Source organism: Canis lupus, chromosome 23 (genome assembly GCF_048164855.1).
Source record: "Canis lupus baileyi chromosome 23, mCanLup2.hap1, whole genome shotgun sequence".
In the NCBI taxonomy this organism is placed as follows: Eukaryota; Metazoa; Chordata; class Mammalia; order Carnivora; family Canidae; genus Canis; species Canis lupus.
Window position 1 is genome coordinate 20949745 of NC_132860.1, and position 121896 is coordinate 21071640.

At 46.5% G+C, this 121896-nt stretch overlaps 6 protein-coding genes, 2 long non-coding RNA genes and 1 pseudogene across 13 annotated transcripts; 6 read left to right on the top strand and 3 right to left on the bottom strand.

Moving 5' to 3' along the window:
* The first annotated feature begins 29893 nt into the window (after positions 1 to 29893).
* Positions 29894 to 31405, top strand: LOC140614874 (G2/mitotic-specific cyclin-B1 pseudogene; annotated as a pseudogene).
* Positions 31406 to 38074: 6669 nt separating this feature from the next.
* Positions 38075 to 39675, top strand: MRPL17 (mitochondrial ribosomal protein L17). The gene is made up of 3 exons (XM_072794264.1): positions 38075 to 38378; positions 38705 to 38773; positions 39115 to 39675. The coding sequence occupies exons 1-3, from the start codon at positions 38085 to 38087 to the stop codon at positions 39388 to 39390; spliced, it is 639 nt and encodes a 212-aa protein (XP_072650365.1). The 5' UTR covers positions 38075 to 38084; the 3' UTR covers positions 39391 to 39675.
* A 9434-nt stretch (positions 39676 to 49109) lies between these two features.
* LOC140614880 (uncharacterized) lies at positions 49110 to 65332 on the bottom strand. The gene is made up of 4 exons (XR_012015611.1): positions 63288 to 65332; positions 61253 to 61399; positions 49854 to 50063; positions 49110 to 49357 (listed from the first exon to the last, which is right to left on the bottom strand). It is a non-coding gene; the product is annotated as an uncharacterized lncRNA (long non-coding RNA).
* A 679-nt stretch (positions 65333 to 66011) lies between these two features.
* On the top strand, positions 66012 to 100939 carry DCHS1 (dachsous cadherin-related 1). 2 transcript variants are annotated; one of them, XM_072794250.1, is made up of 21 exons: positions 66012 to 66134; positions 79852 to 81759; positions 87257 to 87445; positions 87543 to 87774; positions 87908 to 88144; positions 88489 to 89514; positions 89721 to 89914; positions 90123 to 90219; positions 90322 to 90479; positions 90685 to 91549; positions 91655 to 91894; positions 91984 to 92109; positions 92755 to 92964; positions 94148 to 95026; positions 95598 to 95711; positions 95892 to 96103; positions 96195 to 96349; positions 96528 to 96658; positions 96772 to 97055; positions 97397 to 97535; positions 97870 to 100939. In XM_072794250.1, exons 2-21 carry the CDS (start codon positions 79972 to 79974, stop codon positions 100479 to 100481), a joined length of 9888 nt encoding a protein of 3295 aa, XP_072650351.1. In that variant the 5' UTR covers positions 66012 to 66134; positions 79852 to 79971; the 3' UTR covers positions 100482 to 100939. The 2 variants fall into 2 exon arrangements, with proteins under 2 accessions (XP_072650351.1, XP_072650352.1); XM_072794251.1 differs by lacking the exon at positions 66012 to 66134 and adding an exon at positions 72522 to 72923.
* On the bottom strand, positions 72456 to 74614 carry LOC140614879 (uncharacterized). The gene is made up of 3 exons (XR_012015610.1): positions 74566 to 74614; positions 72783 to 72907; positions 72456 to 72707 (listed from the first exon to the last, which is right to left on the bottom strand). It is a non-coding gene; the product is annotated as an uncharacterized lncRNA (long non-coding RNA).
* Positions 100940 to 101551: 612 nt separating the features above from the next.
* On the top strand, positions 101552 to 108758 carry TPP1 (tripeptidyl peptidase 1). Its single transcript, XM_072794252.1, has 13 exons — positions 101552 to 101699; positions 101803 to 101874; positions 102155 to 102294; positions 103488 to 103638; positions 103845 to 103972; positions 104124 to 104302; positions 104475 to 104673; positions 104809 to 104997; positions 105224 to 105293; positions 105726 to 105846; positions 105929 to 106087; positions 106455 to 106580; positions 106751 to 108758. The coding sequence occupies exons 1-13, from the start codon at positions 101590 to 101592 to the stop codon at positions 106889 to 106891; spliced, it is 1785 nt and encodes a 594-aa protein (XP_072650353.1). The 5' UTR covers positions 101552 to 101589; the 3' UTR covers positions 106892 to 108758.
* A 573-nt stretch (positions 108759 to 109331) lies between these two features.
* On the top strand, positions 109332 to 110727 carry TAF10 (TATA-box binding protein associated factor 10). Its single transcript, XM_072794262.1, has 5 exons — positions 109332 to 109578; positions 109717 to 109871; positions 110106 to 110170; positions 110260 to 110374; positions 110557 to 110727. The coding sequence occupies exons 1-5, from the start codon at positions 109347 to 109349 to the stop codon at positions 110644 to 110646; spliced, it is 657 nt and encodes a 218-aa protein (XP_072650363.1). The 5' UTR covers positions 109332 to 109346; the 3' UTR covers positions 110647 to 110727.
* On the bottom strand, positions 110698 to 117371 carry ILK (integrin linked kinase). 4 transcript variants are annotated; one of them, XM_072794259.1, is made up of 14 exons: positions 117230 to 117250; positions 116676 to 116810; positions 116237 to 116477; positions 113328 to 113493; positions 113078 to 113173; positions 112781 to 112877; positions 112606 to 112689; positions 112418 to 112503; positions 112166 to 112275; positions 111929 to 112056; positions 111727 to 111848; positions 111531 to 111630; positions 111293 to 111423; positions 110698 to 111107 (listed from the first exon to the last, which is right to left on the bottom strand). In XM_072794259.1, the coding sequence occupies exons 3-14, from the start codon at positions 116242 to 116244 to the stop codon at positions 110958 to 110960; spliced, it is 1278 nt and encodes a 425-aa protein (XP_072650360.1). In that variant the 5' UTR covers positions 116245 to 116477; positions 116676 to 116810; positions 117230 to 117250; the 3' UTR covers positions 110698 to 110957. The 4 variants fall into 4 exon arrangements, with proteins under 4 accessions (XP_072650360.1, XP_072650357.1, XP_072650359.1 ...); XM_072794256.1 differs by lacking the exon at positions 116237 to 116477 and having other exon boundaries at positions 117230 to 117371; XM_072794258.1 differs by lacking the exon at positions 116237 to 116477 and having other exon boundaries at positions 116676 to 116803; positions 117230 to 117365.
* RRP8 (ribosomal RNA processing 8) lies at positions 110874 to 121355 on the top strand. Of its 2 annotated transcripts, none has more exons than XM_072794254.1 (7): positions 110874 to 111662; positions 118839 to 119199; positions 119425 to 119875; positions 119965 to 120094; positions 120270 to 120376; positions 120464 to 120560; positions 120786 to 121355. In XM_072794254.1, exons 1-7 carry the CDS (start codon positions 111651 to 111653, stop codon positions 120903 to 120905), a joined length of 1278 nt encoding a protein of 425 aa, XP_072650355.1. In that variant the 5' UTR covers positions 110874 to 111650; the 3' UTR covers positions 120906 to 121355. The 2 variants fall into 2 exon arrangements, with proteins under 2 accessions (XP_072650355.1, XP_072650354.1); XM_072794253.1 differs by lacking the exon at positions 110874 to 111662 and adding an exon at positions 117406 to 117675.
* The last annotated feature ends 541 nt before the right edge of the window (positions 121356 to 121896 follow it).

Here is a 121896-nt window from a genome sequence, read left to right on the forward strand (position 1 = left end):
TCCTCGCATTGCCATTTCAGAAGCAGAACTCCAGGAAGCAACCTCTTTGACCTCGGACATAGCAACTTCTAACTAGACACATCACCAGAGGCAAGGGAAACAAAAGCAAAAATGAACTATTGGGACTTCATCAAGATAAAAAGTTTCTGCACAGTGAAGTTAACAATCAACAAAACTAAAAGGCAGTCTAATGGGGGAAGATATTTGCAAACAACACATCTGATAAAAGGTTAGTATCCAAAATCTATAAAGAATTTATCAAACTCAACACCCAAAAAACAAATAATCCAAAAAAATAATCCAGTTAAGAAATGGGCAGAAGACATGAATAGACATTTTTCCAAAGAAGACATCCAGATGATCAATTGACACATGAAAAGATGCTCAATACCACTTATTATCAGGGAAATACAAATCAAAACTATTATGAGGTATCACCTCACACCTGTCAGAATGGCTAAAATCAACAACACAAGAAACAAAAGGTGTTGGTGAGGATGTGGAGAAAGGAGAACCCTCTAGCACTGCTGGTAGGAATGCAAATCTGATGCAGCCACTCCAGAAAACAGTATGGAGGTTACTCAAATGTTAAAAAGAGAACTACCCTACAACCTAGTAATTGCACTACCAGGTGCTTACCCAAATGATACAAAAATACAGATTTAAACAGGCACATGCATTCCAATGTTTATAGAAGCATTATCAACAATAGCCAAACTATGGAAAGAGCTCAAGTGTCCATTGACTGGTGAATGGATAAAGAAGATATGGTATGGGGTGCCTGGGTGGCTTAGTTAAGTGTCTGACTCTTGATCTCAGCTCAGGTCTTGATCTCAGGGTCATGAGGTTGGTGTGCGGCTGGGCCTGATAAAGGTGAAGAGAGATTACACACCAAAAGAGCCACAAGAATTAGTATAAATATGCAATGCCAAGGGAGTACTCCTAGGATTAGATTTTGGAAATGTTTAATTAAGGGGGCTAGAACATAAGAATGGATATGCAAGAATTCATTCAATTGGGGCACCTTAGGATAGAAGATTTAACGCTTAGCCAAGGATCTCAGGATCAGGCAAAATGGCTGCTTGGGAGCCTCTTAGAAGTTTAGAGAAATTAAAAACCCACACAGAGCAGGGATCCTTGAGTTCCTTAGAAGATAATAAAGGGAAAAGTTAAAGAGTGACAGGGAGATGGGCATGCTGGAAGTTATAATAGACCAGAGGACCCATTAGAGGGTTACATTTCATGGCAAAGCCCAAATACACAACATCCACCAAGACATTAAGAGAGACACCAATATCATAAAGAAGTTCAGCACTGACAGCCAACGGTGAGGTAGCAGCATGATCTAGAACTGGGTTCATTAACATCTACGGGGATGCCTAAGGTTTAAAGTAGTGACTGGGTGATGGGCACTGAGGGGGGCACTTGGCGGGGTAAGCACTGGGTGTTATGCTATATGTTGGCAAATTGAATTCCAATAAAAAAATAAAAATAAAAAATAAAAAAAAGTAATAGAAGTCATATGGAAGCACTTTACTGGAAGCCAGGAAACTGCAATTACCCAAATAAGAACAGGGGGCAGCAAAGAGCCCATCACCCAGAGGACATTGTAAAAACGATCAATAAAATAGGGGCAAAAATGACAGTCAACGAGGATAACACCTACAAGCAGAACAATGTGAGAATAAAGGAGCAGAAGGCTAGAAGTGGTCATCCAAATAAAGAGTCACACCCTGCTCAAAACCTAATGACTAAAAAAAAAAAAGAAAACAAACAAACAGAAAAAAAAACTAATGACTGAAAAGATGACTGAGTCCTCAGGATTAAGGATCCTGCAGGACTACGGCAAATATGTACTGTAATGGTTCCTAAATAACCCAACTTTTTACTCAGAAAAACATACCTGGGGAAAGAGGAATACCCAGATAGGGCTATTAGACACAAGGTCTGAGTTGATGCTAACACCTAGAGAAACAAAGTATCATTACTAATAAATGGAGGCCAGGGAATAAACAGGGCCCCAGTACCCAAGTGTATAATCAGGAATGACAAACTTGTAGTTGGACTAACCCCCACACTGGGGTCTTGTCCTATGAAGAGTTATTATAATGAGAAAGCTTCAGAAGAAGGCTTCAAAATTGCCCTCTACCCTGGCCAAGATAATAAATCTTTAAAAATATTACATTGCTCAGCGGTTAAGCAACTGCCTTTGGCTCTGGGTGTGATCCCGGTCTTGGGATCGAGTCCTACATCAGGCTCCCTGCAGGGAGCCTGCTTCTCCCTCTGTCTATGTCTCTGCTTCTCTCTGTGTCTCTCAGGAATAAATGAATAAAATCTTAAAAAAAAATTACAACCTGGGGATGGCAAAGATGAGCACTCTCACTAAATACCTAAGGGGGTGATGGTCCCTATCATATCTCTATTTAATTTGCCAGTCTGGCCCCTGCAGTAATAGATAGAGCCTGAAATGTTACCGTGAACTGCTGCAAGCTCAACCAAGTGGTAGTCCTATTGCAGGTTTTGTACTGGATGTGGTAACATTGCTAGGGCAGATTAATAAAGCCTCAGGTATGTGCCATTGATTTGGCAGATGAATTCCTTTCTATTTCAGTGATAAAACATTACCACAAACAGTTCACATTCATATGGAATAAACAAAAATATTCATTTAAAGTTTAGCCCAGGACTCTATTAATTTTCCCACTTTTTGTCACAGTATAATCCAGAAAGACAGAGGAGCATCCCACAGAACATCAAATTGATCTATTCTATGGATGACATTATGGTGATCAAACAGGGAAAGCAAAATATGACTAATGAATTGGTGGCCTTGTTAAGACATGTGCTCCAGGTATTATGCTGAGTGAAATAAGTCAATCAGAGAAGGAAAAACAGTATATGGTCTCATTCATTTGGGGAATATAAAAAATAGTGAAAGGGAATAAAGGGGAAAGGAGAAAAAATGAGTGGGAAATATCAGAAAGGGAGACAGCATTCATTTGGGGAATATAAATAATAGTGAAAGGGAACAGAGGGGAAGGGAGAAGAAATGGGTAGGAAATATCAGAAAGGGAGACAGAACATGGAAGACTCCTAACTCTGGGAAACAAACTAGGGGTGGTGGAAGGGGAGGAGGGCGGGGGGTGGGGGTGACTGGGTGGCGGGCACTGAGGGGGGCACTTGACGGGATGAGCACTGGGTGTTATTCTGTATGTTGGCAAATTGAACACCAATAAAAAATAAATTTATTATTTAAAAAAGGGAGACAGAACTTGAGAGACTTGTAACTCTGGGAAACGAACTAGGGGGAGTGGAAGGGGAGGTGGGCGGGGGGTGGGGGTGACTGGGTGATGGACACTGAGGGGGGCACTTGATGGGAAGAACACTGGGTGTTATTCTGTATGTTGGCAAATTGAACACCAATAAAAAATAAATTTATTATTTAAAAAAAAGGGAGACAGAACATGAGACTTGTAACTCTGGGAAACGAACTAGGGGGAGTGGAAGGGGAGGTGGGTGGGGAGTGGGGGTGAGTGGGTGACAGGCACTGAGGGGGACACTTGACGGGATGAGCACTGGGTGTTACTCTGTATGTTGGCAAATTGAACACCAATAAAAATTATTTTATTAAAAAAAAACATTAAAAAAAAAAGCTGGATCACTGAAATGAACTAAAACCACAGGAAAAAAATCTTTTGGCAAGTCTGAACAAGACAAAAGGGAAATATATATAAATATCAGAATAAATAACAGAACATAATACTACATGTTACAATCTTTCTGAAATATGTATTTCAAGGAAAATAGAAATGATGAAATATGACTTTAAAATTAGTTTACAAAAATTAATGGGACCAATAATAGAGAAAAAAATGGAAAAAGTCAAAGGTCACCTCCCAAAAAAGGGGAACAGGCCGAGTAGTTTTTTTTGTTGTTGTTGTTGTTGTTGTTTCTTTTTTATTGGAATTCAATTTGCCAACATATAGCCTAACACCCAGTGCTCATCCCGCCAAGTGTCCAGTGCAACTGCTGGGTCGTAGGGTAGCTCTATTGTTAATTCTTTGAGGAACCTCCACAAAGATTTCCAGAGTGGCTGCATCAGTTCACATTCCCACCAACAGTGCAAGAGGGTTCTCCTTTTTCACATCCTCTCAAACACTTGTTGTTTCCTGTCTTGTTAACTTTCCCTATTCTCACTGGTGTGAGGTGGGATCTCATTGTGGTTTTGATTTGTATTTCCCTGATGGCCAGTGATGTGGAGCATTTTCTCATATGCTTGTTGGCCATGTCTCTGTCTTCCTCTGTGAGATTTCTGTTCATGTCCTTTGCCCATTTCATGATTGTATTGTTTCTTGGGTGTTATACTATATGCTGGCAAATCAAACTCCAATAAAAAAATACACAAAATACAAGTGTTCTGTAGTTTTTAGGGTATAGGTCCTTTACCTCTTTGGTTAGATTTATTCCTAGGTATCTTATGCTTTGGGGTGCAATTCTAAATGGGATGGACTCTTTAATTTCTCTTTCTTCAGTCTCATCGTTAGTGTATAGAAATGCTACTGATTTCTGGGCATTGATTTTGTATCCTGCCACACTGCCAAATTGCTGTATGAATTCTAGCAATCTTGGGGTGGAGTCTTTTGCGGAATCTAACCCTGTCATCTGTGAAGAGGTAGAGTTTGACTTCTTCTTTGCCAATTTGAATGCCTTTTATTTCTTTTTGTTGTCTGATCACTAAGGCTAGGACTTCTAGTACTATGCTGAATAACAGTGGTGAGAGCCTCCAATATAGGCAGAAACTGAAAGGATATGTGACCACCAAACCAGCTCTGCAAGAAATATTAAGGGGGACTCTGTAAAAGAAAGAGGAAGCCCAAAGAAATAATCCATTAAAAAAGACTGAATAGGTATTACGATGACACTAAATTCATATCTTTCAAATATTACTCTAAACATGAGTGGGATAAATGATCCCATCAAAATACGCAGGGTTTCAGACTGGATAAAAAAGCAAGACTCATCTATTTCCTGTCTACAAGAGACTCATTTTACTTTTTTTTAAGAGACTCATTTTAGACCTAAGGACACCTAGAGCCTGAAAATGAAAGGGTGGAGAACCACTTACCATTCAAATGGTCCTCAAAAGAAAGCTGGGGTAGCAATCCTCATATCAGATACATTAAAGTTTATCCCAAAACTGTAATAAGAGATGAAGAGGGACACTATATCATACTTAAAGGGTCTATCCAAAAAGAGGACCTAAAAATCATGAATATTATTCCCCTTATGTGGGAGTGCCAAGTATATCAATCAATTAATAACCAAAGTAATGATATACATAGATAATAATACACTAATAGTAGGAGACTTGAACAAGGCACTTTTGGCAAATGACAGATCTAAGCACAACATCACCAAAGAAACAAGGGCTTTAAATGATACACTGGACCAAATGGATTTCACAGATATATACAGGACTTCCCATCTGAAAGCAACTGAATACACATTCTTCTCAAGTGCACATGGAACTTTCTCCAGAATAGACCACATACTGGGTCACAAATCAGCTTTTAACCGATGCCAAAAGATTGGAATCATACCCTGCATATTTTCAGACCACAATGCTTTGGAAACTAGACCTAATGACAAGAAGTTTGGAAGAATTTCAAACATGTGGAGATTAAGGGCCATCCTGTTAAAAGATGAAACGATCAACCAGGAAATTAGAGAAAATTTAAAAGATTCATGGAAACTAATGAGAATGAAGATACAACAATTCAAAATCTTTCGGATACAGAAAAAGCTGACCTGAGAGGGAAATACATCGCAATACAAGCATCCATCTAAAAACTGGAAAGAACTCAAATATAAAAGCTAACCTTGCACCTAAAGGAGCTGGAGAAAAAAACAGCAAATAGATCCTACACCCAGCAGAAGAAGAGAACTAATAAGATTTGAGCAGAATTCAATGAAATAGAGACCAGAAGAACTGTGGAACAGATAAACAAAACCAGGAGTTGGTTCTTTGAAAGAATTAATAAGATAGATAAACCATTGGCCAGCCTTGTTAAAAAGAAGAGAGAAAAGACTCAAATTGAAAAATCATGAATGAGAAAGGAGAGATCACCACCAATACCAAAGAAATACAAATGATTTTTAAAACTTGTTATGAGCAGCTATAATCCAATAAATTAGACAATCTGGAAGAAATGGATGCATTTTACAATACCACAAACTACCAAAACTGGAACAGGAAGAAATAGAAAATCTGAACAGGCCGATAACCAGGGAGGAAATTGAAGCAGTCATCAAAAACCTCCCAACACAAAAGTCCAGGGCCAGATGGCTTCCCAGGGGAATTCTATCAAACGTTTAAAGAAGAAACCATACCTATTCTACTAAAGCTGTTCCGAAAGATGAAACAAAAAAGACAAAAAGATGAACGAGATGGAGTATGTCCAAAGTCATTCTGTGAGGCCAGCATCACCTTAATTCCAAAACCAGACAAAGACCCCACCAAATAGGAGAATTATAGACCAATATCCCTGATGAACACAAATGCAAAAATTCTCAACAAGATACTAGCCAATAGGATCTAACAATACATTAAGAAGATTATTCATCATGACCAAGTGGGATTTATTCCTGGGATGCAAGGCTGGTTCAACACTCATAAAGCAATCAATGTGATTGATCATATCAGCAAGAGAAAAAACAAGAACCATATGATCCTCTCATTAGATGCAGAGAAAGCATTTGACAAAATACAACATCCATTCCTGATCAAACTCTTCAGAGTGTAGGAATAGAAGGAACATTCCTCAGCATCTTAAAAGCCATCTACGAAAAGCCCACAGCAAATATCATTCTCAATGGGGAAATACTGAGAGACTTCCCCCTAATATTGAGAACATGACAGGGATGTCCACTCTCACCATTGCTATTCAACATAGTACTAGAAGTCCTAGCCTCAGCAATCAGGCAACAAAAAGACATTAAAGGCATTCAAATTGGCAAAGAAGAAGTCAAACTCTCCCTCTTTGCCGATGACATGATACTCTACATAGAAAACCCAAAAGACTCTACCCCAAGATTTCTAGAACTCATACAGCAATTCGGCAGTGTGGCAGGATACAAAATCAATCCCAAAAAACAGTGGCATTTCTATACACTAACAATGAGACTGAGGAAAGAGAAATTAAGGAGTCAATCCCATTTACAGTTGCACCCAAAAACATAAGATACCTAGGAATAAACCTAACCAAAGAGGTAAAGGACATACCCTAAAAACTACAGAAGACTTCTGAAAGAAATTGAGGAAGACACAAAGTGATGAAAAAATATTCCATGATCATGGATTGGCAGAATTAATATTCTGAAAATGTCAATGTTACCCAGGGCAATTTACACATTTAATGTAATCCCTATCAAAATACCATGGACTTTCTTCAGAGAGTTAGAACAAATCATCTTAATATTTGTGTGGAATCAGAAAAGACCTCAAATAGCCAGGGGAATTTTAAAAAAGAAAACCATATCTGGGGGCATCACAATGCCAGATTTCAGGTTATACTACAAAGCTGTGGTAATCAAGACAGTGTGGTACTGGCACAAAAACAGACACATAGATCAATGGAACAGAATAGAGAACCCAGAAGTGGACCCTTAACTTTATGGTCAACTAATATTCAACAAAGCAGGAAAGACTATCCACTGGAAAAAAGACAGTCTCTTCAATAAATGGTGCTGGGAAAATTGGACATCCACACGCAGAAGAATGAAACTAGACCACTCTCTTGCACCATACACAAAGATAAACTCAAAATGGATGAAAGATCTAAATGTGAGACAAGATTCCATCAAAATCCTAGAGAAGAACACAGGCAACACCCTTTTTGAACTCGGCCACAGTAACTTCTTGCAAGATACATCCAAGAAGGCAAAAGAAACAAAAGCAAAAATGAATTATTGGGACTTCATCAAGATAAGAAGCTTTTGCACAGCAAAGGATACAGTCAACAAAACTCAAAGACAACTACAGAATGGGAGAAGATATTTGCAAATAACGTATCAGATAAAGGGCTAGTTTCCAAGATCTATAAAGAACTTATTAAACTCAACACCAAAGAAACAAACAATCCAATCATGAAATGGGCAAAAGACATGAAGAGAAATCTCACAGAGGAAGACATAGACATGGCCAACATGCACATAAGAAAATGCTCTGCATCACTTGCCATCAGGGAAATACAAATCAAAACCACAATGAGATACCACCTCACACCAGTGAGAATGGGAAAAATTAACAAGACAGGAAACCACAAATGTTGGAGAGGATGTGGAGAAAGGGCAACCCTATTGCACTGTTGGTGGGAATGTGAACTGATGCAGCCAGTATGGAAAACTGTGTGGAGGTTCCTCAAAGAGTTAAAAATAGATCTGCCCTACAACTCAGCAATTACACTGCTGGGGATTTCCCCCAAAGATACAGATGCAATGAAATGCTGGGACACCTGCACCCCGATGTTTATAGCAGCAATGTCCACAATAGCCAAACTGTGGAAGGAGCCTCGGTGTCCATCGAAAGATGAATGGATACAGAAGATGTGGTTTATGTATACAATGGAATATTACTCAGCCATTAGAAACGACAAATACCCACCATTTGTTTCGACGTGGATGGAAGTGGAGGGTATTATGCTGAGTGAAATAACTCAATCAGAGAAGGACAAAAATTATATGGTCTCATTCATTTGGGGAATATAAATAATAGTGAAAGGGAATAAAGGGGAAAGGAGAAAAAATAAGTGGGAAGTATCAGAAAGGGAGACAGAACATGGAAGACTCCTAACTCTGGGAAACGAACTAGGGGTGGTGGAAGGGGAGGAGGGCGGGGGTTGGGGGTGAATGGGTGATGGGCATTGAGGGGGGCACTTGACGGGATGAGCACTGGGTGTTATTCTGTATGTTGGCAAATTGAACACCAATAAAAAATAAATTTATTATTAACAAAAAAAAGTAATGACAAATACCCACCATTTGCTTTGACGTGGATGGACCTGGAGGGTATTATCCTGAGTGAAATAAGGTAATCAGAGAAGGACAAACATTATATGGTCTCATTCATGGGGAATATAAAAAATAGTGAAAAGGAATAAAGGGAAAGGAGAGAAAATGAGTGAAAATATCACTGAGGGGGACAAAACATGAGAAACACCTAACTGGGAAATGAACAAGGGGTAGTAGAAGGGGAGGTGGGCGGGGGGTTGGGGTATTGGGTGATGGGCACTGACAGGGGCGCTTGGTGAGATGAGCACTGGGTGTTATGCTATATGTTGGCAAATTGAACTCCAATTTAAAAAATAAAATAAAATAAAAGATTCATGGAAACTAATGAGAATGAAGATACAACCATTCAAAATCTTTGTGATACAGCAAAAGCAGTCCTAAGAGGGAAATACATCGCAATACAAGCATCCCCCCAAAAAAACTGGAAAAAACCTCAAATACACAAGCTAACCTTGCACCTAAAGGAACTGGAGAAAGAAGAGCAAGTAAAACCTACACCAAGCAGAAGAGAGATAATAAAGATTCAAGCAGAACTCAATGAAAGAGAGACCAGAAGAACTGTGGAACAGATCAACAAAACCAGGAGTTGGTTCTTTGAAAGAATTAATAAGATAGATAAACCCCTAGCCAGGCTTATTAAGAGAGAAAAGACTCAAATTAATAAAATCATGAATGAAAGAGGAAAGATCACAACCAATACAAATGATTTTAAAAACATATTCTGAAGGGATTCCTGGGTGGCTCAGCGGTTTAGCGCCTGCCTCCGTCCAGGGCGTGATCCTGGAGTGAAGTCCCACATCAGGCTCCCTGAATGGAGCCTGCTTCTCCCTCTGCCTCTCTCTCTCTCTCTCTCTCTCTCTCTCTCTCTCTCTGTTTCTCATGAATAAATAATAAAATAAAATCTTTTAAAAAACATATTATGATCAGCTATACTCCAATAAATTAGGCAATCTAGATTTCTGGAAAACCACAAATTACCAAAACTGGAACAGGAAGAAATAGAAAACCTGAACAGGGATCCCTGGGTGGCGCAGCGGTTTAGCGCCTGCCTTTGGCCCAGGGCGCGATCCTGGAGACCCGGGATCGAATCCCACGTCGGGCTCCCGGTGCATGGAGCCTGCTTCTCCCTCTGCCTATGTCTCTGCCTCTCTCTCTCTCTCTCTCTGTGACTATCATAAATAAATAAAAATATTTAAAAAAAAAAAAAAAAAAAAAAGAAAACCTGAACAGGCCAATAACCAGGGAGGAAATTGAAGCAGTCATCAAAAACCTCCCAACACAAAAGTCCAGGGCCAGATGGCTTCCCAGGGCTTCGCAGGGGAATTCTATCAAACGTTTAAAGAAGAAATACCTATTCTACTAAAGCTGTTCCAAAAGATAGAAAGGGATGGAATACTTCCAAACTCGTTCTATGAGGCCAGCATCACCTTAATTCCAAAACCAGACAAAGACCCTCAAAAAGGAGAATTATAGACCAATATCCCTGAAGAACACAAATGCAAAAATTCTCAACAAGATACTAGCCAATAGGATCCAACAGTACATTAAAAAGATTATGCACCATGACCAAATGGGATTTATCCCTGGGATACAAGGTTGGTTCAACACTTGTAAAACAATCGTGATAGATCACATCAACAAGAAAAAAAAAAATAAGAACCATATGATCCTCTCAATAGATGCAGAGAAAGCATTTGACAAAATACAGTATTCATTCTTGATCAAAACTCTTCAGAGTGTATGGATAGAGGGAACATTCCTCAGTATCTTAAAAGCCGTCTACGAAAAGCCCACAGCAAATATCATTCTCAATGGGGAAAAACTGAGAGCCTTTCCTGTAAGATCAGGAACACAACAGGGATGTCCACTGTCACCTGGGATTTTTGTATCAGGATCCAGTAACTCAAAGAAGCAGAGGCAGTAGCTGCCTGGGTAGTTCAGCAGTTGGGCGGCTGCCTTCGGCTCAGGTTGTGATCCTGGGATCAAGTCCCACCTTAGGCTCTTGCGAAGAGCTTGCTTCTCCCTCTGCCTATGTCTCTGCCTCTCTCTGTGTGTCTCTCATTAATAAATAAATGTTTAAAAAAAAAAGATTATCAACAGTGGCAGCCACAGCCAATTTTCTGGATCAGCCTCTTGCAGTGGTAGCAAAGGCAATATCCCCAGAGCAAGTGACGAGTCTCATAATCAGCAGTAAGTACAAGCACTGTCATCACTAGAGTAGAGCTGTTTTTGCAGATTTCACTGTGCTTCTGGACACATGACCACCCATTTTTCTGCCCACTTCTTTTCCCAGACTCCTTGAAGATTCTTTGAGTTTCTCAAGATCCAGTCAATAGATTTTTTATTCACTTTAATTATCTAGTCAGTTTCTACTGCTCGAAATGAAGAATACTGACGCAAAGGTTTACTATTTAATGTGAAATTCTAAGCAGGTTTGTTGGTTGGTTTGCTTTTAAGAAAATCCCTATTCTTAACTCATGTGAATCCTGTCAGGTAAACTCCTTGCCCACAGGTAACTGAAATTACCTGTATCTACCTATTGTGCTAATAAGAGGGGGGTCATAGAGTTCAGTCTACTCAACACTGAGGGGTTGGTACTCATTGGCAAATCTTTTAAGACAAGGTATACAGGTAAGAGAGAAAATATAGATACTTTGATGTTCTTAAACAAAGCTCCCAGACATTCAGGGTACAGTGAAAATAGAAAAAGTTAGCCCTTCCCTGAAGAACTTCATCACTGAAAACAACAGGTGACAAATACTCCAATATTCCAAGGACAGTTGCTAGCACATTCATAGGACTTACTAGGAGATAGTGAAAGTGGCCCTGTGAGATCACTCTCCTCAATCTTCTATTTATTATACAATGTTACATAAAACAAGATTTTAAAATGGGATGGAGTCCGCCTAACAGCTAATCATGTCAACAAAATACAGGTGGCTTTTTTTTTTTTTTTTTTTATAGAATGAGATGGATTCTCAATTTTGCTAGAGTATTCCTCCTCCTACTCCAAAGTGGGAAAGGGAGTATTTTCCTCCATATTCTAGTCAAGTGAAAGGGGCTTCAAAAGAACCATTCATACAGATTGGGGGGTTTTTTGAAGAGGGAAAAACATTCTTTCCTCTCTTGTACTTCTGAACAACAGAAACTCACAAGTTCTGTGTTGCTACCAGCAAGGAGGGTGAACAAGTTATAGGGAGAAACACACCCTTTCATAAATTTCCTTGGCAGATATTTGGTTTACTCACAGGTCCGTGGGATATAGATGGCATCCTTTTGAAAACTCCTGCCCAATAGAGTTACCAGGTGTGAGGTGAAATGACTCCAGCAGAAAGAGGATGGAAATCTACTGCCAGAAGTGGGAGGTAAGGTAAAATCATAAGCAACAGTGAACTGTCAGGTCATTAAGCAGGTATTTTCTGAAGACTCCACAAAAGCACAGCATAAGGGGCAGATTTTAAATATCCATGGCACAGAGTATTCGACAACTAAGAGAATATCATAAACAGCACCAGCTACCCTTTACCTCTCATCCCTCTAATCAAATAATTAGAATGGGAAGAAGAAAGGAAATAGGGCAGTGAGAAAAAGTAAGCAGGCGATGACATCCCCTCTCTGCCCTGAATCAGGCCTGAATTTGATGACTGAGGGGTAGCCAAGAATTTGATGAGAGATTTTTAGATTGATTTTTTGATTGGGCTGTACTCTTTAATGCCTAAGATAGCACATATTCTAATACCCAAAAATGACTACAAAAGTTCATGCCACTTCCCAAGAACAGTTTCAGGAATGGAGAAAGGAGGTCCGAAATAGCATGGTAGCAGGCAGAGGCTGAAAATAAAGGAAGAGCCTAATAGTACACCACTGAGTCCAGCTCATTCAATGAACAAGTTATACACAGATTGTGGTGTCTGTCTGATTGGGTGGGGACCCCCAAATGTCGAGTGATGATGGGATTAAGGCCTGTGGCAAAGTGGTGAAAGAATTCACCTGAGCCAGAATACAGGACATAAAACTTTATTGAATACACTTTAGGGGAGGGGCAGGCAGGACAACAGAGGAAAGGCTGCTTGCCAGGAGGCAGTGAGTGGGGGCTGTTTTTAAAGAGGGAAGGTGAGGGGATCCCTGGGTGGCGCAGTGGTATGGCGCCTGCCTTTGGTCCAGGGCGCGATCCTGGAGACTCGGGATCGAATCCCACGTCGGGCTCCCGGTGCATGGAGCCTGCTTCTCCCTCTGCCTGTGTCTCTGCCTCTCTCTCTCTCTGTGACTATCATAAATAAATAAAAATTAAAAAAAAAAAAAAAAGAGGGAAGGTGAGAAGGTATGGTGAATTTTCCCTTTTTGGTAACTGTGCCTACTTGTGAGTAGACCACTGGTCAGTTAGTCAACATGTATTTTGAGGTGGGTTGCCTGATAGGCCTGTCCATATTCAGCCAGGTGATCACTGTGGCTCTCTCTACATTCCACTGCGCAACCCTGTTTGCCTACAAAATAGCCTCTACACAGATGAAGAAAGAAAAGGGGGAAGACAGACAAGACTGATAACACAGATGAATCCCCTCTGGAAATAAGAGGGGACACTTGAGGTGCCTCCTAGGCTTCTCTCAGGAGAAGTCTCCAATTATTTCTAATTATTAAATAGTGAGATATTGTGACATAATAAGAAATATATATTTGGTTTTGTCCAGGTTTCTAGCCCAGTGCTCCTAAAAGTCTTGTAATTTCTTTTTTTTTTTAAATATTTTTTTAAATTTTATTTATTTATGATAGTCACACAGAGAGAGAGAGAGGCAGAGACATAAGCAGAGGGAGAAGCAGGCTCCATGCACCTGGAGCCCGACGTGGGATTCGATCCCGGGTCTCCAGGATCGCACCCTGGGCCAAAGGCAGGTGCCAAACCACTGCGCCACCCAGGGATCCCCAAAGTCTTGTAATTTCATGTGTGCTGGGGTGAGAGCAGTATCCTTTGTTATTCATAGTTAAGTCCTTTTCAAGTACAGCTGAGTTTATGCTAATGAGGTAACTCTGGATTGACCTCTAGATATCTCCAGGATAGGGACTTGTTGCCAGAGAAACCACCTATGGGATAAGATGTTTGGAACTTTCAACCCCACTGACCCCTCCCCACCTCCAGGGAAAAGAGAAAAGCTGGAGATAAGAGTTAATTGCCAGTGGCCAGTGATTTAATCAATCGTGCCTATTCATGGAACCTCCATTAAAAGCCCTAAATGAAGAGGTTCAGAGAGCTTCTGGCTTGATAAACATATTCACAGGCTAGGACAGTGGTGCACCCCAAACTCCACAGAGACTGAAGCTTCTGTATTTGGGATTCTTCCAAACTTGCCCTATATACCTCTTCATCTGGCTATTCATTTGCATCCTTTCTAATATCTTTTATAATGAAGTAAGTAAAACCCCAGAGTTCTGTGAGCCATTATAGCAAATTATCGAACCAGAGGATGGGGTTATGGGAATATCCAATTTAAAGCCAAGTTGGACAGATGAGTGAGTAACCAGGGACCTACCACTTGTGACTGGCATCTGAAATGGGAGGCAGTCTTGCGGGACTGAACCCCTAAACTGTGGAGTCAAAATAAAATTAAATTAAAGGAAAAAAATTAAAGGACACGTAGCTGGTGTCCGCAAAGAATTAAAGAATTGCTTGGTATGGAAAAATCCACACATTTGGAGTCAGAAGTGTTTTGTGGATAGAAGCAGATCTTAATAATAATGATCATTATAGTCCCGTCTAATAAAAATAAAATTACGTGTAAGTGTCCTTATGATGTCAGTGCTCATAGACTGCATGATCTATATCATACATCTAATGTGAATTAAAAGGGGTTTCAAGAAAATGAAATAAAGGTAAAACACCTATTCCAGTGCCTGGTATTTATTCAGTCAATATTTATTAAGAAAAAGCACCAGCATGGTAGTGGTCAAAAGCAGAGAATCTGGTATCAGGTTGTCTGGGATTGAATTCTGGCTTTTCCACTTACCAGTCTTGTGATATGGGCAAGTTGTATCTCTAACTATGTATTTCCTCAACTATAAAATGGGGATTATAATAGAAAGTTGCTGGGAAAATTGAATCAGATAAAATCTGTAAAATCAAGAAGAATCATTCCTGGCTCTGAACTAGAGGGTTAATATTAGATATTTTGAAAGGAGGAAGAAGAATAGAAGGAAAAGCAGCAGCTGCTGCCACCACCTTCAAGGGTTTTACACCAACTGATATATAAGTTTGATGTAGTAATATTAATAGTGTTTCTGACTGAAGAATGAGAAGGAACATTGGGGACCCAAAGGGAGAAATGATTGATAGGACCCGTAGGATGAGGGAGTTAAGAAAGATAACAGGTATGAAATGGTTTCCAGGTTAATAGGGGTGGTTAAGGAAGGTCATGAAGCAGCCAGATATTTCCAGGTCAGGAATGACAATTCAGTGTCACAGGCACATGGACAGTGAGGAACAGCAGGAAAAGAAATAAGGCTGTAGATATAGGCAAAGATACTGGGAGAAAAGGCTGAGATGCCAAGACTTAGGCCTCTGTGCGGGAGCAGATCCAGGTGCCTGAAACTTATACAATCTGGAAGGCTCTCTTCAAGAAAAAGAAAACATGGGCACCTGAGTGGCTCAGTTGACTAAGCATCTTACACTGAAGCATCTTCAGTTCAGGTCATGGTCCCAGGCTCCTGGGACTGAGCCCTGTGTCAGGTGCCCTGCTCAGCAAGCAGTCTGTTTCTCTCTTTTTGCCCCGCCCCCTACACATGTACACGCTCTCTCTCTCTCATTCTCTCTCTCAAATAAAATTTTTTAAAAAGAAAAAGAAAACATGATAATAAATCCAAAAGTAAGTGCAAAAGAAATGTTTTAAAAATGAAAACTTTTAGAAGAAAAGAAATGTAACAAATTACAAATTTTAAAAGTTGACAACTATAAACACAAAATCCAAAACCAACATAGTTGTATTAATTAACTGATTGAGGTATATTAATTTTTTTATCTTTTCCTTTGTTTTTGGCAGTATACTTTCCATATGTCAATGACTGTATTATTTTCTGGAGTAAGGATAGAAAAATAACTCAGTCTTTCTTCTAACATGTTATCTAAATGTGTTATTATTGACAGTTGGAATATATAAAAGCATATAGTTTCACAGAGCTGTGCTATTTGTAGTGCTTACATGTGTGTACCCAAAAATACAAAAATTCAAAAGCATTCTCTTTCACATGAGTCCTACTAAAAAGGGGGGGGGGGAGTTTGATGCATTTAAAATGGTATATGTTACTTTATCGAGTATATTTGTGACATTAGAGAACTTCCATTTTGACTAAGTATCAATGAAAATCAAATTCTGTGCTTACAAATCTTACACATTGGAAGAATTTTCCAGAGATCAGCTTTTGGCTCTATATATTTCAAATCTTGCTTCTTTTTCACTAATACTTTTCTAGTGCCAGCACCATACAACTGTTCACATTGCATAGCACCTGTATTGCGGTCTTGCAATACAAATTTCCACTAAAAGATACGAGGGCTTTTTCAAGAAATATCTGATTCCACGTCCAGAGCAGAAAATGTACAGAAGGGCCTAGAAATTCTTTGCACACTAGACAGCAAAAAAGCTATCAAAGACTACTAGGGTCATGTCAAAAGAACTCAGGAGCCAACCAGAAAGGAGTCTCATTAATTTCAAAAGAATGAAAATTATAATTTCTTGAAATCCATCAAATATATTTAAAATTGATCATTTTCAGAAAATATTAGGAAACCAATTCACTGTTTTGAAAACATCACAATAAACTATTTAAGAATTAAATTATTGGGGTGCCTGGGTGGCTCAGTTAAGCATCTGCCTTTGGATGAGGCCATGATCCCAGGGTTCTGCGATCGAGCCCTACATCAGGCTCCCTGCTCAGTGGTGAGTCTGCTTCTCCCTCCCTCTCTGCCTCTGTGATCTCTCTCGCTCTCACTCTCACTCCCTCAAATAAACAAAAATCTTTTTTAACAAGAATTAAATCACTATTAATATGTTAAAAAGAAAAAAAAATCAATCAACCATTTATCCTTCCTTTCCTATTTGATCTTTACCACTGGGCTACAAAGTAGTAGACGAGGAGAAGCATTTCCTTATGAAAGGATTCTCATTTATAAATAAATAAAAATTATGAATTTTGCATACTCCACTGAATTACTGCATCCAACCTCTGAGCATCAACAGCTACTATCACAAAAAGAGAAACAATCAGACTACCTCCTAACTGGAAAAACACAAAACACCAAAAGGAGCATACATAAATCTAATCCAGTCTCTGGATCAAGCTGCCAATTTATAGAAAATACAGAATATAGGAGCATGTTGAACTGCACCAACAATATGTACCCAGCAAAATGCAAACTGTAGGAATAGGTCAAATGTTCGTAAGGAATTTCATAAGGAAAACTATAAAGAAAAGAAAGGAAGAGAGGGGAAATCATGTATAATAAAAGAAAATTAGAAGACACATCACATTGGTTTTTAATAGGCAGTATTAAACCTTAGGGACTAGAAATGAATGCTTGGGAGACAAAACTATAAAGAAAAACAAGCAATCAATATAAAAGTCAAGAGAGTAATTACTATTGAGGGAAGGCAAATTAAGGATTAAACTTGGGAAGGGGCACTTAAGCACAGAGAGAGAGGTAACTAGTGAAATCTACAGTTTGACTTAGCAATGGTCACAAATGGATTTGCCTTATTGGCTCCTGTATTTGTCTTTTATTTTCTTTAAATAAGGTTATAAAAATAAAATAGAATTAAAGATACAAACCTCAAAAGGGGGATGAGTGTTGGAGATGGGGGTGAAGGCAGCTAGGCCACAGCAGAATTACAGCATTTTCGGGTTTCTTGGCAACAGCTCCCTCATAGCGCCCAATGCCATTATTATTTCTAATGCAATCTAAGGGATTTGCATTTATTCAAGATTGGAAAAGTTGTGAACCAGGGCATGTTCTCCTGGGAACAACCTCCTTACTAGTTTAATTGTCTTTAGTGCTTTTCCTTTGACCCAGGAGAACAAGTGTACATCTTGTAGTTTACATTGTGATTCCCATCAATATCGCTGTGGTAAGCAAAGAAATGTGCCACCCAGATCTTTCTTGAAGGAAGCACTTGCTGCCTAGCTGAGAGGAATAAAGAAGTGCAAGCAGCTATTCTTCAGCTGCCAGATCTTCCAAATCTGCCTCAACCACAGAGTCCCTTCATCTGGGTTCCTAACCTTCCTGGCGTAGCCTACATCCAGTGACTAAGTGAGACAGACTATATAAAGTATCTGGCCAGTGTAACCTGACACAGAATGGTCTGATGGGCTACATTAGCTCCAGAGTTGCCCACCTGGCTGATGAAGGTTTGTGAGACTTGTATCACAGCTTAACTTCTTTTTCTGCCCCCTTTCTGGGTGATCACCCCTAATAAACACACTGCTTCAGCATCTGCTTCCAGAGAAACCAATCTGCAACTTTTTTTTTTTTTTTGAGAGAGAGCATAAGTGGAGGGGCTCAGCATAGGGCCTGACGTGGGCTCAATCTCATGACCCTGACATCATGCCCTGAGCCAAAATCGAGCTGGATGCTTAACCAACTGAGCCACTCAGGTACCTCCTGCAATATCCTTAAGGCCATGGTAAAGATTGCTACATCTAAACAGATTTGAATAATGAGGTTGTGGAAAATAAAGCAACAGTGCATGAAAGAAGTAAGGGCAGCATAGCATTCCTACACTGGTCAGAAGAGAGCAGCATCCTTTCCAAGGGTGGGAGAACACAGGCTTTCCAGTAGTGACCAGCAGGCTGGACCTACAGCCTTGCTGAGAGCAGTAGAGAGGAACATGAGACAGCTGCCAGGTGAGCAACTCATTAGTAAATGATAATTAGAAAACAAAAAAAAATGGAGGATAAAAAGAGAGAGGTAAAATTGATAAGCAGAGCAAGAATAGATATGTTTTCTACATGGTCTGGGAGGTGGGGTTGAGAAGGATTGGGTCAAATAAAGAAGCCTAGGCCTTAACAATGAATTCCCGAGGAGGAATCAGAGGTGATAGTTAAATTGAGCCAAAACAAGGAGGCTTACCTGGGCTTCATGTGCTCTGAGCTGGAATTATTCCTGGAAGAAACAGATTTATCATCCTGTGTACTGGGGGGGTGGGGGGGTATCTACTGGTCCAATTACAGATCCCCACCATCACCTCACCTCCCTTCTATCAGCCAAGTTAAATAAATCTAAAAAAGATTTCCTACACAATGCCTTTCTTGCCTCAGCACCTAGTTATTTGAGGTCTCAGAGATCACAATGAAACTGGGAATCAATGTGGGGTTCACATATACACAATACTCACCTCACAAATACACAATACTCACCTCACAAGCAACTACTGGTCTTAGTAAGGACATCATAGACACTCTAAACCATGAATTTTCCTTGTTCTTCTCTTCCTTCTCATTCTAACTGTAACCATCCTTCTTATAGCCCCCCTATTTTATTCCCTTTTTTTAAGATTTTATTTATTTATTCATGAAAGGCAGAGACACAGAGTGAAAAAGAAGCAGGCTCCTTGCAGGGAGCCCGATGCAGGACTCAATCCCTGGACCGGGATCACACCCTAAGCTGAAGAAACACTCAACGGCAGAGCCACCCAGGCGTTCCTCCCATTTTATTCCTGAGGCCCTAGTTCAATCATGGAATTCCTACTGAAGCTACATAGTTGTAGGCCCTTCAGTTACCACCAGATGGCAGTAATGAGCCTTGTCAGGATAATTCTAATCAATTTCTCAGCTTCTGCACTGTTGACGTTTGGGCCTATTAATTCTTTGTTGGGGGGCGCAGGTCTGTCTTACAGATTTTAGGATGTTTAGCAGCATCCCTGTCCTTTACCCATTAGATGCTAGTAGCAGTCCCTGCAGTCATGACAACTAAATATTTGTTCAGACATTGTCAAATGTCCCTGGAATATTTGGATTCTTTGGTTGAGAACCACTATGCAATAGGATCCTGAAGGGTTTTAAATAAAAGAAAAAGAATCAGATATTGATGAAAATTTTTTAAAGTACTGTTGGTTTTTAAAAAATAATACTTATTCATTGAAAAAATTTCAAATTTGTGGAAAAATATTTCAAAAGGAAATTTAAAACACACAAAATCCCACCACTCAGATTAACTTCTGTGAACATTTAAATAATCATCCTTCAAAGCATATGGACACATATTTAAATACATACAATTTGTCATGCATGGTAATGTATAGTACACATACTCTTCTATAATCTTTTGCACTCAAAATCTACTATGGACACCTTTCAAGATCAACAATATGCCTTAAAACGAGTAAGGGATAGTGGAGGGGGAGGTGGGTGGGGAATGGAGTGACTGGGTGACAGGCACTGAGAGGGGCACTTGACAGGATGAACACTGGGTGATATACTATATGTTGGCAACTAGAACTCCAATAAAAAATATACCAAAAAAATGCCCTATTTTAATGCCCCATATCTCTTTGTATGTAATTAACCATGTCTCTACTGGTAGGCAACCAGGTTTCTAAATATTCACTATTATAAATACAATTGCAATTAATATCCTTGAGCATACACATTTTTGCACAGCCTGAGAATGACAGTTTCACACTTAGTATTTCTGTGTATTTAGAATTTTGCCAGGACCGAGAGCTTTACAAAGTGAGTTACACATAAATCTTATTCCAAGGATATACACAGACAGGTAGGGAAAAATAAACACAGGACAAAATAAAATGTGGTCTGAGAGATGCTTAACTCTGGGAAATGAACAAGGGGTGGTGGAAAGGGAGGTGGGCAAGGCGTTGAGGTGACTGGGTGACGGGCACTGAGGGGGGCACTTGATGGGATGAGCACTGGGTGATATGCTATATGTTGGCAAATTGAACTCCAATAAAAAAATAAATTTAAAAATTTATTTAAATTTTTAATGATCAATGGGATAGAAATGCAAGGTGGAAATGTTGACAAAAATGAAGAGAATGCAAGTGTGCATTTGGGATGTTTTCACAGACACGGGCCCAGAAAGTCAGTATAAAGGTTATTAGTCTCAGGATGCCTGGGTGGCTCAGCAGTTTGGTGCCTGCCTTCGGCCCAGGGTGTGATCCTGGAGTTCCAGGATCAAGTCCTACATCGGGCTCCCTGCATGGATCCTGCTTCTCCCTCTGCCTATGTCTCTGCCTCTTTCTCTGTGTCTCTCATGAATAAATACATAAATAAAAAATCTTAAAAAAAGGTTAGTTTCAGCCTCTCAATACTATATACAGAAAACCCTAAAGACTCCACAAAAAAATTAATTAGTGCACTTGTTATTCCCCCTCATTATTAAAAATGATAATTTCAGTAAAGTCACAAGATACAAACAGAAATCTGCTGCATTCCTATACACTAATAATGAAGCAACAGAAAGTGAGAGTAAGAAAACAATCCCATTTATAATTGCACCAAAAACAATAAAATATTTAGGAATAAACTGAGCCAAAGAGATAAAAGACCTAAACTCTGAAAACTATAAAACACTAATGAAACAAATTCAAGACGACACGAACAAATGGAAAGACATTCCATGCTCATAGGTAAGAAAAACAATTATTGTTAAAATGTCTATGCTACCCAAAACAATCTATTACATATTTAATGCAATCCCTATCAAAATACCAACAGCATTTTTCACAGAACTAGAACAAACAATCCTAAAATTTGTATGCAACCACAAAAGACTGAATAGCCAAAGCAACCTTGAAAAAGAAAAGCAAAGCTGGAGGCATCACAACTCTGGAATCTAATACAAAGCTGTAGACATCAAGACGGTGTGGTACTGGCACAAAAAAAAGACACATAAGTCAATGGAACAGAACAGAAAACTCAGAAATAAACCCACAATTAAATGGCCAATTAATCTTCAGCAAAGGTGGAATGAATATACAATGGGATAAAGAGTTGCACACAACAGTCACAAATGGTATTGGGAAAACTGGACAGCAGCATACATAAGAATGAAATTGGACCACTTTCTTTCACAATACACAAAAATAAAGTACATCAAAATAAAGAGATTCTGCATAGCAAAGGAAATAATGAACAAGGGACACCTGGATGGCTCAGTGGTCGAGTGCCTTTGGCTCAGGCAGGGCATGATCCCAGAGGCCCGGGATCAGGTCCCACATTGGGCTCCGTGCATGAAGCCTGCTTCTTCTCCCTCTGCCCATGTCTCTGCCTCTCTTTGTGTGTGTCTCTTGTGAATAAATAAATAAAATCTTTAAAAAAAATAATGAACAAAACTAAAAGACAACCTACTGAGTGGGAGATGATATTTGCAAGTGACATGTCCAATAAAGGGTTAGTTCCAAAATATGTAAAGAATTTATAAAACTCAATATCCCTAAAATAAATAATCTAATTAAGAATAGGCAGAAGCTATGAACAGACATTTCTCCAAAGAAGACATAGAGTTGACCAGCAGACACATGAAAAGATGCTCAATGCCACTCATCACTAGGGAAAAGCAAATCCAAACTACAATGAGATGTCATCTCACACCTGTCAGAATGGCTGAACTCAACAACACAAGGAACAAGTATTGGTGAGGATGTAGAGAGAAAGGAACTCTCATGCACTGCTGGCGGGAATGCAAACTATTGCAGCCACTGTGGAAAACAGTATGGAGGCTCCTCAAAAAGTTAAAAATAGAACTACCCTACGATCCAACAATCACACTACTGAGCATTTACCAAAAAAAAAAAAATACAAAAACACTAATTCAAAGGGATATATGCATCCCGTTATTTATAGTAGTGTTACTTACAATAGGCAAAATATGGAAGCACTACAACTGTCCATCAACAGGTGAATGGATAAATAAGATGTGTGTGTGTGTGTACACACACATATATATAATGGAATATTACTCAACCATAAAAAATGAAATCTTGCCATTCACAAAAACATGGATGGAGCTAGAGAGAATAATGCTAAGATAAATAAGCCAGTCAAAAAGACAAACACCAAATTATTTCACACATATGTGGAATTTAAAAAAAAAACAAACAAAACAAAAGAGAGAAAGAGAGAAACCAAGAAAGAGACTCTTAACTATAGAGAACTGTTGGTTACCAGAGGGGAGGTGAGGGGTAGGGGTGAAATAGGTAATGGGGGATTAACAAGTACACTAACCATAGTGAGCACAGAGTAATGTATAGAATTGCCGAATCACTATGTTGTACACCTGAAACTAATATAACATTGTATGTAAACCATAGTGAAATTAAAATTTAACACTTAATAAAAAATAGTCTCAGCTTGTTTTTCTTCAAGTGCTTATTTATAACAACCATTTGTTTAAATGTTTATTTCCCTATTTCCCCTGTTCCCTGTGTGCAGGCTAGAGTCAACTTTTTCTTCATATATATCCTGTATTTATCACAGAGCCTATACTTATTCAATCTTCAGTAACATCTTGTTGAATGGGGATTTTTTTTTTTAAATTTTCCTGCCTGAAGAGCATTCTTCTAAAGAGAAAGAAGGAAGAATCACATAGGAGCAAGTGGGCTATGGATATAAGTTTAGAAGTTGGAAGTTTAGAAGTTGGAAGTCCCAACTTCCCAATTCAAAGATAGGCCAGGAAAGAGGGATGGAAAAAAGAAGAGAGAAAGAGAAGTTGGTGTGCACTTCTCTAGTGTTCTTTCCCCTTCTGAAAATCCTAAGTTGTAGACTACAACTCAAATGATGTGGAGAAATAACTTTACTCTCCTTATTTTATTCTATACTTTAATAACCCTCCCAAATCCCCATCCACTGGTTACCAAGAGAAAATAATTAATTAGTTTCAATCTAGTTTAAATATAATCCAATCTGACATTTTAAATATACCCTTAGGAAGTGATTGATCTTTATTGGATAAAATAATGCTTGATCCTTAGCCTCCCCTTTTCCTGTATCACTCCCCAAAAAGTATAAATCTATGCTCCTATAATCCCCTGGCATTGAGAAGAAACTCTAGCTTCAGGCTGGTTTTTCTTGCTGTAGTGGCTGCCACCTGCTGGTATTTGGAGCACTGTCCTTTGTGCACCTAACTGCTGAACATTTTGCAGGATTCTACCGCTGAATTGGCTACTTAACACAGAATCTAGACTTTTTGCAGGGACAATGTTCCTGAGCTACTGATGCTGTACTAAAGATTCTTCTGGCTGCAGAACACATCTTCCACCCCAAAAGTTGGCCCAGCAGTCCAGCTCAAGGTTGAGTCAACTCACTCTGTTATGGTAAGCATATGAAAGCCCACCGGGGTTCAACTAATCACCATAGCACATAAAAACTCAGGGCATCTTTATAAAGTTAAACCCCAGGGCCTCCTCCTACCTGATCATATGACCACATACTACATTTCTGTGACTGAGCCCTAAAGTTAATATATGGCAAAATCCATTTTGGACATCAAAGACTAATATTACTTCAGATTTATTTCTTTCTATATTTCTTTTGTAAAAAATTCTAATCGCCCTCCTGACAAATAAATGCCTCTGGATGGACTAAAGAAAAGCCGTAATCACGCCACCTTCATCCAAACCCTCATCCCTAATTTTGTTGCATTTGATTACTACAAAGCCTGTGCTCTTTTTATGTCACCTCCAGACCTTTAGCCTGGTAAGTTTAAGAAGGTCTGAAAATTAGGAGGAGGCAGACTGGAAGAAAACTATCTGATCACGTCACATCATCATACTGGTCTTGAATTCCCACAGAAACATCCATATTTACTGTTAAAATCCCTTATTGTAATCAAGAATCAGACATTTTGGACGCTTGACCATTCATTCAATACACATTCACAGAGCACCTATTAATTGTAACATACTCCGACAATGTATAACCCACTGTAACTTTCCTATTGCTGCTGTGACAAATTACCAGACTTCGTGGCTTAAAACAACAGATCAATTCTCTTATAGTTCTGGAGGGGTAAGGTACAAAATTGTCTTATAGGGCTAATTTACTGAGTTAGTGATAGGGCCACATTCCTTTTGAACATTCTAAGGGAAAGTCCATTTTCTTGCATTTTCCAGCTTCTAGAGGCTGCCCACAATCCTAGGCTATTACCCACTTCCATCATCAAAGCCAGCAGTGACCAGCCAAGTTTTTCTCATGACACTTCATTCTACCTTTGACCCTCTTGCCTCCCTCTTATAAAGACACTGTGATTACAATGGATCCACCTGGATAATCCAAGCTATGCTCCCCACCTCAAAATCTTTAATCACAGCTGCAAAATTCTTTCTGTTATGTAAGTCAACATGTTTGCAGGTTCTGAGGATTAAGGCATGGACATAGTTGAGGGAACTTTATTCATCAATAGGACACCTATCAGGGAGAAATAACCCTTAGTGAGTCAGAAGGCTATTAAAAAAGTAGTTCTTATGCCTTTCTTTTTTTAACTAAAATGTAACAGTTAGGGATCCCTGGGTGGTGCAGCGGTTTGGCGCCTGCCTTTGGCCCAGGGCGTGATCCTGGAGACCCAGGATCGAGTCCCACATCGGGCTCCCGGTGCATGGAGCCTGCTTCTCCCTCTGCCTGTGTCTCTGCCTCTCTCTCTCTCTCTCTGTGACTATTATAAATAAATAAATAATTAAAAAAATAAAATAAAATAAAATAAAATGTAACAGTTATACTAAAAAAAAATACACAGGTTATATGTGTACAGCTCAGTCAATTATCACAAAACAAACACTCAGGTAACTGCCACCCACATCCATCCAGATCAAGTTATCGAACATTACCAACATCCCAGAATCCATACTCACCCAGTCAATGATGCTCAATCATGCCCTCTTGTAGTCACTATACCCTCTCTACTCCAGAGGGTCAACTATAGATTAATTCTGGTTTTGAATAGTCAGTTTGAATGATATAGTCTATATGTTTTGTGCCTAACTTCCTTCACTCAGTATGATGAGATTTATTTATGGTGCTAAATGGAGCTGTAGTTCGTTCATTTTCATCACTGTGTAATATCCCATATGACAATATTGCAATTTATTTATCCATTTACTACTGATGTACATTTGGGTTGTTTCCAGATGGGGCATATTTTTAATAGTACTGCTATAAGCATTCTTGCATATGTCTTTTGCTGTATATCTATACACATTTACATTAGGTATATAATAGGAGAAGAATTGTTAGATCATAGTAGAAATCTATCTATATCCTATATACAGCTTCAATTTCAGTAAAGAACACCAACCAATTTTTTAAGTGGCTGTGCCAATTTATATCCCTACTAGCAATGTATGAAAGAGTTCCAGTTGCTTTTCATTATTTACTAACCCTTAGTATTATCAGTCGTTTTAATTTTAGCCATTTTGGATATGTAATTCTACTTCATTCTAGTTTTGATATGTGCATTTTTTCATGCTTTATTGACTATTTGGATATTCACTTTTATAAAGTACCTGCTCAAGTCTTTTGTCCATTTTTATTTTGTGAGAATTTTATGGTTTTTTGTTTTGCATATTTTGCACACAAGCCCTTTGTCACTTATGTGTTGCAGACACAGCTTCTGTAGGGCCAGGGGCAGGCTGCCCCAAGATGAACCAATTTGGCATAATGATTATTATAAACAAAAGTTACTTGAGAGCCTGTACAAGAAAAACACAGACGCTCCTCTGTTCCACTAAAAGCAGGAAACACATCTCCCATGTGAAGGGTGCCTCCCTGTACCAGGAGGTAAAGAGATATCCTTATCACTAGAAATGGGAAATTTGGAGCTGAGAAGGCTGTTGGGGCTTAAAGCCTGTTGTTGTAAAGGTCAGGGAGCTTGGCTCAGGAGAGCCCAAAGGCACTGGGATTCCTCCTAGAGAGGAGACAGGCAAATAGCCTGCAGACATACAGCCTGGAAACAGCAATCTAAAGAGTACCTAGAGGGACGCCTGGGTGGCTCAGCGGTTGAGTTTGAGCGAGTTTGAGCGTCTGCCTTCGGCTCAGGGAGTGATCCTGGGATTAGGGCTCAAGTCTGCATCGGGCTCCCTATGGGGAGCCTGCTTCTCCCTCTGCCTGTGTCTGTGTCTGTGTGTGTGTGTGTGTGTGTGTGTGTGTGTGTGTGTGTGTATCTCTGTCTCTCATGAATAAATAAATAAACCTTTAAAAAAAAAATAAAGAGTACCTAGAGCACACAGTGGGGAGATTATTTGCTTACCTCCCATGTCCCAGAGAGGCAGTGTTAACAGAAACTCCTCCAATAACAAAGGAACTGGCAGCTGCCCTTTCTGTCTCCTAGCCCTCAGAAAAGACACAGGGCCACCAGTGGGAACCAGCATAGTACCCCTTGCTCTCTAATGGAATTGTCCCTCCCAGGATGTTTGTCTCAGTACCAGCGGGAGGGAAGAGGTTCCCCCATAAGATGGGCCCAACCCCTGCCAACACCTTGTCTCCCAACATGGGAGTTTTGTGAGGCCTTGGTTCTTTTGGCAGCACCAGTCAGGTCTCATTTCACAAGCAGACGAGAGCATACCTAGTTAAAACTCACCATATTCAGGCCAGACACCAAACATTGACCCCAGCAGGCAAGGAGAGCCTCTGCAGATGACTGGCCTGAAGGACAGAGCAACCAGGACACAACAGCAGAGCATATGCCTGGCAGCACACATTGGTGGCATTCCTGCAGCACAAGGCCTTAGGAAACAGGATACACTACACTGCCAGGCACTACAGGACTTCTTTATAAAGCCATTACCCTCAAGAACAGAAGATGTAGCTGACTTTCCTAACACACAGAAAAAGGCACAGAAACTTAGACAAAATGAGAAGACAGAGGAATTTGTCCCAAATGAAAGAACAGGATAAGGTCATAGCCAGAGATCTAAATAAAACGATATAAGTAACATGCCTAATGGAGAATTTAAAGCAATGATCATAAGGATACTTACTGGATTTGAGACAAGAGTGGAGGACATCAGTGAGACTATTAACAGAGAGATACAGAATAACAGAGCAGAGACAAAGGGCTCAATAAATGAAATGAGAAACATGCTTGATGGAATGAACAGCAGGCTGGAAGAAGCAGAGGAACACATTAATGACCTAAAAGAGTAACTGAACGTAATCAAGCTGAACAAAAGAGAGAAAAAAGAATTATGCAAAATGAAATTGACTTAGGGAATTCAGTGCCTCCATCAAATGTAATAACATTCCTATTATAGGAGTCCCTGGAGAAGAGAGAAAAAGGAACAGAAAATTTATTTGAAGAGATAATAGCTGAAAACTTCCTTAATCTGGGGAAGGAAACATATCCAGATCCAGGAGGTAAAGAGAACCCCCAACAAAATCAACAGAAGCAGATCCACACCAATATATTTTGTAACTAAAATGGCAACATATAGTGATAAAGAAAAAAATTCTAAAGCAGCACAACAAAAGATAGTTACATATAAGGGAAACCCTATAAGGCTATCAGTGGATTTTTCAGCAGATGGAATTACTAAATCACTATATTGCACACCTGAAACTAATATAATACTGCATATTAATTATACTGAAATTAAAATAAAAAGAGCAGATGTTTGTAATGCGATGTTTGTTCTACCATAGAGATGGATCATTCAGATAAAATTTATCGGGCAGCCCTGGTGGCTCAGTGGTTTAGTGCCGCCTTCACCCCAGGGCCTGATCCTGGAGACCCGGAATCAAGTCCCACATCAGGCTACCTGCATGGAGCCTGCTTCTACGTCTGTCTATGTCTCTGCCTCTCTCTCTCTCTCTCTGTGTCTCTCGTGAATAAATAAAATCTTTTAAAAAAATTTTATCACTGTTAGTAATCCTTACTCTGGGAAAGACCTCCAATTTAGATTCTTCTGCATGGTCAAAAGAGGGACAAAACTTTCTCCTGAGTCCACAGGGTCTCAAGTGCCTTCAGCTAACAATAAATCACATGCCAAAGTTGCACATGAAGACAGGGGGCATCTGTCCTGAATACCTTCACACCTGAGACATAAGTGAATAAAGATACTCATTAAGTTTTTTTATTACTAAAATTAATGAAAATACAAAATACATTTTGTAGGTTATTTCCCAGGATGATTTTGTGTGTGAGAGAGAGCATGCATCTGCATAAACACATGAGCAGGAGGAGGGGCAGAGGGAGAGGGGAAGAGAGAATCTAAAGCAGGCTCCACCCTCAGTACAGAGCCCAATGCAGGACTCAATCTCATGACCCTGAGATCATGACCTGAACCAAAATCAAGAGAGAGACACTTAACCGACTGAGCCAAGCATCCCCTCAGCATGATTTTTATAACTCTTGAATATTCTAAGATAGATTAATATATTTTTCCAGATTTTATTTATTTATTCATGATAGACACACACACACAGAGAGAGAGAGAGAGAGAGAGAAGCAGAGACAGAGGCAGAGGGAGAAGCAGGCTCCATGCAGGGAGCCTGACATGGGACTTAATCCTGGGTCTCCAGGATCATGCCCTGGGCTGAAGGCGGCACTAAAACCGCTGCCACCGGGATTAGAGCCACCGGGCTGCCCCTCTAAGATAAATTAGATAGACTTTTTACTCATGGAACAATGTGCCATAATAAGATTCAAGATGGGCAAAAGGAATGGCTTTATTTTTTAAAAAATGAGAGAAGAGTTGACATAAAAATAAGGTGGGGAAAAAGAACCAAAATGCTATTTCTACTATAAACATATTCCTAGGCAGATCAATTTTAGAAGCAATATATGGAGGTTTAGGACCTGGTAGAAATTACCTTAAAATTATCCATTCAGCCGGCGTGCTGCGGAGGAACGGCTGTTGACCCGCGGGCCTCGGCTCTCGGCTCCCGGCTCCCGGCTCCCGGCTCCCGGCTCGTCGGCGGCTCCCGCGCTCTCCTCTCCCCCCGTGAAGACGCGGCCATGGCGCTCCGGGTCACCAGGAACACAAAAGTGAATGTTGAAAACAAGGCGAAGATCGGTATGGCAGGGGCAAAGCGGGTGCCTCTGGCCTCTGCTGCAGCCTCCAAGCCCGGCCTGAGGCCAAGAACTGCTCTGGGAGACATTGGTAACAAAGTCAGTGAACAACCACAAGCCAAACTGCCTCTGAAAAAGGAAGCAAAAACTGCGGTTCCTGGAAAAGTCATTGCTAAAAAAATACCAAAGCCTCTAGAGAAGGCACCTGAGCCTGTCCCTGTCCCGGAACCAGAGCTGGAACCTGAGCCGGTTAAAGAAGAAAAACTTTCGCCCGAGCCTATTTTGGTTGATACTCCCTCTCCAAGCCCGATGGAAACATCTGGATGTGCTCCTGCAGAAGAATATCTGTGTCAGGCTTTCTCTGATGTAATTCTTGCAGTGAATGATGTAGATGCAGAAGATGGAGCTGATCCAAACCTTTGTAGTGAATACGTGAAAGATATTTATGCTTATCTGAGACAACTTGAGGAAGAACAAGCAGTCAAACCAAAATACCTACTGGGTCGTGAAGTCACTGGAAACATGAGAGCCATCCTAATTGACTGGCTAGTACAGGTTCAAATGAAATTCAGGTTACTGCAGGAGACCATGTACATGACTGTTTCCATTATTGATCGGTTCATGCAGAATAACTGTGTGCCCAAGAAGATGCTGCAGCTGGTTGGTGTCACTGCCATGTTTATTGCAAGCAAATATGAGGAAATGTACCCTCCAGAAATTGGTGACTTTGCCTTTGTGACTGACAATACTTACACTAAACACCAAATCAGACAGATGGAAATGAAGATTCTAAGATCTTTAAATTTTGGTCTGGGCCGCCCTCTACCCCTGCATTTCCTTCGGAGAGCATCTAAGATTGGAGAGGTTGATGTTGAGCAACATACTTTGGCCAAATACCTGATGGAGCTATCTATGTTGGACTACGATATGGTACACTTTCCTCCTTCTCAGATTGCAGCAGGAGCTTTTTGCTTAGCGCTGAAAATTCTCGATAATGGTGAATGGACACCAACTCTACAGCATTATCTGTCCTACACTGAAGAATCCCTTCTAAATGTTATGCAACACCTGGCTAAGAATATAGTCATGGTGAATCGTGGGCTTACAAAGCACATGACTATCAAGAACAAGTATGCCGCCTCTAAGCATGCTAAGATCAGCACTCTGGCACAGCTAAATTCTGCACTAGTTCAAGATTTAGCCAAGGCTGTGGCAAAGGTGTAACTTGTAAACATGCATTGGAGTATTGTAATATCTGCAAATAAAATTGGCACCATGTGCCATCTGTATATATTATATGTTACCTTTACTTTTAATAAAGCTTGTGGTCCTTTTTAACTTCTTACACCTTAACTCATTTGAATGTGGCTACTTTTCTACTTGAGGATAACCTAAAAGTTGTGTTAAAGGTCTGATGGGGAGTATAAGAAGTGCTTTTCAGTTTGTCGGGACCCAACTCACATACGTAATTGTTATTTGTGTGGTTGCTGTTTTACGTATCTGGCTTTGCTTTCTTAATATGGATTACTATGGTCATGAAGGCATTTAAAGCCCTTCTGTAGGGCATACTGCTCATAAGCCAAATCATCTTGGAGAATATGTAGCCTCGTTCTGCTTAAAAGTCTGCCACTTAATCCCTAAAATCCCCGTTTTCGGTTTCTTCTGGGTGGTAGCCATAACTCTTAGGTAGTTTTTACTTCTACCTCTACCACTATTTCTTAAATTATCAATTGTAGCTAGTACCAATTTTTTCACTTGGAAAAATAAGAACTTTATATTCTAATCCTACTGTACTTTTTCATTTTATTGATCAAATAAAAGTGGATCCTCAAAACATACAGAAGTATCTAAAAAAGTTAACTTACTCCTTACCCCCCACTCCTACAGCTCAATCTCATCCATCAGAAGGTACCAACAGTTTGGGATGTATCCTTCATGCCTTTTATAAACACAGACATGCATCTAAATTGTTAGAGGAATTTCTAAGAAATGGAATCATTCTCTACAAAAGCAATTTCTTTTAACATGTAGAGGCCTTGCCTGGACTTGGGCATTCCATTCCATCATACGGATGTGCTGCAGCGTATTCCATCATTCTGCTGGTGACCTTCACATTGCTTTTCCTCTTTGCTCCTACAGACAGAAGTATTTTTCATTAAATAACATACTTTCCTTTCTGTACGCTGGGTTCTCCAGGTTCTGTGTGTTCTAAGTTTTGGCTGGTACTGCCAGGTGACTTTTCAGTGCCCTCAGCAATGTACAAAAGCGCTGGATTTCTCTGCGTCCATGCCAGAGCTGAAGGTAATGATTCTCCATTTCCGTGAATTTGGCAAAAAAATTATCTTGTTGGCTGTTGTAATTTATAATTCTGATGGCTAGTTGAATAAATTTTTGTTGACTACTTCCCAATAAAAAAAAAAAAAAAAAAAAATTATCCATTCATGGGGGCGCCTGAGTGGCTCAGTCAGTTAAGGGTCTGTCTTCGGCTCAGGTCATGATATCAGGGTCCTGGGATCAAGCCTTGTGTTAGGCTCCCTGCTGGGCTGGGAGTCTGCTTCTCCCTCTCCCCCTCTACCTCTGCATCCCTACCCCTGCTCGTGCATGCACACACGCATGCTCTCACTCAAATAAATAAAATCCTTTTAAAAAATTATTCATACATGTGTATCTCCTGCAAAGTCACTGTGTACCCCCAGGAGTGTACGTAACTCCTTTTAAAGATAGCTTTCCTAGTATATGAATGCTATGAATGCAGGAACTTGGTGTTTTGTTTTGTTTTTTCACTGCTTGTGTTGGATATTTTCTGTTTGTCTCCCTGGATATACTTTCCAACCTTCTCTGTCACAGTATATATCCCGACACTGGGCTTCTTGCCTGAACTAATCCATTTTTTTAAACTTCCTTGCCTCACCCTCCTTCTGCCTATAAAAACCTTCCATTTTACACAACTCTTCAGAGCTCCTTTCTATTTGCTAGATAGGATCCTGCTATATTCATGAATTATTGAATAAAGCCAATTGGATCTTCAAATTTACTTAACTGAATTTTGCTTTTTAACACAAGCAATGTACCTAGCCCACGTAGTAAATTCTCAATAAGTACCTATCAAGTGAAAGACAAAAAGAGGGATAAATAATTGTTCTAAATGAAGGTGAAATCATCCAGGGACACAGACAAAAAAAAAAAAAAAATCAAAGTTCTCTTTTTTACAAACTTATATTGAAAAGACTTAAAAAAGAAAAAAAAAAAAGCACAGAACTATGCTGGAGGTAGAAGAGCATGATTGGGAGAGGAGATGCCTGAGTCAGAGTCCTTTCCTGACCTTGAAGGACCTTATAATCTCAATAGCAGGCAGTTCATCTCACTAATAATAGAAGGAAATGAAGCAGGGACGGGAAAGAACACCACATAAAGCAAGTAAGCCAAGCTGGAAACAGCTAGTCATCATTTTGAAAGGGAACTATCACCACAGACAATTATGCTGATTTCCATCCAAACTCTATGTCTCTCTACAGCCCTGGACCACCTCAACTTTATTTTTTTTTCACCTCAACTTTAGATCCATATGTCAGTAACTTATTTTCCTAAATTCAACTGCTTATAGTTTCTTGTTTCCATTTGGAATGTGTTTGATTTACAGTTTTCCTCAATATTCTGATGACTCTAATTATGGAAAACTCATTTTAACTGATTTTAATATGATCACAATTCTGATACCAGAAACCGGCTCTGTCATTGTCTAATCCTTCCCAGAACATTGGATCCAAAGCAGTTTTAAGATCCTGACCTGAAAGTAAAATACATATCATGACTGAGGACAATTCATGAATGAGTACACTTCTAGACATTCAGGATTCCAGGAATAGAACCACAAGTTGGCCTAGGGTCTGACAATTGCTTCCCACTATCATCACCACATTCCTTGCTAAACTCCCTATACTGGCTCCCAAGACATTGCTTCATAGAAGCTTCAACAGAATAGGATGCAGTTGGGCAGCCTGGGTGGCTCAGTAGTTTAGCGCCGCCTTCAGCCCAGTTTGTAATCCTGGGGACCTGGGATCCAGTCCCTTGTTGGGCTCCCTGCATGGAGCCTGCTTCTCCCTCTCTCTTGCTCTGTGTTTCTCATGAACAAATAAAATCTAAAAAAAAACAAAAAACAAAAAACAAAAAAAACAGGATGTAGCTATTCAGAGTACAGGAAAAAGATTATTTCTCTACTTAAAACACTTCAGATACCAAATATGTATGTTTCCACACCAAGCAATTCTCAAATTCCTTATAGATACCAACTGGCAGTTCCACAAGCCAATTCTGATACTAACTACCCAGAGTTAGCATAGACCCCCACAGGTTAAGGGCTCAGTCACCTCACTTCAAATGCCAATTGCCAAATCCCATGTTGTCACTTATGTTTCTAATTAACCAGCTATATATAAAATGAGGATTCTCATGATCACCTCCTCAAATTTGATAATTTGCTAGAATGGCAGGAAAGCACTTTTACTAACTATTACTGGTTTATATAAAAGGTACAACTCAGGAACAGCCAAATGGAAAGATGTATAGGGCAAGGTATATAAGAAGGGGTGCAGAGCTTCCATGCCCTCTTTGGGCGTGATAAATCTCCCAGCACTTCAGTGTGCTCCCCAAACCAGAAGCTCCCTAGACCCCGTTGTTTAAGGGTCTTATACAGGTACAACTGACTAGATCATTGGAGATTGGCGATTAAGTCAATCTCCAACCTCTCCAGAAGGAAGGGAAAGCACCAACCCTCTAATCACTCTAATCATATGATTAGTTTCTCGGTTAACCAGCCCCCATCCTTCAGGAGTCACCTCATTAGCATGAACTCAGGTATGGTTGAAAGGGGCTTTTATGAATAATAAAAGACACTCTTTCACTCCCATCACTTAGGAAATCCTAAGAGCTATTGCTCTTTGAGAGGAACCTGGACAAAGACTAAACACACACACACACACACACACACACACACACACTATATCACAACATTACACCCAGGTTCTCTGCAGTAGTGTGGGCAGGTCCAAGGGCCAAGGCCACAGCCAGATTCTTCTTCCAGCATAAGCTATGAAATGTCATGTATAACAATTTTCTACAGACTGGGGTCTTTCTTCTTCAGCTGCTGCAGAGCACTGCAGAACACTGCTTGGGACCACTCTCCTCACCTCTGCCAGACTAGCTGCAGTCACTACCAACGCCACTTCAGGGGCTCAACTTGGACTCTCAGGAGAGTTATTCCAAGTCCTGGATCACCCAGAATACTCAGATTTATCTGAATACCTTCCTTGGAGGTTCAGCTGGACACTCAGAGCCATTTGTTATCTTATGGGGAGGTAGGAGCAATCTGCCCTTCCATAAGGAGGTAAACTATCTATAAAGGATTGTATTAATAGTAATAAAACTAACCAATAGTTAACCTGATTTTTATCACCTTATGTGACAATACTAAACAGTGTCAGTGATGCACTAACCCTCACATAAAAATCTGTTAGACTGAATTCTAAACAGTTGTTATAGTTACTGCTGAGTTATAATAATATCTATGAAGGCTTCAAAGTATCGCTTTTTTTTTTAAGATTTTATGTATTTATTTGAAAGACAGAGAACACAAACAGGGAGGAGGGGTAAAGGGTGAAGGAGAAGCAGATGCCCCCACTGAGAAAGGAGCCTGACCTGGGGCTCAATCCTAGGACTCTGGGATCATGAACTGAACCAAAAACAGATGCCTAACCGACTGAGCCACCCAGGCACCCCAAATTATCACTTTTTAAAACTAATTCAGTAACAAATATTTTATTCTACATGAAAGTTAATTTAAGGAACTATCAATTACAGTCAAACTTGGCCACATGTGTTACTTTTCACGTAAATTCATAAGAATTTATGATCTTCCAAATTCACTTCTGGCACATTTTGGACTCCAACCCTTTTAGTAGAACATAGCCCTATTTTTAAAAGTTAATTTAAAACAATTTTAGTTGCACAAGATTTTTCCAAGTTTCTTTTTAATAAGGTAACGTTTTATATGAGGTCAACAAGACACAACTATCTGCAAACCACCAGAATAAGCCTTGAACAACATATAGTAAAACACTGAGGTTTAAAATTGTTCCATGAGGGCAGCCCGGGTGGCTCAGCGGCTTAGTGCTGCCTTCAGCCCAGGGTGTGATCCTGGAGACCATCAAGTCCGATGTTGGGCTCCCTGCATGGAGCCTGCTTCTCCCTCTGCTCGTGTCTCTGCCTCTCTCTCTCTCTCTCTGTGTCTCTCATGAATAAATAAATAAAATCTTTAAAAAAATAATTATAAATAAAGTGAAATTGTTCCATGAATACCAGCTCACAGAAATTGTGGAGAAAGCTACGAACTATGCAACAACAAAATTTAAAGAAATTGACAAAGGAATCAAAATTTGAGGACTACCAGAAGAGACAAGAGATGATGGCTTTCATGGCCAAAAATAATAAACATTTTCACAAAGTGGACACTCCTTCTAAAGCAAAGGATTAAATAACATGTCCGTTCATCTTCTCTTGACTTTTTCAGAAGAAAATCTTCATAAGACTTTACCAATAGAAATTTATGACGAACTTTCAATTGTGGAAATCCTGAAAGCTGGAAGAATCGACCCCCCCAAAAAAATAAGACAAAGATATTGTAAATATTAATAAAGTTTCTAATTTCAGGAATTTATTGTGATATAGGCTTCGTATAAATCTATGCCATGGATTCATATGAGACTTCTCCTGACTACTTCAGGTGAAAGAAACTTTCCAAAATTAAAATTAACAAGAAGCGTTCTGTGGTCACCCATGAGTGATGACAGAGTGATAAGTCTAAGTGTGCTATCTACTGAACGTGAATATGTGAAGACCAGTGTATGAGTCTCCTAGGGATAATTCTTTCAAGGATCTAGGGAAAATTTTGTTCCACGTCTTCCTCTTAGTTTCAGGTGTTTGCCAGAAATCCTTGGTAGTCCTTGGCTCCCAGATGCCTAACTGGCATCTCTGACTTCTTGGTCAGGTGGCATTGTCATTCCCCCTGGGTCTCCAGTCTTCACATGGCTGTCTTCACTCCAAATGTCGGTCTCTCCACTTGTGTTGTTTTGTTTCTTGAGGACACCAGTCATTTGGATTAGATGCGCACTCCACTGCAGTATGACCTCATCTTAATAATTAATTGCAACTCCAATAACCCTATTTCCAAATAAGGTCCTATTCTGCGGGGAGTGCGGTGGAGGTTGGGAGGCGTTGGGGCTTAAGGATCTTCCTTGGGGGGGGAGGGGGAGACCCCATTCAACCCACAACAAGGAATAATTTTGACAAAATAATTGCGAATTTGCAGACATTAGGACTGTTCAGAAACAGAAACTAGAACGTCACTGAACATTAACACCAATGCACAGGTATGTTTCTCACCTTTTCAAAAAAAAAAACCCACATTGGATGCAATTAAGAAGTATTAACCCATTACTTTTGCCTTTGCTGTACTTTAACTGGAAGGGTTATTGCATTGTACTTCGACAAAAGAAAATGTTCAGCATCTGCGCTTCTCTGAGCATCACTGCTGCTGGTTTCGCTTCCCCGTTATTACGAAAAATAATTTTGTGACCCAAAGACACGCTCGGGGCGTCAGACGCGCGAGCTCGACCCGGGTCCGCCCGCCGGCTGCCGGCGCGGCTCCGGGCTCCGGGCCCGGGACTCCGGGAGGGGGGCGGGGAGCGCTCCCGCTGGGATACTCACTTTCCCGGCAGGCTCCACGGCGGAGCTTCCCCTCGCCCCGGAGGCCGCAAGACTGACGCAGCCCGCGAGAAACAAGACGGCCGCTCGGTCCCACGCTAGAGGGCGCGCGGTTCCCCGGCCCGCCCAGCAGCGCCTGCGGCCCGCCCCGCTCCCTGGAAGGAGCCAACACCTCCTCCCCGCCCTCCCCCAGGCTGCCAGCGAGGCAGCCTCTGATGCTCATGCGCAAACACGTCCACCACGCACGGAGGCACGGCGCATGCGTCCTCTCAAGGCCGTTTCCGAGGCATCTCCGCCCCGCCCCCGCCCCCGCCCCCGCCCCCGCCCCCGTGCGAATTTCCAGTTCCGGCCTCACAGGGGCGGACAGAAGGTGGGGACCATGCGGCTGTCGGTGGCAGCAGCCATCTCCCACGGTCGTGTATTTCGCCGTCTGGGCCTCGGTCCAGAGTCCCGTATCCACCTGCTGCGGAACTTGCTTACAGGACTCGTGCGACACGAACGCATAGAGGCCTCGTGGGCGCGCGTGGACGAAATGAGAGGCTACGCCGAGAAGGTGAGGGGCGGGGCCGCGCCGGGCGGGGGCGGGGGCGGGGGAGGGGGCGGGCCCTTCTCTGCGCCGCGAGCTGCTGGCGGGAGCTGTGGCTGCCCTGGGGGAGGAGGAGGGTACCCTGGCGATCGCTGCCCGAAGTCTGAGCCCCCTGGTACCCCGAGTTGAGCCTTCTTCCTCCAGCCCCTCAAATGGACGACTGCATAGAGCCGCGGAGTTAGGGGTGGCCCGAATTCGAGGTCAAACGAATGGGTTGCCATGGGGCATTAGAGCAGTAAGATTGGCGCCTCCATTCTTGCTCGGGTTGGATCAGTAATGTTATGTCCTCTCAGCTCATCGACTATGGGAAGCTGGGAGACACCAACGAACAGGCCATGCGCATGGCTGACTTCTGGCTTACGGTGAGTACGTCCTGTCTGCCTCCCACGTCCCAGCCTTTGCTCCCTGTGTGGGAGGGGGCTGTAAGAGGAAGGGGGAACTGGACGGAATTAAGCTAAGATTCTTAGGGACAAATGCTGTGAACTAAATGAGAAACGTGTGACTTAACCTAGTTGAATGTTAGGTGAATCAACCTGCACAATTGCCTGTAACCCCTCAGTGTAACTCTGACTCGACCACATTGGGAGGTGGAAGAGTTCGGTGTGAATGTGTCTGGACCCTACTTTTTCCAAGTGCTAAAAGTTAAATGTGTCTCAGCAGTGGTGCCTGACTCTGTCTCTCCTGGATAACTCTCCCCCTCTAGGAGAAAGACTTGATCCCAAAGCTGTTTCAAGTACTGGCCCCTCGCTACCAAGGTCAGAATGGGGGCTACACGAGAATGCTGCAGATCCCAAATCGGAGTAAGCAGGATCGGGCCAAGATGGCAGTGATCGAGTATAAAGGGAACTGCCTCCCACCCCTGCCCTTGCCTCGCAGAGACAGCAACCTTACTCTTCTAAACCAGCTGCTTCAGGGGTTGCAGCAGGACCAGAAAGCAAGCATCCACGGCTCCCACACAGCTCAAACACCAGGGATTTAACAGGAGCCAAACGGGTGTGTGGCATACTCATCAATGCCTATGATCATTTTGGAGCTCTTTTAATCTCTAAGAAGAACTGGAGCTAGAGTTGTTAATGGACAGTCTTAATGGAGCCAAGAAGCTTCTGGGGAGCCAGATAATCATCTCTTTGCAGAGTAGATAAAATTCCTTGTATGAATATATGAATGTATAAGGGTGGGGTTTTTTTCCTCCTCTTGAGATTTTTGGAGAATGAGAACTAATCAAAGGCTCAGTCTCCATGGGTTAGTAAATTCATTGCTTATGTTTCTGGCTCTTGATCTGAGTTGTGTTTGGTTAGCACAGTTTTGTTTTTCTTAATGCCAGTTTTTATGGGGCTTGTATCTTATTATTCCAAACCGGCCTCCAAAGGTGATTGAATTTTGACATCTAGCATAGATACTGAACCCCTGGGATTTCTTAGAGAAAACTTAAGTCCTGACAGGATAGGAGAGTGAACATGTAGAATTGAATCTTCCATAATAATCTGGTACCTTAGGAAACTTGAAGAACACTACAACTATTCCTCTGTTTCTAAGCAGGATCACATATTACCCTCATGTGCTCCTCTCAGCTCTGAATAGGCCTTACAGGAGAGGACCTGAGAACTCAGAGGCACCACCTTTCTGGCGGAAAGGGTGGAAGTGGGTGGAAGCACTCAGTAAAGGATAAGCTCCTTCCTCTTGGAGTGACGGGGTAGGAGGTGGGGGAATAAAGAGAGGGTTGAGGTGGGAGGAGGGTTAGGAAGTTAAATGTGCTGGGAATTTCCTGGAAGTTTTTATTGTTGTCAAATCTGGGCTTCTCTGGGAACTCAGAAAAGGGAAATCCGGCTTCAGAATGGCCAAGGCGTATGAGAAGTAGGAAGCTCCTTTATACCCACTAATTATTGTGAAGCCAGACTTAGCCTAGCCAGGCTGCCCATTCCTCAGGCTCAGAGGTTTGACTAGGATAGTAGCCGTGGGAAGACTTGGAACTATTATCCCTGCCTGTACACTTGACAGCAAGGCCTAACAGTTTTCATATCGCTAGTACAGTGAAAAAGAAGATATTTTATCTTAGACTGGACCTTCACAGTGTATTTGGCCTGCTAAACCCAACCATCATCAGCAAGTAAGGGTGAGGGTGGAAGGGGTCACTGGTCTAGAAGATACTAGCTTCATGGACAGAGCTATTCCTTGCTATTTCACTGCAGCTGCTCTAGTCTTAAGATTCATCTGTTCCCAACAGGGTTCTCCCATCTCCCTCTAATTTGTCCTTCACAGTATTGCCAGAAAGCTCCTTCTGACATATTTTGAGTGACATGGTAGACACTCAAAAGCATTTATTCAATAAACCTACAATTCTGAATGTTTCCCCAAAATTCACCTCCTTCCTGTCCTTGGCATGAACCTCAACTAGATATCTTGGAGTCATCATCCCTGACTCCTAGAGAAAGTACTTCCTTTAAAATTAAAACTACGGATGCCTGGGCGGCTCAGTGATTGAGCATCTGCCTTTAGCTCAGGGCGTGATGCCAGAGTTCCAGGATCAAGTCCCACATCAGGCTTCCTGCAGGGAGCCTGCTTCTCCCTCTGCCTATGTCTCTGCCTCTCTCTGTGTCTCTTATGAATAAATAAATAAATAAATCATTTAAAAAATTTAAAACTAAAAAAAATAAAAAATAAAAAATTTAAAACTACATCTGTTAAGTATTACCATAGGTGGGTTATGATTCAAATCTCAGCTTTTCCTCTTAGTCCCCAGAAACAGATCTCCCTTGGGGGTTTTCAACAATTCCTTAAGTGCATAATAAGCATGTGCTACTTTCCATCATTTTAGTCACTAGGGATATAGTCTTTATCAAGTGTTTGCCGTATGCCAAGCCCTAGGCTAGATACTAAGGATGTAGAGATGAGAAGAAACCACCTTTGCCATCAAGGAGCTCACAACCTAAAGCATCACGTCTGCTGCCATGATGGCTTTAAGGGACACTACATCTTTAATATTTTGGCCCATTAAAGAGTACATGCAGACACCTGGGTGGCTCAGTGGTTGAGCCTCTGCCTTTGACTCAGATCATGATCCTGGGGTCTTGGGATCGAGTCCCACATAAGGCTCCCCACCTGCTTCTCCCTCCGCCTATGTCTCTGCCTCTCTCTGTGTCTCATGAATAAATAAATAAAACCTTTAAAAAAAAATACATGAGTCTAGAATGCTTACTAGAGGCTCAGGGATAACAAGAGAAATAACGATGTCCATTTTCTAATCTGACCTATAAATGGTAACTTTTCACCTGGGTGGACCATGCCCTCATCCATCTAAGCACTTCTTTTTTAAAAAAGATTTTATTTATTCATGAGAGATAGAGAGAGGCACAGGGAGAAGCAGGCTCCATGCAGGGAGCCCAACGTGGGACTCAATCCCAGGTCTCCAGGATCACTCCCTGGGCTGAAGGCGGCGCTAAACCACTGGGCCACTGGGGCTGCCCTCTAAGCACCTTTTTAGTAAACTCCAAACCCCCAAGACGGGCCCAGATACATTGGAGTTCCCTCCCTACTTTCAGAGATTCTCTGTCTTGGGCTCTAGTTCTTTACAGCAGGGCTGACAGCTCTGTGCACTTCCTCCAAAAAATAACAAACTTAACTCTAGCCTCAACAAATCAGTGACACAATATAAGCCCAATATCCAAAGGAGACAAACTACAAATGCCAGGCACTGCTTAAACATTCTAATGTCAATTTAAAAATTGAACAAGTCTTGTTGGTTTTATTTCCATGTTTCTCAAATCTGCAGTCACCTCTCCCTAGCTAAAATCCAAAACCTCTCTATCCCAGATTACTGCAAAAGCCTCCCTCCACACTGCAAAGGAAGTAAAAAAACACCTGATTTCTTAATTCCCTGATGATCTCCAGTGCCTCCTCTCCTATGGGGAAAGAGTCCGGTTTCCTTACCTGATCCCCTTGGTAACCAAACATTCACTACTCCATTTACTTCCCTTGCCTCTAATTTTATGCTCAGGAAGGCTGGAAGTCCTTATTTTGACTTTTCTTATGCACAGCTCCCCTTATCATCTTGTATTCATGCAGTATCTTCCACCCGGAGAACTTTCCTTTTACCTACCTGATTTGTACACATACACAGGCATCTGGGCGGCTCCTCTGACCATCCCCACGTAAGTTCATTACTTTGTAAACCTGGGTGCTGCTACAGTATCTCCATAATACACTGAATTTGCCACATTGCATTATAATTCCCTACAGCTGCAGCAGTTGGTTCCCAAACATTCATTAGTTTAAGGTAGTTCTAGTATTTCCATCCCCTTGCTATTAACGGGTTCAGGGATGGGTCGGCCTAAACTAATTTGAGGCAATGAGAATCTGGTCTCTACTGGAAAAGCGTAAAGGTAGCATGTTATTCTGCGTGCCATGGGGAACTGGCTTTAGTATGAAGATGAAGATGACAATGTCAGGTCAGAACAAGTAGAAGAAACTATATAGTAATCTTTAGTGATTATTCTTACTTGCACTGGGTTTTCTTTTAATTGCTACTCAAAGTAGCAATTAACTTGTGCCACTGAACCTTTAGTGTTTCTCAAAAATGTTTTACATCAGAACACTATTCACAGACATGTAATTGAAGTAAAAGCATCACAAAACATTACCTTAACAAATATATGCACATGAATGCTGTCAGTTTTTTTCTAGTTACTTTTTTTTTAAATGCTGATCTCAATTCAATAAATAATCTTACAACTGACTAGTGGATTACAACCTGCTCTTTGAAAAAATACTGATCTGAACCATTATTAGCGACTCACCGCTGCCTTTGCTAGATAAAATCTAGACTTTTCTCATGACACAAAGGCATTCTATGGCCTGGCCCAGCCACCTCTCAGCCTCTTCTACCATTATTGGCTGTCACCCTTTTTAGGAAATACTTGTTCTGTAAATATATCAGACCTTTGTGCATGGGTTGCCTGTTGTATAGTTGCCCTATGTCACATTACCTCTTATCATTTGATTCTTTCCTCAGAAGTCACTTTTTTGAGGCTACCTCGAAACTTCACACAACCCTCCAGAGCCAGGTCCCTCCCTGTGTGCAGTTTCAGTCCTCTAAGCATATGCCTATTAAAACATTCATCACATTGTCCTATAAGGGCCTAACTGCTTCATTGACTCCAGCTCATCTCCCAAAGCCAGGAACAAAAGGACTCAATTTTCTGGATAACTCTATTCCTCCCATAGGACCTGATTCATAACAGGTGCTCAATATATGTTTATTAAGTGAGGAGGAGTAAGCCACATGCTGTCCATGACATATTCAACTTTCTAGCTGAGCTTTACAAAATCAATTAACAGTACTATGGTACTATGCAGGGATAGTGCTAAGTAAGCTACATTGCTGAGTATACCAAGATTAAAAAAATGGGTTCCTTCCTCTCCAGGGATTTACATGCTCATAATGACTGTCAGGAATGTGTGTGTCTAATTCATTTCCCACACATTTCATATTCCAACTTCCTGAAATATTTCTAACCAACCTACCAGCAGACGACACCTATACATTTTCCAAGTTTTAGCCAGAAGCTGAAACGATGCCTCTTTTGTGAAGTATTCACTGAATTCCCCCAAGCAAAGCTAGGCATGTTTCCAGTGGTCCAGTTTCACGCTGTACACCCTTCATTGTAGCAATGGCACAATTACACTGTTCAGCACCCATTAGTAGATAGTGAACTCCTTAGGGGTAAGAGGACATATCTAAGTTACTCTGGTCCCACACAATAGAGAACGTGGGACAAAATGAGCATCTATAAATGTCTATTGACTGAATCAGTGTGTGGTACTAAGTTTGTCAGCCTAGCTCTGCATTTTGGTTAGGCTCAGAAATTCCTCCCTTCCCCAGTTCCCTCTCACTTCATCTGAAAAAAAACTTCCTACAAAGCTGAATGTCCATTGTTCACTGCTGGGTAATGTCTGTACCCTTACACTTTTCCTCTCCTTGCCCTTAAATTCATGGGCATATTATAACTCTCCTCTCACTCTGGGACATGAATTTGATAGTTATATTTGAGATGGCCTAATAATAGAAATGGTCTGTGTGCTCATATTTTAAGGAAAAAAGTTTAAACTTTTCTGACACTCTGTTCCACAATATCATATCTGTTTAATATTTTTTTAAAAAGTGGTTTATGTTCTTAAAAATTAATTACAAACATACGGGATCCCTGGGTGGCGAAGCGGTTTGGCGCCTGCCTTTGGCCCAGGGCGCGATCCTGGAGACCCGGAATCGAATCCCACGTCGGGCTCCTGGTGCATGGAGCCTGCTTCTCCCTCTGCCTGTGTCTCTGCCTCTCTCTCTCTCTCTCTCTGTGTGACTATCATAAATAAATTAAAAAAAATTTTTTTAAAGTTAATTACAAACATACAAGCTTTCTGTCACAATCAATGCTCTAGGAAGGTAAGCCTGTTTACACTGTGGCTTCACATATATCTTGACACACTAGTGTGCAGCCCAGCATGAGAAGCATAGCATTAGAATTTTACTGCTGTTCACTTCAAGGAGAAATACAAAATACAAAAGCCGTACCTAGAGCTCTCACTGTAAACTTTCTGCCATTGTTCTGACTTAATTTCTAATTGCTTTTCCTTAATATGATCTCAGAATCTTTCTTACAGTTATCTTTTTCTTTTGTCCCAGAAGGAAAAATAGTTTAGTTTTTGTATGTGCTGAGTTAGATGCCTGAATGCATCTGGAGCTTGGGCAATAGCTCTTCACTGGGAGAACAGATTTTGGGAGTTGTTGGCAATTAAAGCTAAGGAAATGGATGGGGTGACTCAGTGTATACGTAGAAGGAAAGAGGCTGAGATCAGACATTATGGGACAGACAGGATACAGAAGCTATGAAGAAGACTGAAAAATTGCCTTTAAGAGAGGCAAGAAAACCTGCAAAATTCAACACAGTACCCTAGTACAGTATCTTCCTTGTGCATAGGAGGCACTCAAAAAATAATTATCAAATCCATTTAGCAAGTATAATCTTTCTCCATTCAAAGCACTATCGAATATAGAAAATACAAGGGACCTAACAGGCCAATCAGAGGGACAAGATCATAAATAAATATAACATAGTAAGATAGGTAGTATGAAAGTGATGCACACAGGCATAATACCAAGAAAGAAGGTGAGTGGAACTTTTCAGAGGAAATAATGCAAGGGCTAAATCTTAAAGAATGAATAGGTAGGTATTCATTAAGCATGGGGGAGAGAAGTCAGTTGGGAGGATATTACAGGCAGAGACCTGAAGGTATAAATGCGCTGAATTCTGAAACAGCATGGATTTCTTGAGAAATTCCAAGTAAGTTATTTGGTACAGCTGGGATTTAGTATTTGAGGAAGAAGTGGAGGAAATGAAGCAGGAAGGCCAAGCAAGATCAGGTTACAAAGGGCCCTGTAAGACATGATAAAGTGCTTAGTTTTTATACTGAAGACCAGAGAAAGCCACTGAAGGATTTTTAAATGGGGAGAAAAGGGATCAGATTTACATTTCAGAAAGATCATTTGTGCATCAGAGTGGAAGATGGGTTAGAGGGGCAAGACTAGAAGCAAGGAAAACAAATAGGAGGCTAGTTAAGGAATCCAGAGGGAGTTGATGGAAGACTAGATGAGGCCAGAGGCAGGGGAGATGGAGAGAGGCTAATAGACCAGACAGCTATAGAGGAGACAGAACAGACTAGACATTGTATGTGATTACATGAGGTAGAGGAAGAGGGTAAGAGTCCAGGATGACACCAGGTTTCTACCTGGGCAATTAGGTGGAGTAATTACATTCACAGAGAACAAGGAGAGTAGAGGAAAAGCAGATTTGAGATCACTGTGCTGAACTTTGTTGTAGACATATTTGTGTTAAGGAGCTATGTTGTAAACAGTTATTCTGGAGAGCAGAGGATATGTGTAAGCTAACAGTACATATGTGAGAGTCACTCACAAACATGGGAGTTGAATCAATTATACTAGATGAGATTTCTCAGTCAGAAAAATACATAGTAAGAGAAAAAGAAGGCCTAGAAGAGGGATGGCTGGATGGCTCAGTCAGTTAAGCATCCAACTCTTGGCTTCAGCTCAGGTCATGAGGTAGAGCCTCACATCTGGCTCCACACTCAGTGGGCAGTCTGCTGGAGATTCTCTCCCTCTTCCTCTCCCTCTACCCCTTCACCTGCTCTCTCTCTCTCTCTCACACACACACACACATAAATAAATGTGAGAAGGAGAAAGAAAGAAGAAAGAAAAAGAAAGGAAGGAAGGAAGGAGAAGGAAGAGAGAAAAAAAAGAAAGAAAAGAAAAGAAAGAAAAAGAAAGAAAGAAAGAGAAAGAAAGAAAGAAAGAAAGAAAGAAAGAAAGAAAGAAAGAAAGAAAGAAAGAGGAAGGAAGGAAGGAAGGAAGGAAGGAAGGAAGGAAGGAAGGAAGGAAGGAAGGAAGGAAGGAAGGAAGGAAGGAGAAGGAAGAAAGAAAGAAGAAAGCCTAAGAGAGCTGACATTCAAAGGCCCGACAGAGAAAGAGAAACCATCTGAGGAGGGTGATAAGAAGGACTACAACTAGAACATTGGTGTGTCAAAAATACCCTTTGTGTTTATCTCTCTCAGTAGATTAGTGTTTTTATTTTTATTTTATTTTTTTTATATATATATTTTTTATTTATTTATGACAGTCACACACACAGAGAGAGAGAGAGGCAGAGACACAGGCAGAGGGAGAAGCAGGCTCCATGCACCGGGAGCCTGACGTGGGATTCGATCCCGGGTCTCCAGGATCGCGCCCTGGGCCAAAGGCAGGCGCCAAACCGCTGCGCCACCCAGGGATCCCAGATTAGTGTTTTTATAAAGAAGACCTCACAGAGATCCCTTGCCCCTTCTACCATGTGAGAACATACTGAGAAGGGACGCCTGGGTGGCTCAGTGGTTGAGCATCTGCCTTTGGCCTGGGTTGTGATCCCAGGGTCCTGGGATTGAGTCCCACATCATGCTCCCTGCAGGGAGCCTGCTTCTGCCTCTCCCTGTGTCTCTGCCTCTTTGTGTCTCTCATGAATAAATAAATAAAATCTTTAAAAACAAACAAACAAACACTGAGAAGGCACCAGCTATGAACCAGGAAGAGGGTCCTCACCAGAACTCAACTCTACTAGCACCCTAATCTTGGACTTCCCAGCCTCGAGAACTGTAAGAAATAAATTTTTGTTGTTTATAAACTACCTACTCTGTGTATTTTATCATAGGGGCCTGAACAAACTAAGACAATTTTATGATAAGCACTTCTTCCAAGTCTAAGGTATGGTGACACTTAAGGGTATATGTATTAATTGAGAGAAAAGTAAAAAATCTTGGGTTGAGGGCAAAGGGGGAGGGAGAGAGCTTTCTCTCTCAGAGCTTCCTTGGCTCCTCTACCTTTATTGAAAGCTCCTTCTTTTTTGGGACTCAAAGCATTGGTTGTACCACCTTTTCTGATGGTCTTCCGGTGGTCTTGGCTGCTAAGGCATGCCTAGAGCACCTGCTGACCCAACAACTACAGGAAGTCAGTTGGCAAGCCTGCAGTTTGGCCATGTAGGCCTTTGAGGAAGAATATGCTAGGACAAATGAATTGTTAAATTCAGTCAGTCAGAGACCTAACATGATGGGTTAGAACAGAAAGAGTATCATAAATTCAAAACATGACTGTGAAGCAAATACTACCAAAGACAGGCAAATACAGGAAGGTAAAAAGCATCTCTGGAGGAGTTCTGCAGACACTGGGAACCAGCCCTCCCCACCTTTTTTTATGACAGGCTGGATCATTCATGCTGGGCTGATTGGGGGGGTGGAATTGGGGGAAGACAACTTCTGATCACTCACAGATTCAGTGAAGCCTTGGGTTCAGAGTCTTGCTCACCATCCCAAGACCTACTACCATTCTATCCATTGGATGCCCCATCTGAGACTGACCCCACAGTTCTTCATTGTTCTTTCCTGAAACACATCCTTCCAGGCCTTTGACCCTTTCATGACCAGATCTACTTTACCTCTGATATTTTACCCTCCAGAAGCTCACAATCTAGATCTGCTTCTTGCCTCTGGCTCTCTCATCCCCTTGTACATATATCAAACTTTCAACTTCTTATAACTCTAGTCCTTTGAGCACTCTCTCTCTTTGTATAACAAGACCTTCCTTTTCAATCCAGCCTGGATGTCATGCTGTAATACTTCATCTGTTCTCATGACAGTTCCTATACAATCCCATGTCTTTCTCTCCTACCTACCTATTAATCCAGATTTCTCTTCAGGAGAAATCTCATCACTGAGAGCTCTTAGAAAAAAATACCATACAGCTCTTGGAACTGTAATCAACAGAGGTGGACCCGAAACACAACTCAACAAACCTGGATTGCTCAATCCTGTCATGTCTTTGACTCCTGCAAACTTTCTCTGCTTTTCTTAAACTCTTTGAAAACCTTCATCTCTCACTAAGAGCAATTAACTTCACCTCACACTTATTGGAAAAGAAAAAAGGAGGCTGCAGGCATGGTCTTCTCAATTTCATACCTTCCTGACCCTTATCTGCACCCAGGAACTAGGCAATTAGTTGAAAATCTATTTACTGAAGACAATCCAATGACCAAGCTGCCCAAAAGTCAATTCATCAAATTTTTCAAATTTATCAAACTTGCAGTTTGACACCAAAATCCAATTCGATAAATGACCAATTCACCAAAAATATGTTTCAATAATTTATAAAATTTATAGAAATTATGTTACACGGAAAAATGTAATAGCTTTGTGAATTCTCTCCGTTTTTAAGTTTCAATTCATTTCAGTTTGACTTTGTTTACTTTTAGTTTTACCAAAGTCTTTTCATTAGATCTGTTGTGTACCAAATTTCAACTGAAGTCTATTGAATGTCACTTTTGTGTGGTTCTCATATCAGACACTTAGGATTCAGATACCTAAAACAAATAGAAAATACTCATTTGAGCAAGTTGATAAACCAATCTATGAATTAAGACAGTTAAAAATAGCACTTTCTAACTCATTTTGTGAGGCCAGTATTATTCCTGATTCTAAAACCAAGAAAAGACCTCACAAGAAAAGAAAGAAAAAAAAAACAACACAAACCAATATCCTTTAAGAATTTAGATGCAAAATTCCTCGACAAAATACTAGCAAACTATATCTAACAACATAAGAAAAGAACTATACATTATTACCAAGTGGTGTTTATCCCAGGAACATAAGGTTGGTTGGTCTTTCTAAAAGCAAGTAATGTAATACAACATATCATCTCAATAGAATGAAAAAAAAAAACACAAAGTTACCTCAGTAGACACACAAAATGCATTAGACAAAATCTGACATTTTCATCATAAAAACATTCAATAAACTAGGAATAAAGGGAATTTTCTCAACATAATAAAGAACATGTATGAAAAACTCAAAGCTTACATTATACTTAGTATTAAAAGACTGGATGTGGGGTGCCTGGGTGGCCCAGTCAGCTGGGCATCTGACTCTTGGTTTTGGCTCAGGTCAGGATCTCAGGGTTGCGAAATGGAGCCCCAAGTCAGGTTCTGCACTCAGCACGGAGTCTGCTTGGGTTTCTTCCTCTCCCTCTTCATTTGCCCCTCCCATTCATCCTCTCTCAAATAAATACGTCTTTAAAAAAAATAAAATAAGATATTGGATGCTTTGTCTCTAAAAACAGGAACAGGACAAGAATGTCTATTCTTACTACTTCTATTCAACATTGCGTTGTAATTAGGCAAGGAAAAGAAAAAAAGGCATTGTGTCGGAAAGGAAGAAGTAACACTATTTCTATTTGCAGTAACATGATCTAATACAGAAAAATTCTCAAGGAATCCACCCCCCCCCAAAAAAATTGAAACTAATAAATACAAATTCAGCAAGGTTATCAAGATACAAGATTGGTATACAAAGATTAATTGTATGCAAAAATCAATTATATTTCTACACACTATCAAGGAAAATCTAAATGAGAAATTAAGAAAACAGGGGCACCTGAGTGGTTGAGCATCTGCCTTTGGCTCAGGTTGTGATCCTAGGATCCTGGGATCAAGTCCCACATCAGGCTCCCTATAGGGACCCTGCTTCTCCTTCTACCTGTCTCTGCCTCTGTCTCAGTGTCTCCCATGAATAAATGGATATGGTCTCATTCATTTGGGGAATATAAAAAATAGTGAAAGGGAATAAAGGGGAAAGGAGAAAAATAAGTGGGAAATATCAGAAAGGGAGACAGAACATGAGAGACTCCTAACTCTGGGAAATGAACTAGGGGTGGTAGAAAGGGAGGTGGGTGGGGGTGACTGGGTGATGGGCACTGAGGAGGGTACTTGATGGGATGAGCACTGGGTGTTATTCTATGTGTTGGCAAATTGAACACCAATAAAAAATAAATTTATATAAAAAAAGAGAAACTATTCCAGCTAACTATAATCTGCTTATAAATAGCAACTATTTCCCAAAGTGTAAAATGTAGTAACTATAGTTAACTGCCTAATAAATGCTTATGGAATCGTTTTTGTAAAAAATAAATAAACAAATAAATAAATAAATAAAAATTAAAAAAAAGAAATTTAGAAAACAATTCTGTTTATAACATTGAAAAGAAAAAAAAATGCTTAGAAATAGATTTAACCAAAGAAGTGTAAGACTTATATATTGAAAACTACAAAACATGGAGAGAAATCTCAAATGCCTAAATAAACGTAAAGATATCACATATTCATGGATATAAATATGAAGACTTAATATTGTTAAGATGGAAATACTCCTCAAACTGATTTAAGGAACTCAGAATAGCCAAAATCATCTTGAAAAAGAAGAATAAAGCTGGAGGACTTTACTTCCTGATTTTAAAAATTCTACAATGTAACCAAGTCTGTGTGGTACTGGCATAAGAATATAGTTCAATGGAATAGAACTGAGAGGCCAGAAATAAACCTACATTTAGGGTCAATTTATTTTTTGACAAGGATGGCAAGAAAATTAAATGAGGAAAGATAAGTCTTTTCAACAAACGACGCTAGGACTAGATATTTATGTGTAAAAGAATAAAGTTGGACCCCTATCTCATGCTATATATGAAAACTAACTCAAACAGATTGTAGACCTAAATATAAGAGCTAAAACTAAAAAACTATCAGAAGAAAACATAGCAGGAAATTTGTCCTTGGATTAGACAATGGTTTCTTAGATATGATGCCAAAGGCGTACACATCAAAAGGAAAATTAAACATCATCAAAATGTAAAATTGTCATGATCCAAAGCACACCATTAAGTAAATGAAAAGACAATCTACAGAATGGGAGAAAATCATATATCTGATAAGGAACTTTTACCCAGAATATATCAAGAATTCTCACCAACTCAAAAATAAAAAGACAACCCAATTTTAAAATGGAGAAAATATGTGAACAGATATACCAAAGAAGGTACATAGCCGCTTTCTCGTTTGGAGAAAACCTGGAATCCCACCAGGTTCTCACTGCAAAGATCAGAGAAAATTTCCTCCTGCTTCCAGCAGGAGAGCAGAAAACAACCAATCTGCGTGATGCTCAGAGCTATCTGTCTGTTCTCCTTAGCAAGTCTTGCTCTCCAGGGAAACTATTTTCCTAGAGCCTAACTAACTTGGGTTTACCAAAACCTAACTGATGTGGAGGAAGGGAAATAACCAACTTCAGCTATTTCTAGCCTTCCTGCCCTAAGCCTAAAGTGGGAAGTGGGGAAGAAAAGTTCAGAAGCACTTGTGAAAGTCACAGCCCAAGGACACAACTCACTAAAAAGAATAGTTCTTCTTTCCTCATACCTTATCATCACATCAATAGGGCTCTTCTACAATAACAGGAATCAGAGCTAAAAGAACTGCAAGCCTCAGGCCCTATTTAAGGAGTTTGTAGAGAAACCCAAAGACAACAGGGAAGACAAAAACAAGAATACTAGAGGAAGTTCTAACCTCCAATACCACAGCTGCAGTACACAGTAAATACTGCCTAACTCCTAAGCCAAATAAACATAGGGACGCCTGGGTGGCTCAGCGGTTAAGGGCCTGCCTTCGGCCCAAGGCATGATCCTGGAGACCCTGCATGGAGCCTGCTTCTCTCTCTGCCTCTCTGTGTGTCTCTCATGAATAAATAAATAAAATCTTTTAAAAATAAAATAAAATTTCACACGGAAGACCTATCTACCTCAGTTCCTTCTACATCATGTCCAGTTTCAGCAAAAAATTGCAAGACATGATAAAAGGCAACAAAGTTTGAAAAGACAAAGCAAGCATCAGAACCACACTCAATATGGGACAAATTTTGGAATTATGGAACTGGAAATTTTAAATAAATGGCTTATGTGCTAAGGGTGCTAATGGAAAAAGAGTGCAGCATGCAAGAGATGGATGATGTAAGCAAAAAGAAGGAAACTCTGAGAAAGAATTGAAAGGAAATGCTAGAAATTTAAAACATCATAATGAGGGGCACCTGGGTGGCTCAGCCAGTTAAGCATCTGCCTTTGGCTCAGGTCATGATCTCAGGGTACTGGGATGGAGCCCCAAGCCCCCAGGCTCCCTGCTCAGTGGGGAGCCTGCTGCTCCCTCTCTCTCTCTGCCTCTCTCTGCTTCCTCTCTCTCTGTCCCTCCCCTGATTATTTGCTCTCTCACGCACATTCTCTCTCTCTCTCTCAAGTAAATAAAATCTTTTTTAAAAAATAAAACATCTTGGAGTGCCTGGGTGGCTCAGTGGTTGAACGTCTGCCTTTGGCTCAGGGCGTGATCCCAGGGTCCTGGGATCGAGTCCCATATCAAGCTCCCCATGAGGAGCCTGCTTCTCCCTCTGCCTTTGTCTCTACCTCTCTCTGTGTGTCTCTCATGAATAAAATCTTTAAAAATAAATAAATAAATAAATAAATAAATAAATAAATAAATAAATAAAACATCATAATGGAAATGAAGAATGCCTTTGATGGGCTTATATAGACTAGATAGAGCCAAGGGAAGAATCATTGAGCTTGAATATATGTTTAATACAAACTTCCCAAACTAAAAAGCAATGATAAAAAAGTGTGGGGGTAAAAAGAATAGAATATTCAAAAACCATGGGACCGGGATGCCTGGGTGGCTCAGTGGTTGAGCATCTGCCTTCGGTTCGGGTCGTGATCCTGGGGTCCTAGGATCAAGTCCCGCATCAGGCTCCCTGCAGGGAGCCTGCCTCTCCCTCTGCCTCTTTCTCTGTGTCTCTCATGAATAAATAAATAAAATCTTAAAAAAAAGATGCTGAATCATTAGTCATTAGAGAAGTGCAAATCAAAACCACAATGAGATACCACTTCATGCCCACTAGGATGATTATAATAAAAAAGATGAAGAATAATAAGTGTTGGAGAGGTTGTAGGCAAATTGGAACCCTCATACATTCCTAGTGGAAATGTAAAGTGGTGCAGCTGCTGTAGAAAAGTTTGACAACATTTCCTCAAATACTTCCTCAAAATGTTAACCATTAGTTTACAATATGAGCCATGACAGCAATTCATTCCTAGGTATATACCCAAGGGAACTGAAAAGCTACATACACACCAAAACTTGTATATACATGTTCATACCATTATTCCTAATAGCCAAAAGGTGGAAAAAAATCCAAATGTCTATCAACTGATGAGTGGATAAACAAAAAAATATGATATACCCACACAATGGAATATTATTCAGTCATTAAAAGGAATGAAGTACCGATACATGCTAAAATATAGATGAATGTTGAAAACATGCTTAATGAAAGAAGTCAGACACAAAAGACTACATATTGCATAGTTCCATTTATATGAAATATCCAGAATAGGCAAATCCACAGATACAGGAAAAAAATTATTGGTTGCTTGGGGTTGAGGGGAGGAAAGAATGGGGAGTAACTCCTAGTGAATATGGGGTTTCATTTGGGGCAATGAAAATACTCTAGAATCTATAGTGATAAATATACTCTGTGAATTACTAAATTCACTGTGAATATACTAAACAATTCTGTGAATATGCTAAAAACTACTGTGAATTGTACACTTTCAAAGATGAATTTAATGGCATATAAGTTGTACTGCAATAAAACTACTTAAACATAGGGGCGCCTGAGTGGCTTAGCGGTTGACCATCTGCCCTCAGCTCAGGGCATGATCCTGTGGTCCCATGATCGAGTCCCACACTGGGCTCCCTGCATGGAGCCTGCTTCTCCCTCTGCCTCTGCCTCTGTCTCTGCCTCTGTGTGTGTGTGTGTGTGTGTGTGTGTGTGATGTATAAATAAACAAAAATCTTTAAAAAAATACTTAACATATGTAATTACTTAACGTAAAAATTACTTAAAAAATCAAAGTAAAAACTATTTAGAGGTAATAACAACTCTATATTCAAGGATAAAGATAAGCAGAGATCTTTCTAAAGCATAGTCTTCCTACTGTGATATGAATGAAACTGGGAGAAATTCTACAAACATTTCTTAGATATCACTATTGCAGCATGAGATTCATTTATCAACGGTCATCATGATATCTTAATATAATTATCTTGAACTAATGAATTTCTAATAGAATTTATGTAATTAATTTTGTCACTTATTATAGTAACTATTAATACCATCTACCAACTAGTATGAAAATACAGTATAGTCCTACTTCAGCCCATATTTGTATATCTACTAAAATTGCAATGAACAAAAAAAAAAGTTTTTAAAAAGGCAAATCATGGAGTTGAAAATATTTTAGAAGATAGAACCCATCCACTATGACTGTTTATAAAATTTTTTACGTTTGAGTCATTGCATAACACTTGCAGAGCAAAATACACAAGAAGTTCTCATTCCCAAAAGTCACAGATTTGAAGTAAGGAAAAAGTTAGAATACACTGAACTTTGGCCAGCCATGCCAAAATGACTTCAGTGAAACAGCTGCAAATAAATTAAAACTAAAACTAAGCTAAACTAAACTTCAAATGAGTCAACTGACACATTGTAGAAATCTTCAAAAGCAATTAAAATCTGCCCAACCATGCAAATTGTTGTAAGCTCTACATATAATTAAAAGAAATAAAATTTTGTTAAATTGACAAAATTGGTAAATTTCAGCAAATTGATCACCGGGAATTGAAATTCAGAGAATTGGCTTTCTTTACTTCCCATTCCAGAGGACAGGAGACCACACGGAATCCCTACACCTGTGTTCTAGATCCCATTCCCTTTCTGTTTCCCCTGGCTCTTGCTCTGTGGAGGGAATCGGGAGTTCCTTTTTCTCTTTCCTAGAGTCTCTATGGGGAACTTAAGTCCTTCAGAGCCTGGAAAATATACTTGGTCTTGGAAGATCCCAACTCAGACCATCCTGGACTCTGGCCAGTTTTTAATACTGCTGCTCAGTTTCTCCAGGGCTGGGCTGTACTGAAAAGCTCAGATGATTGCAGCTTCTCATGAGCATTTGAACAGGGAGCTAAGGCTTGGAGCAGTCTGAAACCAACACTGATGCTACCCCACGCTTCTTCTGGCACTAAAAAGAAACAAATGAATAACAGAGCTAGCAAGAATTGTCAGCCTCCCATTCTGTCATTAAGAATCATCATTCACAAGGCAGGCCTTCTGGGTCATCTTCCCTTTCTCACTGGGTCATCCCCACACTGATCTGTCCTTCCTTGCTACTAGTTAGCTTTTCCTTCCACTGTTTCCCTGCCATTTAACCCTTCCCATGGTGGACCAACATCCCAAGGTTTTCTGTTCTGAGACCTCCATTTCATGATGACAACCTCCTAAATTCTCAGCCCCTGTATATATCTCTGAGCCTCCACTTCCTGTGCAAGAGGCTGGCTTTGTTTAAGCACTTCTTCACTTCTGCACAACCTTCCACATGTCTGGAGAAAAGAGGGAAGGAGTCTCCAGCCTCAGGGCTCTCCTAAGTCCAAATGCAGACAACCACGTCTCCATTCATGCACCAGCCTTTGAGAATCATACCATCTTGTCATACAAGACTACATTCCTCAGTGTTGTCACAAAATGACCTCCCCTCTTCTTCAGCAAGGATTGTATGTAGTGGCTGTGCCTGCATCCTCTACCCTCTCACTAGCATCCTCAACTCCTTTGTCCCTTAGGCCTGTAAGGTCACCAGCCATCAGTCCCCTTCACAGTGCTTCCACTCTTTTAATACTCTCCTGAAGGTCTCTAACATATTGCCTCTCTCATGCCCCAGCTCCCCTCCAGAAAGAATGAGATCTTTTGGTGGTCTCAAATTCCTGCCCTGTCAACCCTCTTCCCCACTGCCATAATTCTGTCACACATGCACATTCTGCATCCTCCCTATCTTCCCTTCCTGTCTCTTCTGTTAAAGACCAATTGCTGCTTGTATTCATGGTTATTTCTTCAGTCCCTCCTCTCTCTTGGGGGCCCGCTCCACCAGCCAATGCCTCGCCATTAGCTCCTCACCTACAGTATCAAACATGGTCCTGGTACTTTCTTCTAAGTAGCTGTCCCTTAGTCCTTCCCTTCCCTCACTCTTCCTCCCAGTCTCCTGTTATCTGCCCCTCTCTCCTGTACTGTACTCACGGAGTGGTGGGTCCCTGATTCTGCTACCACAGTAACATCCTTTCTTAATTGTGGAATAGCAGTTCCCATCATGTCAGGCGTACACTTAACAAATACAGATTGAACATCACCTATGTGCAGGCATAGCATGCATTGCTACAATGGTGAACACACCAGATTGACTATTTGGTGGAGTCTTTAGACATTTAATCAAGTATTCAAACACCAGAAACTTGCAACTGTGATAACCACTGCCAAGGAGGAGTACCAAGCACCATGGGAATTCATCATATGGACTGATCTAGTCAGGGAAGAGGTCTGTGACTAAGTGATGCTTCAGCTGAGATCTGAAAGTTAAATGAGAGGTCACTTAACCAAGGAAAGAACCAAAGCATGCCCTGGGCAAATGGACAAGTTTGTGCCAAAGAATTTTAAACAATCAGTCTAAATGGGAACTGCAATACTCTTAAGTGTTCTTGCCTCTGCTCCCAATATTGATCTAGATGGGCATGTGAGTCAGCCCAGGCCATCTCAAGTCTTTTTTCAGGATTTCTGAAAATTTTTGTGTGTTTAAGAAGGCCTACCTATTTTTTGGACTAATCATACATATAACACTAATTTTAAAATTGGTTTAAGGGGATTCTTGGGTGGCTCAATGGTTTAGCACCTGCCTTCAGCTAGGGCATGATCCTGGGGTCCCGGGATCAAGTTCCACATCAGGCTTGCTGCATGGAGCCTGCTTCTCCCTCTGCCTGTGTCCCTGCCTCTCTCTCTCTCTCTCTTTCTGTCTCTCATGAATAAAAAAATAAAATCTTTTTTTTAAAATTGGTTTAAAACATCAGGAAGTAAAAGGAATCTTCCAAACATAGTAATTACTACATATTGTAACATATATCAGACATTCCCCTCCTCCAGGAGGTGGAGCTTAATTTCCTCCTCCCTGACTACGGGACTTAAAAATTCACTTTCAGGGGCGCCTGGGTGGCACAGTTGGTTAAGTGTCCAACTTTTGTTTTCGGCTCAAGTCATGATCTCAGGGTCATGGCTGAGCCCCACATCCAGCTCCTGCATCAAGCCCCACGTGGGGTTGCAAACTCAGCATGGAATCTGCTAAAAATTCTCTTTCCCTCTCCTTCTGCCCCTCCCCACCCCCGGCTTGCACTCATGCTCCCTCTCTCTTTCTCTCTGAAATAAATTAATTAATCGTTTTTAAAAAAGAAAAAGAGGGGCACCTGGGTGACTCAGTGGTTGAGCATCTGCTTTTGGCTCTGGTCATACTCCTGGGGGTCCTGGGATTGAGTCCCGCATCAGGCTCACTGCAGGGAGACTGCTTCTCCCTCTGCCTATGTCTCTGTCTCTCTCTCTGTGTCTCTCATGAATAAATAAAACTTAAAAAAAATGTAAAAAAGAAAAATAAACTCACTTTCAAGGAACAGAATATGGAAAGAGAAAAAAAAAGTAGAAAGACCTGGGCAGACACAATCTTAGCCCAGTGATCAAAGTTAACATCACCTGTAATAATTCATGTTGTTATGTACTCCCTAATATAATGGAATGAGCAGGGGGCATTTCACCTCCATGGTACCCTTTTCCAGTTTAATCACAAGGAAAGCATAAGAGAAACCCAAACTGAGGGATGTTCTTCAAAATGCCTGGTCAGTACTCTTCAAAACTGTCAAAGTCATGAAAACAAAACAAAACAAAACAAAAACAAAGACAGAGAAACTGTCTTTGACCAGAGTAAACTAAACATGAAGATTAAATGTAATGTGGTATCCTGAATTGAATCTTGGGATAGAAGAACATTTGTGAAAAAAACTGGCAAAATCAGAATAAAATCTGGAGTTCAGTGAAAAGTGATGTACCAATGCTAACCTCTTATTTTTGACAAATGTATCATAATTATATAGGATGTTATCACTAGAGGAAACTGGATGAAGGGTATATGGGAACTCTCAATATTATCTTTGCAACTTTTCTATAAATCTAAAATCAGGGACGTCTGGGTGGCTTAGTGGTTGACCGTGTTCCTTTGGCTCAGGGCGTGATTCTGGAGTCCTGGGATCAGGTCCCACATCAGGCTTCCGGCATGGAGCCTGCTTCTCCCTCTGCCTCTGTCTCTGCCTCTCTTTCTGTGTCTCTCATGAATGAATAAATAGAATCTTAAAAAAAATAAATCTTACTCCAAAATTTTAAAAAAATTAAATCAGTAGGCAAAAATGAAGCAAAATAAAATAAAATGGAAAACAGAAACTAGAGACACAGAGAAACTCTTGATGGTATTTGAGTTCCCAATTCCATTTGTCAGTCGTCTCCCAGGTTTGGCATCCTGGGCCAAAAAAAATCTACCCTTCTTTCCTCAGTGAATTCAACTGGGTTTCTTTCACACGCCATTACGTTTTTGCTCTCCCAGTATCTTTACAGTTTTACGTCCACTCTCTCCTCCTCTCTCTGTGGCCTGGTTTCTTCCTCCTCTTCTCCCTGTCTTTCTTTCCTCTTAGCAAATTTCATTTATACAATACAGTATCATCAACTATAGTCACCAAGTTGTACATTAGATCCTCAGACCTTATTCATCTTCTAACTGAAAGTTTGCACCCTTTGACCAATCTCTCCTCATTTCTCCCTACCCCCACCCCCCACCCCGGTAACCATCATCCTACAAGTTTCTATGAGCTTTTTTTTTTTTTTTTTTTTTTTAAAGATTCCACAGTGTGGTATTTGTCTTTCTCTGTCAGGCCTATTTCTCTTAGAATTATGCCCTCCAGTTTCAACTATATTGTCATTAATGGCAGGATTCCCTTCATTTTTAAAGCTAAATAACATTTTTATTATCTACCTATACCACATTTTCTATTTCCATTCATCTGTTGACGGACACTTAGATTGTTTCTGTGTCTTTGCTTTTGTCAATATTGCTGCAGTGAACATGGGGTGCAGACATTTCTTTGAAATAATAATTTCATTTCCTTCAGAAGTGGAATTGCTGGATAATGTGACAGTTGTATTTTTTATTTCTTGAGGAACCTCCATATGTTTTCCATAGTGGCCATACTAGTTTACATTCCCACCAACAGCACACAGGATTCGTTGTTTCTCCACATCCTCACCAGCATTTGTTATCTCTTTTTTCTTTTGTTTTTTGATAATACACATCCTAACAGGTGTGAGGTGATATTTCACTGTGATTTTGATTTGTGTTTCTCTGATGATTAGTGACGTTGAGCATCTTTTGATTCTGGAGTCCTGGGATCCAGACGTCCTGGGACGTTGAGCATGACCTCGTGGTCATTTGTATGTCTTCTTTGGAAAAATATCTATTAAGATCCTTTGCCTATTTTTAAATTAGGTTATAGGTTTTTTGCTTTTAAGTTGTATGAGCTTCTTGTATGTTTTGGATATCAACCCATTACCAGATAAGTGTTTTGCAAATATTTTTTCCCATTCCATAGGCTGCCTTTTCATTTTGTTGATATTCCCCCCTTGCTGTTTGTTTTTGCTTTTGTTGCCTGGGCTTTTGGTGTCAAATCCAGAAGATCATTGCTGAGACCAAGGTCAAGGAGCTTACTCTCTATGTTGAAGTTCTAGGAATTTATGGTTTTCAGGTCTTTCATTCAAGTCCTTAGCTCATTTTGAGTTGATTCCTGTGTAGAGTGTAAGATAGTGGTCCAGTTTCATTCTCTTGCATGTGGACATCCAGTTTCCCCACTACCATTTATTAAAGATACTATCATTCCTTTGTATATATATTCTTGGCACCTTTGTTGAAAATTAATTGACAATATATGCATGGGCTCTTTATTCTGTCCACTGATCTATCTGTCTGTTTTCATGTCAATACCTTACTGTTTTTATTGCTAAGCTTTGTAGTATAGTTTGATATCAGGAAGTGTTGTGCCTCCATATTTGTTCTACACCTCTTCTCTTTTGATCACTGAGATCATCAGCTATGTCCTAATTCCAAAAATCTAGTGGAAACCTGTCATACCACATCTTATTGTGGTATTTTTACTCTGCTGACAATTCTTGTTCTTATAATTACTTCCTTCCGGGGATCCCTGGGTGGCTCAGCAGTTTAGCGCCTGCCTTTGGCCCAGGGCACGATCCTGGAGTCCCGGGATCGAGTCCCACGTCAGGCTCCGGGCATGGAGCCTGCTTCTCCCTCCTCTTGTGTCTCTGCCTCTCTCTCTCTATGTCTATCATAAATAAACAAATCTTTAAAAAAATAATAATTACTTCCTTCCTTGACTTATATGATAATACATTAGACAATGTTCTCTTGGTTCAATCCTTACCTTGTCAGTTGCTTCTTCCCAATCTCTCTTGTGAATCTTCTTCTGTCACTCACCCCTTGACAGACCCGCTTCTCACTACATATTCTCCATAGGTAACCACATCCATTCTCATGGCTCCACACAACATCCTTCCTTAGTCTGGTGGCTCTGAAATATTTATCCTCAGCTCAACAGTCTTTTCTCAGTTCCAAATTTTATATTCAGCCACCTACTAGACATCTTCATTTGGCTATTTCACATCTATCTTAAACACATCATTTCTAAAACCAAATTCATTATCTTATCTCTCTCCTCACAAACCTGCTCTTCCTTTGTTTCCCCAACTGTATGAATAACATCACTACTATATGACCCAAGAACATGGAAAGCATCTTAGAATCCTCCTATGTCACTACTCCTTCTAGTCAGTCCGTAATCTCTCTCACATCTTACTCCTCTTTTCTAATCCTATTACCACTTAGGTAAGATTCTCTCATTACAGTGTAAGCTGGGCAATTGAAACTAACTTCTATTTGGTCTCCTTTGATCCTCAATATTACCCTTAATGATGTTGATGTCACATAACCTGACCATTTCATTTTCTGTATGAAATAAAGCTTTCCATGGCTTCTCAGAGCCTGGACTCTTTGTACAATGTATCATACCCTCCATGATTTGGCCCCATTTACTTTTCCTGGTTTCTCCTTTCACACTAGCCCATATGCCCTATACTCCAGCTAACTCAATCTACTCAGGACCACCACCACTACCACCTATATACCAACCTCCATGACCAAAACTATTTTCTTTCATGTTGTTGTGATTTTTGAATGTGGTGCTGCTGTTTATTCTTCCTGTAAGTCTTTTCTCCAGCCTCTTCGTGTGCTATGCTTCTTCTCATCCTACAAGATCCAGTTCCAATGTCATCTCTGTGACACCATTGGCTGACATCCCAACCCTGGGCTGGATGAAGAATCCCCTCTATGTCCATAATCCCATACTTTCCTCTGTCATTATACTCCCCAGTGCCAATTTGCAGATCTGTCTTCACAGCTTACTTTTTAGTCATATCTTAACTATGTATCTGAAGTATAAAACTGGCATATAGTGGGCATTTGCATATGTCTTCAGTAGATAAAGGAAGCAAGAAAATACATTTAGGTTCTCCCATTTGAAAAACTCTAGCCTCCTAAAATACCTGTCTACCCTCCCCCTGCTATGGCTCTTTCTCCTTATCTATAGTTAAGTCTCTTTAAAGAGCAGCCTGAAAAAAAAAAGAAAAAAAAAAAAAAAAAAAGAGCAGCCTGCACTCTAAGTCTTCAGTCCTTCAGCCCTTGCTCATTCTTTTACTGAGTGCTGACTAGTTTCCATCCCTACTACTCCACCTACTCCATTGTCCCCAAAGTCACCAGCAGCCTACCTCTGGCCAAGTCCAGTAGATACTTTCCAGTCCTTACTCCTCTGGCCTCCTCTGTGTCAATCAACCTTTATGACCACTCCTTGCTTTGTGATTTCTTTCTTGGTTTTTCCCTTGGCTTCAGTGGTTCCACTTGCCTACCTTTCTTCCTCTTCCTTTTTGGCCACTCCTCACTTTTCTTTAAAGGCTGTTCCTCCTCTTTCCAACCATAAAGTGTTGGAGCTTCTCAGGATCTGTCCTAAACACCTCTCCCTTCCCAATGTACATGCTGCCCCTGAGCAATCATATGCACTCCCTTACATTCTCTTACCATTTGTCACATTTACCATATAAGGCAACCCAAACCTAAAGTGATACCTCATTTTCCCAATGAGAAAATCCAAAAAGTTTTTGACTAACCTGAAAACTTATACCTTCAGGGATAGGTTTGAAATAGTCAAAAGTCTGTTTCTATTAATTTACTACACATATATTCATATATTTAAATTCATTATCATATAAAATAAATATTGATTTATAAATTTGCTTTATTCCATTCTCATAATTCAGTAAACAATTTTATGCATACTCTTAACATGCATCAGTGTCTTTTAATCTTAATATGCGTCTCCAAAACAGTGTCACTTTTAGCCATCTTACCTATTTTCCCAGAATGGATAACCTTCTCTCCAGTCCAAGTGAAGAGTTTGGGATAGGACACAGCACAATTTGAATCCACATATGATTCAGTCACCGGAAACTTTATCCCAAGTCACAAGGGCCATTTGGTTTTTGGCCTGCATCCTGCAAGAGTATGCTCATGACCTCAAAAAATCACTTAATGTATTATTGCCTTTTAAAAATAATTTTATTTTATTCTTTTAATGATTTTATTTAGGAACTTGAAATAGAGAAAGCCAGAGAAGAGACAGGACAAGTGAGCGGGCAGAGGGTGAGGGAGCAGCAGGCTCCCCATCACTAAGCAGGGAGCCTAATGCGGGGCTCAGTCCCAAGACCCTGGGATCATGACCTGAGCAGAAGGTAAATGCTTAACCAACTGAGTCACCCCTTAAAATGGTGTTATACTAAAGGATAACATTCATACAGCATAACATTCATACAGACATAAGTGTTTGACTCAATAAATTGTCATAAAGCGAAACACTCATATAACATCACTAGGGTCAGGAAATAGAACACTTCCAGCACCCTAGAAGCCCCTCCCAAGTACACTGTATTACTTTTTAAAGCAATCTCTAAAAAGCATATTTAGAGACATCCAGCACATGCAGTTATGAGGTCATACTACCAGGAATAGTTACCAAAGCTGTATTAAATTTCTTTGACAATGGATTCTGTGGCAAGTAACCTACACAAGCATCCAAGATAGCATTGTTGAGGACACTTCAGATTAATCCATCTTGCCCAAAAAGTAAAGATAGCACTTACTGAGCACTACCTATGTGCTGGGTACATAGTACTTTATATATATATTAAATAATTTAATCCTTTAACCCCACTTTATAGATGAGAAAACTGAGGCAGAGACAAGAAATTTTTCAAAAGCCACAAAGCTTGTAAATGGCAGAGTCTGGACCCCAAACCAGGCAGTCTGGCTCCAGAGTCCACAAGCTTAGTCACCATACCATACTGCCCTATCCAGTGGTTTGTTGTTCAAAATAAATGAGAGCAAACCCTGTAATATGAGAAACTTTGTAAGGACTCAAATATAAGGTTACTCCCTCTTTCCTGAGGGAAGATTTTGGAAAAACAAAAAAGCAAAACCTCACCCTATATTCAAGCTTATACGGTATTTGCAGATGACTCCCAAATATTTATGCCCATCCCAGACCACTTTTCTAAGCTACAAACCTACCTACCCAACAGGCACTTCAAAGTCAGCAGCCCAAGTCAAAAGTCATCATCTTTCTACATAACCTCCCTGCAAGCTACTCCTGCTCCTTTTGTCTAGTGCAGTGAAAGTTACTACCATCCACCCACCTACCCAAGTCGGAAACCTGGATGTTTCCAAGGACTCCAGCCTCTTTCACTCCTTGCTTTCAAAAATCACACCCCCTTCTGCTTTAATTGAACCTTTGTCTTCTTTTCCCAGTAGTTCCTGATTTCCTGATTTCTTCGTACATTTATACACCTCTCAAATTCAGAATACCTTTGGACTCAGGACCTACTTACAGTCGTAAGGGAGGACAGAAGGGGGGGGAGGGCCAAAACCTTTCCAGTTCCTGGAAACTCCCCAGCTCTGATTGCAGGTCTTCCCATTTTCTCTCCCGAGTTGACCCGCAAGCCCCTTCCCCATTCCCTGCCCAGCTTCCATCTCCTTTCTCCTTGTCTGGGGACTATACCCGGAGTTAGACCACCAGCCGCAAACTCTTCAATACCTGCCTTCCACTCTCTAGCCTCAAACTCAGGATCAAAGAAGGATGAGAGGGAAAGAGAGCTAAGGCACGAAGACGGGGACAGGGATAGAGCATGAGATCAACAGAAGTAACTAGGAGGGGATGGAAAGATTAAGATGGAAGGAGAGGATGGGGAAAGAAGAGGCTAGAGAAAAGACGGATGACAGAGGGAATGGGGAGAAGGTGGGAGGAAAGGGAGAAAGGAAAGGAGATGAGAAGGGCAGAAGGGGACAGGGAGGCGGGGAAGGAAGCCGGTGGAAGAGAAGGGATGAGGAAGGAGATGGAGAATTTGATAGACAGGAGGCTGGGGGGGGGGGGGGACCGACGGCAGGGGATGGGAATGGGGGGTGGAGAAAGGGGTGAGAAGAAGAGGATGGGGGGGAAAGGGAGAAGAGACGGAGAGAAGAGGGGGGGAGGGAGGAGGGCTGAGCAAGACAGAGCAGGACGGTGAGGGAGAAGAGCGGACGACGGGGGAGTAGGGGCTGGGAAGGAAAATGGAAGGAGGGGACTACGGAGAGGATGTCGAGATCGGGATGGGAGGAGGGGGCCGGGCGAAGTGACCCGGACAAGGCTCGAGAACCGGGACGCGAGGACCGCGCGGCGCTGGGGCCGGATCCGGAGCGGCGGACCCGGGCCGGGAAGTCGAGGGGCGGAGGGAGGCCAGGCGGGCGCTGGGGCGGGCGCGGCGCGGGGCGCGGAGCGCGGAGCGCGGGTGGGGGCGGGGGCGGGGGCTCCGCGGGCGGGGGGCGGGGGGCGGGGGCTCGGGTTACCGCGCGGAGGGCGGGGGAGGGGAGGGGAGGGGGCGCGGGGCCGCGGCGGCGAATCTCGCATCCTCCGCGGGGCGGCTGTGGAGGAGGCGGCGCCCCGGCGGCGGCGGCGGCGGCGGCGGCGGCGGCGGGGAAGGACGGACCGACGGCCCGGGGCGCACGGACCGACGGCCGGCTGCCCGGAGCGGATCGCGGGCCCGGAGGCGGCGGCGGCGGCGGACGATGCGCGGCCCCAGGCCCCGCGCGGGCGGGCGCTGCCCGGGGGGCTGACCGCGGCCGGACGGCGCCCCAGGACCGGGCGAGGGAGCCTGCGCCGCGCGGAGGTCAGTGCCCGCGCCCGCCCGGCCCGTCCGGCCGCGCCCGCCCGGCCCGTGGCCTCTCCGGGGCGGCGGCGGCGGCGCTGGAGCCGGGGGCTTTGTTCTGAGCCGGAGACAATGGGGGAGGGGGGGCCTGGGCCTGCGGGACGAGGCGAGCGTGAACGTGAGCGTGGGGGCAGGGCTGGGGGTCTTTGTGTGCGTGTGTCATCGGGTCGGGTGCCTGGCGGCGCGCAAGTGTGAAGGGGGTGTGGGTGCGGGGTGCGGCAGGGTGCGCGTGTGTGCCACCCGGGTGGGAGTCGCTGCGTGTCGCCGCGAGGTCGTGTGTCCGTGGTGTCTGCCTGGTTGTGTGTGTATGTGCGTGTCATTCCGAGGGTGTGTGGGTCAGGATGAGTGTGTGTCATGGTGAGCACGTCCCAGTCTGGGTGTGTGTGTGTGTGTGTGTGTGTTGCCTGCCTCTGTGGGAGCCATGTGTCAGAATGTGGAGGATGGGTGTGTGACAGAGATGAAGTGAGACAGAGACAAAGAAACTAAGGAGGAGAAGTAAAGAGAAACAGAGGAGATACAGGCAAAGCCTGAAGTGGAGGTGGGTCACCCAGGCTGGTGCTCTGAGTTTGTGTCCACCACGCGTAGATCACAATCTTGTTCAGGGGACAGAGGGAGGTCACCACAGGCCTGGTCCCACGTGGAGGGGGTGGGGACAGAGAGCTCTAGAAGCACAATGAACTCAGTGTGGCGTGGGTTGGGACAGCAGCCATGGGGTCATAGGCCAGAAAAATATTGTTACTTATGTCAACTCCTCAAATACTCACAGGGGACACAGTCATAGCCCCACTCAACACACAAGGGACACAGTCCTAGGCAACACACATCCACAAGAGATGCCTTCACACACCCCCAGGAAGCACTGTCAGAGCTAACAACATACACCTACAGATGATGCTTTCAGGAAAACACACGCTCACGGCAGAATTGGTGCAGCCAACATATTCCCACAGGATCACTGTCGGGAGACACTATTACTGCCAGCACCTCCCTGGAGACACTGGCACAGCAATGCACATCCAGTGGATACACCCTCCCAGCCAACCCATCACCTAGATTATACTTCACCAAAGCTGCCTGTATAGAGCAGGTGCCCCAGAGACCTGACGCTAACAGGAGGCTATGCTGCAATCACCCTTACCACACACACACTCGCTTGTACAACCCTTAGGAGACACACTCTCAGGTGACATGAATGCACCAGAAGCGAGCTGCAATTCCTGGACAAGTTCCCATTAACTTATGATGCTCACACCATTAGTCCTTCGCATCCACAGACTTCCCAGGTTTAACCTCTTAGTCCCCGAAAACTGGAGACCTGATCAGTCTTCCCCTCACCCTATAAGCTGCCATGATTCTAAATGTCCTAATATCTCAGCCTCACCATTTCTTGAGCTCCTTAACTCTTGTTATCTTCTTCCCTCCCAGACCACTCTGTAGAACTGGTCCATCTTTAAAATTGTAAACTCCTCCATTCCACTCTCTGCCCATAGCTTCCTATGTCCTTCCAGCTCTCAGATAGATGCCCTCACTCATACTTATACTTACCCTTCAGCCTCATAACGGCCTCTTGCACTTGACGTCTTTGCTTTCTCCTGATCTGCCCCTTTCTGGCTTTGCGCTTTCCTTCCAGTTTACATACCCAGGAATATCCCTTCAGACGCTCCTTGGCCATTCTGTCCCATTGTCCTTGAGCCCATCCATCCCATAAAGTCTCATCCCAAATTCTCAACCACACCAGGTGATACTAATATAAATTCCACCCTCAACTGGCTCTCCATAAATAAATAGGTGACAAATTTTCTGTTTTCTTCGTACCCCTTAACCTCACATCCCTCACTCTATTGTTTACAGCAGACTAATTAGTCCACTGGTTCATTCATTCAGCAAACCCATATTAAGTACTTCCCCTGTGCCAGGCAGTGTGGGTGCTGGCATTACAAGGGTGAATGCTCTTTGCCCTTATGGAGCTTACAGGCTATCAAGTGAGTGCTGTAACATGGCAGCACACAGCAAGGAAAACTAAGCCAATGTAGGAGGGACAGAAGAGGCTTTCTGGAAGTGACATTTAAGTTTAAGCTTAAACTTGATGGATAAGTAGGGAGTCAGCCAAGCAGAGGAGAGGTAGAGATGAGGTGGATTGGGTAGGGAATATTCCAAGCCATGGGAGCAAGCATGGAAAAGTCACTTGTAACAAGTATTGTATGTCTGAGAGGTAAAGCAACCCAGTGAGCCTGGCACTAGTAGCATGATGTGAGGAGAGGTGAGAAAGTCCAAGAGAAGTAGATAGAGAGTTAGATCATGCAGTTCTTGTCGGTCATAGAAAAAGACTGTCTGACCCCAAAATAATGGAAAGTCGCCCAATCATTTGATACGATCCGATTTGGTTCAGAACTACCAGTCTGACCCTGCGGAGACTGAAGGGCAGGATCTGAAAAGGAGGATGGTTGGCTGTTGCAGGAAGCCAGGAAGGGAGAATGCTAACCTGAACTGGATTGGTGGCAGCAGAGAAGAAGTAGGTGGTTTCAAGAGTTGTGTAGGCAGCGGAGTCAGCAGGGCTCGGTGGCAGAAGGGGTATGGAGGTTAAAGGAGAGGGAGGCAATAAGAATAGACAATCTGGTCTCACTCACTGAGAAAAGTGAGGCCATCCAGTTTGAATTCCCTCAGCTTCCTGCCTTCTCCCTCAAATTTTATCTGCATTCTCCTCAATCTTTTCTCCTTCTCTCCTATAATTACAAAGAGGTGTCTCTTCTATATAAAACTACTTCATCCATCCCCTCCTGCCTCCATGTTGACCTCACTCAACTAATTATGCTATGTCTTATCCATGTCTCCAGTTTCTCCCTTTATATCTGTTCTTCCTGTGAGCACACACAGAGCCTCCAGTCTCCCTTGCCTTCCTTGACTTGGTAATCCCCTATGTGCTAAGTGCTCATTGGGGATTACCAACCACTTGGTGTGGTTGAGAATTTGTGTTGAGACTTTGTGGGATGGGTGGGCTCAAGGAAAATGGGACAAAGACTGGCTAAGGAGTGTCTGAAAAGTGATCTCTCACTCTGCTTCATTGTGAAAGGGTCTTCTGCATGGAGCTGTACTCACTTCCCCTTTACTCCTGTCCTCCCAGGATAATGGCTCTCCTAAGAGCAAGTGACGTCTCACCTGCCAAATCTAGAGGTTCTTTTCACAAGTCCTCAACTGCTTGACCCCTTGGCATGGTCTGACATAGTTGACCATTCTTTTCTCTTTGAGCCATTCTTGTTTTATAGCTCCTTAGCCACCGTTTTATTCTATCCACATTTAGTGAGCTCTCAAGTGCCAATGACACTGCTAGGTGATGGGGATACTATGAGAGAAGACACTACTCCTACCTTCAGGAAGTTTGAACCTTGGTGGAAAAGACAGGCAGATAAACAGATAATTACAGTAGGATGAATTATCCTCCATGTATCTCCATGGAGGATATGTATCTCTCTCCCAGAGCTCCTCCTCACTGTTCCTTCTCATTCTGCTTTGAAGGCTCCTTTGGGGAGCCCCTATATGTACCGTTCCTTACAGTTCTGGCTTGGATCTTCTCATTATCTCACTGTCTACACTCCTCTAGATGATCCATCTCATTAATTCCCAAAGCTATAATTATCACCTATATAGGTTGATGACTCCCAAATATCTACCTCTTCCAGACCTCTCTTCTGACTTCCAGACCTCTATATCTGCTTCCTACCTGATCTTTGCTATATAGCTCACAAGCCCCTAAATGTCCAAATCTGAACTCACTCCTTCCTCCCCCAAATTACCATCTCTACTCATTATCAAGCTACAAATCCAGAAATTAACTGCAGCCAATCCCTTCTCCACATGTCTTTTTTCCCAACCCAGAAAGTCACTGGAACCTGCCGGTCTTACCGCCTTTCCAGCTCTCTCTGGCATCCCATTCCCTTTGCTCCATGGCCTAGCTACTGAACCCACCTCACCATCTTTCCACATAATCTACTGCAAGAGCTTCCTAAATCGTCTCCCTAGGCTTCTATTCTTCCCTCTTCCAATCTGTTCTTTTCATTGTAGCAAGAGGGCTCTCTCTCAAGTGCGAGTCCAGCCATGTATTCCCTGCTCAGTATTCTGCAGTGTCTTTCCATTGTCTTGGGTGAACTCTCTACTTTAGTGAGGCTTATGAGATCCCTCATGATCTGGCTCCCCCCAGACTCCCCAGCCTCATCTTCATTTCCCTCCCTTCCTCACATTGCAAGTTCTAGCCATACTGAATTCTTTGTAGTTCCTCAGAGATACTGGATTCTTCCATGCTTCTGGCCCTTAGCACATTCTGCTCTCTGACCCAAAAGCCCTTCTCTTCCCTCTTCCTCTGGCTAGCCCCTTCCCATCCTCAGATCTAGTCCCAAACCCTGCCTTTCCTGACTCCAGCATGCAGACTTGGGATCCTCTTGTCTCCCTGTTATCATTGCCTCTTCCCTGTTCTGTCTCTCTGACTGGGCTGGGGCCTCTTGATGGCAGAGTTGTGTATTATATTCCTGATGTCCCCAGGGGCCCTCCACATTCACATTCGTGGCAATAAACAAATAAATGAATAACTGAGGCCTCTCACTGCACATGCCTCACCCTCATTCACTCTTTAGAACACTGACATCTGGTCTCAGCAGCCTACATAGTCGAGACATTTCCACACATACCCACTTATCCCACTGGAGACATTGCCACTCCCCTCTCCCACAAACTATCCTTCCTCACCCTATGCCCTCCTCTCTGCCTTTCACCTGGGCTTCTCTTTTCCTGGCTCTTCTTCCTCTCCCTCTCTGTACTTTATTTCTTTTATTCAGTTGGCAAATTATTCAAGGAGCACCAGAAATTCGCAGATCCAAATATTTTGGGCTAGGTGCCTACTGAGGTTCCCAGAGGGAGAGGAAAATGAGGAAGCTGTGACCTGCTGTTAGATCACAAGGCACTATAGTGCCCACCTTCCGCTCTGCTCCACCAGGCCCCCTTCCTTGCGTGGTGCCATAGGCTGCTTCTCCCTCCAACACTCCTCACACACACCCACGCTGGGCCCTCCCAAATCATAACACCCTTGGCCCTGCCCCTCCCCATATCAGGTTCCCAGACACTTGTGCCCACTTCCTCTTCCCTATCCAGCCTATCAGTGGTAACAGAAGCAAGACTGGACTCTCTGATGCCCTGGGACCTGCAAACAAAAGCCCTTCCCAGAGGTTTATGCTGTTGGATCCCATCTTCTTCCTGGTTTCCCGCTGCCTGCCTTTCCTTGGGCTCTAGGGTCCATGTCTCCTGGGTAACCCTCTGACTCTAGGCATTTCAACTACTGACATTTGGGAGGGGTTACTACTCAGTTCCTGTGTCCTCTTGTGAGAGGGCACCTCCTCCCATCAGTCAATCTGGAACCCCCAAGCTTGAGTCAGGATGCCCCTCTGTGTTCGCTTGGCACACTAGAATGTCCTTGTTTATGTTTCTCTCTCTAAGCTGCTCATAGAAGGAGCTGTTTTCTCTTAGAGCCTAGATAGCACCACTCATTTGGTTGGTGAGGAAGGAGGAGGGGAAGGAGGAAAGGAGAAGGATAGAGGCTACCCCTCTGATCTACCCCTCTACATCATTTGCCACCTAGGTGACCTTAGCTTCTCTGAGCTCCCCTTTTCTTGGGTGAAAATGGAGGCAACATTAAGAGAGCTGTTTGAGAATTTAGAAAGAAAACTACTGTTAAGTGTTCAACTGTTAACTTAGTTAATTTTACTCCCGACATCTCCATCCCTCTACTGTGTTCTCCTGCCCCTCAGCCTCCCACTTCTCTAAACTTGTGCTTCCCTCTTGATTTCTCTGGGTTGCTGCTATTTCCTCACTTCCTCTGCTTACTCCAGCCTCACCAGCCTCCTCTGCAGCCCAGACTCTGATTGTCAGGGTCAGACCTTCGGAATAGGCCCTTGCTGCCCATCACTAACATCCCTTGCTCCCTCATCCTTCTGTGCCCTTCCCTGCCTTACTTGTGAACACCACAAAGGCAAGGAGTCCAATCTGTCCAAGTCACTGCTTTATCTCTACTGCTTAGTTTGATGCTTAGCCCCTCTTCAATAGATACTTGTTGAATCAATCAATTAATGAATCATTTCACATGCATGCCCTGAGCTTGCCTCTCCCCATTTTCTCTTTGTCTCCTAGAGACCTTCAAGCAACCTCTGATCCTCCTCCTGTCTCACCACCTGGCTCCATGCCCACCTGACCTTCCATGCCCACTGCCAGAGTTCCTCTCCTATGGCAGAATCCTTCCTGTTGTGCTTCATCAGAGCATTCGGAGCCTTCCAGCAGGGAAGCAATCCAGGGTAACCAAGCACTAGCTTTGGAGCCGTGTCCCACATCTCTCTGCTACCCGCTGAGCCTCAGTTTCCTCATCTGTGAAATAACACTTACCTGATGGTTTTTCTGTGTGACTGGCATACAGCAGTAGCAGCTGATATTTACTGAGCCCTCACTCTGTGCCAGATGAGTGCTGAGGTTTTGGTAGCATTCTTTCATTTAACTCTCCTGTCAAGCATATAAAGTGGGCATTTTAATCCCCACATTACAGAGGAGGAAACTAAGAAAGGCTGAACAACTCACCCAGGGCGACACTGTCAGTGGCAGAGTCAGAATTTGTGCTGAAGTTCGCCTCACAGCAGAGCCCATCTTCTTAATCATGCCTGTGCACTTACAAAGCAGGAACTGTGTGCCAGACACTGTTCTAACTGCAAACACAGTGTGGTGAGTATTCTTATTGCCCTTATTTTATAAATGAAGAACTAGAAGCACTGAGAAATTTGAGTGGTTTGCCAAAGGTGACACAGCTAGAAAGTGTGAAGCTGGGCAAAAAAAATTTGGTTGGCCCCTGAGTCCACATCTTCACCACTATCCTGTCCTGCCCTACTGTGATATATTGGCTCCCTATTGTAGAAGTGTGGTGTGTATTGATGAATCAATCTATGCTGACGTCTGGTCTATGGTGAGTTGTTTAGTTGATTTATTCTCTATCATTCCCCACTGCAGGAGGCTTGCACCCTTCGGACTCTCCTGAAACTATTCTCCCCAAATCTCCAGTGAACTCCTTACTGTTAAAATCAATGGCCACTTTTCAGCCCTCATCCTATATGAAGTCTCAGCAGCCCTGGACACTATCGATCCCTCCCTTTTAATATTGTTGAAATATTCCCTCCATTAGCTTCTGTGATACTGCCTCCCTTTTTCTCCTCCAAGAAGAAGAAAAGTCTTCTCAGTCTGCCCCCTAATGTGACTCCTCCTTGGGTACTGCTCCAGACTCTTCTTTCTCTGTACATCCTAGCTGATGGGTCTCTATACCCATGCTTTTCATCACCCCTGGATTTGTCCAAATCCCTATCTCCAACCCAGACCTTTCTCCTAAGCTGCAGACCTGCAAATCCACCTGTGCCTGGGACATCACCATGTAGGGTTCCCGATAGGCACCTGAGAAGTGGCTTCTCTCCTCTGTGGTATCCTAATGGCACCACTGTAGTAACCAGGCCATAACCCTGGAAGTCAGTCTGGGCCCTTCGATTCCCTCACCTTTCCCCGAAGCATTAGTGGCCAAGTCTTGTCAGTCTCACCTCTTTTATCTGTGTCTTCTTGGTCCCACTGGTACTGACCTAGGCTGTCACAGACACCTCATACCTGGTTTCCCTCCTCCCATGGGTTCTCTTCCTCAGGTCTCCATTGTCTTACTAGGATTCCCTCCCTCCAGCTCCCCTGTCATTTCTCCCTTTCTCCATCTCTCCCTTCTCCCTGCATCCCAGGCAGCATGGAGTGCATAGCTTTCAGATCAAACTGGAATTGTGTTAACCCGGGAAAGTTGTTTCATGCAAAGCCTGTTTCCTCAGTGGAAGGCAGGACACCTTCCTTACAGGGTTGATATGATTAAATGAGATACTGTCTGTGAACTCCCTGGCATAGAGCCCAGCACACCATAAAAATTCAAGAAAGAGACTTTCCCTCCACTCAGATCTGTCCCCAGCCTCTCCCTGAAGTGGCTCCTAGGAAGTGAAGGACACAGCCCTCCCATGCTGTTATCTCAGGGATACCCTGAAAGCCAGTTTGTGTACTTTCTCCTCCCTCCTCCTCCCTTCCTGCTTCACCCTCCTCTCCTCTCTGCCCCCCAGCACAGCTCTGCCTCCCACCTCTGTCTACCTCCCCACACCTCTCCAGGTTAGCTCTGCCTGACTCTGACTTAGCTCCCATCTCCGTAGTAACTGGATCATTCTCTCCTTTGCCCTTTGCCACACGTGCTCTCTCCTTTGTCACACTAGCGCACTCTCCTGCAGTCTTGCCCCCCCCCCCCCACCAGCATTCTCAGTCTCGTCCTCTCCCCTTTATGCCTGGCCCTCCCTTTGCTTACCAAGGCTACCCTCCTCTTCTGCCATTTCTGCACCAATCTGCCTTTCTAGTACCACCCCCCCCCCACCCTGTTGTCTTTCTGGTCCCTGCCCCTCCCTGGCCCTAGGACAGGAAGTTGAGGGTGGAGGCTTGGGCGGTGCCAGCTCCCCTAGCCTGCTTCCCTTCTGTACCTCCGCCACTCCTCTGCTTCCTCCTGGAGCACCCCCTTCCCTTATGGCCCCCCTACCACTCCCCCCAACCCACCTCTCTTTCCTCTCCCATGTTCCCCCTGCTCCCGGGTCCTGTAGACACAGGGGCTGTGGTGGGGGGAGGACTGACATCACACTGCAGGCCCCAATGAACAGCCTCGCCCCTCCCCCTCCTAATGAGAACCAGCTGTGGTTCCAGAGGCCCAGATGTGGGGCTAGAGGGGGAGAGCAGGATGGAGCCAGAGGACAGAGCAACAGGACCGGGACAGTGAGGGCATGCAGCAAGGCAGAACTGGGTGGAAGAGAAGTGACTGATCTGGGGGCAGAAAGAAGATAGGTCTGGGCAGGAGACAGGTGGACACCTAAAGCCAGATCTGGGGAAAGGGACAGGATAGGCCTGGACAGGGAAAGAGACAGGAACAGGGAGGGGGAGCAAGTGCTGGGGAAGAGGCAGTAAGAAGCACTGGACAGATGGGGAGATGGTGCTGAGAGGAGAGTTGGAGAGAGGATGAGACGGTCTCTGGAGAGAGTCTGGAGTGCGAGTTTGGAACTGGAAGCTCTGGAGCAGGAAGTGGTGAGGCACAGTCCAGACAGAGGCCCCAGGGACCTAAAGGTCACAGCTGCAGCCACAGAGCTGACCACGAGTGCCCCAGCAGCATGTGTGAGAGCATGCCTGTGTGTGGGTGGGTCTGTGAGTGTGTGTGCACGTGCCTGCCGGTGTGTCTGTGCACACATGAAAATGCATCTGTCTGTGTATGTGGGAGGGAGAGGGTATGTGAGTATGCCTGTGTATTTGTGTGGGGTAGGGGGAGCAAGTGTCATGTGAATGTGCCTGTCCATGTGAGGCCTGTGAGAAATTTGTCTTTCTGTGTGCAAAAAGCATGCCTATGTGTGTCTGTATGCCTGCATGTGTGTGTGGGGATAGGGGGGATAGGTTCCATGGGAATGAATATCCCTATCTGTGTGTATGAAAATATGCTTCTCTGTAAGGAGAGGTATCTGTATTGGCAACATATATGTTAAAGTAGCCCCTGTCTACATAGGTATAAGTGTGTTGAGTGTCTATATGTGAGTCTGTGCACCTGTGGATCTGGCTGTGTGTGGATCTGTGACTTTGTGAGCATGTACCTTTGTGTGTCCACTGTGAGACTGTACAGGGGGAGTTTGCATTGGACAGGAACCCAGGCTGCGTGCTGAGGAGGGCAGGGTCTACACAGGTTGGAGAAGGGGCATCTGTCTGGGCCTGAATCCCTCCTATTCAAGGCTGTTCATTCACCTGAGCTTTTATCTCATACCATTCATACATCTTTTAATTCAGAAAATCTATTGATCACATGCCATGCTCTGTGCTACACACAAAGGTGAATGAGATGCAATCCTGGCCCTCAACATAGCTGACATTCCGTCTCTAGATGGGCAGACAGAAAACTATAATAACAGTAATAAATATGTTGATCCCACTATTAGTTCTTTCCCCACCAACCATAACAGATTGCTCTTCACTGATTGACTAAATGAATAGGACTGACTCTTAACCCTTGACCCCTAACCAGTCTCTAGGCCTAGATCCCTGACCTGGGCCCCTGGGCCATCCCTGTACACTCAGCCTCTACCCCCATCCCCCCAGTCAGAGCTATGTTCACTCAGACCTCCTTGTTCTGAATTCCTCTGACCTGCTATCCCACGTGGCAGTTCCATGAGCTCCTCAGACTGCAGTCTCCAAGGACAGGGGCCTTAGTGCACACAGAGAACCCCAGAATTCTGAAGCCAGGACAAAGGGATTCATCAGAGATGGTGTTGGGAGCTGCTGAAGAAGCATCTACCAGATGCTCAGCTCTGGGCTCTCTGCTTCCATTGCCTCTAATTCTCACAGAATCATATGGATTAGGAAAATAACTGAAACTCTAGAATCCCTGCTCTTTTTATTGCCTCACACAGGTGGGAGAGATGGGGGTTGGAAGTGTTAGTGAGAGGTCAGAAACTCCCTTGGGAGGACAGGAAGTCCTAAGTAGCAGAGCTCATATATCAAACTGGAGGACACACTTCTGTAGCCACGGGCCTGACTACAGTGCATCAGGAGCACAGGCTCACACTGTCTGTGTCCATCGTCTTGAGTTGGCAAGTTCACAGACATTTCTATCTGTGTCAGCATGTGAGTGTGATGGTGTAGAATTATGAGGCTCTGACCATGCATTCAGCACCAAGTGCCTGCTCACACTGTGCTGGACAAAGACCAGCTAAGACTCTGAACTCGCTGCCCTCGAGGAGCCTGCGATTCAGGGCTGCTGTGCAGTTTACTGTCAGTGTGACCAATGGCAGTGGGAGCCCAGCAGAGGGTACAAGGGGCTCCTGCAGGTGGGTGGAGAGAGAAGTCACGGAACATTCCACAGAAGATAGGACATTTGAACCAGATCTTGAAACTTGAGTAGGAGATGGCCACTTGGGAAGACTGTTTAAAGGAGATATCAGGACAAGAGAATGAGTGCATATAGGACAAGGAGTGGGAAGGAACATGGGGATGGCTTTAGTGTTGGGATGCAGGGTGTGGTGGAAGAAAGTAAAGGTGCACTAGACAGGCAGCAGGGCTCAGATCAGTAAGTAAGTAAGTAGCTTCATATAGTAAGGAAGCTGTACTTTATCTTTCAGGCCAAAAGTTTTATCCCTACTGTCCATGAACCCCCCAGAAACTGCAGACACAGTTTGTGTGTATGTGTATCTGCACTTTTTTCTGGAGGGGAGCAGCAGTTTTCTGCTGTTAGTAGTGGGGAATGCATAGAATCCTATCTTCAGTAGTGATTTGGGGAGAGCTATATGGATTGCTCTAGTCAGGTGAAGATAGGTCAGAGGGTCCAAGCCTCCCTCAGGGGGAGCAGTTAGGGGCTACTGTAGGAATCAAAAGGAGAGATGACAGTGCTCAGACTGGGACAGTAGCAGTACAAATAGAGAAGAAAGGACCGATTTGAGACCTGTTTCATTGTGCTGGTCATGTTTTGATGACTAACTGGAAATCAGACTGAAGAAAAGCAAGGAAACAAGGAAAGCTTCTGAGTGGTGGTGCTGCTCATGGGATAGAGAATGGAGGAAGAAAATCAACTTCAGGAGGTTAGGGATGTGTTGTGAAGGAAGTCCAGTATATAGCTGGCCACATGTCTCCAGAGCTCTCCAGACCTGGATTGGAAAGGCATCAGCAAATAGCACACAAAAAAATTATTGATGCAACTGAACTGAAGGCACAGGAATGGATAAGATCACCCAGGCAGAATGTGGAGGAGAGTGGAAAAGGATATGGCTCAGGATTTAGTCCTGCAGAGCACCAATTTCTAAGGGATGGGCAGAGGAAGAAGAACTTGTATAGGAAATTGGGGGGCAGATAGAGAAGTAAGGTAGAAGCAAGAGGTGGGGTGTCCCCATGTGAAGCCAGGAGGAGTGGGCTTCAAAAAGCCAATGATCAACGATCCAGTGTTCCAGAATGACCCAGTAAGAGGAAGATTTTAAAAAAGTTGATTGGATGTAGAGCATGGAGATAATTGGAAGCCTAGTGAGAGCGCTGTCACAGGAGAGGAAGCCTCACGGATGTGAGAAGTGAGAAACTGGGGGAAATGAACCAACCTCTGAGTGGGCAACTTCGCACAGATTCTGCTTTCACTCAGTCACCAACACCTTCATATGGGGCCCGAGGCCTCTTTTGAAACTCTCGCTCCCCTTCATCTCAGAGGCACTGCCCCTCTCTGGGTTTCTTTCTGTGTCCCTCTCTAGCTAGTTAAGGATGCCTTTCTCCAGTTGATGGTTAAGGCCAGAAATCTGCCCATCTTCCTTGACTTCTCACAATCCTTCATCTCCTGCTTTCAAGCAGTCATCAAGCCCTGCCTGTTCTATCTCCTAAGCCTTCTATAGACCTATCCACTTCTCACCAGTTTCACTGCTAACACTCATCTAAGTCACCATCAAAGCACTGCCATCACCTGGACTCTCAGAAGTCTGTAGTAGGATCTTTTCTAAGATAACTGTCCCATGTGCGTGTCTTTTGTTTTCCAAAGAGCAGTTATCTATAGTGATCAGCATAAAATGTAAGTCATATCATGGCACAGTGGCTTCCATTTGCCCTTAAAAGTAAATCCAAATCATCCATATGGTTTATGAGTTCCCATCCCATCTCATTCCCCCATCCCCTAGCATTTTACACCTCTACACCTCACACACATTGTCCCCTACTTGCTTCCAAACACTCTCAGCCCTTTCTTGACTGTAGACTCTAAGCCTTCCCACTCTCTTCCCTCTTCAGACTGTTCTCTGCTTTCTATAACTCCCTTTTCTGCCCACCATTGCCTAGCTAATTACTCATTAGGTAGATACTGACTTGAAGGTCACCTCCTCTGAGAAGCTCTCCCTGACTCCCTAACTATGGCAAGCCGCTCCTATACATGTGCCCTCAGAGCTGCCTATACCTCTTATAGCCCTTATCACACTTGTAATTACTTCTCTAATCCCTAAACTGTGAGCCCCCTGAAGCCAAGGACTGTTTCCTTTAGTCACTGATGTGACCAATCTCTTCCTAAATGGAGAGGGAAGTGGGGCTGAGGGAATATATATGAATTTCTTATATTATACATATATATTTATATATATAAATTAGGAAAGTTTTCAGCATATTTAAATGCTGACAGAAAGCTCAAGAAGATGATGGTTAAAGGTGAAGGTTGATGATTCAGGTGAGGTTAGCAAAAGCACATGGTTATTGAGATACTAGTCCTGAATGAGAAGAGAAATGAGAAAGGATTGGCCATATTTTTAACTCCAGACATGAAAGAAGGGATTCCAATGGCATTGAGACTTGAACAATAGGAACAAAACAATCTGCTGGAGTAGGGGGTGGCTGAGGTGGGATGAGGACCTGCTAGGGAAAGACTGGAGTGGGTCCTGAGGAATTCTGAAGCAGGGGCTTCTTGGGTCCAAGATGGGTGAGCGGCAGCACAAATGCCCTAGGGATGGGCTGAAGATGCCGGAGTCTTGCTGTGGCTTAGATCCTAGTCTCCCTGGACCATTGATTCCGCTCCTCCACCACCACTATTATGACCTTTTTCTTTCTGCTTTTCTCCCAGGTCAGGAAGGCTGAGCTGGAGCCAGGGCCCAAGCTGGACCTGATCCGAAGCCTGAGTTCAAGCTGGGCCTGGAGCCTGGCCCGGAGCTGGAGCCCAAGTCATAACTGGACTGCCCTTGTCATGCAGAAGGAGGCGGGCATTGCGCCTTCCTGCACTGGCATGCAGAGCTCCAGGCCCCTCCCCTTACTGCCACTGCTGCTGCTGCTGCTGGGGACGGGGGTATCAGGTGCCTGGGGCCAGGCTGGGAGCCTGGACCTACAGATTGATGAGGAACAGCCGGCAGGCACACTGATTGGTGACATCAGCGCAGGGCTTCCACCAGGCACGGCAGCACCTCCCATGTATTTCATCTCCGCCCAAGAGGGCAGCGGGGTGGGCACAGACCTGGCCATTGATGAACACAGTGGAGTGGTCCGTACGGCCCGCGTCTTGGACCGTGAGCGGCGAGATCGCTACCGATTTACTGCAGTCACTCCTGACGGTGCCACCGTAGAAGTGACTGTACGAGTGGCTGACATCAATGACCATGCTCCAGCCTTCCCACAGGCTCGGGCTGCTCTGCAGATACCTGAGCATACAGCTCTTGGCACCCGCTACCCACTGGAGCCTGCTCGTGATGCAGATGCTGGCCGTCTAGGAACCCAGGGCTATGCACTGTCTGGTGATGGGGCTGGAGAGACCTTCCGGCTCGAGACACGTCCTGGTCCAGATGGGGCCCCAGTGCCAGAACTGGTAGTTACCGGAGAGCTGGATCGAGAGAACCGTTCACACTACATGCTGCAACTGGAGGCCTATGATGGTGGTTCACCCCCCCGGAGGGCCCAGGCCCTGCTGGATGTGACACTACTGGACATCAATGACCATGCCCCAGCTTTCAATCAGAGTCGCTATCACGCTGTGGTGTCTGAGAGCCTGGCCCCCGGCAGTCCAGTCCTGCAGGTGTATGCATCTGATGCTGATGCTGGTGCCAATGGGGCTGTGACTTATGAGATCAACCGGAGGCAGAGTGAGGGTGATGGGCCCTTCTCCATTGATGCACACACAGGACTGCTGCGGCTGGAGCGGCCACTGGACTTTGAACAACGGCGGGTCCATGAACTGGTGGTGCAGGCGCGGGATGGTGGGGCTCACCCAGAGCTGGGGTCAGCCTTTGTGACTGTGAACGTGCGGGATGCCAATGACAATCAGCCTTCCATGACTGTCATCTTCCTGAGTGCAGATGGCTCCCCGCGAGTGTCCGAGGCTGCCCCACCTGGCCAGCTTGTTGCTCGCATCTCTGTGTCAGACCCAGATGATGGTGACTTTGCTCATGTCAACGTTTCTCTGGAGGGTGGAGAGGGCCATTTTGCCTTAAGCACTCAAGACAGTGTCATCTACCTGGTGTGCGTGGCTCGGCAGCTGGATCGAGAGGAGCGGGATGCCTATAACTTGCGGGTTACTGCCACAGACTCAGGCTCACCCCCACTGCGGGCTGAGGCTACCTTTGTGTTGCATGTCACTGATGTCAATGACAATGCTCCTACCTTTGACCGTCAGCTCTACCGCCCTGAGCCCCTTCCTGAGGTTGCACTACCTGGCAGCTTTGTGGTGCGTGTGATGGCCCGGGATCCTGACCAGGGCAGTAATGGTCAGGTCACGTATAGCCTGGCCCCTGGTGCCCACACCCGTTGGTTCTCCATCGACCCCACTTCAGGCATCATTACCACAGCTGCCTCGCTGGACTATGAATTGGAACCTCAGCCACAGCTGATTGTGGTGGCCACAGATGGGGGCTTGCCTCCTCTTGCCTCGTCCGCCACAGTCAGTGTGGCCCTGCAAGATGTGAATGATAATGAACCCCAGTTCCAGAGGACTTTCTACAATGCCTCACTGCCTGAGGGCACCCAGCCTGGAACATGCTTCTTGCAGGTGGGTAAGTCCTGCACACAGTGGGATGCTGCTGTGGGCAGGAGTGAATTAAAGGGTCACAGGGGACCTCAGAATAGAAACCAAGCCTTGCAGGTGTATTTGTTTATGGTGACTTATGTCAGAGGGTTTGATCTTATCCTGTGAGCTCCAAAGTCTGTGCAGAGGGTGAGGGCTAATGACAAGATAAGAAAGCAAGGTATAAGAGCTGGATCAGGTAAGGCAGTTGAGGGAAGACTGGATCTAGAGGGAAAAGTGTCCTGTGATGTCAAGTGAGAGAGACTCTATAAAATCTCAAAGCTGTTCTGAAAGGCAGAAATGGAGATTCTGTACACCCATGTGGCTCCTGCTCCCTAAGAGAGATGCCAGCATTTATGGGGCCCTCATCCAGTGCTGGGCTCTGCTGGAAGAAACCCCCATCCCTCTCCATGGAGCTGAGCCTCGATGAGACATTTGGGCTATGGCACAAGGATAAGAGATAACAAGAACTATTAGTGAGATCCCAATGTCCAGAGCAAGAAGGCCTTTCCGAGGAGGAGGTGGGACCCCTGGATAGACTCTGGGAACCACAGAGGGCCTGCAAGTCAGGCCTGAAGGAGACAGAGGGGGCATGAAACTGAAGAGACAGGCCAAGGCCAGATTACAGAAGTCCTTGGACACCAAGCTTCCAAGGACTTTCCTTGGAAGACAGAGGAGGTCACTGAACTTCTTTGAGCCAGAAAAGGGCATGATCAGATTGTTTCATTTTTGTTTTTTTGTTTTTAAAGGCTATGTTTTTGAAAGTTTTAGGTTCACAGCAAAATTGAGTTGAGGATAAAGATTTCCCAACATACCCCTTGTCCCAATTCATGTATCTACCTCCCACCCTACCTGTTACCAACATCCCTCCCAGAGTGGTTCATTTGTTACAACCAATGAACCTACAATGACACATAATTACCACAAATCCCAAAAAATAGTTTACATTAGGGCTCACTCCTGATATCGTACATTGTATAGGTCTGGACAAAGGTATAATGTATGTGGCCATGTATAATGGATATGTGTAATGACATGCATTACATTATTATACACAGTCATTTCACCATCCTAAAAATCTTCTTTGCTCTGCCTATTCATCCCTCCCTCCTTCCTACAGATTGTTTTTTTAGGAAGCAACTTGCCTTAGGGGTGAAGGATGGATTAGATCAGTGGGTAAGTGATATATTCAAGAATTAACTTACCCACTATAAGCTTGGCACTGTGCTGGTCTCAGAGAATGAAGAAAGGACATGGTCTTGTTCCCAGGCAGGTCCCAGTCTAGACAGGGAGACACATCAGTAAGTAGTGCTGCATCAGATGGCATATGAAGCGCTGTGGAAGCTCAGAGGAGGGGACCTTTGAAGAACCAAGGAGACTTTGCCAAATGGATTATATAGAGTATATGGATGGGGATTCCAGGCCTCCAGAAAGAGCTGCAGAAAACTGTGACTTTCAGGTGAATTCAGGTGACTGCATTATTCAGGTTGGCCTCAACTGTGCTGCTAAGAATTGCAGAGATGAGACAAAATAGCAAAATAGTAGACAGAGACCAGATTACAGGATTTGACTTTGTCTTAAAAATCATAGGGGTCCAATGAGGGGCTCTAAGCAAATTTGATATGTCATTTGGGAAGATTGCTTTGGCTGCATCATGGAGTAGGGATGCAGGATAGAAAACAGGAGGAAGGGAGGCCTCTGAGGAGACTAGTGCTTGATGTATCTACATCTCAGAAGTCCACCAGACCCCTGAGCATCTAGACCTCTGGTCTAGACTTCAGGCAGTGCCTGGGCCCAGCTGACGCCTTGCTTTCTGGCTACACTCTGGGCATTTGCCTGCCTGCTGCTGTCCAGCTCTCGCCACCACTCTCCCCTGTGTTTACTCTCCCTCTTGGCCCAGGACCAATGGGTGATGACTTCCAAACCTTTTCTTCCTCACTAGCGCATGAAGCAAGAGAATAACTCTCCAGGAGGTTTCCTGGAGTTTTTACTCTTAGTAACTACAGGGAAGCAGAAGTAAAATTGACCACTGGGTGTTCATACCTGTTAGAAGAAGTCTTAATATTGGATTCATTCAGTATACATTTATCAAGTATCTACCATGTGCTAGTCATCGTATTAGGAACAAAGAATACAGTAATGAATGAGTCATCCTCCCCCCACCCCTCACCCTGCTTCATGGAGTTTATAGTCTACAGAGGAGATTCTTGTGCAAAGAAATAATTGTACTGCAGTAAAAACAACTTACATGGTGGGGACTATGTGAGGTACTTACAGGCAGTATGAATGCATCCCCAAAGAGGTGACCTTTAGGCTGAGACTTACAGGCTGAGCAGGAGTTTGTGAGGGGCCAGACTGAGGTAGGGAAGGGAGTCCAGGCACAAGTGACACTCAGAGAGCAGTGAGAGAGCCTGACTTGTTTAGGGGCCTACAAGTGGCTCAGTGTCTCTGAAATTTAAGGTGTGTGATGGGAGAGTGGGTGGTGAGACTGTGCAGGTAGGCCACACAGTGAGGAATCAAGCCAAGCCAAAGCATTTGAGCACTTTTCTTTAGAGAACATGGAAGATTTTCGAGTAGAAGGGTAATATGATCATATTTGCTTTCTCAAAAGATGCTTTTGGTAGCGTAGAGCAGTGATTCATAACTGGGAGTGTTTTGCCCTCTGGATGAGACATTAGGCAATGTCTAGAGACTTCTGATTGTCACAACTGGTGGGATGCTACTGGCATCTAGTGCATGGAGGGCAGGGATACTGTCAAACATCCTATAATGCACACAACAGCACCACAACAAAGAATTATCTGGTCCAAATTGTCTGTCGTGCCAAGGATCAGAAATCCTGGTGTAGAGGACAGATTGGAGGGTCAGACACCTGTGAGAAGGGAATCACAATAGTCCAGGGGAGACATGACTCAGGCCTAAATCAAGACAGTGATAATGGTGATGGAGAGGAATAGACAAATAGGAAAGATAATGAGGATTTACTTAGTCCCTAGTTGATTGATATACCGGGAGAGGAAAAGGGAAGAACAGATTTCTGGCTTGAGCAACTACGTGGATGGAAGAGTCATTAGAGAGGGATTGGAATGATCATGAGTTTAGTTTTGGACAGGTTGGATTTAAGGTGCCTGTGGGATATCCAAGTGGAGATGTTGAGCAGGCATCTGGATGTACAGGTTTGGAGCTCAGAGGAGTGGTGTAGGTCAAAGTGCAGACAATGGTCAAAGTCATGGAAGTGGAAGGGAAGGTCCTGAGGGACTGTATAGAGTGAAAGGGGCCAAGGAGAGATTCCAAGGAGCAACAGTGTGTGAGAACAGGCAGGGAAAGAGGAGGCAGAGGAATCTGTAGAGGGGGAGGCAACAGGAGGAGAAGCAGGAGACATCTGGGAAGGTCAGGATGGGGTGGATGCATTAAGTTTGTGGTCTGGTAGGAACTTAAGAAAATTCACAGATAAGGGTCCTTATTTTCTCCTTGAAATAGCACATTCGATGAGAACTAGGGGTGGATGGGGACAAAAGGAGACAGATGAGCAGGAGAGGAAGCTGACCAATGTTGGGCTGGGCAGTAGGGCTGAGAGCCTGCTGGAAAGGGACACTGAGCATATGCAGTGCAACCTCTGAGCAGGAGCCGCACAGGCTGGGAATTTCACTTCTGCCTTGGTCATTTCCAGGCAGTGGCCCCTACGCCTTTTGGGGTCACTTCCTGACAACTTCCCCTGACCACTATTTATTGCTTTTCTTCCTGCCGCGAGTCAGAGGGCAAAGGTCTTTAACAGCTTCTGGAGATGGTGCTGCAGCTGTGTCGCAGCCTGCCTGGATTGATGCAGGGGGATGTTTGTCTCCCGGGACATCTGGGCCCACAGCCATAGTACAGAGTTGGAGCCGGAGTTGTTTCCAGGGTTCAGCCATGACAGGGTCTTAGTGTCTCTCTGGAGGGTAAACAGTGCCACAAATCACTTCTGTCAAGGACCTGGGCAACAAGCAGAAGTCCTTGGCTCGCCTTCTCTCTGAGGAACATTTTCTGGCTAAGAAGAGGGAACCATCCAGGCTGCTCATACAGCATGTCATGACCCTAGGACCCTTGTATCCACAAAGAGTACTTTGTCACAGTCTACAGCAGTCAATACCAGCTAACACACTGTTGGAGGTCCAATGTGCACCCAAGGTATAAAACTTAGTTTGAAGGAAGTTTTTGTTGTAAGGACAATCAGAATGTCCATTTACTCATTTAACAAATATACATAGAGTACTTACTGTGTACCTGGCCCTGTCCTAGGCTCAGAAGCTCTTAGAATGGTGTATCCTGCTGTTCTGGCTCTGTAATGTTCAGAGGCTCCTGACATTGGTGTCCAATAGTTCAACTTTTCCTGAACCAATCTGGGGGATACCCACGAATTAACCAGGAAAGCCTTCCTCTACCTCTTAGTTTCGAGGAACCCCCTGGACTTCATGACCTTGACATCTTGTAAACCTGCCATTCTCTCTCTGTCACTTCCAATGAGGTTGGCTTGAGAGGCAAGGGATGCTACAGGTGCATGAGCCACATCTATAAATCCACAGAACAGACCCGGATCACTCCAGTGATTAGATCCTGATAGCAATCAGATCCCTCTCTGGAATGGCCAAACTCAGGAAAAAGTGGGGCTAGAACATCAGTCCCAGTAATTTCATTGGTTATCTTATGAGATCTGGTGGTGGTTACCAACTCCTTGCAGCCCACCTGAATTTGCAGTCGCTCTCCTCTGTAAGTGCAGGTAGCTACCATATGCAGATTCTGTATTTGTAAGTTTGCCGACTCTCGAAAATATAGTGTAACCACCCCCCCCTCCCCAAATCAATACTCCTGGAGCTTTTGCAGTTATTCCTGAACATGTGCAGAATGATGAAAAGTTTAAGTGGACTGACGTGCACATTCCAGGCAACGCTCTGCTTTCATACTTCGGCTCATGCTGTAAACAAGGGTCCTTTTCGCGGTCTATTTAGTGCCACATTTTTTGCATTTTTGTCCCTTTTGTTTGGTGATTTTGCTCTTTAAAATGGTCTCCAAGTGTGGTGCTGAAGCACTGCCTAGTGTTCCTAAACCCAAGATGGCTGTGATGTGCCTTCTAAAGACAATGTATGTGTTAGATAAGCTTCATTCAGATATGATTTATAGTGCCATCAGCTGTGCATTCAACGTTAATGAATCAATAATACATGTTACATAAGGTATCTTTAAACAGAAACGTACATAAAACAAGGTTATGTATTGACCAGCTGACAAAAATGTTGTGACCAGATGCTCACAGGAACCTAAAGCAGGTGGTGAGGTCTGAGCTATGATTGGGTTTTGGCCCAAGTCCTACTGGTCCCCTCTGTGTGTCCTCCACCATCCAGAGACTCTGGCACCCAGGTGGCCCAGGGCCTGCTCCTTCTAATTTCCACTTAGCTCTGGCTCTTCTGGTCAAAACGATGGGGCATCACTCACCCCAGCCTCTCCCCAGGTGACAGCCACAGATGCAGACAGTGGTCCATTTGGCCTTCTCTCCTATTCCTTGGGTGCCGGACTTGGGGCCCCAGGGTCTCCCCCGTTCCGCATTGATGTCCACACTGGTGATGTGTGTACGACCCGGACCCTGGACCGAGATCAGGGACCCTCAAGCTTCGACTTCACAGTGACAGCTGTGGATGGGGTGAGTGGGGAGACCGTGGGCCGGTTGGGGTGTTGGGATCAGGTGCTCACCAGAGCCAGACATGGCCCACCTGACTTATGGCTGCCTGTCTTCCTAGGGAGGCCTCAAGTCCATGGTATACGTGAAGGTGTTTGTGTCAGACGAGAATGACAACCCACCTCAGTTTTATCCATGGGAGTATGCTGCCAGTCTGAGTGCCCAGAGTACACCAGGCACAGCTGTGCTGAGGGTGCGAGCCCATGACCCTGATCAAGGGCCCCATGGGCGACTCACCTACCACATCCTGGCTGGCAATAACCCCCCACTCTTTGCCTTGGATGAGCACTCAGGTGAGGATCCTCCCATTCCCAGGGCTTGCCTCTTCCCACCTACTGAAATGAAGGACACCCCCCCCCCCTTTCCATAACCTTTCTACCTCTGTGCTGTCTCCTTATATATCTGTGCTTCTATCCTTTCTCCCAGGGCTGTTGACAGTGGCCTGGCCCTTGGCCAGACGGGCCAACTCTGTGGTGCAGCTGGAGATTGGGGCTCAGGATGGAGGTGGCCTGCAGGCAGAGCCCAGTGCCCGAGTCAACGTCAGCATTGTGCCTGGAACCCCTGTGCCACCTGTATTTGAGCAACTCCAGTATGTTTTCTCTGTACCAGAGGATGTGGCACCAGGCACCAGTGTGGGCATAGTCCAGGCACGCAATCCACCAGGTATCGTTTATCCCCATTTGGTGCTCTACCCAGATACCCCAACATAACCCTCTCAAAGTACCCTAGAGTATCACACCATAGGTAGCCCCAGTACAAAACATGCAGGTTCCAATCCCCAACACCTCTGTAGGCACAGTACAGGCACTCTGCTCATCCCCAGGCACATAAATTATCACCCTAGTGCCACCCAGCATCCTCTGCCAACACCTGCCCCTTCCCCTAATAGTTTGACAGATATGGGTGTGGACAGTGCTTAGTTAGCCCTCCGTGGACTGTCAGAAAACAGACCCCCAACCCAGTAGGCGCCCCCCATCTCTTTCTTGACTCCTCTCTCATCCCCCTAGGTCGCTTGGGGTCTGTGACCCTTGCCCTATCAGGTGGGGATCCCCGAGGACTCTTCTCCTTAGATGGGGCCTCAGGGCTGTTACAAACACTTCGCCCTCTGGACCGGGAGCTTCTGGGACCAGTGCTGGAGCTGGAGGTGCGGGCAGGCAGCGGAGTGCCCCCGGCTTTTGCTGTAGCTCGGGTGCGTGTGCTGCTGGATGATGTGAATGACAACTCCCCTGCCTTCCCTGCACCTGAAGACACAGTGTTGCTGCCACCAAACACTGCCCCAGGGACCCCCATTTATACACTTCGGGCTCTGGACCCTGATGCAGGCATTAACAGTCGAGTCACCTTTACCCTGCTTGCTGGAGGTGGCGGGGCCTTCACCGTGGACCCCACTACAGGCCATGTACGGCTTATGGGACCTCTGGGGCCCCCAGGGGGACCAGCCCATGAGCTGGAGCTGGAGGCCCGGGATGGAGGCTCCCCACCCCGTACCAGCCACTTTCGACTGCGGGTGGTGGTACAGGACTTGGGGACCCGTGGGCTGGCTCCTCACTTTGACAGCCCTACCTACCGTGTGGACCTGCCCTCGGGCACCACCCCTGGAACTCAAGTCCTGCAAGTGCGAGCTCAGGCACCAGACGGGGGCCCCATCACCTACCATCTTGCAGCAGATGGGCCAAGCAGCCCCTTTGGCCTGGAACCACAGACTGGTTGGCTATGGGTGCGGGCCGCACTGGACCGCGAGGCCCAGGAGCTGTACACCCTGAAGGTAATGGCAGTGTCTGGATCCAAAGCTGAGTTGGGGCAGCAGACAGGCACAGCCACTGTGAGGGTCAGCATCCTCAACCAGAATGACCACAGTCCCCGCTTGTCTGAGGAGCCCACCTTCCTGGCTGTGGCTGAGAACCAGCCCCCAGGGACCAGCGTGGGCCGGGTCTTTGCCACTGACCGAGACTCAGGACCCAATGGACGTCTGACCTACAGCCTGCGACCACTGTCAGAAGACAGCAAGGCCTTCCGCATCCACCCCCAGACTGGTGAGCACTGGGGCCCGAAATCTGAGACCTCATAGCCTCATCCTCAGACTGATGAATACCCAGATAGAATCCCCAGACCACAGCCTTGAGGACCAGGACTGAGCCTGGACTTTCACCCTGGCATTCCCTCCCACACTCCCTAAACCCCAGCTCCTCATACCTAAACCCTAGCTGCCCCACACATGATCCCTATCCTGCACTCCCAGGAGAAATGACCACACTCCAAACCCTGGACCGAGAGCGGCAGAGCAGCTACCAACTCCTGGTGCAGGTGCAGGATGGGGGGAGCCCACCCCGTAGTACCACAGGCACTGTGCACATCGCAGTACTCGACCTCAACGACAACAGCCCCAGCTTCCTGCAAGCTTCCGGGGCTGCTGGCGGGGGCCTCCCTGTACAGGTATGTGAAGTGGCAGGACCGTGTCCTGAAAAAGTGTGAGAGGCAGTAGGGATCTCCCCATAGAGCTATAGATGTAAGTAAGAGAGATTGACCCTTGGAACAGGTGTGAGAGCAAAAAAAGGGGTGGTGGTGGTGAGGGGAACTTGACCCTGAGATGTCTCAAGAACAGGGGGGACACAGCTTTAGGTGACTTGCATGTCCCTACCAGGTACCAGATCGAGTGCCTCCAGGAACACTGGTGACGACTCTGCAGGCCAAGGATCCAGATGAGGGGGAGAACGGCACTATCCTGTACACGCTAACTGGTATGGGGGGTGGTGTGGAGAGAAGGGGGTTGGTGAGTGACAGCATGACCTGCCCTCTCTGGGACACCTGCCCTCAACCCCTCTTCCTCTGCCTGTCCCCAGGTCCTGGCTCAGAGCTCTTCTCTCTCCACCCTCACTCGGGGGAGCTGCTCACCGCAGCACCCTTGATCCGAGCGGAGCGGCCACACTATGTGCTCACTTTGAGTGCTCATGACCAAGGCAGCCCCCCTCGGAGCTCCAGTCTGCAGCTGCTGGTGCAGGTACGGCTGCCCTTGCTTACTAATCTACCCACTTCTCCTAGGCCACCGCTGTGGGCCCCTCCAAGAGCTACACTTTCACGGAGGCCTTGTGCCCTCTAGTCTAGTCGGGCAGCTCTCACTACCCTTACAGCTACCCAGCGCGCCAGCCCAGACCCCTTCTACCCGGGTCCTCCTGATTCTGTCCTTCCTCCTCGGTCCACGACAGGTGCTTCCCTCCGTCCGCTCGGCCGAGCCCGCCCCGGACCCCTCGGAGCCAGACCCAGCGGCCCCGGTGCCCGTCGTGCTGACGGTGACAGCGGCGGAGGGGCTGCAGCCCGGCTCCCTGCTGGGCTCGGTGGCGGCGCCGGAGCCGGCGGGGGTGGGCGCACTCACCTACACGCTGGTGGGCGGCGCCGACCCGGAGGGCACCTTCGCGCTGGACGCGTCCTCGGGGCGCTTGTACTTGGCGCGGCCCCTCGACTTCGAGGCGGGCCCGGCCTGGCGCGCGCTCACCGTGCGCGCCGAGGGCCCGGGGGGCGCGGGCGCGCGGCTGCTGCGCGTGCAAGTGCGCGTGCAGGACGAGAACGAGCACGCGCCGGCCTTCGCGCGCGACCCGCTGGCGCTGGCGCTGCCGGAGAACCCGGATCCGGGCGCGGCGCTGTACACCTTCCGCGCGTCGGACGCCGACGGCCCGGGCCCCAACAGCGACGTGCGCTACCGCCTGCTGCGCCAGGAGCCGCCCGTGCCCGCGCTCCGCTTGGACGCGCGCACCGGGGCGCTCAGCGCGCCGCGAGGCCTGGACCGGGAGGCCACGCCCGCCCTGCTGCTGCTCGTGGAAGCCACCGACCGGCCCGCCAACGCCAGCCGCCGCCGCGCAGCGCGCGTCTCCGCGCGCGTCTTCGTCACGGACGAGAACGACAACGCCCCGGTCTTCGCCTCGCCGTCCCGTGTGCGCATCCCCGAGGATCAGCCGCCCGGGCCCGTGGCGCTGCACGTGGTAGCGCGGGACCCGGACCTCGGCGAGGCCGCGCGCGTGTCCTATCGCCTGGCAGCCGGCGGGGACGGCTACTTCCGGCTCCACTCGGGCACCGGTGAGTGGGACGCGGAGGAGGTTGGGGCGGGGGGGGTGCGGGGGTGTGCGGGGGTGTGCGGGGAGTGCCGAGGCTTCCTTCCAACCCGCCCTGCCGCCCGCGTAGGCGCGCTCTCCGTGGTGCGGTCCCTGGACCGGGAACAGCGAGCTGAGCACTTGCTGACCGTGGTGGCCTCGGACCACGGCTCCCCACCGCGCTCGGCCACGCAGCTCCTCACTGTCAGTGTCGCCGACGTCAACGACGAGGCACCCGCCTTCCAGCAGCAGGAGTACAGCGTCCTCTTGCGTGAGAACAGCCCTCCTGGCACTTCTCTGCTCACGCTGCGGGCCACCGACCCAGACCTGGGTAAGACCCGAGGGGATGAGTGGAGAGGGTCACTGGGCAAGAAGGGCTATAGCTACCCTCTGATCTCCCTCCATGCTGCCCCTCCTCAGGGGCCAATGGGCAAGTGACTTATGGAGGTATCTCTGGAGAAAGCTTCTCCCTGGACCCAGACACTGGAGTTCTGACGACTCTTCGGGCCCTGGATCGGGAGGAGCAGGAGGAGATCAACCTGACAGGTACGCACTGACCGGACCCCAAAAGCCTGAGGTGTTGTAAGCACCAGCGTTACATGGGCAGAACCCCCAAAATACCTTCTAGAAGCTTCCACCTATTAGAGAACAGCTTGTTATATTTTTGGATCCTTTGGGGGAAGCAAGAGTTGGGTGGATTGCAAGGTGATCGGACTCCCTGGCTGTTGCCATTGTGATCACACAAACTCTGAAATGCATAATGCCACAGTTGTGTCCTGTAGGATTCCCTCAGATTAGACTGTGGCCATCTAATAGAGAAGAAGCATATTGATAGTACCATAGAGGTTAAGTGACTTGTGCAAGCCAACACAGCTTGGAAGTGTTCGAGCCGGGACTTGAACCCACATCTTTTGATACCTCATTTACTGCCTTTTCTGTCACACTACCACTAATCTAAGATACATCTTGCATGTACTAAGTATGAGAAGTGGGAAGAAAAAAGTCTACTGACAAGTATATTTATGTGTACACGTACACATATACGTAAGCGCACACATGCTTGCGGAGCAGGGAGAGATGGACATTCTCTGGTTCATACACGCACCTGGGGAACATGTTGAGTGCCGTGTGTGTTGGTTTCTCCATGGATGGGAGCAGGCTATGTATCTTACTGTTTTTGCTTCCCCATAGTGTATGCCCGGGATAGGGGCTCGCCCCCCTTGTTGACCCATGTCACAGTGCGAGTGGCTGTGGAGGATGAGAATGACCATGCCCCAACCTTTGGGAGTGCCCACCTCTCCCTGGAGGTGCCCGAGGGCCAGGATCCCCAAACCCTTACGGTGCTGCGGGCCTCTGACCCAGATGTGGGAGCCAACGGGCAGCTGCAGTACCGCATCTTGGGTGAGAACTGTCCCCACACTCACTAACCCAGCATCCACTTGCCCAGTTCTACTCCTTGTGGGCTTATGTCAGCCTCAGTGTGTCTGGGTTTCCTTTCTCTTGTCTTTGTCTTCTACGTTTTCATTCATGTATGTGTTTCTGAGTGTTTTTTTTCCTCTGCCTCTTTAGCTGATTATGTCCCTCTGTGTCTCTGTTTTTATTTTCCTGTTTCTTTTCTTTTTCTTTCTTCTTTCTCCCTATAGAGCACTTGTTCTCAAACTTTTTGGTCTTAATAACCCATAGTATTCTAAATTTCTGAGAACCTTAAAGGGTTTTTGTTTAAACGATATCAATATTTATTGACATAATAATATGATATAACAAATATGTAATATGAATTCATATTTATAATAAACACATTAAATCCATATTTATTATATTAGATACTAAAGCTGGGAAAAATTTTAAAACGCCATTATAAAACAGCCAGTGAAGTACACTGCTTATGGTATTTCCACATACGTACAAAGAAATATTAGGGCTTCAAATAACTTGTTGGAGAGTACTAAGATTGCAAAGATTATAGGTGTAACTAAAAGGAAGCCAGCAAAAACTGAATGAGTCTCTGAAAATACATGTTCACACTCTAAATTTTCTACCTACGTTCTATTTTTTTAAGATTTTATTTATTTATTCATGAGAGACACAGAGAGAGAGAGGCAGAGAGAAAAGCAGGCCCCTGCAGGGAGCCCAATGTGGGACTCAATCCCAGGACTCCAGGATCACACCCTGGGCGGGAGGCAGGCACTCAACTGCTGAGCCACCCAGGCGTCCCTCTACCTACATTCTAGAAGACCTAAGCATCAATAAACACACTTGCCGTTAACCATCCAAGTTGATATCACATGTCATGCAGTATTTGGACTCTACATTTGTGAGATTCTGAGAATTAAAATGGCATATAATGTTTTAATATTGCTATGAAACCAGTTTTGATCTTATTTACTCCCTGAGAGGAGTCCCCAGGCCACACTCTGAGAACAGCTGCTTTACAGTATCCTCCTTTACTGTCTGTGGTTCTCTTCTCTGCTTTTATCCCAGTTTCTCTTCCCTCTACCCCTTCCCATTTGCTGTTGCCTGTAAATCACCCTCCCTCCCATGGGCTGACACATCTTTGTCTATGTGCACATGTACTTCTCTGCAGATGGGGACTCATCAGGAGCCTTTGTCCTAGACCTAACGTCTGGGGAGTTTGGCACCATGAGGCCACTAGACCGAGAGGTGGAGCCAGCATTCCAGCTGCGGATAGAGGCCCGGGATGGAGGCCAGCCAGCTCTCAGTGCCACCCTGCTTGTGACAGTGACAGTGCTGGATGCCAATGACCATGCCCCAGCCTTCCCTGTGCCTGCCTACTCTGTGGAGGTGCCTGAGGATGCACCAGCAGGGACCCTGTTGCTGCAACTACAGGCTCACGACCCTGATGCTGGGGCCAATGGCCGTGTGACCTACTACCTGGGTACAGGTGCAGCAGGAGCCTTCTTGCTGGAGCCCAGCTCCGGGGAATTACGCACAGCCATAGCCCTAGACAGGGAGCAGTGTTCCAGCTATGCCTTTTCTGTGAGTGCAGTGGATGGTGCAGCTGCTGGGCCCCTGAGCACCACAGTACCTGTCACCATCACAGTGCGTGATGTCAATGACCATGCACCCACCTTCCCCACCAGTCCTCTGAGGCTGCGCCTGCCCCGCCCAGGCCCCAGCCTCAGCACCCCGACTCTGGCTCTGGCCACTCTGCGAGCTGAAGACCGTGATGCTGGTGCTAATGCCTCCATCCTATACCGGCTGGCAGGCACGCCACCTCCTGGCACCACCGTGGACTCTTACACCGGTGAAATACGTGTGGCCCGCTCCCCTGTAGCCCTGGGCCCCCGGGATCGTGTCCTTTTCGTCGTAGCCACTGATCTCGGCCGTCCAGCTCGTTCTGCCACCGGTGTGGTCATTGTTGGGCTGCAGGGGGAGTCCGAGCGTGGACCCCGTTTTCCTCGGGCTACTAGTGAAGCCATGCTCCGTGAGAATGCACCCCCAGGTGGGTCCCTTCCCATGTCTCCCGCCTTTGTATCTTTTTTTTTTCGACATAAAAAGCATTTCTAAATTTATTTTTTTTCTTTTTTTTGTATATTTTTTATTGGAGTTCAGTTTGCCAGCATATAGTATAACACCCATTGCTCATCCTGTCAAGTGCCCCCCTCAGTACCCATCACCCAGTCACCCCATTCCCCCGCCCACCTCCCCTTCCACTACCCCTTGTTCGTTTTCCAGAGGTAGGAGTCTCTCATGGTTTGTCACCCTCTCTGACTTTTCCCACTCATTTTCTCTCTTTTCCCCTATAATCCCTTTCACTATTTTTTTATATTCGCCATATGAGTGAAACCATATAATGATTGTCCTCCGATTGACTTACTGTACTCAACATAATACCACCCTGAAAGCACCCGATCTCCTCTGATCTCAGAAGCTAAGCAGGGTTGGGCCTGATTAGTACTTGGATGGGAGACCAGCTTTGTATCCTTGAATGGGCTGGGGTTACTCGCTAAAAATGTGTCATAAACTCCCTCAGTCTAGTGCTAGCAGTCCAACCAATACCATCCTCTCTGCAGGGACTCCCATTATCTCCCCTAAGGCTGTCCATGCAGGGGGCTCAAATGGACCCATCATCTACAGCATTCTCAGTGGGAATGAGAAAGGGACATTCTCCATCCAGCCTAGTACAGGTAAGGGGCAGGAGCAGGGGCCCTGTGAGGGGACAGCTCCTGGGGGAGCTCCTCACTGGGCCCCAGAAGGCCCTGGTTGGGGAGAGGCTGCCCTTGAGGAAGGGGCATCAGAGAGGGAGGCTCCAGGGCAAGCAAGGGTTGTCTGTGATGCTTTTTGCTTCCCCTCACCCCCTACCGCAGGAGCCATCACAGTTCGCTCGGCAGAGGGGCTGGACTTTGAGGCGAGCCCACGACTGCGACTGGTGCTACAGGCAGAGAGCGGGGGAGCCTTTGCCTTCTCCGTGCTGACCCTAACCCTGCAAGATGCCAATGACAATGCTCCCCGCTTCCTGCGGCCCCACTACGTGGCCTTCCTGCCTGAGTCTAGGCCCTTGGAGGGACCCCTGCTGCAGGTGTGGGACGTGATGGGAAGATGAGGGGCAGGGCTGGCTGCCGGACTTGTCTGTGGCCAGCCCAGTGCCAGCAGCCTCCTTTTCCCACCAGGTGGAGGCAGATGACTTGGACCAAGGCCCCAGCGGACAGATCTCCTACAGCCTGGCTGCATCCCAACCAGCACGCGGATTGTTCCACGTAGACCCAGCCACAGGCACTATTACTACCACAGCCATCCTGGACCGTGAGATCTGGGCTGAAACACGGTAAGGCCTGGCTTGGTAGATTGCAAGATCCCAACATGGGTCCATGCAGTTTCAAGGCCTGCCCTGAATCCCTCTCAATCCCTAGGCTACATTCTCAGGTCTGTCGTGAGTCCTTCCAGCCCTGCCTGTGGTTCTCCCTTATCCCCAGGCCCCACCCCTGATTGTTTTCTGTGTCCAGGCTGGTACTGATGGCCACAGACAGAGGAAGTCCAGCCCTGGTGGGCTCAGCTACCCTGACAGTGATGGTCATCGATACTAATGATAATCGTCCCACCATCCCCCAGCCCTGGGAGCTCCGAGTGTCAGAAGGTGAGGACTCAGTAAAGCGAGAGGTACAAAGGGTGGTGGAGCAGCACATCCCCCCTCCTTGGGGCTCCAGGGGTGTCTAGGACCACACCAAATACTTGTCCCCTGTATTACAGATGCACTCTTGGGCTCAGAGATTGCACAGGTAACAGGGAATGATGTGGACTCAGGACCAGTGCTGTGGTATGTGCTGAGCCCATCTGGACCCCAGGATCCCTTCAGCATAGGTCGCTATGGAGGCCGCCTCTCACTCACGGGCCCCCTGGACTTTGAGCAGCGTGACCGCTACCACCTGCAACTGCTGGCACATGACGGGCCTCACGAGGGCCATGCTAACCTCACGGTGTTTGTGGAGGATGTCAATGACAATGCACCTGCCTTCTCGCAGAGCCTCTACCAGGTACTGATGCCCCTAGATGACCCCACACCTGAGCCCAGGGTTGTTCACGTTGGAAGGAAGTGCCAAGGCCAGAAGGGTCTGAGGTGGGATGGATGTTGGAAATGACCTGGGGATGGGAGGGTCCCATCTCTAAGTCAGCTGTCTGAGTCCTAGGAACTGTGTCTAGGTTCTTCATCCTGTGCCCAGAAATGGAGGAAGGTGGGCAGTTTGAACACCGAGTATGGGCTTCAAGCTGGCATGGATGCCAAGCAGGGTTCATGGGATCAAGCTCCAGAAATAAGCTAAGTGGACAGTAGGGCAGCTGGGAAATTTGGCCATAAACATTTGTTCTCACCCCTCAGGTGACACTGCTTGAACACACACCTCCAGGCAGTGCCATTCTCTCCGTCTCTGCCACTGACCAGGATTCGGGTGCCAATGGTCACATTTCCTACCACCTGGCTTCCCCTGCTGAGGGCTTCAGTGTTGACCCCAACAATGGTACGTTCTTCCCAGGATCTGATCCCTTATCTTTGCCAGCAGTGGGCCATATTTTGACCTCATTCCTAGAATCTCTTGCCTGAACCCTTAACTCCTGGATCTCTGACCCAGTGAGAACATTTCCCCTGCTTTGTCTCTATTTTAAGCCCCATCCTGACTGCATATCTAGAAGCCATTTCATGAATCTTGGAGACCATTTCATAAACTCCCAGCACACAGACCATCCCCTAGAATCAGACTTCCAAGGCCATTTCCTAGGCCCCGAAGGATCACCCTATGCTCACCTATAGCTTCTGCTGAATGCATATTTCTCTCCATTCCCTTCTCATCGCAGGGACCTTGTTCACAACAGTGGGAACAGTGGCCTTGGGCCATGAGGGGCCAGGAGTGGTGGACGTAGTACTGGAAGCACGAGATCATGGGATGCCAGGCCGGGCAGCACGAGCCACAGTGCATGTGCAGCTGCAGGACCAGAATGACCACACCCCTAGCTTCACATTGCCACACTACCGTGTGGCTGTAACTGAAGATCTGCCCCCTGGTTCCACCCTGCTCACCTTGGAGGCCACAGATGCCGATGGAAGCCGCACTCATGCCACCGTGGACTATAGCATTGTCAGTGGTAACCGGGGCCGAGTCTTCCAGCTGGAACCCCGGCTGGCTGAGACTGGGGAAGGTGGTGGACTAGGCCCCCGGGCACTGGGCTGCCTGGTGCTACTTGAGTCTCTAGACTTTGAAAGCCTAACCCAGTATAATTTAACTGTGGCTGCAGCTGACCGGGGGCAGCCACCTCGCAGTTCAGCTGTGCCTGTCACCGTCACTGTGCTGGATGTCAATGACAACCCACCTGTCTTCACTCGAGCGTCATACCGCATGGCAGTTCCCGAGGACACACCTGTTGGAGCTGAGCTGCTGCATGTGGAGGCCTCTGATGCTGACCCGGGTCCTCATGGCCTTGTGCGTTTCACCCTTAGCTCAGGCGATCCTTCTGGGCTCTTTGAACTGGATGAGAACTCAGGTGCCTTGCGACTCGCCCGCCCCCTGGACTGTGAGACCCAGGCTCGACATCAGCTTGTAGTGCAGGCTGCTGACCCTGCTGGGGCACACTTTGCTCTGGCACCAGTGACCATCGAGGTCCAGGATGTGAATGACCATGGCCCAGTCTTCCCGCTGAGCTTGCTCAGCACCAGCCTGGCAGAGAACCAGCCTCCAGGCACTCTTGTGACCACTCTGCATGCGATTGATGGGGATGCAGGAGCTTTCGGGAGGCTCCGCTATACCCTGTTGGAGGCTGGGCCAGGGCCTGAGGGCCGAGAGGCATTTGCACTGAACAGCTCAACAGGGGAGTTGCGGGCACGAGTGGCCTTTGACTATGAGCACACAGGAAGCTTCCAGCTGCTGGTGGGTGCTGCTGATGCTGGGAATCTCTCAGCCTCAGTCACTGTGTCAGTGCTGGTGACAGGGGAGGATGAGTATGACCCAGTGTTCCTGGCTCCAGCTTTCCACTTCCAAGTGCCAGAAGGTGCCCGGCGTGGCTACAGCCTGGGTCATGTGCAGGCCACAGATGAGGATGGAGGTGCCGATGGCCTGGTGCTCTATTCCCTTGCCACCTCTTCCCCCTATTTTGGTATCAACCAAACTACAGGTGCCCTGTACCTTCGAGTGGACAGCCGGGCACCAGGCAGCGGAACAGGCACTTCTGGGAGTGGAGGCCGGACACGGCGTGAGGCACCACGGGAGCTGAGGCTGGAGGTGGTGGCACGGGGGCCTCTGCCTGGATCCCGGAGTGCCACAGTGCCTGTGACCGTGGATATCACCCACACTGCACTGGGCCTGGCACCTGACCTCAACCTGCTATTGGTGGGGGCTGTGGCAGCCTCCCTGGGAGTTGTGGTTGTGCTTGCACTAGCAGCCCTGGTCCTAGGCCTGGTACGGGCCCGTAGCCGCAAGGCTGAGGCAGCACCTGGTCCAATGTCACAGGCAGCACCCCTGTCCAGTGGCTCTCTGCAGAAGCTAGGCCGAGAGCCACCCAGCCCACCACCCTCAGAACACCTCTATCACCAGACTCTCCCTAGCTATGGTGGGCCAGGAGCTGGAGGACCCTACCCCCGTGGTGGCTCTTTGGACCCTTCACACTCAAGTGGCCGAGGCTCAGCAGAGGCTGCGGAGGATGACGAGATCCGCATGATCAACGAATTCCCAAGAGTGGCCAGTGTGGCTTCTTCCTTGGCTGCCCGTGGCCCCGACTCAGGCATCCAACAGGATGCAGATGGACTGAGTGACACATCCTGCGAGCCACCTGCCCCTGACACCTGGTATAAGGGCCGCAAGGCAGGGCTGCTGCTGCCAGGTGCAGGAGCCACTCTGTACCGAGAAGAGGGCCCACCAGCCACTGCCACAGCCTTCCTAGGGGGCTGTGGCCTGAGCCCTGCACCCACCGGGGACTATGGCTTCCCAGCAGATGGCAAGCCATGTGTGGCAGGTGCACTGACAGCCATCGTGGCTGGTGAGGAAGAGCTCCGTGGCAGCTATAACTGGGACTACCTGCTGAGCTGGTGCCCTCAGTTCCAGCCACTGGCCAGTGTCTTCACAGAGATTGCCCGGCTCAAGGATGAAGCTCGGCCATGTCCCCCAGCTCCCCGTATTGATCCACCACCCCTCATCACTGCTGTGGCCCACCCAGGAGCCAAGTCTGTGCCCCCTAAGCCAGCCAGCACAGCAGCAACCCGGGCCATCTTCCCACCAGCCTCTCACCGCTCCCCCATCAGCCACGAAGGCTCCCTATCCTCAGCTGCCATGTCCCCCAGCTTCTCCCCTTCACTGTCTCCTCTGGCTGCTCGCTCACCCGTTGTCTCACCATTTGGGGTGGCCCAGGGCCCCTCAGCCTCCGCACTCAGCGCAGAGTCCGGCCTGGAGCCACCTGATGACACGGAGCTGCACATCTAGCTGTGGCCCAGGCTGGGCCCCGACCTGGGATGCGCACAGTGTCCCCAATGCAGGCCCCATCTGAGCCTGCCCTGGGCAGCCTCGGACCATGATTGACCACAGGGGAGGCCAGCTCCCCATCCTAAACTCCAGTGGGGGCAGGTCCCACATCTCACCCTGGTCCTGTCAGAGCACCAGTCAAATAGAGGTCCTATTGGCCACGGACCTGGGGCCAGGTCCAATGTGGGGAGAAATATGAAGGAGGCAGCAGCTCTGGGTTCTCCTCAGTGAGGGCTTCCTGCCTCGTGCCAGCACCCTGAGGTGGAGCTGAGACTTTATTTATTGGGGGGTAGGGGGAATGGGGGAGGCCCCTCCAACCTGTTTGGGCCCAGCTCCTTTGGGTTCCACTAACACCCCTGCCCCTGCACAGAACCAAGTGCCAATTCTCACTCTGGAGCCTTAATAAACTGCAGTTTGTATCTAGTGTCCGGCTGTATTCTGTGGGGGCCATTGGGATGGGGGACGATTGCAAGGCACCTGATGTATTGTGGACACCCTAGAGAGGCACAGAGGGGTGGTGGGCATGGGGCCTCTAGGGTGGGGATGGCCCTGGGAGCCTAGCCTGAGGCTGACCTCACATCTCTGCAGCGGGCCTTTCCCTCTCACAAGGTCCAGGAGGCAGACAGGGCTTCCTTGTGGCTGGGATCTAGAGAGGGATTGGCTGGGTGGGGAAAGATGACCAGCTTTAGGCCTGAGGGTCTATGTGTAGTAAGAGCTCACGGAAGGCCGCACGGGGCTCCCTTCTGAGCATTGTGCCTGCTTTATTTCTGTCGGTGTTCACCGCAACCCCAGGAGGCAGAGCACTTTAAATACAACAGCTTCCGCGTTCTAAAGGAAGCCTAGGCTCTGAGAGGTTGGGTGGCTCTCCTGATACCTACAGCGAACGATGAATCCCGTCCGTGGGTCTGTGTGCCTGGGAGCCCGTCCTCAAGCACTGCCCTTTACCCCGCGGTGAGAGCTGGCTGGACTCCGGCAGCAGGGGGGAGCCCTGGACTAATCCAGAGCTCACCGCCAGAGGAAGGATCTGGGTGGCAGCACTTAGGACCACCCACTTGAAGGAGGAGCCAGCATGGGCAGTAGTTTCCAGGCGGCGCGTGGTGTGGCGGTGGAACATAGGGTTCATGTGATCTGTCACATGACAGTGGATCTCCAGAAAGGCAAAATGAGACTCCGAACCTGGTGAGAAATGAGGGGGCTCCGGGAGGAGGGGATTATGTTTGTTGGAGGGTGGGGATACACTGGCAGTCCGGCTCCCGCTGAAACCCGCCTGCTGCCTCTGCAGCCTCCTAGGGCTCCTTGCTCTCTGTGTCGCCAGCAAATGCAGTTACAGCCCGGAGCCAGACCAGCAGCGGACGTGAGTTGACTCAGCACAGACTGCCCCCTCCCCTGTGCCCTGTCCTGTGCCCACTGCCTTGGCTCCAGCCTCCTTCACCCCATTACCAGCTCCTGGTACCCCCTCCGTAGTCTTATTCCCAGGTTCCCAGGCTCAGTCTCCAAGCATTCACCTCCTGTGAGTCATATCTGCCTCTGGGATCCTACCCCAGGTCTCAGCCCCTGATCCTGAACCTTCCATGACTGATACTTCCCATCCCCCCCACTAACAAAGGCCATGTTCCTGACCTCTGACCCTGCAGGCTGCCCCCAGGCTGGGTGTCCCTGGGCCGTGTAGATTCTGAGGAAGAGCTGAGTCTCACCTTTGCCCTGAGACAGCAGAACGTGGAAAGATTGTCCAAGCTGGTACAGGCTGTGTCGGATCCTGGCTCTCCTCATTATGGTGCCTATCGGGAGAGGGACTGGGGCTGGGATGTGGGATGCAGTGGAGGGACTCAGGGCTGGGCTGAGTGTGGGATGGTGCACATAATGTCAGGGTCATGCTCTTCGTGCCTGGGGAGGCGGTGATATAGGGAAGTTGAATAGCAGTGGTTAGTGGCTCTCGTTGAAGTTTCTGAATTTAAAAAAAAGTGAACTAGAAATAAACTGTCCAAAATTCACTCAAATTCTTTTCCCAAAAACTTTTCACCTGTGTTTATCAGGCTAGTAACCTGAAAGTTAGGAGCCCAGGCTGTGTGATCAAATCTGAATTCAAATTCTGACTCTACTCCTTATCAGCTACCAGACAGATGGAGAAGTGGTAGTGTCGAGTACAGACAGGTGCTCATCAGCTCAATTCCTTCGCCACCCTCAGTCCAACCCACGCCCATGTCCTCCTCCAGTCAGACTCTAGGGCTGTCATTTCCAGTTCTGAAGCTCTGAAAGAGCCTTTGGAGTCATCCACTCTTTACCATTGCTTGTTACCGCCAACTCATTTGTTTATTCTTGCATCCAGACTGCTGCCCAGGCCCCTCAGGGGTCCGTAGTCTCATCTGCTCCACCTCACTCCCCACCCTGCTCCCTACTCTACTCCAAAACAGTGTTCTGCTCCAGTGGTCATGCTGGATAGTGTCCCTCCCTGGCACGAAGCCCTTCATGGTTGGGGGGGGGGGGGAGTCTCAGATTCACCCCGGAGCTGTGTGCATGGCACTGTGCAGGAAAGTAGTGACTCACTGTCATGTTTAGCTTAAAATCAACAAGTATGAAAACTGGAACTGAATTAGATGTCATCTTATAATTGGTTCTGAAAGTTTTGAAAACTTTTACTGGAAATAAACTTAATATGGAAAATTTTAATTTCTTAACTTCATGTGTTGTTTATGATCATGAAAATACACGCTTTGATGCAGTATTTGCAATGTTCTGGCCTTTAAGGTAAATCGGTATTTCTGGCCATGGCATTCCAAGTCTCCTCAGCCTTTTCTTTCCCTGGCCCCCAAATGTAGCTTGCACCTGCATAGCCTGCCTTTTTGCTAGAAAGTTCCCACCTATCCCTTGAGACCCTGTTCCAGGTTCTCTGGGAAGTCCCAATGTCTCCTGGTTGAGGTCCAAAATGGGCAACCTGGAAAAGCAAGATCCTCTACTGAATCCCTGCAGGAAAATACCTGACCCTAGAGGATGTGGCTGAACTGGTCCGGCCATCACCACTGACCTTCCGCACAGTCCAAAAATGGCTCTCAGCAGCTGGAGCCCGGAACTGCCACTCGGTGACCACACAAGACTTTCTGACTTGCTGGCTGAGTGTCCGGTGAGAGGGAGTGATTGCCCCATGGAGGGTACCAATCATCCCATCAGGGAGACGAGTCACTCCAATGGGAGATGGCTGAGAGCTGGCGGGAGCTTGTGGGTGAGAGCTAACACACGGGGAGAGGAGGATGAGCAGTGATGCTCAGGTGGCCTCAGCTCTGGTCTGTACTGCTCTCTGACCTCTGTTCTCTGATCTCTGACCTCCAGACAGGCAGAACTGCTCCTCTCTGGGGCTGAGTTTCATCGCTATGTGGGGGGACCTACAGAGATCCATGTTATAAGGTCCCTACGTCCATACCAGCTCCCGAAGGCCTTGGCCCCTCATGTGGACTTTGGTAACAACCAATGGGGTTGGTGAGGGTTGAAGCAGACAGAGTCAGGGGCTGGAAAAATTTAGGTGCCGTGGGGGGCTTGGGGTGGGATCAATGGTAAAGTGGGAATTGGAGTCTAAAAGATCTCCTCCTCAAGCCTGACCTCTCCCCACAGTGGGCGGGCTGCACCGCTTCCCCCCCACATCATCCCTGAGGCAACGCCCTGAGCCACAAGTGTCAGGGACTGTTGGCCTGCACCTGGGGGTGACCCCATCTGTGATCCGTCAGCGATACAACTTGACAGCACAAGATGTGGGCTCTGGCACAACCAACAACAGCCAAGCCTGTGCCCAGGTGAGCCAGGCAGAGAATTCCAGGGTCCTAACACCCTACATGTCTCCCCAGGTTGGGCTTGCTCTCTGACTCCTCCCCTGGGTTCTCACCCTCTAACTGGAACAACATCCCCTGCCCTGACTTTGGGGCTGCATCCTCTGACCCATGATATCTGCTCTGATTCCTTTTGTAGTTCCTGGAGCAGTATTTCCATGCGTCAGACCTGGCTGAATTCATGCGCCTCTTTGGTGGGAACTTTGCACACCAGGCATCGGTAGCCCGTGTAGTTGGACAGCAGGGCCGGGGCCGGGCTGGGATCGAGGCCAGTCTAGATGTGGAGTACCTGATGAGTGCCGGTGCCAACATCTCCACCTGGGTCTACAGTAGCCCTGGTACTGCCAAGGGGGACTGGTGGGTGGGGAAAGGGGTGGTGGTGAGTGGTGATTACTGCTCCCGCAAGGGAATCCCATGAGCTAGACAGAGATCCTGACAACGTCCTTGTGTTCCTTCCCTTCCCCTAAATCCAGGCCGGCATGAGTCACAGGAGCCCTTCCTGCAGTGGCTCCTGCTGCTCAGTAATGAGTCAGCCCTGCCACATGTGCACACTGTGAGCTATGGAGATGACGAGGACTCCCTCAGCAGCGCCTACATCCAGCGGGTCAACACTGAGTTCATGAAGGCAGCCGCTCGGGGTCTGACCCTGCTCTTTGCCTCAGGTGACCTCCCACTCTAAACTTAGACCCTTCTGGAATCCAGGCATTTTGACCCCACAGAGACCCTTGTGATCTCTGACTTATAATCTGAACTCACCAGGGACCCGGATCTGACCTCTAAACTCTGAGCTCTTGCAGCAATGACTGTTTAATTTCTTCTCTGACATCCGAACCCACATATCAAGCTCTGACCCATTGATCTGAATGCTAAACTTGCTCTTTCTCTCAGGTGACAGTGGGGCTGGGTGTTGGTCTGTCTCTAGAAGACACCAGTTCCGTCCCAGCTTCCCTGCCTCCAGGTAAGCACTCCAGCCCACCTCTTACCTGTGACCGCCAATCTTTCATCTATGACCTCATGATCTGGAACCTTTGCCTTGACCCCACCAGGTGCTCCTGTAGCTTAAGACCTCAGTTTAACTGGCTCTGGTTGCTGCATTCCCCTCTTCTTCCTATAGATCTAGGTCCCATGGCCTCTAAGTAGAACAAAGTTCCCAGTATTCCTCTTCCTTAGTTCCCAGGCATCAGAGTAGAAGATTTGGTGAATGTTCTATAGAGAAAAGTATGCACTGTCACCTCAGGCCCACGCCTTGAGGGCTTCGTCTTCCCCATGTACCTGCTTCCCCACAGAGTCCAGCCCCTCTAGCAAGACCTAGCCCATACTCCCCCATCTCCACATATTTTGGAGGTCCCCTTGAGACCACCACAATCTGAATGCTGTTTTCTGCTCTCAGCCCCTATGTCACCACGGTGGGAGGCACATCCTTCCAGAATCCATTTCGAGTCACAACTGAGATTGTTGACTATATCAGTGGTGGCGGCTTCAGCAATGTGTTCCCACAGCCTTCATACCAGGTATGTATGTGTATTTATGGGGATAGATGGTAGGAGGGATCCTCAGTTAAGCAGACCATACTCACTCAACAACACCTTTCAGGAGGAAGCTGTGGCCCAGTTCCTGAGCTCCAGTCCCCACCTACCACCATCTAGTTATTTCAATGCCAGTGGCCGTGCCTATCCAGACGTGGCTGCACTCTCCGATGGCTACTGGGTGGTCAGTAACAGCGTGCCCATTCCATGGGTGTCTGGCACCTCGGTAAGAATCAGCCTGGCTCCAAACCCCCTCTCAGGAACTATCCTCATCCTCTACTAAGACCTTGCACCCAGAACCCCTGCCTCCTCTAAGACCTCTGATCCTTTTAAACATCCGTCCCTGTCCCTGAGGGGCAGCCCGAGTGGCTCAGCGGTTTAGCGCCACCTTCGGCCCAGGTTGTGATCCTAGAGGCCTGGGATCCCACGTCGGGCTCCCTGCATGAAGCCTGCTTCTCCCTCTGCCTGTCTCTGCCTCTCTCTCTCTCTCACTCTGCGTCTTTCATGAATAAATAAAATCTTAAAAAAAAATCCATCCCCCAAATCCAATCACTTTGAACCCCTAACCTCTACTTACACTCTTACTCTTGCAGGCTTCTACTCCAGTGTTTGGTGGGATCCTATCCCTGATAAATGAACATAGACTCCTCAGTGGCCTCCCTCCTCTTGGCTTTCTCAACCCAAGGCTCTACCAGCAGCGTGGGGCAGGACTCTTTGATGTGAGTATGGAAGGGAAAGGAAGGTGTGGACATTTTCATGAATATGGGGAGTGCAAACATGAACTTGAGGGGAGTTCTGATGGGGTCCTGAAATATGAATACAGGGGGCTTAGTCTGTAAGTACTGGTACAGACAGGCAGCCCCAGATCTGATGCCCACCTTCTCCCTAGGTAACCCGTGGCTGCCATGAATCCTGTCTGAATGAAGAGGTGCAGGGTCAGGGGTTCTGCTCTGGCCCTGGCTGGGATCCTGTGACAGGCTGGGGAACACCCAACTTCCCAGCTCTGCTGAAGGCACTAATCAAACCTTGACCCTTTCCTGCCTGGAGAGTGAACTGGTCCCCTGCCCCATAGCTGGTGGCTTGGTCTCTAATTCTGCACTGTCGGAAGGCCTGTTGAACCCTCAACCATAGACTGCAACAGACAGCTTATTTCCCTAACCCTGAAATGCTGTGAGCTTGACTTGACTCCTAACCCTACCCTGCTCCATCATGCTCAGGTCTTCCTACTCCGGCCTCATGTTCCTCTACAGATGCTATAACCAGTACTGATTGGGAGCCTCCCCTCCCCTAACTCCCCTCCCCCATTTCTCCTTTCTCTCTTCAACCAGGCTTTTTCAAATAGCTGTCTACGCTGTCTGTGTACACTATTTCACTTGACATTCTCTTCTCAGTTTATTGCAGTGAGACCTCTGCTCTCACATTTTCACTCTTTCCTCCCCTGACAATGACAAACATTGGCCGTCCTGCTGCATCATCCAGTGCACACTTGCTAATCTTTGCTTTATGGTCTCTCTGTCCCAGCTATCCATTTCCTCTCCTTCTTTAGCCTTCAGGGCTTAACCTCTTTTCTGACCATTCCCACTTCCTCCTTCATTCCCCCTTCCTCTTTTCTTCCTCATTGAATGTTTGTACCATTACTTCATCTTTAGTCTTTTGCTCTTCTCAGTCTACCCAATATTCCCTGGAACAAATCAGTCACCCGTATCTACAGCCATCACCATCTCACTAAATCAGACTTTCTATCTGACAATGATTGATACCTCAAGTGCAAGATGTGTGATACTCAATACTTCATCTCCCTCCTTCCCAATTCCAGACCATTTTCTTGTGTTCCGTCTTGGTAAATGATACTGTGCTTTTTCCGAACAAGCCAGAAGCCTAAGTGTTAGCCTAGACTCACTTTCCTTCACCTCCCCCTCCCCCTTACCACTGTCAATTAATAAGTCCTACCAACTTCCCCTTTTAAATACATCTTTATCAATCCATAAGTCCTGCCAATTGTATTTCCTAAATATATCTAGCCCTCATTTACTTCTTTCCATCTCTACTGCTACTACATTAGCTTAGGACTGTATCTTCTCTCCTCTGAATTGTAGGAGGCCCTTGCCAAAGGTGTCCTTACTTCCTGCCCATCCGCAAAATCGTTTTTTCAGAGTAAAATGCAAATCCCATCAGGTCATTTACTTAAGACCCTTCAAAGGTTACTGATGCAATTCTGGCTTTTTGCTATGACTCACAAACCTGATTCTTCCCTTGCCATTTGTTCCTGAGTACCAAATTGTTTATCTTCTCTTGTTCCCCCTCCCGGCTCTGCACACACTTTCACTTTTCCTCAAGGTAGTCTATGCCCTTAACATGTCCCTCGACTCCCTTTACCTGGTTCATTTCCAGTTCTCTTTAAAAACTCAGAAGTCATATCCTCCTGTGAACCTTTTGACTCCCTGAAGGTAGCTCATTTTTGTGTAGCAGAAAAATTCTGGGTTTTTAAAAACAGACCTATTTGATACTTGGTTCTGACGTAGACTAGGACAGAGCCTTGGACAGGTACATCTCCCCGAGTCTTTTCCCTCCTCTGTTAAGGGGGCATATCAATACCTGCGTCGCACAGTAATCAGGGAATAATTAAGTGGAATAAAGTTGATAGAGTGCCTGACACAAAGAAGTAGGCGGCAGATGTTAGTCCCCTTCCTCCTTTGCACTGCATACTGTGTCTACCTCTAGTATTGTAACTCCAATGTAGGACTGAAAATGCCAGCTAACCTGTTTGCCTCCCCGACTGTCAGCGCCGAGAGGACGAGAGTCTCGTCCTGCTTAACTTTGTACTCCCAGGCCCTCGCTCAGGATGGGCAAATAGGAATTAAATAAATGTGTGTTGCGTTGAACACCCCCCCCCCACACTCGCTGTGATGCTGCGTATGTTGTTTATTCAGGCTGAAATACCTCCTTCCCCAACTATGGCAACACTGCACATTCCTACTGTCCTCCATTCCCAGGGCAGTCGCGGGGGGCGGGGGGGGGGGGGGGAGACTTACAACCCTTAAAAGGCTGAGTAAGGGAACTGGAAAGGATACAGACTGGCAGGCAACCCGTGGCCGAGGGGGGGTCCCTAAGCAAGGTCTTTAAGTGCCAGGTTGCAGGAGGGGCAGGAGGGGCAGGAGGGGCCCCGGACCCGCAGAAGAGCGTCCTAGACGTCGACGGTTCCCAACCCCGCGGCAGGGCCTAGGACTTCGCCCGGGGGGTGGGGGGGGTGGGGGGGGTGGGGGCGGGGGGAGGGCGGGGGGCGGGGGGGGAGGGCGGGGGGAGGCAGCCCGGCGGCGGCGGCGGCATCTCACTGGCTAGCCGACATCCAGGAGGCGGGAGACCCGACACAGACGACAAACATGGCGTGGGCGGGGCGAAGCGCGGGGCGTGTGACGTCACCCGGCGTGTGCGTAACGTGAGCGGAAGCGGAAGCGGCTCTGTTCGCCGCCTCTCCCACCGGCCCGATGAGCTGCAGCGGCTCCGGCGCGGACCCCGAGGCGGCGCCGGGTTCCGCCGCCTCGGCCCCGGGCCCGGCGCCCACGGTCTCGGCCCCCGCAGCGCTGCCCGCCGGCACCGCTGCGGAGAACAAGGCCAGCCCCGCGGGGACAGCGGGGGGACCCGGGGCTGGAGCTGCGGCAGGGGGCACGGGACCCGTGGCGGCGCGGGCCGGGGAGCCGGCCGAGCGGCGCGGGGCGGGTGAGGGCCGGGCCGGGTGAGGGCGAGGGCAGCGCCGGGGGCTGGGCCCGGCGGCGGGTGAGGGCTGGGGGTTTGAGGCCGACCTAAGCGGGGCTGCGCATCTTCCACCTCCATGTCTATTTGCTGCTTCTCCTCCAGCTCCCGTGTCGGCGGGCGGCGCGGCGCCCCCGGAGGGGGCCATGTCTAACGGGGTTTACGTGCTGCCGAGCGCCGCCAACGGAGACGTGAAGCCGGTGGTGTCCAGCACGCCTCTGGTGGACTTCCTGATGCAGCTGGAGGACTATACGCCTACGGTGGGCTTCCTGCCTGAACAGGCTATTGGGGCGCTGTCAGGCCAAGCTTCCGCTACACCACCTGGATTTCCAGCTTTCTTTCGTACTTGCTCCCCTACTAGCTCTTTGATTTATCCCCTCTGCCCACCCAAACCGTGGGCTTCCTGAAAGCCGGGCCTGTCCTCCATTTCCCTCATCCTCTCAGCCCAGCAGTGCACAGGGCACACACTGACAGTCCTCTCGTTGATCTCTCAGATCCCAGATGCAGTGACTGGTTACTACCTGAACCGTGCTGGCTTTGAGGCCTCGGACCCACGCATGTGAGTACAGCTTGGGTAGGTTACAGCCTTGGGTGCTTGTGTGGAGTTTCTGGTCTCCTCTCCTTCTCACCCCAGTTTTTTCTCTCTAGAATTCGGCTCATCTCCCTAGCTGCCCAGAAATTCATCTCAGATATTGCCAACGATGCCCTACAGCACTGCAAAATGAAGGGCACAGCTTCTGGCAGCTCCCGAAGCAAGAGCAAGGTGTGAGGGGAGGCTCATTGAATCAGTAATTATCTCCCACAGCATCGGAGACTTAATTTGTCCTGAAACCCCTTTGGGGAAACTAAGCCCTAGGGGAGGTGAAAGACCTACTCAGGGTCACCCACCTGGGATTGAAATCCGGAATTCCCCTGCTCAGCTGGTGCTCTTCCCTCTTCCCTCAGGACCGCAAGTACACTCTAACCATGGAGGACTTGACCCCTGCCCTCAGCGAATATGGCATCAATGTGAAGAAGCCGCACTACTTCACCTGAGCCACCCAACCTAAATGTACTTGTCTGTCCCCCTGTCCCCACACCAGCCTGTTTTCATAATAAACTTTATTGTGACAGGCAGGGCTGGTCCCTCCCATGCTGGGAGATACCGTGTGGCAAGTGACAAAGCTCTGAGCCTAGCCCCTTTGGGGGCTGCAGTGGTAGGGATGGGGGCAGGGGATGGGCCCCATGGCTGGGGTAGTACCATGACTGGAGGCAGGGGAGGCAACCAGAGGCCTGCTGCTTTGGGGAGACACACTCCCCTAACCGTGTCCTGACACCTCTGGAGTTTAGGCAAGGGCTTTCCAGCTCTACTTGTCCTGCATCTTCTCCAGGATAGGCACAATCATGTCAAACTTGGGCCGCTTAGCAGGGTCTTCATTCATGCAGATCTTCATGAGCTTACACACATGGGGGGAAATGCCTGGTGGGATAGTAGGCCGAAGGCCTTCCAGTGCCACCTGCAGATACAGGAAAAAACAAAATGGGTCTCAGAACTTCTAATATCCTGTGAGGAGAGGCCTCTAGTCCTCAGGAAAGGATTACTGTATATTTGAACAAATATGGGAAGAGCCCAGCCCTGCTATAGTTGTTGTCACCACCACTACCATTCCTTCAACATAAGTGCATACAGTTGTTCTCTCACCTTCATTCCAATCTCCATGTTGGAGAGGTCAGCAAAGGGTACCTCCCTCGTCACCAGTTCCCACAGAAGCACTGCAAAACTCCACATATCTGCTGAGCGTCTGTTTGTATCTTCAGGCTTCTTCTGCAGGGCTGGAGGAACAGAACTTAACTGTTCCAGCTGCCTGTCCTGTCTCTGCCCCCTTCCATTGCTACTGAGCTGGCCCTTCTCTACCTCCCAACATGAGGCCCTCACTCACCTTCAGGGGCCACCCAGGCAGGTGCATACATGCGCCCAGGGCATTGGAAGGAGAACTTGACGTCGGCCATGCTGATTCGGGCAGTCATGTCCTCATCAATCTGAGGAAGAGAAGATAGATATGTGCAAGGAGGTAAGTCCTATTCTAGACGGAAAGGGCTCTGGGGGCCTGGGCCAGGAGTGAAGTGTGACCTCACCATTACACTACGGCTATTGAGTGCATGTCGTGGGATGAGGGGCTCTAATGTGTGCAGGAAGGCCATGCCCCTTGCCATGTCCAGTGCAAACTTCACAGCTTGGCTCTGGTCCACAACAAAATCTAAGGAGGCAAGAGTTAAATAGTTTGGAGAGGCTCACACACCCTGCCCCATCCCATGAGATTTGGTATCCTCTACTCACTGGTGCCTTCATGTAATACGTTGTACAGGGATCCATATGGCATCCAGTGTGTGATGAGGGTGGGGTGAGGAGCAGGTGGAGACTGACAGGCACCTAGCACTGGGAGCACATTCGGATGCGAGAAAATTCTGGAAGAGGGAGAGTATCCCTAGCTGAGATCAGCATAAAAGATCTCCCTCTGGGAGCTAGTCAGGGTTCCTTGGAACTAGCACCTTCCCATTTAGGCCCTTTCCCCACCTGAGACGGGGACACTCCTCATTGAAGTCCCTGCTTTTCCTTGTACTCCAGTCTCGAACCTTTAGCACCTTCACGACGATGTCATTGCCCTGCCAACGGCCCTTCCATAGCTGAGAGACAGGTAAGGGTTAGGAAGCTTTAATTAAAGCCACTGCTTTCGTGTCCAATAACTGGAGGAGAAACTTAAAACAGGTGCAAGAGCCAGTAATTTGTAGGGGACTGGGGAGGGAGGGGCAAGAAAGGCAGGGTCACCTCTCCAGAGTGATTCTCATTGAGCTTCGCCAGAAAGTTGAGCTGTTTGAAGTCAATGCCGGAGTGTTTGTTCAGAGTCCCATTTCCTGAGAGTGTGGGCAGGTCAGGTACCCAAGCTTCACCCTACCTAACCCAGCCCCAGCAGCCCAGGGTTATTCCCTTGACCCTCCCCCTTACAGCTGACTCACGGGGCCGAGTACGGGTGGTTCCCTTCCAGAATGTGTCCTTGTATGGAATACGGTTCAGGTTCTGGCCCATCTTCTCTGCCCGCTCTGGGGAAGAAAAACAGCTTTGGACCTAGCTGTAGTATGGAGTGAGAAGATAGGCAGGGACGAGAGAATACAAACAGGTTGGGGGACAGACCTCGGAGGAGCTCTCTCAGGGGAGCCTTGGCTTTGTCCACAGGCATCTCTCCATACTTGTTACAAATGCTGACAAGGGCCCCATTAGCCACCAGGTCCTGGAATGAAACAGTGGCTGTGTTGAAGGGCTTTGCTGCCTCCCTGACCATCCCAACCAACCGTGAATACAGATGCAGCACCAGCTTGAGGGTCATCCATTCGGCAGCACTTCCAGGATAGGTTAACGGTTCTAGAATCTCCCCTTCAGGCTCAGACTTGGCTCTCCATCCATCCCAGGGCTCAGGGCCTGAGCACTCACCTCTGCAACCTGATCTTGGCCCCAAAAACACGCATAGTGCAGGGGCACATTTCCATGCTCGTTCACTGCGTTGATATCAGCTTTATACTGCAGCAGCTGGTCCCCATGGCCAAGTAGAAGAGGCAGAAGACAGTCAAATGAGAGACGGGAATTGAGGCATGCGAGGAGGGAGAAGAGTAAACGTGTTACAGTGCTTATGACTGACTTCCAGATGCGTGTAACGTAGGTGAGAGGGAGCATTCATGCATACCTTCTGCACAATATCACGGTGTCCGTGACTGGCTGCCAGGTGCAGGGGGGTGTCATCCCCACGGTTCATCACATTGATTCGTGCCCCCCGCATTATCAGCATCTCAACCACAGCAGAACGGCCCTCCCGGCAGGCCCAGTGCAAGGGGGAGAAGCCATGATCATCCCTTAGGAAGGAACAATGATCATTGATTGGGAGGGGGAATGGGGGCGAAGGCTTTGCTATGGAAAAAAACTGATAGTCATTCTGAACAAGCTCCCAGGGAACCTTTACCTCTTCAGGATTCTGATTTCTCATTCATGCCAGCAACTCCCAAAGCCATCCAATTAAGATTTTCCCCTGAGCCTCAAACCTAACCAACCACCACCTGCAATCTCAACAAATCCATATGATTGACTGTCTTCATCACCATCTCCCACCAGCCTTTCTTTCCTAGCATGCCCTATCTCATTAAATGGTAACATTTTCCATCTGGTTTCCTCTGCATTCCTTTGCAACATCTGCTGGTCCTTTCTGTATTCACTGCATTTCACAGCCTCCTAGTATGCTAACTTGTGGCACTAGATTGTAAAAATCTTAATGGGCTGTCGTGTCTGCTAGACTGTGAGCTTTTTGAGAGAATGGATTGACAGCAGGTGTTTAGTGCACGTTGATACAAGGGTGGAGTGTCTTGGAGAAGGTAGGTCACAACTCACGGGAGAGGGAGCAAGCTTACTGATCGGATCTGGTACCGAAACATAAGATCTAAAAATGCACTGGAATTAAAATAACATTTCGGAAGGGTTTATAATGAAAAAACAAATGCTTTTAATAAGTCATTAGTAATGAGGCAGATACAAACCAGGATTTGTTTTGGTAAAACAGGATTCCTCTACTCAAGTAATCCTGGTTCCAGAAAATAGAGGAAAATGAGAATGGCTTCTTTGGAAAGAAAAGTATCTGACTTTTCCCCCCCCCAAGGACATGTATTTTTTAAAGTAAAAGAACTGTACAAAAAAAAGAAAAAAGAGAAAAACACTTGGTGGGATCAGGGCCTGACAGCCTGGGGCCATAAAAGGAAATTCCCTCTGGCCTGGTGTGTGTGAAGATGTAAGGGGCGGGGCAGGGGGTGGTCCGTGGTCTGAGATGGCTGCCTCCGGATGCCTTAGTGCTGCGGTCACTTCCCTTGTGGGGGCTCAAGGCATGGCCTAAAGCAGATTAGGGGTCTGGCCACTTGCAGGCCACCCAGATGTCCCCCTCTCCCGGGGGATGAGAGTGGGGGGCGTGGCCTTTAATGACTTTCCTCCACAGCTGCCCTCATCTGTTCACTTTAGAGATAGTCAAAAGCTTTCCCAGAGGTGGATTATCCCCACCTCCCCCTCTCTGAAGCAACTATCCTCCCCTACTTAATCAGTGAGTTTTGCCTCCCAGCTCTAATTTGTGCCCTGGTTTATCAGCCTGAAGTTTGTGTGGCAGGACTGGCCAGAGCCTGAGGGCAAAAGTATGAGCACAAGGTTTCTGCTGTTCGGCTGCCTGTCACCTCAGGACCACAGACTATAATCCTGAAAGCCCTGCAGGGAGTTCACCACACTTAATATCCTGCAATATAGGGTGCTTGGGCCCCCAAAGCCTATCCCCGCAAACCAGCACCAAAGCCTTCCAGTTTCAGTGATGCCACCCATTCACCCTTTGGCACCAGGGTTTTATACAATGCATCAAGTGCCCCTGGGCAACTTCACATAAACCTTTATGACCCTACCAACAAAATAGTAAGAGTGCTCAGTCTTCATCTAAGCACCCTTTGAAGAATTATGAAAGAATTATGGAAATTATGTAAAAATATGAAAAATGGAAAAGTGACCAAGAATTATGAGGAATAGCATAGAGCCTACTGAGAACCTGGGAAAGCTGGATGAAGATGACAGGTGATCCTTACTCCTCAAACCTAAAAACTGAATAAAATTTTAAAATAAAAAACCCTGAAAACCCACCATCCTGAATCATCAACATCACTACTGCTTTTCCTAAAGCCTCCTTGTCTCAGCCAACCTTGAAGAACTTGTCTACGTTCACTCTCTATTTCCTCACCTCCCATTCAACTTGCCACCAGGCTGCTTGCTGCCTTGAGGGCTGGCAGTATGTCTGGGCCTCTAGCATGGGAGGTGTTTAACCAGCACTTTAAAGAAGGAACCCAGTGTTGTTTGATTTCTTCATCCATTTTCCTCTAAGGCAGCCTTCGCAAAGATCATCAAATACTCATTATTGTAAATTCAACAGTTACTTTAAAGTGCTCAAGTTTTTTGACTTCTCAACAGCCTAAACTACTGTTGACCACTCCCCCTTCATTGAAACACTCACTTCTCTGAGCTTTACTAACATTTTCCTGTTTCTTCTGCAACCTCCAATGGCACCTTTTTAGTTAGCCTTGCAGAGTTCTCATTCCCTCTCCTTCACACCCATGTCTTCAGGTATCATCTATATGCTAACATCTCCCAAATCTGTGTCTCCAAGTCAGATTTCTCCTGAACTGCAAATCTGCATAACCAACAACCTACTCAACATTTCCACTCTGCTGTACAGTTACTTTACCATGTCACAGCAGCACTCATCATCCTTCAGCCTTGTCCAACTCAGTAAAAGCAACTATCTACCCAAGTGTCTGAGCCAGAACCCTGGTCATCATCTTTGACCTTCCTCACTCCCCACACCAAGTCTTATCAATTATTTACACTAAAGATTTCAGGAATCCAAGCACTTGTTTTTCATCTGCCCCCATTCTAGTCTAAGGCATCACCGCTCCTGGGACAGACTTAGCAATTGCCTCTCCACATGGCCACCTGCTCTTTAAAAGGTATCCAAGAGGACACTTAAGTGGACAATCTCATCATATCACAGAGGGGCTTTAAACCCTTGCTCTTAACGTTAATGACCTTATCATAGTGTAAATATCCTTGCATGATCTGGCTGACCCTTGCAGCCGACCCCTCCAGTCTTATCTTCGGTGGTTTACCACTTGTACCCAAAGCTTCAATCCATAGAAGCTCACAGAAGTCTTCTATCCTCCGGGCATATGGACCGGTGGACAATTTCCAGATTCTCTGCTCACTGTCTTGCCTCCTATATTTTGCCGATGCAGTTCACTGAGGTTGGAAAGCTCTCTGCACCCTGCGCCTGAAAAACTCTTGTTGAGCGGTCAAAATTCAGCAGAAACACAGCTTCCTCTGTGGAAACCCTCTGCCCCCCACAGGCTGTGCTTTGCACTGGTCGCACAGGGTAGGAAAGCCAGCCGCCCCCAGCCGACGTGAGCACCCCACACTGCGGAGAGGAGCTTGTCTCTGCCCTTCTCACCCACCAGCCACGTCAGCTCACCCCTGGTTGAGGTCGTTCTCCGTGTTGTCCAGCCACAGGCGAACGGCCACCGCGTTGCCCTCCCGGCACTGGGTGAAAATGTCGTCCATAGCAGCGTCCCGGCGCTGAGCGCCCTAGACTGGGGAAGCCTGGGGACTGTGGAGAGTCAGGCAGGGGGGTGAACCCCGAGCTCTGTCCCCTACCGGAGAGAAGTGTTCGTGTAGGGGGTGGGGGTCTCCCGCTCCTCCCCGGCTCCTGGAGATCTGGGAAGCAGTTCAGGGAGGCGGGATGGTCCCTGGCTGTGTCCCTGGGCGCCAGAGGAAGGCGGGTCCGCGCGAGGTAGGGGGTGGTTCGGAGGTAGAGTCCCCGACGGAGGGGTGTCGGCGAACGCGCTCTGGGACCCGCCCGCGAACTGAGCTGGGGGGAGGGGAGTCGGGCGCCCGGTACCCTGCGAGAGGCGACGGGGGTCCTTCCCGGGGGGCCCTCGTTCCCTGCTCGGTATTCGGGCCGCGCGGAGGCCGGCGAGCCGGCCGGGGTCGGGCCTCGGGGAGGGGAACGGGTGCTCCCGCACTCACCGGGACTCGGGCTGGAGGAGCCTTCTTCGGGGAACTCCCGTCTGGCCGCGCCCGCCGCGCAGCCCCGCCCCTGGCCCTCTCCGGCCGCGCGGGCCCATTCCTCCCCCCCTCCCCCCCTCCCTCCACCCGTCCCTCCCTCCCGCCTCCCACCTCCCGCCTCCCTTGCCCTTCTAGCCAGCAGCGCTAAACTCGATGGTTTCCGGCGCCGCTCCGGCCGCTCTAGCCCCGCAGACTCTCACTCCTTGGTCTCCGGCGCGGTTCCGGCGGTTCGCGCGTTCCGAGGGCTGGAGACGCGTCCTGCACGTGCAGAGGCGTGTGGACCCCGCGGCCTCCCCCACCCCACCCGCATGTTTGAGGAGCCAGAGTGGGCCGACGAGGCCCCAGCAGGGACGGGCTTCCGGCCTGTAGCTCCACGGCCTCCGCCCGCCGCAGCCTCGCAGATCAAGGTGAGCGGCCGAGAAGCCCACGCAGGTGGATCCGAGCTTTGGGTCACGCCGCGTGTGGGTGAGTGTGTCGGGGCGGCGGGGCGCCTGCGGCCGGCGCGAGATCCCACTCAGTGAGAGCTGTTGAGCCGAAGTTAGTGAACACGGTTGTCTGGACGGGGAAAGCACGTGCAAAGGCTCTGGGGCAGGGAAGCGTGTCCGGGTTGTTCGGGACACACGCACACTAGTCCGCGCGGTTGGAGCACAGAGAGCTGAGAGGGTATGCCCTTGAAGTTGGAGAGGCAGAGTAGAAGTTTTGCAGATTTTAACGGTAAAGGCCAATGAAATGGTTTTAGCAGGGAGTGATTTCTTAAGATTTGCATTTTGGAAAAGCCATTGGTTGCGGTGTGGAGACTGGATTGGAGAGAGCAAGAGTGAATGACCATGAAGGATTACCAGCACTACCATTCTCAAGGAGTGGTGCCGCGTGGGTACTGAAAACCTCCAGGTTAAATGCCTGCGCTGGGGCCACCCCGCAGGACTTCAATCCAGAAGGCCTCCTGGACAGGAGACCTTCTCCTATAAGCCTTTGCATATGTGAAAGCTGCTGTACTTCCGCAGGCTTTTCCTACCTTTCAGTCGGCGTCCAGCGTGGAATCAGCCTGCTTTATTCCTTTTCATCATCCCCTCAACCCATTGCTGTAATCAACACCCCTGGTCTCTCGGTCCACAGCCTGTCCCTTTCAGTTTATTCTCTACACTACAGCTAGACTCACGTGAAATACACACCTGTGATTGTGTCACTCTTGTTTTCAGAAACCTCCCTACCTTTTATAGAAGGATACCACCTAGAGGCAAAAGCCTGAGATGGAGGGTTGGAACTTCTGTTCTCTGGCCTTGGTCCTGTTACTTGTGGCCTTACCACATTCCTCTGGGGAACTTCCATGTTCTCATTTGCAAATTGAAGAAGTGAGGTGGGTGGTTTCTCTTCTTTCCAGCCTCCCAAAGGCTGAGATGGTGACTTAAAGGTTGGTCAGGGGCTGGCCGACATTATGAAAAGTAGTGGAGTTAACAAGGAATAATCCAGATGCTTCTGCCAGCATCTGAAAGGTTTCCACCTTTGCTTTCTTATTCTGCAGGCCCCGTCTATTCACCTCACCCCTCCTCTCTTTCCTTGTTTTCCCCAGGGCTCCAAGCACCGGCAGCTCTTGGCCACATTACGGGCCCTGGAAGCAGCATCTCTTCCCCAGCAACCCCCTAGCCTGCCCAGCAGTGACTCTGAGGAGGATGTGGTGGAAAGGAAGAAGAAACGCCCCAAAAAGGCATCATCTGCCAGCACTTCTATTGAAGTAAAGAAGAGGAAGAGATGTCAAAAACAGGGCCCGCCTGGCAGTGAGTATGAAGAAAAGGAAGTAGAAAGGAAGAAAAAGTGCCTCAAAGGGGTTTTCAATGCCAATGACTCTGCCAAAGAACAGAAAAGAAAGAAGAAATGCCAGAAGCAGGTCCCCTCAAGCCCTACCCAGCACCTGGATGATGATAACCAAACGGGTACTAATGGATGTGTATGTGTGTGGGACAGGAAGGGGAGGTCAGCTGGTCCTGTATATGACAGAGGTTACCTGCCACCACTAGGCTTGGGGTTCAGCAGTAAGAAGTATTTTCATCCGGGCACAGTCTCTTTCCTAAGGACGGGGAAACGGCCAGGATGATCACCAATCCTCTGAATTCAGGGGATCTTGCCCCAAATATGCTTTCTTATCTCCCTCTTTGCAGGTCCCAAAGCTTGGAAGAGTAGCACTACAAGTGACCTATCCAAGCCAAGTCCTGGAACCACTTCTAACCCTCCCCAGACCTTGAGCCGTAAGCAGTGGCGGAACCGGCAAAAGAACAAACGGAGACATAAGAACAAGTTTCGGCCACCTCAGCCATTGGACCAGGCTCCAGCCACAGCCCCAACAGAGGAGGCAGAGATGCCTCCTGCCCCCAGTCCAGATAACCATGAGGATCGGGCCGGGGCTCTGCGAGCCCGCATGGCCCAGAGGCTGGATGGTGCCCGATTTCGCTACCTCAATGAACAGCTATACTCAAAGCCTAGCAGTGCCGCACAGCGCCTCTTTCAGGAAGACCCTGAGGCTTTTCTCCTGTACCACCGTGGCTTCCAGAGCCAAGTCAAGAAGTGGCCACTGCAGCCAGTGGACCGCATCGCCAGGGATCTTCGCCAGCGGTGAATGGGGGTTGGGCACTGCGAGAAGCGATGTGGGTCAGTCATGGCTCAGACTAGACCAGTGAATGATCCCTCCCCTCCACTCCCAGGCCTGCGTCCCTGGTGGTAGCTGACTTCGGCTGCGGGGACTGCCGCCTGGCTTCAAGTATCCGGAACACTGTGCACTGCTTTGACTTGGCGTCTCTGGACCCCAGGGTCACTGTGTGTGACATGGCTCAGGTAAGCCCTCCCATCTCTCTGTGGATCTGGCCTGTGCTCTAGACCCAGCCTCCACGTGCTAATCTCTAATGCTCCCTTCCTCCACACCCTGCATCCTGGTGTCTAGCGCTAGCAGCCCGTGCTGGATTTCTGCTCCCATGTTGTGTGCTCTATACAGTACTCCCACTCTCCACAGGTGCCTCTGGAGGATGAGTCCGTGGATGTCGCAGTGTTCTGCCTTTCACTGATGGGAACCAACATCAGGGACTTCCTAGAGGAGGCAAATCGAGTGCTGAAGCAAGGGTAGGAGTTCCCGGGACACAGATGCATGTATATATGTGCACAGGCATATGTCTGTGCATTTACATAGAACTTCTCCCCTCTACGCAGGGGTCTCTTGAAAGTGGCTGAAGTCAGTAGCCGCTTTGAAGACGTTCGGACCTTTCTGGGGGCTGTGACCAAACTGGGCTTCAAGGTCATCTCCAAGGTAAGGGTCCCAAGAAGTCTCCCCGTTTTTGTCTCATATGGTCTTTTTTAGGGTAATGGTGTTTAGGAAGGAAGCCATAGGCACAGACACCGACATTTGCTCTTTGAAGGCAGGATGCATGGGAGAGCCCTGGGAAGCTTTCTGAGCAAGGGCGGGACATGGACAGAAGTGTTTTGAGGACCTGGGGTGAGGATTTGGAGCTCACTAGGTCTTTTCCATCCCTAGGACCTTACCAACAGCCACTTCTTCTTGTTTGACTTTGAAAAGACTGGGCCTCCGCGGGTAGGGCCCAAGGCTCAGCTCACAGGCCTGAAGCTTCAGCCATGTCTCTACAAGCGCAGGTGACCTCTGGGCCCACCTTGAAAGGGGAAGCAAGTCTTGAACTCCAGGCTCAGAACTCTGAAGACTGTATCCAGCCAAGCTCTGACTCAGGAACTGGTACATCCCTTCCTCTGTCCCAAGACTAAAGTGTAATGAAACCCCCTGACTCAGCCCAACTCTAAGGGAGGCTTCTTGGTTGTGAGAGGCATAAAGTCACTTGGGCTAGCTAAAGAATAAGGAGTTTATTGTTAAAATACAAGTGTATCGGGGAATTATGAGTCTTCCAGATGTGGGAACTAGCTGGTTTGGAATTCCAGGCATCTCTGGGTTTGGCTCTTCTTTCCATCTCTCAGGAGCCACATGGACTTTCTGTCCTGTCATCTCTACTCTCTTCTGATTTCCATCTGCTGAGGAAATCTACAGCCAAGGCCGGGTACATAAGAGGTGCACAATAAACTTCAGCTATGGCTGTGATGTGTTGTAAGCCTTACTATTTTCTAAAGCCCTTCCTTAGGGTTGGAGGTTGAAGAGTAAAGAATGGATTTGTTGACTGGGGAAGACTGAGAGAGAGTTCAAGGTAGGCCTTCTAATGGGCTTCATTTCACAGGGTATTCGGAGATTGTTGATAAGTTCTTGGAGGAGGGTGGTAAGGGAGCTGGGTCCTTCATAAATAACTACTTGATGCCATGGTAGTGTGGAGCATTGGGCTGTCCGTTGGCACAAGGGTCTGCGTTGTTTTCACCTTGCAATGGGCCCAGATCAGCATGCCTAGGAAAGTTATGGGAAAGGAAGGCTGGTATTGGAAAAAGATGAACTGGGATAATAGACCCTTGCCCTCTCTTTGAAGGTATCTGCTATGGGTCTAGGTATAAAGATGCAGCCTCTTACCTGTTGTGAAGGGCAAAAACTGACAGTGCCCACTGGGACACAGCTTCCAGGGCTCTAAGCCAGTCAGATACCTCCAGTGAGGAGATGGAGGCTTTGAGGTATGCTGTAGGCCAGAGAGCATGTTTGG

Coding starts and splice junctions, on each gene's coding strand:
- MRPL17 (XM_072794264.1), top strand. CDS start 38,085: ATGCGTCCTCTCAAGGCCGTTTCCGAGGCATCTCCGCCCCGCCCCCGC. Junction 38,379..38,704: donor TGAGAGGCTACGCCGAGAAG/GTGAGGGGCGGG, acceptor ATGTCCTCTCAG/CTCATCGACTATGGGAAGCT. Junction 38,774..39,114: donor TGGCTGACTTCTGGCTTACG/GTGAGTACGTCC, acceptor CTCCCCCTCTAG/GAGAAAGACTTGATCCCAAA.
- DCHS1 (XM_072794250.1), top strand. CDS start 79,972: ATGCAGAAGGAGGCGGGCATTGCGCCTTCCTGCACTGGCATGCAGAGC. Junction 90,480..90,684: donor GTCTGCAGCTGCTGGTGCAG/GTACGGCTGCCC, acceptor GGTCCACGACAG/GTGCTTCCCTCCGTCCGCTC. Junction 91,550..91,654: donor CCGGCTCCACTCGGGCACCG/GTGAGTGGGACG, acceptor CCGCCCGCGTAG/GCGCGCTCTCCGTGGTGCGG.
- TPP1 (XM_072794252.1), top strand. CDS start 101,590: ATGGGCAGTAGTTTCCAGGCGGCGCGTGGTGTGGCGGTGGAACATAGG. Junction 103,639..103,844: donor ACTTGCTGGCTGAGTGTCCG/GTGAGAGGGAGT, acceptor TCTGACCTCCAG/ACAGGCAGAACTGCTCCTCT. Junction 106,581..106,750: donor GTGGGGCAGGACTCTTTGAT/GTGAGTATGGAA, acceptor CCTTCTCCCTAG/GTAACCCGTGGCTGCCATGA.
- TAF10 (XM_072794262.1), top strand. CDS start 109,347: ATGAGCTGCAGCGGCTCCGGCGCGGACCCCGAGGCGGCGCCGGGTTCC. Junction 109,872..110,105: donor TGGAGGACTATACGCCTACG/GTGGGCTTCCTG, acceptor TTGATCTCTCAG/ATCCCAGATGCAGTGACTGG. Junction 110,375..110,556: donor GCTCCCGAAGCAAGAGCAAG/GTGTGAGGGGAG, acceptor CTCTTCCCTCAG/GACCGCAAGTACACTCTAAC.
- ILK (XM_072794256.1), bottom strand. CDS start 116,764: ATGGACGACATTTTCACCCAGTGCCGGGAGGGCAACGCGGTGGCCGTT. Junction 112,690..112,780: donor CCTGAGAGAGCTCCTCCGAG/GTCTGTCCCCCA, acceptor TTTCTTCCCCAG/AGCGGGCAGAGAAGATGGGC. Junction 111,424..111,530: donor TGCCTGGGTGGCCCCTGAAG/GTGAGTGAGGGC, acceptor CTGTTCCTCCAG/CCCTGCAGAAGAAGCCTGAA.
- RRP8 (XM_072794253.1), top strand. CDS start 117,577: ATGTTTGAGGAGCCAGAGTGGGCCGACGAGGCCCCAGCAGGGACGGGC. Junction 120,095..120,269: donor CTGTGTGTGACATGGCTCAG/GTAAGCCCTCCC, acceptor CACTCTCCACAG/GTGCCTCTGGAGGATGAGTC. Junction 120,561..120,785: donor GCTTCAAGGTCATCTCCAAG/GTAAGGGTCCCA, acceptor TTCCATCCCTAG/GACCTTACCAACAGCCACTT.